At 45.9% G+C, this 144,179-nt stretch overlaps 2 protein-coding genes, 1 long non-coding RNA gene and 1 pseudogene across 3 annotated transcripts in view; 1 reads left to right on the forward strand and 3 right to left on the reverse strand.

Moving 5' to 3' along the window:
• LOC125945717 (integrin beta pat-3-like) overlaps positions 1–3,178 on the reverse strand; it is a 36,403-nt gene extending 33,225 nt beyond the window's left edge. Inside the window, exons 1-2 of the mRNA XM_049667971.1 lie at positions 3,047–3,178; positions 1,274–1,436 (exon numbers count right to left, since the gene is read on the reverse strand). Coding sequence (XP_049523928.1) covers positions 1,274–1,436; positions 3,047–3,116 — 233 coding nt within the window. The 5' untranslated portion in view covers positions 3,117–3,178. The remainder of the gene's footprint in view (positions 1–1,273; positions 1,437–3,046) is intronic.
• Positions 3,179–20,487: 17,309 nt separating this feature from the next.
• Positions 20,488–22,423, forward strand: LOC119454194 (putative uncharacterized protein DDB_G0271606; annotated as a pseudogene).
• Positions 22,424–45,232: 22,809 nt separating this feature from the next.
• LOC125945397 (uncharacterized) lies at positions 45,233–78,151 on the reverse strand. The gene is made up of 6 exons (XM_049667147.1): positions 77,988–78,151; positions 76,999–77,166; positions 68,071–68,235; positions 56,924–57,100; positions 52,243–52,419; positions 45,233–45,441 (listed from the first exon to the last, which is right to left on the reverse strand). The coding sequence occupies exons 2-6, from the start codon at positions 77,079–77,081 to the stop codon at positions 45,261–45,263; spliced, it is 783 nt and encodes a 260-aa protein (XP_049523104.1). The 5' UTR covers positions 77,082–77,166; positions 77,988–78,151; the 3' UTR covers positions 45,233–45,260.
• Positions 78,152–95,407: 17,256 nt separating this feature from the next.
• Positions 95,408–103,658, reverse strand: LOC125945398 (uncharacterized). The gene is made up of 3 exons (XR_007466874.1): positions 103,496–103,658; positions 95,727–95,903; positions 95,408–95,558 (listed from the first exon to the last, which is right to left on the reverse strand). It is a non-coding gene; the product is annotated as an uncharacterized LOC125945398 (long non-coding RNA).
• Positions 103,659–144,179: the final 40,521 nt, after the last annotated feature.

Genomic DNA, 144,179 nt, shown 5'->3' on the forward strand with positions numbered 1-144,179 from the left:
CATTGGTTGTTAACTTTACGACATTTGAAGCGCATTCCGCCGGTACTTTTGTCGTCTGCGAGTACGAAATGGTATTGGTAATATTAGTGACTGCTGTGGCCACAGCTAGGATGAAAAACGTTATTTAAACAATGGAACACGTTTCCGCATGTATATGAATTCAACTCACGGATGGTTTGTTTGTTTTATCACCTACAATTTAACTTTGAAGAAGATTGTGCAACATTCCTCCAAAGATACACCTTTCGCATGAGCGTAGTGTGTATACGTTATATCACAGCTGCGTGTGTTCAAAACATTTGTACAGCGTCGCCAGTTCTTGGACCAAACGGCACGAGTACATGGAAGGGCGCAGACAGCCTGCACCAAAGTCGACGTGGACGCGAGCTTACATTGTCGACGCAATGTAGACAACGTGGTACTTGCGCAGGTGTTTCAGTAGAAATTCCGACTGCTAACCACGGTATTCAGTTAACGCGTGGCCACACTAAGCCGGCACGACACAAACGTCAAAATTAAGTCGATAGGACACCGACTCCAACATTCGGCCGACTACAGTTAGCATGCTTTGTTACCGAGAGGGACCTTGTCACACTTGTACCACAATGACGTTAATGATGAGGATGAGTCGTCATAGTGTGACAGACTTTCATGCGCACCACGCCGACAAGCCCAGTCTGCTAACAGTCGCACAAAAATAAAGTTTCGGAAGGATTGAACCGAGAGCTTGCTTGGACATCGAAACTTACCGAAGAGCGCTAGGCCACCAAAATTCTACTAAGCCGGCGTCATTCACCCTCAGACTCACGGATCAGTCTGGAGTACAGTGAGTCTGACGAATTGACTGCCGTTTGAAGAAAGTAAGCCGAGCTATGCTTGGAGCAGATACTGAAACAGCACAGCTTCGACGTGCGATGATTTCGCAACTGCCCAACGCAGCTGACAAAAGCAGCAGAAACCAAATTTAACATTCAGCGATTTATTTTGTCGTATTTCGGCTATTGTAAATAAGATGTCTATGTTCTCTCGTTCCGAAGTTAAACTCACGCCGATAAAAACGTAGGGCTTATTTCAGGAGTGCTCTCTTGTGCGCAGGAGTGCTCTTACAGTGCTGCAAAGATTTGTATTTTAGTATAGCATAGAACGCACGTTTGTAGTAACAAACGCCCATTTAAAAAACTCAAACAAACGCTCGAAGAGACCACATCACTGCTACTGCAATAGAGGAAAACATTTGCAGGGGCAACTGCAGTATTAAAGAGACGACGCTCACTTTCCAACGGGATGCAGGCCGCAATCTTCAGTGTGGACGACGCAACGGGTGCTGTTCTTCAAGTACATTCGTTCATTTATGCACGTGCACTTGTCGTTTTCCAGTTCACAAGTTGATTTGCCAGTCTTACAGAAACAGCGTATGCAAGATGCATGCTGATCACCTGTAAATAACAAGCGTCATATTAAGATGCACCCAGAAGAGGCGTGCTAAGGTAACTGTTCTATTGCACCCCAAATAATAAATTACGACTTCTCATTGGACAAAATACCCTGCTAGGTCGATGCTTCGGCGCGCATAGTCCTCTACTTGGCCTTGCTGTCACTTGGTTATGCATGATGAGTATGATGGTCGTTATAGCTGTAATTGTCATCAGCCTATTTAGGTACGATGCAGCAGGCAGGCCTACCCCAATAATCTCCAGTTTATATTACATTTTAGCGCTCGCGAACAAGGACAGAGGTGAGACGTAGGAGAATGATGCACTCCCCTCTTTCCGAGTTCGCTAGCGCTGAGATGTAAACAAAATTCCAATACGAAAGCGCCCCATTATACAGCACTGCTACATCTCATCCACCGTTAAACGTATCCTGTGCTATCGAGTTCTTTCGGAATATTATAAACTAAAAATTATTTAGCTCTTCGTGTGCCAGTGATTGTCCTTAGCGCACATTTTATCAGTTTTTTACGGACAGTTCTGAGTGCCAAGGAACCAGAAAACCCATAGTTAGGCCCCTGCGAAATTTGTACGACGTGGTCCAATGTTTTAGACAGCTCTGAAGCGCCGTTGTAGGTTTTAGCAAAAAAGATCCAAGAAGCAACCCGAGGATAAGTTCTGCACTAAGAAAGAGAAACGAAGAGGGAAAGGTAGGGAGGTGCACTAAATAAAATGTATAGCATGCGGGTAAATATTTGGAATATGATACCAGAGAATCAATCTCATACGTATAGAGATCGCAGTGATTTCCGCGCAAATGTATACGCAGAGGAAGAAAGACGCATAGACCAAAAAGCAAGAACCACCGGCGTTCGGAGCATTGCATATTAGAATTGGCGCAAAGTAGAGAATGAGCGTTTTGTGTCACGGAGTAATGAAGGTAGGTTGAATTTTCATCAAACGGCTCTCATTACATTGGTATGCAGTGAGCAAGAGGAAGAATGAATACGATCTTCTTAGATACGGCACGAGGTTACAACTAGGATGCTATCAAGGCAGATGACAAACCCAGCCACACCTAAAAAAGAAAAAAAAAAGATAACAGGTTGCGCAACGTAAAAGAACAGCAGGTATTTCCTACTCATCTTAGATATTCCCATCCCCGCGCGCAGACTGACATCATTCTTCGCGACGTAGCTGGAGACTCAGGTGGTTTTCGTTTTCCTCTACATACTTAGCAAATACTTGCGTTAACGCTGTTATCACTGCGCCTATGTATTGTAGGGTAAATTATAGCAGTCTTCGAAGGTTTTGTTATTATTGTCAAAAGAAAAAATAACATATCGACGGTCTGTTGCGAGATGCCATCTCAGTCTGCAAGCACTGTAGCACTCTTGAGCACAGCACTATTGAGCACAGCCCCATAATTTAAACCGCAATGTGCTGCCTTCAGCTCTAAACACATGCACGACAGAAATACGTGTTCGCTTTGACGGTATCAGTCGGACAGCATTGAAATGACATGCAACAGATACATGTGAAGATGTCCACAACCATTTTTGAGACAACGTAATATCGAATCGTGCACATGAAGCACGTTTATAAATAGCACTCACCATAAACAATATCTGGAAAGACGAGATTAATTGATAGGTACAAGTGCACGAACGCTGGAAAGCATTTCATGGTTAGTCGTATACGTATCCAGTTAAATTTTGACTGTATACCAATTTTGGCTTTTGAGAAGCATGGCAACTGGCTTTTAATATCGTTATGTTCTTTTTATTAATCACGTTGTTAAGGAACTACATAGTAATAAATCCTGGGGATGGGCGTCTACAGTCCGACAGCCTGTCTCACAATACTGCATTTTAAAGCAGTTCCCTTTGTCCCGAGAAAACTTGTACGAGCCATAGCTAAGGCGCTGTTTCAAAGCACATCGGGCTATAACTGCTTAGAAACAAAAGCACACATCCTCACGCTAGCATTCTCGCCTTGAAATTTGGCTTCAGCCGTTACAAGAAGAAACTGCAAGCGTAGTTCAAGGTGAAATGAGTAGGAAAGAAGAAAAAAGTAACATTATTTGTTAACACTGACCTAAAGTAAAACTTGAAACTCACACCAGGTTTCGAATTTTGGCCTTAGTTCAGAAAAATGGACAAGTTGTGTGATGGGAATAGCGAAAATTTAAAGGATTTATGCGCGAAGACGCAATGAATTCCGACAGAAATTGATGAGTTCATGATCGGTCAGTCATAGAAATAGTAAACTCCGCATTGTGTGAAAATCCTTTACGTACTGTAGCAGGAATCGCAAACATTTCCAGATACCTATGTCACTGAAGAGCTTCATGTCACACTCTTCGCGATGAAAAAATGTGTATATTACATATAACATGAGCCTAAACACCGTGAAACCTTCAATAAATTCTCGACCATTGCACGTTCCCGATCATGTTGTAAAGCTATGATCAGTGCGTGTTGATGATGCTTCTTGTCAACTATTCTTTAAAAATGGCATATGCTAGACCTATTTATGTGCATCTTTTGTTGGAATGTCGCTCTCAGAAATTCTGTTCCATGAGCCGTCAGAAGTTGTGATTCTGCCTTATGGCGATAGGCGGTGCTGGATGATATTGTATAGACGTGCATAAACTAATATCTATAACCCAGAAATAATCCAGATATGATGGTGGACATCGGCTATGTTGGCTGGGGCTTGAAAAAGAATTGGTCAAGAGAGGAGTGGGGATCCAGCTCGTGCCACAAATTGTAGGGGGGCATATTTTATGTTGATAATAAATAAAACAAGATAACTGTTAATTAGACATCAAGATCTGCATCTAATGCAAGGTTTGGATCATCGGACATGAGGTCCTAGTGGTTTGGAGTTTTTTCTTAATGCGGAAAGTGTACAGATAAATTGTGCCTTGTACGCAAGAAGAAACGTTAGCATCATTATTAATAAAAAAATTATGGGGTGTCAAGCATTTCACGTGCCGAAACCACTATCTTATTATGAGGCATGCCGTAGAGGGTACTCCTGAATAACTTTGAACACTTCGGGCTCTGTAACGTGAACCTAAATCCAAGTACACGGGTGCTTTCGCATTTCGCCCCTATCGAATTGCGGCCGCCGGGGCCGGGATTTGATCATTCGACCTCGTGCTTAGCAGCCCAACAGATTATTAATTTTGCCTCCACTTTATATTCCTTAGGTTTTTATTCAAGTTTCACAACCAGCTAGGCCCACAGTTTCGCTTAATTTCACGTATCAATATAACCACAAAGTTGTACAATAAAACATATATTTATACAGAAGTTGAAGGGGCTGCCGAAATTGCTTCGTTAAAACCATTACTTTTTACCTGTATTATTGACCTTTACTGCGATATATGTCTAAAGCGGTGCGCAACTTTAAGCATCCATAAGGGAAGAAGATATTGTGGTCCGCGTAATCACAACACGTTCACGTATGCGACGCAATTTTAATCAAAGAGGAAAATTATCTGCCGCGAGTGCAATACACGTCTTAGCACGTTGCGCGACTGCCTTTACGATTGCTGCCGTCTGTTCCAATGTGATAGTCTTTTGTTTTCGTCTGAGCTTGTCTATAGCCCCATAGAAACAGCGAAATGATGACGCGGTTGAAGAAAACAGCTTGTAGGCTGTGATGCTGAGTTGGTGGTCGTGCCCTCCCTAAGCACGGGGCACACAACACAGCGCATTCACAACGCAGCTGATCCAGGCTCATCCGCCGATCTGACGTGACTCCTTTGATGAATGAACAGGCCAACGAGCCTCGCGGCCCCGGCTTGGTTTGGTCGATTCGTGGCCTCAGGGATTGCGCCAGCACAGACGTCATTTAGGAGGTTTCTGCTAGCTGCCCATCCCGCGTGACGCTCCGCAGTGAGAGAGAAGTGGATGTACTGGTCTTTCGCACCACCAAGCGCAAGCAACAACTCATCATCGCCATAACACTTCTCTTTTTCCATGTGGTGCTCGTTGGGCGCAGCTTGACGAGCTATTCGAGATGGCACCATGTCAGTTAGGGTGGCCACGCTTAGCTGCACCAGCCTGCGCGGCGGCGCAATCGGAGAGGCAATTGCCACCTGCTGCTTCAACGCAGCTAAGTGGAGAGGAAGTCCAGTGTTGCTCGACGGCTTATTCAACGCGAGAACACGGGAACCTCTACATCGAATGTTGGCTAAACCCCGCAGAAGGCGATATATACGGCCTGCAAGGCCCGGTAATTAATTGGTTTCGGAGACAAATCTTGTTTGTGACATCCATTGGCAGGAAAATTTTAGTTCGTTTAAACGAGGTTTCAAGTCTCTATGGGGATTTCAAGGGTAATTTCACTGTGTTCTATCCAATATTTCGTTATACCACGTTTTGTTATAGCGAGGTCTTAGTGTGTACTGCGGTTTAACTTATTGTTACAATTCTTCCAGAGCTGTGTTGCGGACCCTGCTATCTGCAGCTTTCTACGTAATCAGAACAGGGGCCAGATTGACAAAGCTTTTCATTCGTAAGTGCTCTTAGCCATTGACCGGCCACCTTAGATAATAATATGTCTTGCGTATGAATTAGCTGAAATACTTTCTTACCAACAATTCCAGCGTAAGAAGTTCTTGTGTGTGGCTCTTATTCTGTTCTTATGTTCTTATTAATTAGAACAGGAGGTCCCCTCACAGCCTTGAGCTCTGGTACCTCCTTCTGTATATCCTCTTACTGTGCTTTTATTTTCGTGAATGAATAAATAAAATTCTTCTTCTTCTTCTTGTGAATTTGAGCTCTGATACCTAATTCAGTCGTGATGTTTACAAGTGCTCCTCTCTAGCTTTAAAGCAAGTTTAGCGCCGGAAATATTGAAACACGTTGAAACATTGGCGCTGCTATATTAATTTAGTTCTTCTTTCTGTGGTCTTACGTCCCAAAACAAGTTCTGATTAAGAGGCACGCCGTAGTGAAGGGCTCCGGATTAAGTTTGACCACCTGGGGTTCTTTAACGTGGACGCAAGCACACGGGCGTCTTTGCATTTCGCCTCCATCGAAATGCGGCCACCGCGGCCGGGACTCGATCCCGCGACATCGTGCTCAGCAGCGCCACGCCTTAGCTGACTGAGCCACCGCGGCGGATTAATAATTTAGTTGTGCGATCGAGCGATACTAGTGGTCCGGCAATGCATGCACGGCCGTGTAAGATTTCTCCTAACGCGTCGTGATCTCCAAAACTTGTTCTGCTTACCTACCTTCATAATTCTGGTCGTGGCTCTGTTGCAATTGTAGGTGGTACACCTTTTCTTGTTTAAACTAGATTTGCTGCATTATTCAGTGTGTTGTTTCTGTGATTGCTACATTTGATATGTCTGAGGTATGGTAATAAAGCTATCTGATTTAATTTTTCTGTGTTCATTGGTATGGTCAGTTTTATGAATAAGAAAGAAAAGCGCCTTACCATACCTACGCGTTCCGGGGTGAACTGCACCAAAAGCTTTGGGTGAAATGGTAAATCACTCGTCGCCCTCAATGAAAGCTTTCGACTGCGCAGGAGTTTGGTACCTCGCAAGACAATGTGAGTTGATAATTGGTAGCCCTAGCTTGTGGGAAACTTGACGGGCGAGAATATTGCATTTTTTAGGAGATACTCTGGCTCACTGATATAGGCACCTGTTGTAATTTGTGCAGGCTTAGATGTTTCTTGGCAGCGCTTACGATGTAATAATAATGCTGATGGCGGACAAAACTTGCATCTTAGTTGACAAAAACTTCTTGGTTAGGATAAAAAGAACACCTTAGCTATTCGCGCAGAGAGCGTTCTACTTTAGCTGTCACACACACCTGTGTGATCTGTGAAGCTGCAGCCTCCAACATTTATTTACTGCTATCGCGCTCTTAGAGGATTTTGTGGTACCTGATTTTGTGTGCATACATAAATGTCTTACATGAAACTCACCTGTCATGGGTCTCGCTTGCGAATCGTAAATACGGAGAATTTTCTACTACAGATGTCTTGAGTATGCTGTTTGCACGATTGTGAGTTTATAGAGAATATTAACCACATCATAGAGGTTACAAAACAAGATCACTTGTGAGATTGTGAGACGATTGTGAGAAATATTGTGATAAGCATTCCACATTACGAAAAAAAAAACAGATTAGAGAATAAGCTTTATTATCAGTAACGAAAATATTAGGTAGAAAAAGCATTGTTGCCTCGTGCGTTATGGTGCATTGCAAAGCTCACACTGTTCGGATAGCTTTGCAAGTTTTGAGAGTTTTTTTTCTTCGAGATATCTGACAAGTGTGCATGATTGCGCGAAGCAGCCTCGAAGGACTAGGAAGCACGCTCAGTTCACAAAAATAAAATAAATAACTGTTCTATTAACGCGTTTGCATTCTTAAGGTGCTTCAGGCACTTTGCCAGGGTTATCTATCTATGTATGTATGCTTGTATCTACATATCTTTCTATGTACCTATGTTACCTATGTTAGATACCTGTGTTGCTAACTAACCGTTTTACCACCTACCTTGGTCACTGGGTAGTGGTAGATTGCTAGCGCATCGGGCGGCTGTGCGGAAGTACAGGCGCGGATCCAGGGGGGATGTCCGGATGTCCTGACCCCCCCCCCCCCCCCCTCAGATTTCTGCATCGCCCCCTCGCTGACAGGGGGATGGACCTGTCGCAAAAAAATATATGGCCACCAGCATTCTTCAAAAGTATTTTTCGCGAGTACCAGTGGTATCAGGCATGTAGAAGTAAAGCTAGCTCGCTCACAAGCTTAGTTGTATTCCGTAGGAGTGTGGTGTCGGGAGGTTGCCGTAGTTATTTTTTCTCATGAACACCTTGGACCTCCTGGCGCCTGCCATGCCTTACTCGTCCCGTCGGTGGCGTCGAATGAACGAGGGGACGTCCCTTTTGCCAAACACGCCGAGGTCCGCTCGAGCGCCTTCGCGCGTGATTAACTTAGTTTCCCCTTGGGGTGTCAACGGTTGCCTCATTGGTTGTCATCGGTTCTGCGACCAACCTTCTTAATGAAAGAGATCTCTTGCTGAAGTGTTCATATATAAATAATAACAACTAACAGCTAAACTAAGAACTACGCATAGGCAACATTTTTTTAACTGTAGCACTCATTGTGATCACAGTTACACGTTGAAAATATCCAGTACGAGCACAGTACCGTTCGTACGCTACAAGTTTTTCATTGTAACTTCGCAGTTTTATTGTCGTACATTAAGCATAGGAGGCTCAAGCCCACCGGATCCGTTTATCTGAGTGGACGTTCTCGCAGAGCGGGGCGAAGCCTCGAGCCGCGGCTGCGAAATGGGGGAGCGTGACGTCAGCGGCCAACGCCAGCGCGCGGGCCTAGGATGGCGTCGCGTGGTTAGAGAAACGGGAACAGATGCGCGCCTTGTGTAAAAGGATGACGTCGCGTGGGAAACAAAACATGAAGACGCTGGCTCGCGCTCTCGCCTACTACGCCACATCGTTATTCTTGTAGGTGGCGTCGTGAGACTTCATATGCGGTGATTCGCATATCGTAAACAACGAGCGTAGTGGTTGCTGCGTTGGAGCGGACCGTTACGCCCGTTTTCAAGAACGTTCCTCTAGTCAACACACCACCACGACTCAAGAGAGAAGATGGCACGGCCATCCCTCCACAGAAGTGGTCACTGAGCTTCATGGTCATTCACGAGAATTCATGAGAACTGTCACGTCTTTATTCTCGATTATTCTGCGCAGTACGGCAATTGAAATTTGGAGTCTGATATCTCGGAGCACGGACACGCTAGAATAATTCTTCCGAATGATACTGTGTAGAAACTCGACTGTCTCTAAGTTTTCAATACACACATACCCACTTACTGAAGTCAAGAAAAAATAATTGTTCAATTTTAGTTAATTGGGCTGCTCACGGCGATAATTATCATCTCACTTTGTGCCCCCTTAGCCACATAACTTATTTTCACAGGTGGTCTTCGCATGCCTCTTAGTGCCTAACTTTAAGAAAACCATAAAGCTTAGTTTTTAACACCCTGTATTATCAGACGCAGCAGCCAAGCACTTGGCTGTATTGGGTAAGGTCCTTTTCCTATAAGCTCGGAGAAACCGATACCTGACTTCGCTGCAGGTCCTCTTCCTCTTTCTGGGGTTTTACGTGCCAAAACCAGTTCTGATTATGAGGCACGCCGTAGTGGAAGGCTCCGGATTAATTTTGACCACCTGGGGTTCTTTAACCTGCACTACAACGCAAGAACACGGGCGTTTTTGCATTTCGCCTACATCGAAATGTGGCCGCCGCGACCGGTATTTGATCAAGCGATCTCGTGCTCAACGTCTGAGCTGACTAAGCCACCACGGAGGGCTACAGGTGTTGCTTTAGCCGTATAAAACGCGGGTTCATCGGGAGGAAAAACGGTAAATTTCGGTAAACAAGAAAGGCTACCATCATCATCATCATCATCATCATCATCATCATCATCATCATCATTGACAGAAGCTGACCCCCCGTCAAAAAAAACGTGGATCCGCCCCTGCGGAAGTATATAACAGGGTTCGAAACCAACCATCGGACCAATTTGGGTGACTGAGTATGTGGAAATGTGTACATACGTGCCGCTATTCAACGAATCTCTTTTCACTCCGACATCCGTCAGTGTAGGCGCAGGTCTGGGTAGGTACCGCCGTTCGAATAAAATCAGTGACGCCGATTTGAACGACTGGGTATGTGCCAGTCGGTTTGTGCTGGTCTCCGATGAGCCTCTTCGGCACCAACTTTGGTCACTGGACATGTGCCGCTCTACACTGACGAAAAAGGTCCCTTAAATTTATCCTATGCTGAGCGCAGTCAAACCCATGTCACAGACGTTCCTCAAGGAGAGGGACCCGACGTATACTGGTCAACTCTTAGCGATCGTAGGTATCGGTGCTCTACCCTTCTCATATCGGTGACCCCACGCGAACTTTTAGACAGTGCCACCAGATGGCGCAGTGTGTCCAGAAAGAAGCGCCAAAGGGCCTAGAGTTTCTGACTATAACACCTAGAGGGTAAACTGGCGCCACCGTCTATGTGAGTTTCTTAGAGGATGTGCCGTCATGTGAATGACGGGATACGTGTCGGCGAGGCTTGTGTTGGCTGGTGTTGAACGAGGCTTTGTTTAAAACGTGGATATGGCTACACAAATAATGCGTTCTTAAAGTAAAATCTATATAAAAGGCTTTCATTCACCCGTATTACATCTCTCAGCGAAGTTTACTCCCCTACAAAGCAGAATCAAGCGAAGAAAAGCAAGAACAGACGACAAGTTGTTCCAAAGCGAGCGATAATCTTGTCGTCTGCCCTCCAACTTTAGCGGCCAGCTGATACTTTTTACGTTTCATATAATTGTGCATCCAATAGTTAAGTCCTCAAAATTAAACAACACATCTTTTTGTGTAATAATAAAGCTAAAGCACTTTTTTACGTGCTGTTTTAGCAGGAAATGAATCATTGTGACAGACGGAACGGTGCCAGCCAGGCGCGTCTTGAAGGCGTTCTGGCTCTCCAAGAACGATGCCAATCCGAAGTCACAATATACCGGCATTCCCATGGATACCACAGCGCAGCAGCGCCACTTTTCCCTCTAGGTAATATAGTGAGAAACTCTATGCCAAAGAGGCACCCGGTTGCCGCATTATGCCTTTCTCAGCGTTCGCACGCACCGGCACGCCATGCATTTCGGAAGCCGCGCACACGCTTCGAGGCGACTCCACTAGACGGCGTTGATTGTTCTTAGGGAAGCGCGAAAGAGGAGTTTCGCTGCTGTACACGCCTAATAAACAGCTCGTTTCAGTGGTGCATATACTTTGTGTCGCTATATGAATTCATTGCGAATGCATTATCGTCGACAGTCTCCGAGAGATGGGTTTTGCCAGAATTGTTTTTTGAAAGGCGTGAAAGTGCAGCAAAAGTATCAGTTGGTGCAGACTGGCTTTTAACTTTCAGATATTGAAGAAGCAGGCAAATAATTTAACGAAAACATCTTTGCTGGAATGAACGCAAGGATGACTGCATTACGAATATCTCCTGAACGGTCTTTCTACCATTTTTATTTCAAAAATGCCCCTTAAAGCCGTCAGAGAAGGTATTACATAGGGGTGGGGAATATAAAATCTAGGATAATTTCAATAAGTAACCATCTTTAAATGAAATCGAGCACTAATGTTAAAAGCGTATCCTATAGACATGCAAAAATATTCGCACGAGAAGCGTACGGGGGGGGGGGGGAGGGGGGAGGGGGCAAGCGTAACACAAAACTAAAAAATTGGTAGAATAAATGTGCACGTAATTCAAGTTACACTACGTTGAAAATTAGTACAGAGAATATAAATTATCAGGGATCACAAAGCGAAATAACCAGAATAATAACCAGAAACAGTAAATTATCGCTACTACAGAGGATCGAAATGACTTTCGGTGAATACAAATCGTGAAACACGAAAAAAAGAGATAAATGTCAGTTCACATGGTCAGTGTTGCTGATAAAGGACTTGCTGAATGCGCAATTACAGATTTAAAAAATCCACTGTAGTACGTGGTATGAATGAACTTGCAAAGCGATGGGAGTGACATGTTGGGTGCTCAACTTTGCGCAGGTGATTGTGGCGTGGAACAGTGGCTGCAGGAGACTGAAATGAATCATCGTAAAGAATTGAACGATGGTAAAGCTTTTGATAGAGTGAAGTATGGGACTATGTGGTGAGAATTATAACGGAGCTCGACTTCTTAGTGACGTGATGCTAGAATGACGGGAGTAATCTGAAACATAAAGCGTATAGCATGGTTCTGCAAGGATTCAATGTTATGAGTTACGTATGCCTGTTCTGGGTCCCTATTGGCGGAAGCACATTCTGTTTCCGGACGAACAAGTGTAAGGTATGTGAGCTTACGTATGAGGGAGGCGGGTGCTTTAGAGTACGTTTTGCCAGGTCGAGTGAGCAGTCAGCTGAGGAAGTAGTAACATAGATGTCATAATTCTAAGTTAAGTCAGATTGAAACTGGATAACAAGGCATTTGTATGTAGTACGAAGTTCGGTATTAGTGTTATTTAGAACATACGCAGTTGGAAGGCGGGAATTAGGATCACTAAATGACATTAACTTCGTTTTAGATTCACTAAGAGTCAATAATCGTGCCATGCACCAATTGCCAATAGTGTTATGACCGAATTGAAGGATTTAACAATCAGCGTTACACGTAATCGGGTGGTAGACTACGCAATTGCCAGTGAAATATCTAATAAGTGAGGACACACAATTAGTCAAGTCGTTTATATAAATTAGAAAAAAAAACAATGCACCTTGAACGCTACCCTGAGGAACGCTTAATGGTACATGTACACATGATAAATTAGAGCTATTAATGGATGTATATTGCATTCTAAAAGAAAAAAAACTTTTTAATCCATGCCACGACGTTAGCGTGTATGTTAAGTTGTGTCTCTGCAATAGTGAGGAACAGCATTGAAAGCTTTTGAGTAATCGAGAAAGATGGCGCCTACTTGAAATTCAGAATTCAGTGCACTGTCTAAGCCGTGTACAAACCCAGCTAGTTAGGCGTCGCATAAAGTACCCTCGCGAATAACCCTTATAAATGATGTGCTCTTTCAGGTAGGTAATGACTTGACCGCAATATGTGTTTCATCACTTTGCCGATCGAACTTTTTAAAGAAATAGGGCGATAATTCATTCGCAAGGAGCAATCACCATATTTCAAGAACGGAACAATTTTAGCCACCCGTCAGTCTTGTGAAATGGTGTGGGATGAGAATGATTGTGTGAAAAGGGGCACATAGAATTGTCGAAATGCTAGCCGATGGATTTTTCAATTCGTTGTTGCAGAACTGGAGTTGAGCAGACGACGAAAATAAGTTAAGAATAATCATTATTGAATTACTGCTTATGCAATATATATTTCAGGTAATGCTATATCACTGCGAATGTTGATGACAGGGCATGATGTCTTACCTTCATGCGTAAAGACAGACGAGAAAGTAACGTTTAATAATTGAGCACATTCTAGATCGGAGGGCACGTTACCGTTCATGTTAGTAATTACGATGTCATGATGGCCCCTTGGGGTTAGTAAACGCCAAACACGCCGTGGGTTTATATACAGAAGAGAAAAAAAACTTGAATTAAAAAAATATTCGCTTCGTGTTTATAAATAAAGATGAGTAGTCATTTTCACATATTTTGTAGCGTACGTTTGCATGACTTAAATAGGCGATTTCTGTCAGCATTCCTATAGAATCGCTTTTTCTTATTGTTGCGGCGTCGAAGCCGCTCCTTGAACCAACGTGTGGAGTTCGAAAAAGGTATTTCGATGACGGGAATGTACACGTCAATTAGAATGAACCGCATAATTTTGAGCCACATCCAATTATCTATAACTGACTTATGTAAATGATCGTCAAGGAATTGGTTAGACAATGCAGATATTACCGAGTTTATTCGGCCAAAGTTTGCTTTCTTGTAACACTTCATATACTTGCCGGTGCTCGGACGTCTGCTAGGTGTAATAGCAAAGTCACAGGTAATAACGTCATGGTCAGACAGACCATCAAAGTGGATCAGTTTAGAGCAAAAGTTGGGAATATTTGTTAAAATTAGATCCAGAATGTTAGCAGATGAAGCTGTCGTCGATGTGGAAAGAGTAATTACCTCGGTTAAAGAAAAGACGAGACAAGTTTTAGGAAAACAGGGCTCCTCTACAAGAGTTGGTGCAACAGATAACATCGGCCAGTTGATGCTCGGAAAGGCATAATCTCTGAGAATAAGCAAGGAACAGTTGCAAAAGTGACAGACAAGGCTGAGTACTCAAAGCAGTACTCTTTGAGTACTCAGCCTTGCTTCTCATCTGCTTCTCATATTAGGGGCCGATAAAATACACCGATGAGTAATAAATAGAAGTCGCTTTTTCACCATGACCTATGCACATTATAAAAATGTATAAATTGAAACAAGCGTGGCAATAAGCTCTTTTGACAGCCACTAAGACACCACCTCCTTTTTGTGCTTTCCGTCACAACGAAACAAAAATTAACTAGGACCAATTGCACAAATTAAGCTTATCAGGCACTGAGCCTTCAAGCCAGGTTTCAGTGCGCATATTTAGTGATGCTGACCATGAAGCGATGATGGATGATAGAGCGAGATATTTAGGGAGCACACTACTACCATTCATGAATGGGAAAGAAATAGTCTTCTTGCGTGAATATTTGAGCTGGATTATCGCAACGAGTGCAGATTGGGACGATGGACTTTTGCATGTGCGTCAGTCTGCAACGCTTCGTAAAACCCGTGTTGCCCGATTGATTTCAGTGTCCCACACGTAAGCGTCATTATTAATAAACAGTTTGTTAAAAGCACCTTAACGCGATCACCTTCTTTTCTTGTTGCTTTAGAAAACTGCAGAAGTTTGCGTCGTTTACCTCCGAACGGCTTCAAAATAGTTACCTGCTTTACTGAATGAAGTCTCTTTCCGCTTGTAGCCGTGACTTAGTACCGTCTCAGCTTCCTTTACATTAAAGAAAATTCGCAATTAACGGTCGATCGTGTCTAAGAAAAACCGACCCAATTGGTGAGCTCTGACAACAAAAGGAACTTTCAAACATAGCCTACTATTGCAGAAATCCACTACGAGTTGCTCGGAGTCATCCTATTTTTTTCATATTTATCAGCATCTTCACTGCGGTAAATATATAAATTGCACCGACGTGAGTGGTTCTCCAAATCATCAAATTATAGCGAGGTTGCTTGGTTCGTGGCAGCGCATGCTGAATGTTTACCCGCAACCTTATTTTCCACTTCGGACATTTGCATCATTATGGTAGTGAGGGTTTCTCTGTAGTTAGGGGAAAGAGACCTAGTGGCTACCACTTTGAATGCTAATTGAGATAGCCACAGGGTTGCAGGTTCTAGTTCGTTCTTCAATGTTATATACAGGCGCAACGTCTTGTTCACTGTTTCAAGAACGCTAACGCCATTAGCCTGAAAGTTTTCTACAGATGTTTTAAACTAGTTCACGTTTTTCTTCTTGAATCTTTGCCATGGCTCCATGGTTTTGCTCGATGTCACCACAAAGGAGTTAAAGACTACAAAGGTGAATCGCAGACGCGCGAAAACGCTTCGATTAATCAAGAAGCCACGACACCGAGATAAGACAAACACCATTGTCACGATAGCTGGAGACATCGCCGACTAACCTGCAGCAGCATGAATGGTAAGCGTGGCATCCCATGCGAAGTGGTGCCTTGGCGAAATGCTGAACCAAGGTCGTTGCAATTTTGGGCAGCTGACAAAGTGCCCTGGTGCCAACCTATCAAAGATACTGCGTCTGCAGCCGGGAGGGGGAGTAGTTGGCTGTGATTGAAGATAGACCGTCCGCCCAATCCGCACATTCCTCGCAGAGGCGTGTAGAGATGCAACGTTTCATCGAAGGTACGTCCAATGTAACCAGGGTGGCAGCCGTCGGCGAACCGAAGGCCACGAAGAGGCACACCTGTAGAACCATGAATTGTAAGCGTGCCATCACATGCGAAGTAATGCCGTGGCCAACTGCTTCACCGAGGTGCCGGGGCTTTTACATCAAGTGCACAGCCGAGATACTGCCCTGGTGCCAGCCTGCCGAAGCGCCTCCATCCATAACCGGAAGGTGGGTAGTGGGCTGTGGTTGAAGATAGACCGTCCGTTTAATTATGGGGCCGCATGTGCCAAAACCACAATCGGATTATGATGCATGCCGTTGCCGTAGACCACGGAATAATTTTCACCGCCTGGGGTTTGAGTACCTGAACCGAGCGTTTTCTAATTAATTCACCCCAAACGAAATGTGGCTGCCATAGTCGGGATCGAACCCGGGACCCCGAGCAATTCCATAGCCGCAAAGCTACCACGGTGGGCACAGAAGTGTTGAAATGACGTGCGACGCCTAGGCACTACGGTGCTTTTAAACGGCTTTGAGTCTGCACGCCGTGCGTCAGTGGTCCGCTTGACAAATCTCCATGGTGTTTATTTCTCAGAAATAAGACAAAAGTATAGTACCATACCATACCGTACCTTGAACTTAAGTTTATTAGGTTTTTCCGCAACCGCTTTCGTGTGTAGTATTAGCGTGTTGTTGCCTTCGCGCGTCGATTTATCGCTCTTCCGCCCTTCCCCGGTATTTGTGATTTGCGAGCGAGGAGTGGCAAGGTTGTTATTTACTTGTTTCGTAGCTGCGTCGGTTCTATCCATTCTCCGTCTGCTCTCCCTATATTGTCGCGTCGCATTTCCTCTCTGCCATGGTCCTGTCATGTATATGCACGCTCGGAACAACCTCCCGACGCGGCGTGCAAGACACCAGCAGCTGCAGTGGAAAGTCGAATGAAGAGGAAAAGAAAGCTTCGTTTTAAAATTGATTCTAGGGAGGAACACTTGTCTTTAATAGCCGGTGTAACAGTAGAGCAACGACCAGTTGTGTTGGGCGTCACGCGCAAAATATGTCAATAAAGCCAGTGGTGGTAGCTTAGTGGCTACAGTCGTGGGTTTGATCCCGGCCGCGGTGGCTGCATCTCGAAGATGGCGGAACTCAAGAACGTTCGCATACCGTGCATTAGGTGCACTTTAAGAAAAACCTCAGGTGGTAAAAATTGTTCCGGAGCTCTGCAATACGGCGCTCTTCATAATTACCTGTCACTGAAGGACATTGAACCAAACATTTTGATTTTATGTGACGTTGCTGTGAAAAGCTGGGTTTTTATCGAAGCGGCAGCGTTTAAAAAAAAAACTGGAGGCTTAGCAGTCTAATAGCATCTTCGACTGGTCGTATTAGAGCGCTCTGGTAGCGCTACAAAGGTCGTGTAAAACGGTTACTAAGCGTTACCGTTTGCAGAAGCGGGTCCCTCTGATGATAACGAAGCAGGATCATCACTTCCATACCCGGTTATTGTCGCAATACAGCTTTAAAGTCGTTTTTCACCATTTTTGTAGCACGGCCAGAGCGCTCTGAAACGATCACTCGAAGATGCCATAAGTAACAATTGTAACTTTCGTCGCGGAAGAGCCAGACAGTCTGATAGACAATTTATACATACGAGAGAAGGACAGCCTGAGGGGCACAGTTGCGTGACTGATAAAATTTTCCTTCTTAGTGATTATACAGATCACACAACTTAGAGATCATGCATATAAAGACTACACTGTAAGCAAAGTGTACATCTGTCTGGTAGCCATGAGTACTGCTTCATCGCAAATATGATAGTAATTTTTCTTTGGAAGTCGCTGGTTCTTTTCTTGGTGACCATTGTCGCGGTGTGGTCCTAAGTGGTAGCTGTTGGCACGTTGACTTTGTGCTGTTGGAAGTCGCTGATATTCACTAAGGCTAAATGAGGGAAATATTTTTAAATAAAAAACAAATATTTCTACTAATTAATGTTGCAGTACCACGAGCATCACACTTAGAATAAATGCAAACGTTTTGCACATCTACTGATGTTCTGAAGCTGATTTCTCATGGGAAAGAAGCGTTTCATTAGTACATTACAAGTTGAATGTTATACGGTAATTTTTCAGTTATATTTACCGCACATAATATATGGTACGGCTATTGCATAAAAGCAGAAAGATTTCCATATGCTTATTATTTATTTTTTGGCACACACTAAACCCCCTTTTGGGCTATATTAGTAGTGGAGCACTTGTACACAAAAAAACAATAATAAACTGCAGCATGACTTGAGTTATATACTTTGAAAAACATACCTGTGTTAAGGCAAATGAATGCTTGCAAATAATTGACGGATAAACGAGGCCACTGAAGGGACCCTGTTTTACGATTGTCAGCAAGAAACTTTCCCTGGGATTGGCGTTGACAAATGCCAGATATTCCACACAGAGAAGAGCCAGCGGTTACCTTATATTTCAATGATTATGGTGTCTAACGTTCTTGACATACGTCTTATCGACAGTCATCGCATTGATAGCACCACATTCTTTCGTGAACAAGTTGCATACGAGTTGCGTAAGACGGTCACGAACTGGGTATCCAGCAAAAGTGGCCTCCGTTAAACTTGCGTGAGAGAAATAGACGTTTATTTCTGAACTAGCGACACAGAGAAATGCCTTTCTTCGCCCTCAGGTGGGCGCCTTCCTCACTCCAGGAATCCGTGGGCTCTGGCTGCCACCCTTGTCCGGATCACCTACTTTCGTTGGTCATCCGGCCCTGAAAATAATAAAAAAACGCCTTATTTGCCGATTTCTTTTGTCAATTTAAGTATTGAAAGGTGTTTGGCATTATTCCACAGCTTTTCAATATGGTGTAGTTTATGGCAGAGGAGCAGATTTTATTAGCAAGCGCATGCCACATTCTGGTGCTCCATCTGCCACATAGTCTTGTTTCGGTGCTATTTTTTATTAATTTTTTCGCGGGTAGGAAAGTGCTATTTCCGTCTACTAAGAAAAGCAATGAAGTCGACAGTTTCATATATATCCTTGAATTATGCTTACAAATATGTATAGCCTCTTTTTCAAAAGCGAAAGAAGCAGGTTAGGTATAGTTTGAGTTCGAACGTCATAACTGTCAGGTCTAATTATGAAACCTCGCATAACACCTTATAGACTCACAACGAGCTTCTACCTTAGCTGCCTTCTTTATTTTTCTGCAGATCATGCATTCATCTGTGGGCCAATAGAAACTTCATTTTTCGATAACTATGCGAAGGAAAACAACCTAATAAAATGAATTACATTTACAGTTTGTCCATAGCCTGTACCTAATAACTAGGCACAAACTCATGAAAGTGTTTCTTCGTAAGAATTGTTTACTATTCGATGGCATCCTTGCGTAATGATGTCGTCACTTTCGCGATTGGCAGATTGTTCTTAAGCATCCCACTTGCACATCTTCTGCCAGGTACGCGTAGTCCATCTCAATAGCCGGAGAACGATTAAAATGAGCAATTCTTTTGATGCCAGTGAAGTGAAACTGATTGTCAGCCGTTATTTAGGCTTTTGAACAGTTTTACTCAAATACAGTGTTCGAAAGCACGATTAAAAAGAAGAGCGGCAGATAGGCTGGAATCGGAAGTGTATGAGGCTTATTGCATTGCCAGGTGCACAAAAAGATGCGTTAGCTTGCCATCAGTGTCTTTGACGAAGAAATAAGTTTTTTTTTTTTTGATGGAAATGTATTAAAAGTGTGCATGTGTATTGTACATTCATGCTTTTCGTTTTGAAGGCGTCCCTACAATCTGTCAATTTTAGTTAAGCGATCTGTTCATCGGCATTTATTCCCATGCTTGCGGTATTGCTTTGCTTAGGTTAATTTTCGAGGCTAGTGCGCACGCACGCTTTCAAATCTACAAGTGCGATTTGACTGGTCTTAGTGCTCTAACAATTGATAGTTCGAAGTTATCAAGCCTTTTTTGTTAGCGGCATGAACGAAGCTCTGTGGAAACTTGTGTGGGACGTGTTGATCTCGTGTATTTACAAGCGTCTTCTGGAATACAGTTGGAAGTTTGCGCCCGTCCTGTGTACTTGTGTCTTCTTTGACCGTGTTGTTGCGCTACTCGTCAAGGTTTTCATGAAATAGGATGGATTCAGCAGAGGATATTCTACAATGAATCACGCCTATGTCATCAATCAGGCAACTTAGAAATGTGATCGTACAATCAACCTCTCTCTATAGCTTTCATAGACAATAAAAATTTATTTCATTATGTAGAGATACCTACAGTCATGTAAGGATTGTCTAATCAAGGAGAACAATAGGCATACCTGAATATCTTGGGAAATAGCTGCAAGGATTGCAATGATACCTTGTTTCTTCACGTGAAAAGTGGAAAATTACATATAAAAAAGGAACGAGAAGAAAGGAAACCGAGGGGCCCTATTTTTATTAATCTTCTCATAAGAACCAACAAACAATGACACCAAGGATAACACAGGGGAAATTTCTTGTACTTACTAATTGAAGTAAAGAAATGATAAATTATAGGAAAATGAAAATAGATGAAAAAACAACTGTCCGCAGCAGCAGCAGCAGCAGCAGCAGCAGCAGCAGCAGCAGCCGCAGCAGCAGCAGCAGCAGCAGCAAGCAGCAGCAGCAGCAGCAGCAGCAGCCAGCCAGCAAGCAGCAAAGCAGCAGCAGCACAGCAGCAGCAGCAGCAGCTAGTCAGCAGCAGCAGGCAGGCAGCAGCAGCAGCAGCAGCAGCAGCAGCAGCAGCAGCAGCAGCAGCAGCAGCCAGCAGCAGCAGCAGCAGCAGAGCAGCAGCAGCAGCAAGCAGCAGCAGCAGCAGCAGCCGCAGCAGGCAGCGCAGCTAGCAGCAGCAGCAGCAGCATAGCAGCAGGCAGCAGCAGCAGCAGCAGCAGCACGCAGCAGCAGCAGCAGCAGCAGCAGCAGCAGCAGCAGCAAGCAGCAGCAGCAGCTAGCAGGCAGCAGCAGCAGCAGCAGCAGCAGCAGCAGCAGCAGCAGCAGCAGCAGCTAGCAGCAGCAGAGCAGCAGCAGCAGCAGCAGCAGCGCAGCAGCAGCAGCAGCAGCAGCAGCAGCAGCAGCAGCAGCAGCAGCAGCAGCAGCAGCAGCAGCAGCAGCAGCAGCAGCAGCAGACAGCAGCAGCAGCAGCTAGCACAGCAGCAGCAGCAGCCGCAGCAGCAGCAGCAGCAGCAGCAGCAGCAGCAGCAGCAGCAGCAGCAGCAGCCAGCAGCAGCAGCAGCACAGCAGGCAGCAGCAGCAGCAGCTAGCAGCAGCAGCAGCCAGCAGCAGCAGCAGCAGCAGCAGCAGCAGCAGCAGCAGCAGCAGCAGCAGCAGCAGCAGCAGCAGCAGCAGCAGCAGCAGCAGCAGCAGCAGCAGCAGCAGCAGCAGCAGCAGCAGCAGCAGCAGCAGCAGCAGCAGCAGCAGCAGCAGCAGCAGCAGCAGCAGCAGCAGCAGCAGCAGCAGCAGCAGCAGCAGCAGCAGCAGCAGCAGCAGCAGCAGCAGCAGCAGCAGCAGCAGCAGCAGCAGCAGCAGCAGCAGCAGCAGCAGCAGCAGCAGCAGCAGCAGCAGCAGCAGCAGCAGCAGCAGCAGCAGCAGCAGCAGCAGCAGCAGCAGCAGCAGCAGCAGCAGCAGCAGCAGCAGCAGCAGCAGCAGCAGCAGCAGCAGCAGCAGCAGCAGCAGCAGCAGCAGCAGCAGCAGCAGCAGCAGCAGCAGCAGCAGCAGCAGCAGCAGCAGCAGCAGCAGCAGCAGCAGCAGCAGCAGCAGCAGCAGCAGCAGCAGCAGCAGCAGCAGCAGCAGCAGCAGCAGCAGCAGCGCAGCAGCAGCAGCAGCAGCAGCAGCAGCAGCAGCAGCAGCAGCAGCAGCAGCAGCAGCTAGCAGCAGCAGCAGCAGCAGCAGCAGCAGCAGCAGCAGCAGCAGCAGCATCAGCAGCAGCAGCAGCAGCAGCAGCAGCAGCAGCAGCAGCAGCAGCAGCAGCAGCAGCAGCAGCAGCAGCAGCAGCAGCAGCAGCAGCAGCAGCAGCAGCAGCAGCAGCAGCAGCAGCAGCAGCAGCAGCAGCAGCAGCAGCAGCAGCAGCAGCAGCAGCAGCAGCAGCAGCAGCAGCAGCAGCAGCAGCAGCAGCAGCAGCAGCAGCAGCAGCAGCAGCAGCAGCAGCAGCAGCAGCAGCAGCAGCAGCAGCAGCAGCAGCAGCAGCAGCAGCAGCAGCAGCAGCAGCAGCAGCAGCAGCAGCAGCAGCAGCAGCAGCAGCAGCAGCAGCAGCAGCAGCAGCAGCAGCAGCAGCAGCAGCAGCAGCAGCAGCAGCAGCAGCAGCAGCAGCAGCAGCAGCAGCAGCAGCAGCAGCAGCAGCAGCGCAGCAGCAGCAGCAGCAGCAGCGAAGCAGCAGCAGCAGCAGCAGCAGCAGCAGCAGCAGCAGCAGCAGCAGCAGCAGCAGCAGCAGCAGCAGCAGCAGCAGCAGCAGCAGCAGCAGCAGCAGCAGCAGCAGGCAGCAGGCAGCTTTAGCTTTACTGTTCACCCCACATGTCTGCAAAATAAGGAAACTTAGACTACTCAACAAAATAAATATTCAGCTAAAGGCCAACTCGGACACACAAACACTAAGAATTAGAGCAACCGCCGGGCACAATTGAACTGAGCTTCACAAAAAATCAGGGGCTCATCGAGGCGTACTGATACAAGGTAAAATGACGCCTCGCCAACTCGCTCGGACTCGATTTGATCAAGATGAACCGCAACACACATTAACCTTGCCAGAGCAAGTGCCAGGGACCAGATTACCTTCCAGAACGACAGTGTATTAATGAGGCCGACGGGCTCATTAAACATCTAGGGCCCAGCGATTCATACTAAGTAGGATGCACTGAGGTTGACAGAATATCCAACTTATTCTGAACCACAGTGTCTTGTGCGAAGATTCAATGCGACTCAAATAAAAACAGCCGAACGTATTCATGTAATCGTTCGTTCCGAATCAATGAGGCTACCAGGCTTAGACTTACTTTACCTCTACATAAATAGGCTGATCATTTAACTGTGCTCACAATAGCTAGCGGCCGGTAAGAATATTTTCCTGACGAAAAGTGAGGCCTTAATCCTTTAACTCGCTGCTCAACAAATTTGTTGACCTAACAAAAGTATCTGCAAAAACTACACAAATCCAAATAATGTCTGTGCCTTTCAATTTACCTTTATTTATGTACCTGCTAAACAGTGGTATTCAATAAAATGTCGAGCGTGAGCAGCTGCAGATGTATTGGTCACAAAAGCTGAAGGCTTGTCGTTATCTTAGGGCACGTGGGGGTCATGTTTCGCCAATGCGAATTTCCCCTCCTTTTTAAGCAAGCTCTTCATTTCTTAACTTCATAAAAGCACATCTCCAGAACACACATTAACCTTGCCAGAGCAATTGCCAGCGAACTGTTTTGGGCCATCGATTACCTGTCACCACCTGGTCAACAATAATTTTGGCCTACTGTATGTCACTTAGCTTTTAGAGAAAACGTTTATTATTTCAATTGTTATGTATTTGAGCAAAGTAAAGAACAACTAAAACTATAAAATCATTCTAGGTCAAGTATTTCTTACCTTGCCAGTTAACGGGTGAATGCAATTGCACCGAACTCCTTGCGAGATCGAACCCACTCGGGCTCTGATGTATTCGTGAGTCTGCGTCCGAATGTCAGCCAGTGAGTTCGAGTGGGTGTAAGAGAGTATGAGAGGCTGCGCAATATTTTAGGATGTTGGAATTCGGACCGCGACTAATTGGAATTGATTCAACCTAGGAGCAAGTCCGAGTGAACGCCTCATGTGATGTCAAAGTGGCTGTGATTCTTAAGAGTGATTATTGTCAAAATACTGAAGAACAATTTGTTTTGAAATTGAATATTTGGCAACCATGCCCTATGTAGAGCAGTCGTTTTAGACAGAAATGTATTCATAAAAATTTGGAAGGATTTTTTTTCTATCGAAGTGCACCGGCAACGACGTTGTGCACAAAACTTTACACTGCATTACCTTCCAGATCGACCAACGTTTTGAGACTGTATAGCCTTCGGTAGCGAAGCACATTTTTAGACTGCAACATTTTCGAGATCGGCCCTCAGAAAACGGTTAGATAGGGGAAAAATATTTCCTCTAACAACGCCAAGAAGGATATTCACGAAAATGATGATTAGGTGTGAAGCAGATTGAGTCTACATTATCTCTAACAGCAATTGATTAGCCAGATTTCGCATGAGTTTGTTTTATTGTGCACATTGTCAGGTGCCTTTTCACATCGTACGTACAACGTGAGCAGACGAAGACGCCGTATAAAACGAGACCGGACTGAGAGCTAACAAATTATGAATTACTCCGCCAGATTCCTGGTTATGTACATAAATCGAAATGAAATGAGCAGAGGAAATAAACCAATGTAATGAACAAGAAAAGCAGCACATGCATCAATAGTCAGTCGATATACGTGGGAAGGTGCAGAGCGACATATTAGTCTTTTTAAAGCGAAGCTTTTTGCATACTTTCCTGGAACAGGCGTGGCATGTGACTTTCTGGGTGCTGTTGGGTTGTCCTCAATGCCGGCGGATATATATATATATATATATATATATATATATATAAAAATATATATATATATATACATGTAAAAATATACGTTCCAAACATAACCTGATATTCGACGTTCCGGCCGCTCCTCGGCTGTTTTTCAACGCTCATTTTTTCAAATAACTTTACAGCTGCAAGGAACACTTATTTTTCATATATGGGGTAATCTTTTTTTAAGATTTCTGGATTTTTTAAAGATCACCTGTTGCAGATAACTTAATTCTGGCCCTTGAGCTGGATTACACCGAGCGCCGGACATAGCTTGTACGAAAAATCGAAGGACATATTCGCTTAACTAAAAAGACGCTAATTATCTGTCTAATTATTTACTTTGCGGCACAAATTGCAACTTGCGAATTGCAGCCAGTGCGTTTGTGAGGTGTATTCACTTGTAATGAATTTTCAGAGTGACACCAGTTTGGTGATATGCGCCATCAAACTCACCATAAAATCAAATCAAATCAAATCAAATCAATTTATTCTCCAGTTTACATTCTGGACGGTCATTTTGGGTTAAAAGCTACATACGTAGCTTGACGTGACCCAAAAGACCAGGCAAGGCAATATCACAGCAAACAGTGTGCGCACATGTACATAATTCACATAATTCCAACTGTCGCAGGAATTCCACATGGACGAAAATGCATTTAAAACAACACTACATTAGCAATACAAGCTATACAAAACAATCAAACAACAGCTATACAACATAGCATGAGACTGAATTCACAAGGTTAACATTTGCTAAAAAACAAACAACAACAAAAAAACGAAACAAGTTGTACATTACATACTCAGAACCATACACACAGGCAGAATAATAATTACATCAGATACATTACAAGCGTACAAAGTAAGAGCGGAGTTCTTTCTTACTGAAATTATCGATATTTTTGTACTTGTTCAATGTAAATGGCAGGTTATGTGTTAACGACTGATGCTTATAGAGTGTTCTGAAGTATGGAATGGACCATATCTGAGGATTTCTTGTGTTCACATTAATGGGGCGTCGCTCTAAAGAGGCTAATTGTTCTATGTAGCTCCAAGCTAATTCTGATGAATATCGTGCACCATGTAATAAACGATAAGTGTATAGGTTATCAATTCGAATAACATTATACTTAGGGAACGCTTCCTTGGTGCTTGAATAATAATCTATATTTCCAACATAGCGAATTATCTTCTTCTGCAACAAAAGAACTTTATGTATGTTAGTTTTGGTGGTTGTACACCATATTAAAGCGCAATAATATAAGTGTGAGTTAAATAATGCATTGTAAATCTGCACTTTGGCTTTTATAGGAAGTATACTACGGCATCGTGACACAACCCCTGTCACGGAAGAAAGCTTTTTACAGAGATAATTGACGTGCATGTCCCAAGAGAGGTTTGAAGAGAAATAAACGCCAAGAATTTTATGATTGTCAACTATTTCTATTTTTTGACCTTCAAAAGTGACAATATTGTTTAACTGCAGTAATTTGTTCTTGGAGCGAAAAATAATTATCTTAGTTTTAGTTGCATTAATTTTAATTTGGTTTAACTGAGACCAGGTAGATAGGTTTTCTAGCAGTGCATTACATTCTACTGTTAAGTTGTGCACGTCATTTCCAGATAGCATGACAGTGCTGTCATCAGCATATATAATGAATTGAGCTTTAGTATAAATATTTACAATGTCATTGATGTAGACGTTAAATAAAAGCGGTCCTAGTACGCTTCCTTGTGGTACGCCAAATCTGTTCATTAGGAAAGACATGTGACCGTTCGCGCACACAGCCTGGAATCGGTCACTTAGATAAGATTTAAATAGAGATAAACAGACTCCACGTATTCCGTAATGCTCTAGTTTTTCTAATAAGATACTATGGCTGAGGCAGTCGAATGCCTTACTAAAGTCTATAAATAAAGCAAGCGTATAGATATTCATTTTTATGTTTTTTATTATGTTTTCCTTTATTGACAGTAGGGCTGTTTCTGTTGACCTGTGTTTCCTAAATCCATGTTGTGCATTAGTTATAACACCAAATTTATCAAAGAAATTGACCATACGAGAGTGAATGATTTTCTCGAGGCCCTTCGAAAATACAGGCAACACCGAAATTGGCCTATAGTTGTTTGGATCATGAGGACTACCGCCTTTCAAGATTGCCGAAACTTTAGCGTACTTCATTGCTTTGGCAAAGACGCCTGATTGAAGCGTTAGATTGAATATGTGAGCAAGAACAGGGGAAATGGAAGTTATGCAATACTTAATGGGGCCTAATTGTAGGTTATTGATGTCTAAGGCCTTACTGTTATTTAAGGATTTAAATGTGGTACACACTTCATTTTCGTCGGTAGGCTGAAAGTAAATGCTATCGGTTATAATACTAGCATTTTTTGTTCTAGAAGTTGCTGCGAGGAGTGAATGGGCAGAAGGAATGGCAGCGTTAATGAAGTGTTGATTAAAGTAATTGGCAAGGGCCTCACCCCTCAATTCAGTACCGTCATGAAGTATACTGGGTGGAACGCTTGTTTTATGCACTGTTGTGGCTCCTACTTTTTTTTAACAGAACCCTTTTTTATGCACTCAAGCCCAAAACTAACTGGAGCACCGATGTATTTCATCCCACAGTTTGGAAAATCTCTCGAAACTGTTGTCATCCAGAAGATTCAGTCCAAGTGAATACTACATCTTGCGAACTCACCAGCAAAAATTCGTAAATTGCAATATGTGCCGTAATAATAATTAGGAAGCTAATTATTGAATTTATTTTCATTAGTTGAATATGCGTTTCAATTTCTGAAGCTAGTAATGTCCGCCTCTTCCAATAATCTATTTCAAAGACGAGAAGCATACTACTGCTACAGGCGATTTCTAAAATTCCGGAACAGCCTAAAAATGATCACCCCGTATATATATACTTTGCCGATATAAATCACGAAGATTACTGTGAATGCATAACCTGAACAAGTATTGTCAGCTAACAGGCATCTCTCAAGCATTAAAGATCACGTAATGAAGACGCTAAATATATTTTGAACATCTTTTTACATCGTTCATTTTCTTTTACTAAGCATCTCAGTATGTGCCACTGGGTGTTTGCTCGATACTGGGCAGTGCTCCAGAAGAGGCATGTCTTGCTATGATTCCTAAGCAAAACCCGCACATATAAAGTCGGCTCACAGGTGTGCATCAAGCATACCGACCTGTTGATGCAATAGTGGCATATGCTTTACGGATTCTTTTATTTTATTTCGTTAAGTCATTCGGTGTGGGACTGGGTGTGTGCCTACGTTTGGCGAATCCTCCGGAATTGATTATGTGCCACAGAAGAGGTACACAATCCTTATACGCTGCTTCATAGGTGTCATTCTTTTCCATTTTAATACACCTGTCACCAACACTCTCTCCTCGACAAGCGTCCTACATTGCCTACCTCCTGGGGAGATCGTGCGTAGACGCCTCACACTGGATCTGGGCGATCTAGAGTTTGTATATATATGCAAAACTTCTGAGCGGTGTGGTGTATAAATGTAAAATTCGCACAATAATTAGGTTGTGCTCATTGTGGTGCACAATAATAAACACTGCATGAAATAACATATCGCAAAGGATCAAAGTATCAACCAGTCCTGCCATCGCAATTATTATCAAAACACTTAAATTAGTGGTTTCCTACAACTTCGCTTCGCGTAGATTCCACCTCTTGTGTTTGTTTGATCTGCATGTTTGTTTTATCGAAACAGGTAGATAAACGGGCCAGATTAATCACAGACGCCTACGGGATTAAGAAGCGTGGTGGTGGCCGTACTAATATATCTTCCGTGTACCTGACTGGTAAAAAAGCATTTTTTTCGCAGGCGATGCACACCCGACGAGAAGGAATCAACGCTAATCTGACAGGTGCACTTCTTTTCATGTTCATTTTGTGGGTTATATTGCTCTGATTGTTTTGATTTTTTTCAGTATTAGCCAGGAATGCGTCGGAATAAAGATCAAATTGTTAGCATTTAGGCCTGCCTCGTTCCGTACTCTTTCTTCATGTGTTCGCACTGTACATGTATTCGCAATGTCCCTCGAACTAACCCCCCCACCCCCACCACCCAAAAAATATGTGCTATCCTTCGTTTCACTCTGGCGTCAGATGGTGGCGTAAGCACTTTATACGTTGTGGTGATAGTGATGCCGTTGATGACTACCACCCACATTTTCACACAGGTCCATTAAATTAGTCACCACCGGACAACCCAGAACCAGGTAAGCGTTCGCCGTCATTTAACCAGGATGCCAGTGCATTCAAGGAGGCGTTAAGGTACGGGTGATGATTAGAATCAATATTTGCGTCACAAGCATAACAAAATACCTAGTGAATTCAAGTCACAAGTTCCAATGCAACTCCTGTTGTATCTTAGGACAATAGAATTTTTGAACCTCTCATGATAGGCATATCATACACTAACGATGGTTTGCCTTCTCTTAAATTTAATCGGTAAAATATTATTTTAAGTGCGTTTTACCATGAGAATTATTCTTATTGCGCTGCGATTCCAATGTCTTTCTAGAACCTCTCGTGCAGTTCGAGTTTGCAACGCTGCAGAACTTCAAGTCTCTGGGATGTCTTGTACGTAGCACGTATAAAGAAAACAAGGGCGCTAATAAAGAAAATATATATTTTGTTAAAGGGAAGTTATTGTGTTCAATACACGTTAATTGTTTATTAAATATCTGTATCCAAAAAAAGAAGGTTATATTGTTGATTGTTGGAAAACTTCATGTATACAACCATTCGTTTTCGTCAAGTTTGCGATCAAGTGATCGCAAGCTTGACCAGGAGTTGAGCAGGATGAATTGTTCCTCAACTGCGAAGTGATCTTTTTCTGAAACTCATTTGGATTTCCTTTGCAGCTTCGTGCTGTATTCAGGTGGATGACAAGTTTTTCCTTTGATGTGATTGATTGAGTTCAATTTGCCATAGCCGTTTGCAGCAGTTCAAGAAGACCACATTTTCCCAATCACACTTGTCTATATACCATATGCTGTCGGTCCATTTGACTAGATTTCTGTAAGCAATCAGTTAATACTTATTTTAATTGTTTTGTTCGATGCACGTGTTCATCAGTGAGTGACGTACGTGAAAACTTCTCAGCTTGCCCAGTCGGCAACATTTTCAATTGAATGTGGTACTTATTTGTGCTTCTACAGTTTTATTGGCAAAATTCTTTCATACATTCTACGACGATAAAAGTGCAATGAAAATAATGCTGACAGAACTATGATCTCACCAAGAACGAATAGGTGGTCTGCAATCTTCACTATTCTGCACACATTTTCCAGTGTCCTTGTAGCGGAACACCTTGTTGACGCAGTCACAGCTGGTACCTTCGACTGGGCACGTCTGAATGTTTTCGGGGCAATTACACATTGCACACCCGTGTTCCTTCTGTATGCTGTTGGAAGAAAACATCAGACGTAATTATTGCTACTAGCACTGAAAAACCATCGACATAAGTTATGCTGGAGTTGCAATGTTAGTAGTATTCGTGAGTTTGCGAGTATCGGTGGTCTCCTTCATGAAGACCACCCACCCTGTGGCAAATTTGGAGCTGCCCCAGGTGTCATACATCCTGCCACATAACCAATGATACATACGCAGTAGTGGCAAATACCCAGTGACCCAAGTTTGCATAGAAATGTTCGTTAAAGTTCAGCACATACCCAGGAGCACATACCCGCGGCTTCAAGAGCACATGTACCATGGTACATGTAAATTGGAACATACCCAGGGCCACAGTGCCACATAGAAAAAAATTGCATCAAGAAAGCCCAGTGGAAGCGGTACACAGCCAGTGGGAGACGACAGTGGCCCGAAAGGGACATACCTAGTTGCACATATTATCTGGCACATAACCAATGACCCCAGTTGGAGGCACACAGCGGCACACACCGAGTCGCACATAAACAGTGGTCCCCAGTGGCAAAACTCTGTCGCCCAAGTTTGGGTCAAATATATTATTACGGGGAGAAAAGAGCCTTGACAATATATGTACAAGGTATATACGACGGGCAGAAGAAAGGCACACAAGATGGAGCTCGTGCGTGCGACTATCGGCGATCGTCGTCTTCGTCAGTCCTGTCATCATCGTTCGCTACTGCAGTGCCTCGTAGCAATATTCATTGAACAGTGGCCCCACTGGTACATACCCAGTGACTCCAAGAGCACATACGCAACGTTACGTGCCTGTGGCGCCAGTGTCCAGTGGAGCATAGCGAAATTGACGTAAAACAGGTTCATTGAAGAGCCGCACGCACCCAGTGATGACACATACCCGTGGGAACGGCCAAAACCTTTAAGACAGTGCTACCTAGGGCAGCGGCTCACGAAAAAAGGCCGACGCTAAATACCGCTTAGATAGCCATTACAGAAAGGTGACTTGAACTCAGCAGGCATGCCTCGCGTTAGAAATGTTGCAGCTTCACCAAATGGCGAAGCACTCACAGAAACAGCAAGGTATTGCGATGCGCTTAGACTCCTCGGTCGCGTCCTGACCTTACACGGGTGCGACATGTTCGCGCGACGCAGAACTCAAGGAAACGCGTGCTGCATTGAAGGAATAGCGCACTTGGCAGCTAACTGCTGGCTCACAACGCGGGCGCGATGAGGAGCGTCCCCAGTTGCTTTGCAGACGCCGCGCCTCACTGGGGCACGAAAAAAATTATGGGGAAAATTTTACGTGCCAAAAGCACGATCTAATTATGAGGCACGCCGTACTGGGGGACTCCGGAAATTTGGACCACCTGGGCTACTTTAAAGTGCACCTAAATCTAAGTACGCGGGTGTTTTCGCATTTCGCCCCCATTGAAATGCGGCCGCCGTGGCCGGGATTCGATCCCGCGACCTCGTGCTCAGGGTTGAATCCCAGCCCCGGCGGCCGCATTTCGACCTGGGCGAAAGGTGAAATTCACGGGAATCCGCCGGTGTTAGTCAGTGACCAGTGAGATGTTGTGACGTTATCTTGACGCATACTGCCGCTTCAGCTCAGGCCAGTGCCGTATGCAGGAGCGCTAGTGCGCTCATATAGTGGCGTGAACGCAACGCTCATGGCAGCAGCGAAAGGCATAACACTGCCCTGCTTGCCTTGACTTTGCGAGTTGGTGCGTTGACTTCGCTTCGTCGTTTTTGCAGCCAAACACGCTCTGCATCTCTGGAGGCTTAACTACGGTGCGGATGATAATATGAGACTATTTGCTTTGTAAGGGGCGGGTAAACTGTTACCCTTGTCTGATTATATAAATAAATGTAATAAAACATAAATAAAAAATCAGTGCACAGACCTAGCGAGCACTGTCACGTTACACAGTTGTTCACAGTATGGCCTACAGGCGTACCAGCGTTTACCAGTCCACGACGTGTCGTTTAGTCACTGCCACTGGCAGGCCCCCAGTGCCCTCCCAATCTGCATGAAAACCTAGCGCGGCCGCGAGCGCTGCCTCTTTCTGAGCGGTTGTTTGCAGACTTGCACATCGGCTGACGGTGTGTTCTACGCCCTCGTCTGCCTTGCCACACGCCCTACACAGTGTTCATTCGAGAACGGTGTCGAAGCGCCTGCGTTAAGTTACATTCCCAAGGGCTTCAGCCCGCGCCTCCGGCAACAGGCTACTACCGACGCTGTTGTCGTGCATTGACTCCGGGCAGATGCCCGTCTTCAAGGCTCTGTATTGCTGCAGCGTGAACTTTTGACTCCAGAGCTAGGCGCCAGGCTTCCGTCTCCTGTTGGCGTACCCGTTCGTTCACTGCTCTGGCCCATTTTTCCGCACTGTCCGCTCCCAAGGGGCCGTCGAAAAGCCATATTTCCGGCGCAGATGTTGAAGACGCCTCATCCTTTGTGTGTACACAGTTCATACTGATATAATCGAACACTTTACGTGCGAGGCGTTCTCTAAGCCTCAGCCGGAGTCTGCCATCATACGAAATCTTGCTACGCGCTTGCCTGGCGTCAAAGCTGGACGATCCAAGGTCTCCCTGTATGACTTCATTCGGTAACCCACCATGGAAGGCCGCTCCTAAACGGCCCATCGCTTGCTGCCATCTCTCCAGCCATTCCCTTATTTGGGCTGTCAGACAGATGACTGCATTCGCGAAGGTAAGCATAGGGGCGTGCATCCTTTTTCAATAACTCGTGAACCATGACAAAACGCTTAAAGCCCCAGAGCCCCTGTCTGCAGAGGACGTTTCAAGCCCGCCTTGAGGCCTTGCACATATGCTCTTCATGCGGGAGCGTGTCTTCTGGCTGAGCACACAGATTTACACCCAAGAATCTGCCGACGGTCGGGGATATGCTCCCTGTTCCGAAGGGCAGAATTGAACTCTTGGAGTCGCAGCATACCAAGCTTCTACCATCTTCTAGGAGTGCAAGGCTGATGGCCGCCGCCTCGGCCCCCTCGGGACTATCAGTGCGGACCGTCACACTCATCCAGCGCTTCTCTTGTGAATGAGTGTGACTTTGCTGCAGATTCATTCTGATTGTGCGTCGACACCGGCGAGAATTGAACTGAAAATTATCGCAGTTGTTTGCTTGAATCAGATCCAAGATGATTGATGACTCCGGCCGTTGTGCCATGCAGAACACAGACAGTGCGTGTGTTGATGCGACCAATAGTACTTTCAATGGCCATTCGGCGTACTTTCCAGTCTGCATCTGCTTTTAAAATCGTATGTGTAGAGATACCAGTGCCATGCTCTCTCGCTGGTTGTGACGTTACATATAGTTGACGTAGGTGAGCAGTCAGCGCCAGCTGAAGAATTGGGGTCCACTCCCCTGTCTCGTCGTCGCGAATCGTAGGCTCCGTCGGTCGGCTGTCGAGGAATCCCACATATGCCCCGAAGTTTGCTCCTACATTTCTCTTATCCTTATTTATGTCCAGGAGCATTCTGTGGTCGGCCCTGCATATTTTACGTTCTGTAATGGCCTGTATATATTATTTTCGACGATTATACTCGTCCCAAGTCGCCTTAACATAGTTGGTGTCAGCTCCCTTAACTGCATGACCGTGATTGCGATTGGCGGCCTGTCGAGCCTGCAACGCTGCCCAAATATCGCCATCCCACCAGCTTCTTCTGGCACGTCCACCCTGCGATTGCACTTGTTCGTGTCTCCGCATGATGTACTTAGCTTCGAAACGTATTGTACATAGGTGACTCAATGCTTCCCGCTTCAAGTTCTTCCACCACTGCTTCGAACTCTGAGACTGGCAGAACTAGAAATTTCCGGCCGCGTACTCCTTTCACTCGCACTGGTCTGCACCAAGATGAGGAAGTGAAATACTGTCTTAGGCGGTCGTGGTCGGAGCCAAATGCTTTAAGTCCCCTCCTCATCAACATTGAAGCTCTGCAGTCTAGCATTCAGACCTCGGACAGCAGCCCATAGTCAACACACGTACGGCTACCTCGGGCACACCAGGTCAACCCACCAGCGCACTCTTCTCGCATGTTGGCAATATGCAGCGAATCGTCATCCACGATTGTTTCAGCCAGTTTTCCGCTGAAGACCGTGTGACCGTCCAGCTCTTGAATGTGGCCGTTGACGCCCTCCAAGTAGAATGTGCTTCGCTGGACCCCAAAGCATAATATCCTCTTTGATGCAATGCACTGCCTACAGGTTCGCATCTCGCTGGTACACACACACTCCCATATGCACCTCACACAAAATACATGGTACCTTGTAGATGGGCCTACTCATTCAGGTGTGTTTCATGCACTCACAGGAAATTTCACTCCCCTGATCGTCGTTGCGCCACAGGTACTCAACCCCACCGCGCTTTTGGGCCACACTTTCTCAATTGTAGCCTGCCCAACTCCACTTTGGGTGAATCGGCGGCCGCTCCAGGTGACGTAAGTGTCCCTCCTTCACCATATAGGGACATGCCTTTTTCATCGAGAATCACGTAAAGCTCTTCCCATTTGGCATGCCTGCTGTGGCCGTTTATATTGAGGAAGCGCACGACCACCGCATTCCCCGCATGCAACTTGCACGTGGTTGTGTACACCACCGGTCCGTGTAGACGGTTGCGCCAATGTCCATATTCGTTTCCTCGCTATGACTTGGGCGTCGCCTTGCAGAGCGCCAGCTTCGCTTGGCTGAGTGTTGCTGCCTTGTCATCTGGAGTATTACTTACCCAAGAGTTGCCATAATCGAGACGGCCGGTTTTTCTTTCATCCACTTCTCTCGGTGGTCTCTGCCCTGTAGGCACCCCCCTAAAAAAAGCGTGAATGCTACGTGCCAAGTTGTATCCCTTTTCCACCGCCTCTTTTGTTCTGTACAGGTGGCCATTTGGGTCACCTTCGCGTATCTTCCATACTGGTCGTACAAATACTTCTAGAGCTCCCAACTCCGAAGACACCTGCTTTAACCTCTCGTTCCAGATCCTGTAGTGCTTTCCGGTGGTTTTCTAATTGGTATTTATTTCAGGGACGCCATAAATTAGGACGCGGTGTTCCGTAGATTTCGTATGCCAGGCCAGCAGGTTACGCTTGATTTTCTGGGCCACTACTTCAGGGTCATGGCCTTTGCGCAAAGCATCGTTGATGCCTGCGCAAAGTCCATCGTTGATGCCTGCATGACCATGATTGCGATTGGCGGCCTGTCGAGCCTGCAACGCTGCCCAAATCTCGCCATCCCACCAGCTTCTTATGACACGTCCACCCTGCGATTGCACTTGTTCGTGTCTCCGCATGATGTACTTTAGCTTCGAAACGTATTGTACATAGGTGACTCAATGCTTCCCGCTTCAAGTTCTTCCACCACTGCTTCGAACTCTGAGACTGGCAGAACTAGAAATTTCCGGCCGCGTGGACTGCCCAGCACATTATTGACTTTACCTGCGCACATTTTCCCCTAAAAAACTAAAGCAGGTGCATGGAGATTGTGTTTTGTAGCAGCGCGTAGACAAGCTTCACTATTGTTACACATCACTGCGGGTGCGTTCCAGATGTCAGTTGTCACGTCTACTTCCGCAACAACCTCATGGAGATTGGCATCGTTTTTTGACCGGTAGAGCAGAGCAGGTTCTTGCTACACTTTGCACTGCGGAGCACCGTCTTTACAGACAAATGTTTGGCAATCATTTCGTGGTCGGGGCGCTGCGTTATTCTGACTCCCCTGTGTGACAGTAGTGCAATCCACAGGTTCTTGCAGTTCTGCCGTTTTTCGCATCGGCCTTTTCTTTTTCTTGCTAACAATGGTATCACACTCCTGACAGGTGGCACGGGAACTATTTACTTCTTGTTTCTGCTGGGTCATCTTTGCCTTTCTTTACCGTATTGTGCGAGCCCTCATCAGTAGCTTCGCTCATGTTGCTGATCATTGTGCATCTAGATTCCCACTGGTGATTCCTTGGCACGCGGGCGTATCTCTGGACGGTTCATCTCATACTAGTACCTTCGCTCAGGTCACGCCGCCGACGCCGTATTTTCGCGTAATTGGACATACTGTGCTTTCGCATTAATCAAACGTTAGTACCAATGACAATGTTCCAGGAGTAATGATATTAGACTGGTTATTGTTATTTTACACGTTTTAGTATATAAGGCAAATTTTGTGCTGCAGAGAGAAAGCTTGAGCATGCCGAGCTCTTAAGTTTTGTACGTCAAGACAGCGTTTATGACTTACTCGCGACATAATGCTTTGCCTCTGTGGACTGCCCAGCACATTAATTGACTTTACCTGCGCACATTTTCCCCTAAAAAACTAAAGCAGGTGCATGGAGATTGTGTTTTGTAGCAGCGCGTAGACAAGCTTCACTATTGTTACACATCTCTGCAATGCATTATATGCATGTTTTTCATTCTAACTGTGCTCTTGAAGAAGTTATTAGCCGTATAAGAATGGTGCTCAGACCTTTATTCAATACGTACTGTCTGTTGCGATGGCGTTGTGTATTTTTTCACAGCCATAGACGGCAGAATTCCCTGAAAGGGTCTGCATTTGTTTAATCTTTGCAGGCTTTTTATAAAGTCCTATGAGCTACAGTAACATGAAACGGATTTAAGCGATAAAGGAGCGCCTAGTACGCAAAGAACAACGTGACGAGAGACGGAAACTGGCGAACAAAGTTCTCAGAGTTTCGAGCATTGGTCGAACAACCTACGTGATCTCTGTGAACGCTGCACCATCGGTTATAAAAATGTTATGGCGAAAGCAACTATATGGACTCTCCCGGCGTATTTTTGCCTTCGTCGTCGGCGTCGACGTCACCGTGATTTTCCTTATAAAGTCCAAGGGCGATAACACCATCGCCGCGTGCCATATGCTATAGGTGCGAAGGAAAGCGCGCTAGAGAGAAGGCGATCGCGGCCTAATGTCGCGCGCGCAAGGAAGGAAGGAAGGAAGGAAGGCGGGGACGAAGCGCGCCAGGCAACGGTTGGAGAGGGGGGTGGGCGAGTGAGGCGTTGTATTCTGGCAGCAACTGTGTAGTGCACGCCCCGCGCGTCCTATCCTCAAAGCGATTTACGTTGGCGGTCGAGTGTAGGTGCGCCGACGGCTTATATCTTTGTGCGTGCTGCGTTGTGGCCGCTGAGTTTGCGTTTAAGGGATAGACAGCTCAAGGTCACTTCGTTCGCAGCTGCTGCAGCGCTTCCTCAAGCTAGCGTTTTGATAGCGAGTAACCGCAGTAATCGAGTGTGATGTGTTCATGCTTGACTGTGTGCCCTGACACCATGCTTGTTATTTTAGCTAGTAAGCGAATGTTTACAAATTTGTACGGTTTATAAAAGTACTTTTTTTTACTTCGTATTGCTGTCTATTAATTTTCTGTCGCAATCGATGCTTCGCCTTACGGGCGAAAGTGCGACTTTCATTTAGAAATTTTAGCGAAATTTCCGAGTTCGGTCTCAGTAGCACTGTTGGTACAACACGTCAGCATTGGTCGAGTATGCAGGCATCTGGGAAAACGCAGTGATTCGTATTTTGGTTTAGTTGCTAGTTTTGGTACTTGAGTTCGCATAACTAGTCAGCTGACGACCATTCTATCTGAAGGGATGATTTTTTAAGACGACTTTCCAGCTTTTCAACAATATCTTCAATATAGGCTTCGACTAAGGCTAGTTGGTATGATATCGTGCTGTTTACAGCGCTATGCTGTTACACAAAGAAGAAAAACGAAATTAAGATAAAGTTTCGAGCTTGTAGGCATTGTAGAGCCTCGACGGATTTAGTAAGAATCGTCATGTTGAGCGTCTGCTTAGCCAGAAATGTGATTTTCTGAATCGTGAATGTGTGGTCGTGGTTGGACTCGGCAGTGCCGCACATTTGCCTCTCCTAAAGGGTGACTGTATCGAGTGAAAAACATCGTAAAACTGAATTCAGAGATCCCCTAAGGCCATTCTAATGACCTCTGTTTATTCGTGAAAAAAAATGAAGCTCTTCTACATTAGGTCCTTGCGAGAAATTGAGCTGCATATTACCCTATCTAACACCGCTGGTATGTGGCGTTGGGTTTACAATTGTAAACAGCCACTACTACTTAGACATTGACCAAAGAAGGAGGTTCTTACCGGGGAGGAACGAACAGTGCGCCGCAGTCGTCTTTGTTGATGACGCATCTTCCCGTCTCCCTCAAGTGAAGGCGCCCATTAACACAGTCGCACTTACTGCCTATCATATCGCACACCGGTTGGTTGTCGTTGCAATGGCACGGCGCGCAGTGAGAGTCTTTGTCTGGCGTCGGAATACTAGGCAATAAAATGAAGAGATTGCAATCAGAAATAAACGGCTAACGATTGGACACAAAAGTAAATGTGTTGCTAATCGTGTACTCTTTTTTCGCGTATGACAGCCCACCGTGGACTACATAACTTGCGAAAGAAGCGTGAAATGCACGTGAGAACAATGATAATTCTCTATTGATATATACAAACCAAGTTTAGGACTCTAGGAGCATCCCCTTATGATGCACTTACAAAATGCAGCTTCGCAGTTATTACTTTCATAACTCATCACGAACAGCGCGCGTAGGGGACGAATGAACATCTAATGCGAGGCGACAAGCAGCACGCCCTGCGTGGCGTAGTAGCTGAAGCGACGTCATTGTCAGGTGACGAGGCGGCGGTAGTTTAGCTTGATTTCAACTGTGCTTACATGGAAGACTCTTGGCATATACTTGGAGCATCACAGCGTGTACTTAGTGTACATAACTCAGTGTAGTCAATATGGCTCGCAAGTGTATGTCACTCTGACTCACAATTTCGATTTTAAATGAAATGGTGATTAAGCGAATAATTATCAGCATTTAGGGATAATGATAACGCTACATTGCTATGTACAAACAAAGTTTAGTGCTGTTTGGGCGTCTCCTTTAGATAGCTCGCTAGTGCAGGGCATTCTGACTCAAAATTTTAATTTTGGTGACTAGAATGGTGATTAAGCTAACAATTATTAGGGTTTATGGAGCGTACCATCGTATACTACAGAGAATGTTGCGGAAGAACTTAATCGTAGAGAATTTAATGATACCATTGCGTCCGTAACGCACATTACAGTACAAAAATGCAATTTTCGAAGTAAGTGAGGAACGAACAGTACAGAGATTAACATGTTAGGCTTTAATGAAGACCAACGTTTTTTAGGTTTGTTTTGAATGTGTTTCTACAGCAGGAAAGCTGTAGAGAAGCAATGGTGTAAGCACATCAAGTTGTAGATGGCGACTAAATGACCAGTAAGTTCGTTTAAAAGTAATTTTATTTGTTTGATGAAAGGATAGTTGCTGAAAATCTGAAGGCTAACAATTAGATAGGGTACTCATATTGCGATGATTTATTTAGTTTTGTATTCGTGTCGTATCACGCTTAGCACCAAATGACCAATCCTCGCCACTGACAGGGATTCGGCTTCACTCGAAGCAACAACAAAAGCGAAAGAAAACAACAGATGGGGCGTCTAAACAATGCAGCTTTAGAACCTTACCAAACATAATTGCGAGCGACATCTTCCACGTCCTTTGAATAAGACATTTTTATGGCGTCTCAAGCCGAATAACCAAAAATTCCTATTCAGCGGTAAAGATAAGCAGCTAGGCTGGTTGGTACTTTTGGTTATAGTTAATGTAGTTATAGAATGAAAGCTGAAAAGAACGTAATACCGAATATACATTAGTGGTGCGAAGACGGGGCAAACAGCGAAGCTGGCGACGCCACCTAGCTTTATCTCGGTTCGCCCAAGTCTTTTCCAGGTTATGCTTGGAGCCTCGGCCATGTATTGCGCAAGATCACCCGGAATCATCGACAGCCTTAGGAGCAACGAACACTCGGTCGTTAAAGTATCTGGACGCTCAAACGCTTTTGCTCGGTTTCGCGGGCTCGTAATTCCGGATCGTCTGCGAATTGCTGACATTTCGCCACCGGTTCGGCGGCGCGATATTTGGGATCGGACCGAAGTCGTCACACAGGCTTTCGAGTAGAGGAGCGGCGGCTTTTGCACCGCGCTTCCTTTTCTTCAGAAGTGACGCTCTTCTTCGGCCGCCCCATCTTCGCGGTGATGTGCTCGGCGCGGAGACGGCGGAGTTTTTGTGTCGCCGCGGCGGCGACGTGGAGCTTATATCCCGTGGGTCGGTGCAGTGACGTGACGGCGCGGTGACGTCATGGATCGGCGCACGCGATGACGTCACGGCTCACGCAGCTGTGGCGAGCCTCGGTGCGGTTGGCGCAGCTGGGGCGAAGCGTTGCTAGGCGACGCATGTTGACGTCATCGCCAGGCGGATGTTTTGTGGCGTACACACGACGGACCATCCTCGAGCTTTAACAGCTTCGCTAGTTCACAGAGGTATGTGCCATTGCTCTTGGACCGTTTCTGCACAACCTACAGGATCGGCCCACATTTCGGGTGTACACCACCGTGCTACCTCCAGCTTAAACAGCTTCGCTGTAAAAACAGAAGCAGGATGCAGTGACTGAATGTGGTCGGGTGATGTTAGTGCCAATAGATTTCGGCTCCATGTTTAGCAGTAATGTGGAGTAAATTGACATACACAATGTACACCACGGAAATATGAAAGTGCCTACGGTTAAGGCAGACAGTTATAAATCGGTTGATTTGAGGGAGGAAATGAATGATGGCTCCAAACATGTTTCTGGAATGTAAACAACCATTGTCCCTCCTACAAAAGTGACTAATATGAGTAATTAAAGCTTTTATGTATGAATATAGTACACTGTCTGATAAAATTTGTATATTTTATGCTAACCGCAATTATTTGTTCATCCAAAAATGTTTATTTCTAACGTCTACAAAACATAAAAACTGAAGTACTTTACGTCGCCTTGAATGCAAATAAGAGTTTGCAACGAATGAGAAGTTTTATTTGCAATTTCATGTTTACCACCGTAACGACCATATTGTACGAATGCCACTGAGTATAGCACAAGAAGCTTCAAGTACACTGGAGTATAAATAACATGCACCTTTGCTGCAGGCATTGTTCCAGCTGAATATGACAACTGTTGCTATTGCATTCACCTTACTTTGTGTAAATGCAACATACCACTTCTTTGTCGACTTTTAGGCAAGAAACCTGAACGGTGTTCTTTTTATATCTCCTAACTTTAATAATGTGTGAGATATAATCAATGATCCACTTTCATCTATGGCGTCACCTTTAAAGACCAGAATGCCGCCTGGTGTTCGAGTAATCATGACTGAAAATTCTGGCTAGCAAACCCTGCCCGAAGCGGTACGATATGAACATTTGAGAATATATTCTTCATCTAGGTGATCATGAAAAATAGTTTTCCTAGTTACGGGGACGAGGATCAAGCAACCGCAACAGGGACCTTCGTTTTCAAGATGAGCGATTCTGGGTATCATCATTTTGGTAGTTGATGTAGATGATAAAAAGTGCAAAATATTACCGTGAGTTGAATTGTTTCCTAGGCCTGAGTTTGATTTGTAATAAGTGAGGACCTTCATTTTAATATGAAACAATGTGTTATAGGCAGGGAAACGCAGTAGACTGGTTGAAAAGAAAACTTGACGATTTTTCAAAGTAGTGTGTTTTCGACACAACGCAGTCTCAAGTTTGGCATTACATAGACGACATTTATACGCTTTAGCTGTACATATGTACTTTCTACCGTCGTAGTCTAAATCATTTACGAATGTGACTCAAGGTTACCGGTTGCCATTACTGCAGGAGCTTAGGTTTCATACTGTCTGTTTTAGTGGTCTTGTTCAGACCAATGACTTAGTTTGTAAACATCTCACGGCAATGCTTCCGTGCCATGGGTGCTAATGATATTCTAAACTGCTCAAGGCATGTTGCTACTGATGTTGTTTACATATATTGCAAATATTACTGCCTCATATATTGTGCCTTCTGCCAAGCTAGATTCTGAAGCTTAGTGGATTTTGTGGAAATAAAGTATTAGTAAAACAATCAGGACATTGTGCTGGATATTTGGGGCAGTATTTACGATATTGAAGTAATCACGAAGAACCTTGCCTGAAGGCCTCGTAAAGTGAATCAATAAAACATTGATTGAGAGTTTGAAGTCAATGGGCTGTACATATCTAGCTCGAATAATTGTTGAGTCTCACAAGAAGTGCCACGTGGAGACCAATATTTGTGAGAAAATGGCTCCATCGTTGAGTAATTCATTACACTTTAAAGGTGATTCCTCAGGCGTACGTGTTATGCTGGTGTGATGCAGGTTCTTTTCTTTAATGATTCAGACGATTCTCTGAGGCGGAGCCTCCGAGAACACAATTGAGGACAAAGCTGTTTGTTGGAGAACACACACAAACTTTTAATAAAACTAAAACGAAAAGTAACTCATAAAATAAATCCTTAAAAACATCACAGCAAAAAACACTCGGAGCACACTCACGATATTAATAGCACGCGAATCTAGACTGAGGTGGCGCGTGAGGGAGCGTACTAGTTCGCAGAGGATGGGAGGCGGCGAAATAACGAAAGACGTGGCATTCGTCTCACCAAAGGTCAGTCTATTGAACCGTTGGATAGGCTACCAGAGCGCGTCAGCTCTGGCTTGGAGAGGGAAGGGAGGTGGCTTGGCGGCACGGGCAGACGGCGGCGGCATTCTGGGCAGGCAGCTGGTCGCGGAACTCGGGCCCGTAGCCCGACTGCTCAAGTCCGCCGGCCTCCGGTAGCAGTACACGATCGGGTAGAGTGGTGACGCACAGGAACGGGTTGGCAGGAGGCCCCGGTCGGGTGAAGTCCTGGTGGCTCGGGTCTGAAACCGGACTGGTCGTCTTCAACTGCCGGTCCGGTGGCCGACTTTCTCCGGGCATCGCTTCCTGGAACTCCCCCCTCTTCTGCCAGCCAGCCTCGCTTTTCTGCCGCTCTGGCCGATTCGTTGTTTGCTCATTGGCCGCTCGAAGCTTCGTGGTCGCTTGCGATTAGATGCGTTTTTCTTTTTTTTCCTTGCGCCACTTCTTGACGTGCCGGACGGTGTTCGACCTTGTCGTCTTTCAACCAGCACGGAATTCACCTCCGCGCGCGCACTCCTTGTAGTCTGCTTCTTGTTTATATCTTCATTCACCGCACCGTATCGCGCACTCCACACACCACAGCTGGTTAGTGATCCTGGTATGTACTTAGAAATCACGTCCAGATCACAGGTCCCAACTACTACTGCACGAAGAATTGCCGAAGCGTCCGGTGCGTGTCTTCTAACAGCGGAGCTGTTTAAGGTCGAGGTTGATCCCTACGGAGTGTTGGTGTTTGTAGTTTTGAGCGAAGGGGAGAGAGCGTGAAATGAGGAGAGTAGGCGCAGAGAGAGAGAGAGAGAGAAAGAAAGATAGACAGACAGACAGCGAGAGAAATAAATAAATTAAATTAATTTTATTGACAAACACATGCTACTGAGGAGCAGGCAGCTTTCGATCAGCAACGCCGCGAGCAGAACCGGGAACGAGCTTACTACGCCGTGCCGATACTGCGGCCAGGGCCCAAGAACTGGCTTTTGCAGCCGAGCACAAGTAGCAACTGCGTACCGAGGATCCGGCAGCCTTCCATGCAGTGCTACAACGCAAAGCGGAATGCAAGAGGCAATGGCGGGCAGATGCCGCCAACCAAGAAGCCGAACACAGTCGCGACGTTGAATGAAAGCGACGATGGCGGGCGCATGCTGGAAACCAAGAGGAAATAATTCAGAAAGACTTTAATGAAGTCTCAGGATTAACAGAGTGATAAACAGTGTGCCTGCATGTTTCAGCTAAGCTGGTTAACCGTCTGTACAGAGTGCTTGGGCGGATTTTTTTTTTTTTGGAGTACGCTCAGGAGCGAAGTTCTTGCTCGTCACAAAGAAGTGCAGGCGAGCAATAAACTAGCTCGATGGCGCTTTTCGTAAGTGCAAGTTCGTGCTGCTCACAATCGACCAGTCCAGAAGGCCTTAGCTGTCAGAAGGAAGAAAAATCTGCCAGCTGCAGTGCACGCAGCAGTCGTTTTCTTGTGAACTGTGGGCGCTGCACTTGAAGCTTAATTTTATTCTGCTACTTGGCAGCTGATATTTGTCGTCGTACTTCCTAAAACGCTTTGAAGCTTCTCCTGCAGAATAATTTTATAGACCGTCTTTCAACAAGCTCACTTGCCTACTTGTGCACATATACTGACTCTTCACATGCGTCATTTCCGTGTTTTTCATACGTCCGTAGCTTTTGATAAAATTATTAGCCCCGTAAAATGGTGGTCCGATGTTTTGTGAATAGGTACTTCGTCTTGCCATGCTACTGATTTTATGGCGTTGTGTATTTTTCAACAGTGCTAGATGGCAAACTACATTTGTAGACTATCCATTTGTTTAGTCGCTGCTGGCATTTGTAAACTCGGAAGAGCTACATGAAAAACAAACGTATTTAACCGATAAAGTGAGTACTATAGTCCCCAAGTAACAAGTTGATCTCAGACGTAAGCCAGTGGACAAAATTCTCAACGTTTTAACCACTTGTGTGATGATCGACTTACATAATCTCTGTGAATGCTACATTATCAATTATAAATGTTTTGTTCAGAAATCCTTAACACATTTTTGAGTTCAGTATCAGTAGCACTGATGTGAAAAAATGTCAGCGGACAGTGTGCATACATATGGCGAAACATTTTGACTTATATTTTGGTTCATTTTCTGTATTTGGTGCCCGAACTAGCAGCACGAGTTGACTGACGACCATTCTAGGTTAATAGAAAGTTTTTAATGAAGGCTCTAGTTTTTTAAAAAGATTGTCAATAAGGATTCGACTGAGATTAGTGTATGAGATCTTTCTGTTTACGTCGCTATAGGGTTACATATAGGACAAAAAAACAAATTGACATATATTTTCAAGCTCATAGGCATTGCAGAGCCTCGAGAGGTTTATCAAGAATATCCGCAATCATCATCTGCCTCAAAAGGCTTACAGTATTCTTAATCGTGAATGTTTGATTGTGGTTGTGCTGAGCAGTGCAGTAGATTTGTCCTTTTTTAAGTGGCTGTATCTCGCGAAAAACATGCTAAAACTAAATTCAGACATCACAAAGGTCATTCTAGTGAGCTGTCCTTATTAAAAGATTATTGCCTTTTACGTGAGATCCTTGCGATAAATTTAGCTCTGTTCTATAGCCGCGCCATACAGTCCTCGGTTCTATTTTGCATTGCATACAGCCACTTGCTGCATATTACCGTATCTAAGGTCGCTGGTATGTGGCGTTGGCTCTACAATGTTGAATAGCAACTATTACTAAGACATTGGCCAAAGAAGAAGGTTCTTACCGGGGAGGTATCAACGGTGCACCGCAGTCGTCTTTGTCGATGGCGCATTTTCCCGTGTCCCTAGATATGAGGCGCAAATTAATGCAGTCACACATGGTGCCTACAATGGGGCACTCTTGTTGGTTGTCGTCGCACACGCATGGCGCGCAGTGATGTTCTTTGTCTGCCGTCGGGATACTAGGCAAAATAATGAAGAGATTGCAATAAGAAATACATAATATAGGTAACGCCCGAATACAAAAAAAATGTGTTGGTTGTTGCATGTTGTCTAGCGCATATGACAGACTACCATGGATTTTATATCTCGCGAAAAAAAGTGTCAAATGCATGTGAGAACAATGATAACGCTACATTGAAGTATACAAACCAAGTTTAGTGCTGTAGGAGCATCCCCTTTAGATGTACTTACAGTGATTGCGTCGCATTTATTACGTTCATCGCTCATCACGAAGAGCGTGCGCAGGCGAAGAATGGACGTCTAAAGCGATGAGCGAGACACTGGGCTTCACACATTCCGCAAGCAGCACACCTCGCCTGGCGTGCTAGCTGGAGTGACATCATCATCATCAGGTGAGGAGTGGGCGGTAGTTGAACTTGCTTTCAATTGTGCTTGCGCAGAGAAGAATGCTGAGATATATTTGAAGCCATGCAGCAAGTACCTTGTGTAACTCGTTCAGTGCCGTCTATATGGCTTGCCGTCTATATGGCGTGTATGTCACTCTGACTGGTAATTTCCATAATAAATGAAATGGTTATTAATCGAACATTTATTAGCGTTTATAAAGCTTACCATCGTATACTAGAGAAAATGTTCTGGAAGAACTTAGGCGAAGAGAATTAAATGATACCATTATATCGGTAACGTATCCCACAGCACAAAAGCGCAATTTTCGAAATAAGTGAAGAACGAACAGTACAGAGGTTAAGATGTTAAGATATCATTAACACCAACAACATTTTTTGTTTGTTTTGAGCCAATTTAAACAGCAGAAATCTAGCGAAAAGAAATGGTTTAAGCACATGGAGTTGTAAATGAGGACTAAATGACCCATGCGTTCATTTGAAAGTAATTTTTTTTGGTGGGATCAAAGAATCGTTGCTTAAAATCTGAAGGTTAACAGTTGGAAAGGGTACTCATATTGTGGTGTTTGTTTTCGGTTTGTATCCTTTTCGTATCACGCTTAGCACCAAATGACTCATCGCCACCTTTAGCAGTGACGCAGCTTCACTAAGACCAGCAAGAAAGGCGGGAAAGAACCGAAAAACAGACGGGGCGTCTACAAAATGCAGCTCCATGAACCTTGCAAACACAATTCTGAGCAACATCTCCCTCGTCCTTTGAATAAGGCAATTTTATGACGTCTCAAGCCCAATACTCAAAAATGCCTATGCAGCCTTAGAGATAAGCTGCTGGGCTGGTTGGTCAATTTGATTGCAGTTAGTGTAGTTATAGGTGGAAAGCTGGAAAGAAGGCGATGCCGAAGAAAAAACGGAAGCAATATGCAGTGACTAAATAGAGTCGGGTGATATTGCTGCCAATAATTGCGGCTCACAATTAATTGTGGAGTAAATTGAGATTGAAAATGTGCACAACGCAAACATGAAAGTGCCTTCGATTAAGTCAGGCATTTACCAATCGCATGAGTTTAGAGAAGAAAGGAATGAGGGTTCGAAGCATGTTTCGGGATTGTAAACCAGCAGTATCCCACCTACAAAGTTTACTACCCTAAGCAATTAACAGCTTGATATATGAAAACACTTTACTGTGGGGTTAAATATTGTAGATTTTAAGGTAGCCGCAATTTTTTGTAACGCCGGAATGTTTTGTTTTTAGAATCTACAATAAAAAACTGAAGTGCCTGATATTTTCTTGAATCCAAATAATAGTTTGCTACAAATGAGAAGTTTTATTTGCGATTTGATATGTTTACCACCGCAACAACGGTATTGTACTAATGCCGCTGAGTATAAGGCAAGTATTTTCAAGTACACTGCAGTATAAATAACATGCACCTTTGCTGCAGGCATTGTTCCTGCTCAACATCGCAACTGTTAGTATTGCATTCGCTTTATACAGGGTGTCCCAGCTATCACGCAGCACGAGTTAAAAAGAAAGGAACGGCGTGTAGCGAAGCAAACCTAGTGCACATTGTTTCCAGTACATTGGAGTAGCCTCCAGTAATTTCTTCATTACTGAGATTTAATTAAGTAATTGTAATTTTTTATCTAACTCGAGAAGTACTGTCCTAATTATCAAAGTGTCAATGAGAAAGCTGTAGAGCAACATGAAAAACTCCCGATACAGCTTTCTGTTGCTCAATACGTGCTACATAAATTTGCTTTTCCGGGCGTGAAAGAAGCCCGCAAATACACGCAAAGTGCCTCGAGCGGCCAGTCACGCGGCAATTTGATCTGCAATTCCATTTGCACTCTTGATGGTCGCATGCGTATATTTGAATGTAATTGTGTAATCCTTTCGGCGCACGCGTAAACTAACAACGCCAAGCTTTCAGGGCAAACTATAGCCTTAAACGAAAGATGGCACTGCATCACAGCGCTCACAATACATGCAGTGTAGCGTAAGGTGCTACTTCCTTTCTGGAGTACGCTCAGGAGCCACTGTCCTTGATCGTCACAAGGATGTGCAGGTAAGCAATGAATTAGTTTGATGGTGCTGTTCGCGAGCGCAAGTTTGCTGCTCACAACCGACCAGTGCAAAAGAGTTCAGCTGTAAGAACGAAGAAAAATCTACCCCCTACATTGCCCGCAGGAGTTGTTTCCTTGCGAACGGCAGACTCTGCACTTGAAGCTGAATTTTATTCTACTTTGTGGCTGTTTATATTTGATGTCGTATTTGCGAAAACGTCTTCAAGCTTCTCAAACAGAACCATTTTTTGAACGCTCTTTCAGCAGGTAAACTTCCTGACTTGCGTACAAAAAAAAAATGCAGGACGATTAAGCTTCGCCTTTCAGAGGGGAACGCGATAGCATTATCCGGCCCCGTTCGCCCCTTTTATTTATGAGTAGACTTCACTGCAACTCACAACGTGGGAAAGCCAGCTCACATAGACCAAGCTTACACCAATCCCCTTAAAGGCGGCTTCAATTTCAAACACAAATACATTGCTGGGAAGAAATTTTTACAGGGCTGGTATAAGCCGTCTTATATCAAAATGTAAAGGCCCTAGGACCTTTTTTGTTATTTTAATAATTGTTTGCGGTTGTCCCGAGGTGCGCGCTTGTCCAAATTTGGAGGACGGTTTAGCATTAAAGATCCCTGAATGCGTGTCAGGCTTAGATGTAGTTGTGGATGTATCCCGGCAACTGCAGCTCTCTGTTTTACATTGAAGCTGTATACCTCTCGCTGGTTGGAAAATTTTGTGACGTAAACAGAAAACGTCAGGTTAACTATTGAAGGCAAACGGCATATCTTTCCTTTGCATACAGCACACACACACACACACACACACACACACACACACACACACACACACACACACACACACACACACACACACACACACACACACACACACACACACACACACACACACACACACACACACACACACACACACACACACACACACACACACACACACACACACACACATACATACATATATATATATATATATATATATATATATATATACACACTTGGTGAGGTCACCACGCTTTCATTATAAAAGGGAGACCCGGTTAGCAACTCATTCAGTTCATTCTAAGACCGCCATGGGTAGACCACGGAAATTAAAGACACCGGATGAACAGCGTGACTACAATAGTCGACCGTGTGTGGTGTTTGATACAGCTTCGCTGGACATTCACGTTCGCAGGGAGGGATGACGGCCTATTTTTTTCCACCTTCGCCTCTGCGCGCCACTACCGTTTTACGCTGCCAAGGACGCGAGTGCCATCTGGATGGGGTTTTCGCCAGTAACCTACCTTAGCGTGCCGCTGTTGTTATGGTATAAATGCTGGAAAAGGAGTTTGTGTTTGACTTTCCTCGTAATAGATTTATGTTTTATACTACATTCAAATTACAACCCGACGCTATCATGTCTGTGGGTTGTAGTTTAGTCGTGGTTTACGATTTTTCTGACTGATTTTACTTTGAGAAATTCAATTCTTGTTCACTAACGCCTTGCGCCACGCGGAATGCCTGTATGGTCGTGGTGGCTCGGGGTGAATTACTGCGCCACGAACGCCGATGCCGACGCCGGCGCCGACACCGACGCCGGATTTTCTGCGACATGGGCCCCTTAACGCTGTCACGTTAATACTGATTCTTCTCTCGTTCAACATGCGTCACTTCCATATTTTTCAATCTTCTGTAGTTTTCGATTAAATAATTAGCCGTATAAAAATGCTGGCACGACTTTCATGATGTATTTTACCTCCCCACAACAAGAAAAAATAGCAGTCTCCCGGGAAAATCTACGGGCGCGGTGGTCGGCTACGCTGCTCAGCTCAGAACTCCAAGACCAACTTTGGGCCGTCCAGCGAGCCATGGATGCCGTGCGGGAGCAACAGCACCCAGTGACCATCTAGGCAGCCCCAGGCCCGGGCCTCCCAATCACCGGATTTCAAATAAAGTTATGTCGCTCGCTCGCTCATGTTTCATGAGTATCTACTTTGCATTGCGACGGTGTTGTGTATTTTCCACAGCGCTTGGTGGCAGAATTTACTGGCAGGGTTTTCATTTGTTTAGTTCTTGCTTGCTTTTTGTAAACTAGGATAAACTACAGCAACCGCAAACTTGTTTGAGCGATAAAAGGAGTGCCCAGTCCGCAAATAATAACTTGATACGAGACGGAAGCCAGTGCACAAAATTCTTAATGTTTTAGTTACTGGTGTGGTAATCTACGGGATCTCTGTGAAGTATAGATCAACAGTCATAAATGTTTATTTATGAAACCTAGCCACATTTGGCAGTTCGGTCTCAGTAGCACTAATGTCCAGAAATGTGAGCACACAGTGTCGATACATCTGGGGAACATTTTGATTCATATTTTGGCTTCGTTCTGGTTTTGTTAACCGAATTTACAGCACGAGTCAACTGGCGATCATTCTAGTTTAATAGAAAGTTTTAATCAGTAGATTCTATCTATTCAACAAGATTTTCATTAAGGCTTCGAGATAGGCTAGACAGTATGATACCGTGCCGTTACTGATGTATACTGTGAAACAAAGGACGAAAAAGAAACTGACATACATTTTGAAGCTTGCAGATATTGTTGAGCCTTGAATGACTTATCAAGAATCGCCATGTTAAGTGTAGTGCCGTGACCTTATCAGTGTTGTGTATGTGCGTGGACTGTTTGACAACTCTCGGGACATGTGAATGAAGAAAGAAGAAGCAGAAAAAGGTGAGACAGGGGCAGCTTGCGCGCTTGGCAGCGGTCAAAAAAGAAACAAGATAAAAAAATGTCACAGTTTCGCTCTAAGGGCGAAGCAATGAATGCGATAGCAACACAGTAATGTCATACGAAGTAAGGTGAGCGGCTTTGGTAGCAATATGAATTGTAGTAAACATGAGCTGATTAAGCAAGCAGGTGTGCTGCGGCGTAAGTAGACCGACATGAAGAGAGACTCGATGACCACGAGAAGGCGCGTGTAAAACGGTGGTGTTGATGAGAAGTGCTTCCCGTGGGCAGCGCGTGCGAAGGGACACACCTGTAGCGCTCACTGCCGATCCGGGCAGCATTGCATGTGTCAGGTGCGTTGGAAAAAGTGGCCCGACTATTACTAACTGAATGAACAAGCGTGGTGTAAGCGCGCACAAACAAACATGAATAGATCAAACTGAATGACTGCAGACGACTGTCAAAACGCTGGCAGCAAGCGCATACGCCACAGCGGGCGAAGGTACGTGTGGTCTATCGCTTCAACGGAAACAGAGGGGGCTCGTGACTTGGAAGACGCAGGACCAGTGCGCTGTTCCGGGAGCTACTGCCACGGTACCTGAGGCGGCCCTGAGGTCAACGCGCCTGCCTGTCGGTGCAGACGCGGAGTGGTGCCTGGTGTGACGCCGTTTGGAGCAGGCCTGGCTGCTGCCTGCTCGTAGCCGCCTGTTGGAGCAGCTTCAGGCTGTGTCCGGGGCGAGGCCTAACCGATGCCTTTGCGTTGAGGCCGCCTCTTGCTCGAGGTGGCACGTGAAGTTGTGGCGGTGGAGGCCACCCGCCCGACACCCGTTCGAGTGCTCTGGCCACGGTAATGCAGCCGTGGGCCGTCGCCTGCCTCATCTGATGACCCGTGCTGTCATCTTGCCTTAGCTCGCCTCCCACGAGGGTCATCGTGCGTTGGTTCATCAACAGAAATCGTCGCAACTGCTCAGACGACCTACCGCCGATCGACGACATTAGGACTAAACCCGTGAGACCTACTTGCTCTTCTCTTGAACGCTACGCGTAGGACCTCGTGTAGACGTGTTTGTTGTACGGACTTTTGCTCTGTATTCTGTGTTTAGTGCTTGTCTTGTCGCAGTCCTATCATGTTAGATAAATGTTCGTTTACATCCGTTCGTGCGTCTCTGACGTTCATTACCACCTGACTGCACACAGACATATGTGTCGAACTATTCCATCACATTAGCGCCTGCTTAAGAAGAATTACGCTTTTCTGAATCGCGAATTTTGTATTCGTGGTTGGACTAGGCAGTGCCACGGATTTGCATTTTTTCAATGGCGACTGTATCGTCCGAAATACACGCTCAAACTCAACTGAAGCATCACCTAAAGAAATTCTAGTGACCGATGTTTATTCACGAAAAAATGAAGCACTTTTACTGTTAGGTCCTGCGAAAAGTTTAGAATTGTGATATAGCCGAGCCATAAGATGCTCACTACTTTCTTGCATCGCATTCAGCGGCTTGCTGCAAATTACCTTAACTAATGCCGATGGTATTAGGCGTCTGCTTTGCAATGTGAAATAGCAACTACTACTTAGACACTGGGTAAAGCTGAAGGCTCTCACCGTGGAGCAACGAGCAGTGCACCGCAGTCGTCTTTGTTGACGGCACATTTTTCCGTCTGCCTGAACTTGAGGCGCCCATTAACACAGTCGCATATGCTGCCGACCATAGCGCACATTGGTTGGTTGTCAGAGCACTGGCACGGAGCGCAGTGATCTTCTTTGTCTGGCGTCGGGATACTAGGCAATAAAATGAAGAGATTGCAATCAGAAATAAATAAAATAGCCAACGCTCGGACACAAAAATAAATGTGTCGGTTGTTGCGTATTTGTCTAGCGCACGTGAAAGCCCGCCGTGGATTTCATATCATGCGAAAGAAGTGTGAAATGCACCTCAGAATAGAGCACTGCACGGGCTCGGGCTTACCCGAAAGCCCGAGCCCGGCCCGGCCCGTGGGCCGGGCCGGGCCGGGTAGAGGAGTTTTTTCACGGGCTCGGGCCGGGCTCGGGCACGGCGTGACCGGGCTCGGGCTTTCTGCGAGTTATTCTCGGGCTTCTCAACTCTGAAAAACATGCATTTTTCGGTCTCGGGCAGGGTTCGGGCCGGTTTTGAGTCGGGCTCGGGCTTAAGGTAAAGGGGTGGCGGACCGGGCCGACTCAGAACATTTATAATGCCAGATTGATATATACAAGCCCAATTTAGAGCACCCAATTTAGACGTGCTTGAAGTGATTGCGTCGCAGGTATTACTATCATCACGCATTCACGAAGAGCGTGCGCAGGTGAACAATGAACGTCTAAAGCGATGAGCGAGATGTTGGGCTTCGTACATGCCTCAAGCAGCACGCCCCGCCTGGCGTGGTAGCCGGATTGACATCTCCAGGTAAGGAGTGGGCGGTAACTCAACTTGATTTCAACTGTGCTTGTAGAGAAGACCCTTGAGATAAACTTGGAGCCATACAGGAAGTATCTAGTGTATCTCGTACACTGTAGCCTATATCGCTCGCTAGTACATGCCACTCTGACTCACAATTTATATTTTAAATAAAATATTGTTAAAGGAAACAATTATTAGCGTTAGGAAGCATACCACCGTATACTAGAGAAAATGTTGCGGAAGAACTAAAACGAAGAGAATTATTTGATACTATTCAAACCCGCCGTGGTTACTCAGTGGCTATGGTGTTGGGCTGCTGAGCACGAGGTCGCGGGATCGAATCCCGGCCACGGCGGCCGCATTTCGATGGGGGCGAAATGCGAAAACACCAGTGTAGTTAGATTTAGGTGCACGTTAAAGAACCCCAGGTGGTCGAAATTTCCGGAGTGCCCCACTACCGCGTGCCTCATAATCGGATCGTGGTTTTGGCACGTAAAACCCCAGAATTTTAATGATACCATTGTATCCCTACACGTACACTACAGCACAAGAACGCAGTTTACGAAATAATAACGAACAGTAAAGATGTTAAGATTTTAGGCTATGGTAAGGCCAAACAAATTTCCTTACGGTTTTTGGCGAATGACTTTAAACTGCAGACAAACTATAGAGAAGCAATGTTTTAGGCAAATCAAATTGAAGATGAGGACAATTTGAGCCATGTTTTGGTTTGAAAGTGATTTTATTTGTGGGATGAAAGGACAGCTGCTGAAAATCTGAAGGTTATTTATTGAATAGCGTACTCATATTGCGAAGATTTATTTCGTTGTGCATTCTTTTCGTAGACGCTTATAGGAGTAAATGACCGCTTGCCGTCTCTAACGGCGTTGCGGCTTTCCTCGAACCAGCAAGAAAGCCGGTAGAGAACCGAAAAATCAATGGGGCTTTTCCAAAATGCAGCTCCATGAACTTTGAAAACGCAATTTTGAGCAACATCTTCCTCGTCCTCTGAATAAGACATTTTTATGGCGCCTCAAGCCGAATACTCAAAAATGCCTATGCAGCTGTAAAGATAAGCAGCTGTGCTGGCTGCTACTTTTGGTTCTAGTTAATGTAGTCATAGGTGGAAAGTTGGAAAGAACGCTATGCCGAAGGAAAAGCAGAAGCAAGATGCAGTGACTAAATGAAGTCGGGTGACGTTGCTGCCAATAAAAGTCGGGCTCCATGTTGAGCAGTATTGTGGATCACGTTGACATAGGCAATGTGCATCACGCAAATATGAAAGTGCCTTCGGTTAATGCAGACATTTAGCAATCGCATGATTAGAAAGAGGAAAAAAATGAGGGCTGCCAGACATGTTTCTCGTATATAAACAACCATTATCGCGCCTACAATGGTCGACTACCTTAAGTCATTAACATTTTGACGTACGAATATAGTATACTGCCGTTAAAAATGGCCAATTTTATACTAGCTACAATTATTTGTAAATCAGAATGCTCTATTTTAAAAAAACTTCAACGCTAAAAAAACTGAAGTGCCTTCTATCGTCTTGTTGGCCAATAAGGGTTCGCGACAAATCGGAAAGTTTATTTGTGCTTTGGTACGTTTACCAACTCAACAACAATACTGAACGAATGTCACTTAGTATAAGCCAAGTAGTTTCAACTACTCTTGAGAAGAAATAAGACGCATACTTGCTGATTGCATTCTTCATGCTGAAAATGACATTCGCTGTTTATATGGAATACATTGTGCAATTGAAATGTTCTACTTCTAGAACGACTATTAGGCAAAAGTCATGGATGGCATTCTTGTTTTTATATCTCATACTTTTATTAATATATGAGGTAAATGAATCATCTGCTGTCAGCCATGGTGTCACCTTTAAAGCCTCATAGCCGGCTTCTGTCTGGTGATGGAAATTATGGCTTGTAATTCCCGCTCGAAGCGGCACAGTATGAACATTTGAGAATATATTCTTCACCTTGGTAATTATGAAAAGTAGTTTCTGTAGTTATTCTGGACCAATACCAAGAAAGCTAAACAGGCACCGGCAATTCTGAATAGCCTCATTTTGGTATTTGTTGTCGATAATAAAAGTGCTAAATATCACCATGAGCTCATTTTTGACGTACGCCTGAGTGGTAATAATTATTAGTGAGGACCTTTCATTTTAATATAAAACAATGTGTTAGAGGCAAGAAAGTTTAATATTCTGATTGAACAACAGCCCTTGACATTTTTTTAGAGTAGTGTGCTTCTGACAGAACCATAATAAGTGTCAAGGTTCTCATTACCAGATATGTTACGAAGGAGAAATTTCTACCCTATGCATAAATATGTGTACTTTCGACCGTTTTAGTCTCAATGCTCTACGATTGTAACTTATGGTTACCGTTGGTCATGACTGCAAGGGTTTAGTTTTTAAAATGCTTGTTTTCAAATGGTCTTGTTTAGATCAATGGCCTATTTTTTCAAAGACCCATTGCAATGCTTCAGTGTCATGGGCGCTAGCGATTTTTCTAAATTGCTGAATGCATGTTGCTACTGATGTCGTTTACCTATATTGAAATAATACTGCTGCATATATTGTGCTTTACGTCATTCCGGAGGTTAGATGATTTTGCTGAAATAATAAATTGGGAAAACAATCAGGTCATTGCGCTTGATATTCAGGGCAGCGAATACTATAATGAAGTGCTCATGAAGCACTTTGTCTGAAGGTTTTGTAAAGTGCACCAATAAAACATTGATCTTGACTTTGACATGAATGGCACCGTGCATATCAGCATCGACCTCGAATAGTAATTGAGCCTCACAAGAACTGTCGCTCAGAGACCTATATTAGTGAGAAATGTTTTCATCAATGAGTAAGTCATTATACTGAAAAGCCGACTCCACAGGTGTGCGAGCTATGCTAGTTAGTGATGCTGGTATGTGGTTAAAAATAATGTCCAGATCACAGGTTTTCCCAACTACAATTGCACGAGCAATAGCACAAGCGTCTAGTACCCATCTGGTTTACGTTGAATGTTTCAAGGGTGTTGTCAGCATATAGCAAAATACAAGCTCAGCTTTCTCAAAGTGCGTTGTAATGATGCCGTCTGCGTAACGTGTATAATAACTGGGAAGTTTATGAATGGCTGATACGATGTTGCTTCAGATGTATAATTATACATTTCTGCATGAGCAAGGTTTGTAAGGATGATGGGCGGAATGCAAACTTTAACGAGCTAGACTTTTTGTCTCTTCCCCAGTTTTGAGGTATTTGTTTTCCTAGAAATTTGTTTCTAATAGAGAGAGTAGGTGCACCTTATATATTATATATATATATATATATATATATATATATATATACCAGGACTACGCGTTTCATACGCGCGTGAGTTCACTGTAGACAGAGTGTTTTCTTATTATTCACAGATTATAAAAATTTACGATGTGAAAGCAGCGCAGTTAGTGTTATGAGAGTAGTAGCTTGCGGCTTGCAAAATAAGATTTTGTACATTTGATGGTCATATACATTTAATGTATAGGGTAACAGGGTAGTCCTTAGGTCGCACACGTCAAACAGCAATGCAAGGCTTTACGGGTAACTGTAGCCTTAAATATAACACGGCACTTCATCACAACGCTCACAATACTTGTTGCCTAGCGTATACGGTGCGTTTTCCTTTGATAATTGAGCTCGATGTGGTAATTGAGCTCTATACATAGCCGCGCCAAATGGTGCTTATTTCTCTGTTGCATTACAACCTCTTGCCGCCTATATTACCGTATCTAATGCCGCTGGTGTATGGCGCTGACTTTACAATGTTAAATAGCAACTACTACTTAACGCCGGCCAAAGCAGGAGGTTCTTACCGGGGAGGATTGATCAGTGCACCGCAGTCGTCTTTGTCGATGACGCATTTTCCCGTTTCCCGAGATATGAGGCGCAAATTAACGCAGTCGCACATGGTGCCGAGAATGGGGCACTCTCGTTGGTTGTCGTCGCACTCGCACGGCGCACAGTGATGTTCTTTCTCTGGCGTCGGGATACTAGACAATAAAATGAAGAGATTGCGAACAGCAATACATAAAATAGCTTACGCTGGGAGAAAAAAAGTAAATGTGTTGGTTGTTGCGTAATGTCTGGCGCATACGACAGCCCACCTTGGACTTCATATCTTGCGAAAGAAGCGTGAAGTGCACGTGAAAACATTCATAACGCCATATCGATATATACAAACAAAGTTTTGTGCTGTAGGGGCATCCCCTTGAGATGCGCTTACAGTGATACCTTCGCAGTTATTACTTTCATTGCTCATCGCGAAGAGCATGTCCATGTGAAGAATGGACGTCTAAAGCGATGAGCGAGATATTGGGCTTCCTAGAGGCCGCAAACAGCATGCCTCGTGTGGCGTGGTAGCCGGAGCGACATCATCGTCAGGTGAAGAGTGGGCGGTAGTTTAAGTTGTTTTCAACTACGTTTGTAGGGTAGACTCCAGGTATATATTTCGAGCCATAGAGCAAGTAGTTAGTGTACTTCGTAAAGTGTAGTGACTATGGCTGTGACTTTAAATGGCTTTAGTGAATCTCACATTGACTCGCAATTTATATTTTAATGAAATGATGAACAAGCGAACAACAATTAGGGTTGTGGATTTCGTACCATTCTATAATAGAGAGAATATTCTGGAAGAAGTAGGCGAAGAGATTTAAGATGGTACCAATGCATCCGTCACGAAGACTACATCAGAAAAACGCAATTTCGGATGTAAGTGAAGAAGGAACAATGCAGAGATTATGACGTTAGGCTATGGTTAAGACTAACAATATTTTTTAGCTTCGTGAAGAATGAGTGTAAACAGCGAACTATGGAGAAGCAGTGTATTGAGCATATCATGTTGACGATGAGGAATATCTGAGTCATTTTTTCTATTGAAAGAAATTTCATTTCTGGGATGAAAGGAGAGCTGCTGAAACTCTAAAGGTTAATAGTTGTATAGGGTACTCATATATTGTGATTATTTATTTCGTTTTGCATTCTTTTCCTATAACGCATAGGAGTAAATGACCCATCGCAGCCAGTAACAGTGATGCGGCTTCACTCAAACCAGTAAGAAAGGCGGAAATGAACCGAAAAACAAATGGGGCTTTTTCGAAATGCAGCTCCATGAACCTTGCAAACGCAATATCGGATTATTGAATATAGGAGTATATGGCATATGGATTTTAATAGGGTTGTGTAAATGAAATATATCACTTCTTTGACTTATTTTAACAGGATTCTCATTTTTACATCTCCTAATTTTTATACATATGAGTTATCATCAATGATCCGCATTTAGCCATGGCCTCACCTTTTAAAGACCTCATGGCCGTCTGGTGTTCGAAAAGTCATGACTTAAAATTCTTGCTAGTAATCCCTGCTCGAAGTGGCACCAGAGTGCCACGAGACAGTGAAGAGGCTGCTACGAAGACGACGGCGACGAAGTGGCCAGAGGCGCGCGACATTTGAGAATATATTTTTCATCTTTGGGGACGGACGGACGGAAAATACTTTATTGATAGAAGCACCTGCGAGGTTGCCGGCCCGGACTCAGGTCACCCGGGCATAATGTGCGGTGAGGCATAGCCTTTCCACCGCTGCCCGGGCCCGCTGGATTGCTCATAGTTGGTCGTGTAGATCTGAACTAGTCAGAGCGCTTAGGCCATTGCTCCTCGAGAAGGTCCGGTTCTATGTTGTCCTCTCTGTATATTGCTCTGATCTCTGTGCATTTTCATAAGACGTGTTCTATGTCTGCGTGTTCGTGCTAGCAGAGCATGCAGCTCGCTTCTGGGTATTGTGTCGAATTTACTCTGTTTAAGTGTACTGGGTTTCTGAAGGTTCTGGTTTGCAACCTTCTCCAATCTGTTTCTTGAGATATGTCTAGTTGTTTGTGCGGTTATTGGTATGCTTCTCTTTGTTTCTTATAGTGTGTCAGTACGTCGTGGTGCGTGACTAGTCTGTATCTGTCGTCCTGTATCGCTACTTCATCGTCGTCGCCTCCTCCGTCTTCCCCATCACCTCCGCCGCAGTCCTCACCCCCTCCGCGGGGGGTGCGGGGTGTCGGGCCGTCACTGTCGAGCCACGGTGGGTTAGTTCTCGCGCGACTCGGCGGGCCTTCTCGTTGAAGTTGGGAGGGGTGCTCGGGTCTTCTGTGGTTACTTCCTCCATGTGTGCCGGGATCCATTTGAGGTATTTGGGCGTGATTTTGCCATTCTTAAAGTCTGCTGTTCTGCTGTTCTGCGCGAGTATATACATTAGTTTAGACTCGTGCAGCAAACATTCACCTAAAATTAAAATAGCAAGCATAGTGTAATGCACAGACCATGCAAACCTGTAAATACCTTACTGGATGACCTCGAGCACTCGCTTTCACAACGCAAGCATTATGAAGAACACCGGCAGCGGAGGCGAATGGTTCGTACAGCCGCGCGATTCACCGCAACTCCGAAAATTAGATTCATCATCATTATCTGCCTATTTTGATGTCCGCTACAGACCGACTCTGTCAGTGATCTGCAATGACCTCTGTCTCTTAAGTCTGCCACACTAGGGGCGCGGAAAGGCAGCCTGGCAAGGAAGACCGCGCGCATGAAGTTAGCAGCCATCCCGGCTACGCCCTTTATCATTGCACCTACCAATGATTACCAACAATAAGATATGGCACGCGGGCCACATAAGCGTCAGCCGCGCACAGTCATTCACAGCTGCGGCAGAGCTATAGAAAAAGAGTGTGACGCAACGAGAAATGCACCAAAGTCTAACAGGCGAAACATGAAGAAACAATAAGAAGTGTGGCATGTATTTGGGTGAAATGAGCGCATCTGAGGTTGCAGTTGAAATAAAAATATTAAGTTGGTTAGGAGAGAAAATTTTATCTTTAGAACATATAACCCGTGACATATCAGAGTATAAAATAGTTACCAAGCCAAGTGCAATACGGGTCGCAAATGTCATAGGATGAAGTGTAACAACGTGACAAAATCTGCAGGCATCAAGTGGTAACTCAAGATCATTTGGTAGAGCCGTTTTTGCAGTAGTTGACATCAGAATGACATGTAATTGTGATAATACTGATTACTTGAATGAAACCTCTGCAGTTGCTTTAGTGACATGCATCTTTGAAATAGGGTGCCTCACTTGTCAATTGCAGGCAAGCCGCATTCTTGTTCAGTAAACGCACAATTGTTGTCTTCTTTTACAAAAAGTATTCCAGCAGCGCATAAGCAGTTATTGAAATCGCATGCTTGGGCTTTTTTGGGCAAGTGCAGAATGCGCACTGGGCTTGCTCATTTGTAGCATTCCTGTAAAAGATGGACAATTGAACTTGTTTTTTTTTGCTCATACCACACGTGCAATATGAAGAACAAAAAAGTTCATATGATCTACACGGCTAATGCAGCTATACCGAAACTTAACCGAAGTACATGAGTGTTTTATCATAGTGCATAGGCACTGCACGTTATACGCTTAAGTAACAAAATATTGAACCAAACAACTGCGATGGGTGTTCGGTTTCTACGCGGAGATGGTAAACAGACCGTGGGACGAAAACAATTGATGAAAGTTATGAATGATCAAATCGACAAATAGCGTCACTTTCCGTCTCGGATATGAGTTTCCTTTGGGCGCAAATACAGCAATCCGCACAACAACCTTCAGTGAAACACGCTGCCATTGTTAGAAGCCAATGTAAACATGGAAACATTTCTACGAGCGAGGATCCGTGGGCACTTACAAATTACTCCCTTGTCGTTTACTTGCTCACAAAGATGTATATATGGTGGCGTTAGACAAGTTTTTTTCTAGATTACTGTGTAGGCAGGAAAGAGAACCTGAGATACCAACATATCAGACATTTTAATGAAATCGCTCGTTCACACGTATCATAAGTAATCTTTTCAAGGGCCACCAATTGGCGTTGGCCGTTGCAAGCTCTACTGCATGCGACAGAGAACTGTTTGTATCATGGAAGCCAATTTCAATGGGCTTGTCACCTCCGTCACCTGTTTTCCATCTATCATATACCTTACTACGAGCTCCCCTGTAATCACACTTGGTGCTGCATTAGTCATAACAAGGTCGTTTCAATATCTGTAACTCTTGTACCCGGGAATTCCACTCCTCAAGAAAGCTTGTAACTCGTAGCTGCAGCTACGAGTAAACTCGTTACGATCACTGTTGTACTTTTTTGCCCTTGTCTCCATCGCACCTGTCAATAATGAAACCTTATGGGCGCATAAGCCGACACACGAAGATGCGATCTCGCATCGTTAGAAGCCTAAGTGTGCCTGAATTCCGTAAAAGAGTGAGCTGTAAGAGTGAGCTATGAGAGTGTCTTCCTAATGTTCTGTTTCCTAAATAAAAAAATTGATAATGGACATCGTAATCACAGACTCTTCGAAATAATGTGAATGCTAGGACGTGAACATTGTTTTTTATGATTGTGATAATGAGCGTTGATTAATCGAGTGCAAGAATTTAAGAACTATTAAATATTCGATTCGATTCTACTCGTATCTGGCGCTGTTCGCTTTGTGTTCGATTACGTCTCAAAAGTAACATTCGCACACCCCAGACATGCCGCTAGATGCCGAGTACGTATGCCAAACCAGCAACTGTCTTGCAAAGGCAGCTTCGGATTTCAAACTAGTGGTACCTTACAGGCACAGAATGGATTGCGACAGAAAGAATCTGCAGTTGAGGCCATCAAATGATTAGTTTAACAGTGTCACATCAAGAAATCAGAATGCATAGAAAGTTGTCCCGTGAAGCAGGACAGGGCAGTAGGCATGAATAGTATCATCACGATGGTGTCGATTGAAATAGAAATATGCTAAGCTAAAGAGGAAGGAACTGTTGCTATAAGAACGAGCCTGCAATGCGTAATTTTACTGTGCCTATTACGATCAGCTCGACGAGAACGCGGGGTACGCGCTAAAGTACTAAGCGAGCTCCGGAACAGCGCGGCCACTACCCAGGCATTATCCTATTCATTTCTCTTTGGAACCCATTCACAGCCCCCTAACCCCTGAATAAATGCAGACGATCTGTGATCTCAGGCATCTCGCCAGCGGTGGGAATGACGGAGCCCACAATCGCGCGCCGGCGCTGCCACTGCTTCAGGACGCTTATCGTCTTGTTATGCCCAACATTTTCGAAAACGGCACTTACATCACCCGGCCGACGATTCATTTCAACCTAAGGCTTGCTGAGCAGGTGCGACGGCAAATGATGTAGCACGAATTGAACTTTAATTTAATTCAATTCCGGGCTCTTACTTGTCAAAACAACGATTTGATTATGAGGGACGCCGTAGTGGGGACTCCGGAATAATGTTGACCCCAAGTGGATCTTTAACGCGCGTCCAATGCACGGGACACGGGCATTCTTGCATTTCGCCCCCGTCGAAATGTGGCTGCCGCGGCCGGGATTTCATCCCGTGACCTCGTGTTTAGCAGCGCCACACCATAGCCGCTAAGCCACCTGGGTAGTTGTGGTGCACAAAGACCTCGTTTCGCGGTTCTTCTGATGGCACGGATGTGTCCCGTAGGGTGCCTACAAGCGTCGCATCCATTTCAGCGATAGCAACAGCGCTGCCTTTTCCTCCGCTTCAGTGGTCGGTCGTGACACTAGATGCCCTTGAGCGGAGCACACCGGCGGTGTCCACGCATCCAGGTGCTCTTGTCCTGAGTCGCCAAAACAGCAGCATCGCAACCACCAGCCCGGGCGTTTGACATCCCTTCGACTCTGCCTTACCGGGTCCCACTCAAAGAAGTATGCACATCCGTTTGATGTCTTGCTTTCCTAACTGTAGGTACTCTATTATATCTACAGAAGTGCTGGAGGCCAACATCTGTCAGTCTCATGCCCTTGTGTGGCATTTCGTCGGAACTGTACATGTTGCCCATCCGGACTTACATTATTCTTCGTCACACATTTAAAAATAAGCCTTGGGTAGATCTTAAACTGTCGAATGTAAAAACAAATATGGTTGATCCCTCTTTCATAGGAATCGGTAGAACACGAAAGCGAAACGTGTCGCCACAGAAGCTGTTGCATGTTTGTTTCGTAACTCACGGTCCGCTGCATCGAAAAGTGCACGATATGCGGGTCGGCGATCATGTTGAAGGTTTGCTTGGCGCGCGGACTCCTGTAGGTGAGCGGCGTCCAGCTACCGAGTCGCTTCGGCGAAGTTACAAGCAAGGTGCGCCTAGAGCGTGCATTGACGCCCGTGGAGAGCTTTGCGCTGTGCGAATGCAGCCAATGCAGCCAACTCGTCAGCGACGATGCCATCACGTGCGCTCTCTACTTCGACTACATCGTGAGGGTGATAATGTCCATTCTTTCTGACTAAAGGTGTGCCTAGTGCGTGCATTAACGCCCGTGGAGAGATTGACGCTATACAAATGCAGCCAATTGACTCATCAGCGACGATACCATCACGTGCGCTTTCTACTTCGAAGACACCTTGAGTATGATAATATTTATTCTTTCTGACTAAAGGTGCGCCTAGAGCGTGCATTGACGCCCGTGGAGAGATTCACGCTATACGAACGCAGCCAACTCGTCAGCGACGATGCCTCACGTGCGCTCTCTACTTCCACTACATCGTGAGGGTGATAATGTCCATTCTTTCTGACTAAAGGTGTGCCTAGTGCGTGCATTATCGCCCGTCAAGAGATTGACGCTATACAAATGCAGCCAACTACTCAGCGACGATGCCATCATGTGCTGCCTCTGTACTTCGACTACATCGTGAGGCTGATAATGTCCATTCTTTCTGACTAAAGGTGTGCTTAGTGTGTGCATTAAGGCCCGTTGAGAGATTCACGCTATACGAACGCAGCCAACTCGTCAGCGACGATACCATCACGTGCGCTTTCTACTTCGACTACATCGTGAGGGTGATAATGTCCATTCTTTCTTACTAAAGGTGTGCCTAGTGCGTGCATTAACGCCCGTGGAGAGATTCACGCTATACGAATGCAGTCAACTCCTCAGCGACGATGCCATCACGTGCGCTCTGTACTTCGACTACATCGTGAGGGTGATAATGTCCATTCTTTCTTACTAAAGGTGTGCCTAGTGCGTGCATTAACGCCCGTGGAGAGATTCACGCTATACTGATGCAGCCAACTTCTCAGCGACGATGCCATCACTTGCGCCGTCTACTTCGACGACATCGTGAGGGTGATAAAAACTCCCAGGCGCCCTTAGCTATTGCCTAAGAGGCGCGAAGGCGAAAGCCTTTTAAAGCGTACTGTATTTTCACCTTAATCCGCCTCAATCCCCCTTAAATCGCCCTAAGCTACCTTAATCCTCCTTAATACATCTTAATCTACCTTACTCGTCCGTAATCCACTTTATTCGACCCTAATCCGCCTTAATCTTTCTTAATAATCTTAATTCACATTAATCGACCTCAATTCATCTTAATGCACTCTAACCCACCCTAATACTTTTTTCATCCACCCTAATCGTCCTTAAGACATCTTAATCCTTATTATTGACTGTAATCCACCTTAATCCTCCTCAATGCATCTTGATCGACCTTAATGAACCTTAAACCACTCATTATTTAACCTTGCTAATCCTTATTCATTTCTTATGCATGGCTGGAAATGCTTTGGTTCGCTTCTGGCGTTCCTTGGATCACGTGACTTTCTTAACCTCACAACGCGACCTTGAAACATAGAGATCTAAAGCTTTCGCCTTAATATCCATTATGTCTGATGCGCCTAGTGGATGCGCCTAGAGCGCGCATCTAATTGACGCCCGTGGAGCCAGCTGGGTAACGCAGCCAACTCGTCAGCGACGATCCGAACACGTGCGCTTTCTACTACGACCACATCGTTAGGTGGGTAATGGCCATTGTGTCCAACGAGAACATTTAACAGTTTGCGCCGGACTACGTTGTGGAACATTTCAAGCACATAAAGTTTCATACATTCAAAAGCATCAATCGAAAACATTTAACCAAAGCAACTATAATGCTTTCGCATTCCCACACGTAAGCAGCCTTAAGCCGTGTGTCGGAAGGGAACGAAAACAAAACAAAAAAAAACTAAAAAGAACAATATTTTTGACTGCAACGAAAACGTAACCGAAACATTATTTATTATTTTGTTCAGGAGGGAAACCGAAATATTTTTGATCAATTTTCGGTTCAAGGGGAAAGTCAGCAATCCGAAGCACCCGACGTCAGGCAACATGAGAATTAGCGCTTATCTCAGTGGTCCGAATAAATGCGTATCTCATGGCAGCGATAGTGCGAGCTATAGCCGGTCAAGCGCTCCACTAATCTAAGCCTGCCGCTCGGTACACCAGCAGATCGGGATCATAGCAAAACCCAGGGCTTGCGCGCTGAATAGCTCATCGTTTCGTTTTCTACGGGTACAACGCTTTGTTACTGAAGCTTTATCGTTCGTTTATGTTCGTTTAGATTCGTTCAAGTTCGTTTTATCGCAAAACAGCGGTCTCGCATTTCGGTGGGTATACTCGATGACCTGCTGCTTCTGAGATCCTGCTCAGTGCCTTGACTCAAGACACTGAGCATGATCTCAGAATTTATAATTCATAATAGCCTGAATACCGCGAAGCAAGGACGGCCTCACCGAGAACGAGACGACCAGTGCAAGCCCTCGTCGTCAGCCGTATCACATTCACGCTACCGTATCAAACCACGCCAGAACCGTTACTGCGCGCATAGACAAATAAATTGAGAGAAAAAATATTTGAGAAATATATTGAGAAAGCTATTCTGAAATTATTGAGAAAAATAAATACTATGTTTTTATCCTTACTTTGCTTCAAAATTTTTGCATGCGAACTGAAACCGTTACGAACCGTTACGGAACATATTTTTTTTCGTTCAGGCGCAGAACCCGAACGGAACTTTCTTCAGTGGAACGAAACCAAAACGAAAAACATTTCCTTCCGACACCCTATGCTTAAGTGCCTCTGCTGAACTTTTTAGGCTATTGATAAAACTGAAAACAAAATAATGTCTTCGTTTATTGATTCCACGTTCGACATGGGAGTTGAGTCATGTGCTTTTGATTGATGAAGTTCACGAACAAATTACGATAATCACAAGTAGATGATAACTGCCTCATTGCAATAAAATGACGACGATGATACATCCACGCGACGTGACGGTTACGACATAACGACAATGGAATGGCGATTCTGTAGCAATGAACATGTTATCAAGATTTAATTCGCTCACGACTTGTCAACTAATCTTCTTATTATTATTATCTTGGGACTTTTACAGTGTTTTCAATGTTTGTTGCTGTTTTACTTTTCATTGCAGTTGCCTTATGTTTCTCCTAATATGTACTAATGCTTTCTCCGAAATAATTGTGACTTATTTTGTATATTACCTACGTTTCACTCTATTATAACTTTTGTTATATTGTCTTGTTTTAATATGATGTATAATCTATGACCAGTGCCTGTGCGCCTGTAACCCCCCCCCCCCCCCCCCTGTAATACCCTCATAATGAGGGCCTTTGGGGGTATTTTGAATAAATAAATAAATAAATAAACACCAGAGCGCGACGATGACGGCTTGAGAGAACTTGCGTAACGACCACTGTGTGATTACGATGGCCTTACAACGGCGGCATGACGACAACCGTGTGACGTAGCTGGAATGACGACGTTGAAACGTCCGCGACAGCATCGCGACCGCGAGAACATACCATGTGGCCAAAGCTAGCAGTCAACTTGGGTCACTCAATAGACGAAAGAGGCTAGATAGAGATACTCGAAGTACCAAAAGTAGGCGAAGATCGCTGATGGCAATAAAAGCTTAAAAATATCGGTTAAGACGGGATGACCGGCAAAAAAGCAGCATCTTTTCAACGCTATTTATTGAGTGCTTAGAACGAGTATTCGAGATCATAGCCAATATGTGGAAGCTTTGCGGGTGTACATTTATCTTGGTCCATATAATGTGACGCGACGCTTATCATGAGGATGAAAATCTTTAGAAGAATAAAATAGATCACGCAGAGACTACTCATAGTTGGAATAGGGGTAAAGGAAGTATTTATGAGTCGGGAAAACGAAGCGACATGTCACGATAAAGAACGCACAGCAGATTTGCGCACTTTTAAACCACCCGTCACGCTAATCATCTACGGTTGCTACACTGAAGACAGCTCACTTAGAACTTCTTTAGATTCCACTTTCTCGACCAATAAGATTCTAAGACAATATAACCTTCTGGAGATTTTACGTGATTTGGCAGGGAGCCTCACGAACTACGAGATAGCCAATAGATCTCCTCCTGGAACTATGCGGAGATAGCGTGCTAGGCAAAGCTCCAGAAACGATGTCAACCATATAGACCGTCGCCTTCGGGGCCGAAGTTATTCTATACCCCAACGCGACAGCTTCTATTGGGCTATGCACTGTACGCCGATGACGAGCACTATTATCACGCCGACAATCCGAAATCGTGGGGAAGTATGGAAAGAAAGCTTCACTTTGAATTGGTTGTAATGCAGATGATGGGCACTGCAATGTCATCATTGTTGACATTGCAATGTCAACTTCAATACGACGCAACGAGGAATGTAACGAAATCTGAGAGGCATAACATGAAGAAACAATAAGAGGTGTGGCACATTCGCGTACTTGAGAGAAATGAGTGCACATGATTCGAAAATATGATAATTAGGTTCGTTTGGATAGATATTTTATATTGAGAACATATAAGCCGTCTCATATTAGAGTAGTAAAATAGTTACGAAGCCAAGGGAAATATGGTCGTGGATGTCAGAGGATGAAGTGTAATAAAGTGAGAGAATCCGCAGGCATCAAAGGGGAACTCAAGATCGCTTAGTAGAGCGTTTTTTGTGCAGTAGTGGACATAAAGACATCCAATCATTAGGATAGTCATAATTACCTAAATGAAACTTCTGTAGTTGCTTTAGTGGCATGCATTATATGAAATAAGAGGTCTCACCCGTCCTTTGCAGGCAAGACACATTCTTGTTCAGTAAAGGCACAGCGATGCTCTTTCTTTAGAAAAAGTCTTCCAGCAGAGCATAAGCATTCATTGATATCACATGCTGCTGCATTTCTGGGGCAAGTGCAGGTTGCGCATTTGGCTTGTTCATTTGTAGCATTCCTGTAAAAAAAAAGCCATATTTTGCCCGAAAGGCATAGCATCGATTGCCATAGCCAATTAGTAGACAGCTACACGAAATGAGGATTTTACTTTTATCAGTTGTATAAACTTGAAAATGTTCGCTTACCAACTAAATTAACAAGCATTGTGTCAGCGCGCACAGGCAAACATGAACACATTACACTCGATAACCGTGGACACGCTGTCAAAACGCTGGCGTGAGGAAGCGCGGTGGCAGCAGCGAACAAAGTGACCTTCGTACTGTTTATCGCTTCAACGCAAACTGAGCGACGAGAACGGCGCACGCACGAAGGTATAAGCCGCCTGCAAGACTGCTTTCAAGATAAGGCGCGCGCGACCATGCACGGACGCGCGAAGTACGTATTTGGTGGCTTCATAGAACGCCGCCTCACCTCCCTCCCGCGCTGCCTCCCTCCCTACGCGCTCGAGATTGAGTCGCGATCATCGCCTCCCCTCACACGCTTTCACTCGCACACGCAGTATACAGCATGCGGTGACGGTGTTATCGCCCTTGGACTTTATACGGAATACTACGGCGAAGGCGATGGCAACGACGACGGCAGAAATGCGCTTGGAATACCCATATAATTGCTAATGCATTAAAATGAACAATTTAACTTCTTTTTTTATTACACACATGCAATATCAAGAACAAAAAGTTGACATGGTCTACACGGCTAATACAGCTATGCCGAAGCTTAACCGAAGTAAATGCGTGTTTTATAAGAGTGCATGGGAATTGCGCATCACAAGCGGAGATGCCAGCATAAAGGTGCAACGTTTTTAGAGTTGGAGCACTGGCCCTAGCTGTTGTAAGGAAGGAACACGAACCACATGCTGGTGTACCTTCAGAGCGAGAGATGGCGTTATCGTAAGGGTCACATCTTCTGTCGGTATAACTCCTATCATTACAAAAGAGGCATACATCTACATTTCACACGCGCCAGTTTGGAAACGCCGGTAAACAGCCCCGTCCATGCAACGTTTATTGCTTTTGTTCTGATTACTGCTACGGTTATTGGTTGTTCCGATTACAGGTACAGTTGGAAATGCAAAAAAAAAATACCAGAAGCTTTGGCCGCATGCTCTGTGCTTCCACAAGGAAAGATGCTGGTAAAATTATGTTTGCGTTGTTCCAGAAGCCGGAAGCGTTCTTTGCGTGTTATCCTGTTCGGGCACCCTCAAGTTTAATTCACGAAATTGAACAACCAAATAGCTGCGATGGTTGTTTGGTTACTATATGGAGATGGAATACCGGCCGTGGAGCATTTTCAATTATGAAATCAGCTGATGAAGGTTAAGAAAGATCAAATCGACAGATATCGTCAGTTTCTGTCCGGATATGGGCATCCTTGGCGCGTAAATACAGGAATCCCGAGACAACATCCTTCAGTGAACCACGCTACAGTTGGTAGGAGCTTATGTAGAAAGCACATAAGCATTGCTTCGAGCAAGGATCCGGGATCGCTTACTAATTCTTCCTTTGTCATTTACCTGCTCACAAAGACACACACACACATATATATATATATATATATATATATATATATATAGAGAGAGAGAGAGAGAGAGATGGCGGCATTAAACAATCTTTTTTCTAGATTACTGTGTAGGCAGGAAAGGCAGCCAGAGTCAAGAACACATCAGCAATTTTAAATTGCTCTGGCACACGGAATATGCATGCGTGCTCCTAAGTAATCTTTTCAAGGGCCACCAAGTGACGTTGGCCGCTCAAACGCTACTCCTTTCGATGACAGCTGTTTGTACCCTGGAAGCCAATTTTAATGGGCTTGTCACCTTCGTCACCAGTTTTACCACCTTATTACCAGCTCTCTTTTAATCACACATGGTGCTGCATTAGTCATGACAAGGTCGCTTCAATACCTGTAACTCCTGCAGCCGGCACAGGTAATGAAGCGACCTTGTCATGACTAACTCTTGCAGCCGGCACGGCCGACGAAGACGAAGTTTCTGCGAGCCAGAACGCTACTTCTCTAGCTCTGCTGTTTTTGACTGATTGCTCTGTAAATCTCCCGGTAGCCGTCATGGATTGCTTCACGGATGCAAGTTGACGTCCCCGCGCCTCTGCTGGGGATGGCGACTAAATCGGCAGCTGCGTCTAGGAAGCAGACCGGCCTCCAGAGCGACACCGACAACGACGATACCAGTGTCTACTAGGTCAGCAGTGAGGACTTCTCCGATGACGACTTTCAGCGTGTGAGGAGCCGCATGGCGAAACGAAGAAACACCAGGGCTTACCTGTGTTCAAGCACGTCGACTGCAGGACCAACTCGGAATAGCGCTGTCAGTACAATTCTATTTATACCAGAACACGCTACCGACAACTTGAGGCGACTTAACAGACAGTCTGTCTCGGTGTTTATCGAATCGTTGGCGCCAAATCAAGTCACGTATGTAAGAGTCAACACACGAAAAAATGTCTTGGCTATTGACGTCGTACATGAGACGGCACGGATCACTTTGAGCAAACTTACGGAACTTAGTGGCATGAGGGTCCGCTCGGACAGTGATACCATTACTGGTGCCATCAACGACGTAGACGTCTCCATCTCCAGCGCCGACTTGCCGATTTTAATTAGCCAGCCGTTGATCGCTGCGCCATTACTCATTTGTCTCGACTCGGCACATCCAGATGTGTGAAGGTGGTTTTCAAGGGCAAATCTCTGCCCTCACAGTCAAGGTGGTCCACTTTAGACAACCCGTGCGTCCATTTATTCAAAGAACACTCCAACGCCGCAACCGCCTGAGGCTGGGACACGTGAGCGCTGTGTGCGAGAGCACGAGGGTTTGCTCGCGCTGTGCACAGCCCCACGCTGCAGATACCTGTGTAGCCACGGTTCTCAAATGCCCCAATTGCATTGGGTCCCATGATGCTACCTCAAAGGACTGCCCTAAAATGAGGAAAGAAAGGGCGGTCTTGAAGCAGATGGCAAGAGACCGTTCGGCTCGTCGGGAAGCTGTTGCGGCCATTAGAAAGCGACGCTCCCGACGCCGTCGAACTTCAAAGAACGAAGATGCCTCTATGAAGAGCGCGGCACATCCGACAACTCCTCTGCCCCCTAGACCTGGCGGAGTCGAGGTCGTGCCGGACAAGGTCGTGCCGGAGAATACCAATACTGAAGCGTGGCCCGCACTAACAAAGCTACAGCCGCCGCCACAGCAGAAGCCACAACCGAAGCCACAGCAAAGTCCCAGCTGAAGCCACAGCCGAAGCCACAGCCATGGCCACAGCCGACGCCACAGCCGACGCCACAGCCATCGCCACAGTTGAAGCCACAGGCGAGGCCACAGCTGGAGCGGCAACCGATGCCACAGCCGGCACCTCAGTTACATCAAAGGATACAGTGCACCGCGGTAGAGTCCACAATGCCGACTCCCGATAAATTGCCCGAAGAAGACCAGCAAGTGGTTGTGATGGTTCGGTCCCTTATAAATACCCTCCGTGTACTCTTAAGCAAGCTGTATACTCCGTCAGCGCGAAGTGCAGTACAAGAACTGGATGCTCTTAATCCAGTGCTTGCAAGTCTCGAGTAAACCTCATGGCTCACCCGCAACCACTGACCCTTGGTTCATGTCAGATGTCTTCAACGCACATCATTGGCTATGGGACTTGACTTAGGTGTAATGGTGCTTCGCTGCACACACAATGCTCACCCTCTTCCACTTTTCCTCTTTTTATTCCCCCTTTCCCTTACCCCTTGTGGAGGGTAACAAACCGGACGTTCATCTGGTTGACCTCCCTGCCTGTCCTCTCTTCGCTTTCTCTCTCTCTCTCTCTTGCAGCCGGCAAGTCCACCCCCCCGAAAAAATATAATTGCGGTGCATCCACTAGTTAAAAATAAATGTGGACTTTAATGCCATTATCTGTCTTTATTATGTTAGGTATGTACTCGATGACATGTTTTATATGATATAATGAGGTAGTCATGATGACTATTACCTCACTTCCTCAATCTAACTACCTAAGTCGTGCTTACAACGACGAGCAAGGTAATTATGATCACTATTGTGCATTATTGCCATCTCCCCATCGCACTCGTCAATAATGAAACCTTATGGGCGTATAAGCAGACAAACGAAGCGGTGATCTCGCATCCTTGGAAGCCTGAGTGAGCCTGAATTCGCTATAAGACTGACTGAGTGAATGAAATGAATAGCTTTTTTCCTAATGTTCTGTCTCTTAAGTAAAAATGATAATGGACATCTTTATCACAGATTCTGCTAAATAATGTGAATTCTAGGACGTTAACATTGTTTTTAAGCATGAAATGCTTTTTTAGCTGCCGTTGCGCTGACCTACAAGAGACCTTCAGTCAAAATCTAGAGCCGTTATCCGGGCACTCAAGATGAGAACGGAACGAGAACCTTCTGGCATCGTTGCAAGAGAAAAACGAGATCATCCGGCCAACCAGGGAAAACTTAAGGAAGTGCGATCTATGGCCCCATCCCTTTGCACAGAACCGCCGCACATACGTAATATGTACTACTTCCTAATGTTCAAAATATCATTCAAGCTTCTAGTAGCTTCTAGTAAGCTGAAGTTTAGTTTATCCTTTCATATAGGGACGTTCAAAAGGCAGATACAGTGCAGCATAACCTTGATGGTCATCTTTTGGCGCTGAGACAGGGCTGCCTGTGCTCTTTTCAACGCCAGTGGTCCGTGAGTTCCGCTGCGCGGATTTTGCGCCACCTCCTTCAAGAGATGGCGCCATGCTGCGTGACAAGGCAGGCAGCATCCGGCGCCCCATGGATGGTTCTTTGGCCGAGACGAGACTTGCAATGAGGTTCAGTTCAGTTCACAACAGGTTCATTTCGGCTCAACAAGCTTTCAGGTCTCCGTCACGGTACAAATCTGATTTGCCGGTAACCATGTCATGCGTACATCTACTTTCAATTGCGGAAGAGCCCGCCTTTTTATGATTGTAATAATGGCTGTTCATTAATCGAGGGTAAAAATTGAGGAAGTATTGACTATTCGATTCGATTCTACTTGTGTATGGCGCTGTTCGATTTATGTACGATTAAGTCTCAAAAGTAACATTCGTACAGCCCAGATATGCTGTTAGATTCCGACAACCTATGCCAAACCGCATCTTACTTGAATAGGAAGCTTCGCTTTCAAGCTAGTGGTACCTTACTGGCACGGATTGGATGGCGACAGAAAGACTGCGCAGTTGGGACCGTCAAATGAGTAAGTACAACTGTCATTTCAAGAAACCAGAATGCGTAGAAAGTCGTCACGTGAAGCAGGACTGGGCAGTAGGCAGGAATAGTATCATCATGATGGTGTCGATTGAAGTAGAAGTATGCTAACCTAAATAGGAAGGAACTGTGCCTATTACGATCAGCTCGACGAGAACGCGGGGGACGCGCTAAAGTACTAAGCGAGCACCGGAACTGAACGGCCACTACCCAGGCATTATCTTATTCATTTTCATTTGGAGCCCATGTACTGCCCCCGAACCCCTGAATAAATTCAAACGATCTAACGCACCTCGCATCTCCATAATGGTTACCCGGACGTCAATGGAACACGACATTTTCTCGTGCTGGATGTCACTACTGACCCTGCGATCTCAGGCATCTCACCAGCGGTGGGAATGGCGGAGCCCACAATCGCGCGCCGGCGCTGCCACTGCTTCACGACGCCTATCGTCTTGCTGTGTCCCACATTTTCGAGAACGGCACATAGATCACCAGGCCGACAATTAATTTCGACCTAAGGCTTGCCCAACAGGTGCGACAGATGATGCAGGAAGAGTTGAATTTAAATTTCATTAAATTTCGATGTTCACGTAAAAAATAACACGATTTGATTATGAGGAACGCCGCAGTGGCGGACTCCGGAATAATACTGACGCCGAGAAGGATCTTTAACATGCGTGCAATACACGGGAAACGGGCGTTCTTGTATTTCGTCCCGAACCAAATATGGCCGCCGCAGCCGGTATTTGATCACACGACCTCGTGTTTAGCAGCGCCACACCATAGCCACTGAAGCCACCGCGGCAGGTGTGGTGCACGAAGACCCCGTTTCCCTTGTCCCCTGCTGCCATGAATATCTCCCGTGGGGTGTCTACTAGCGTCGCAACCATTTCAGCTATAGCAACAGCGCTGACTCTTCCTCCGCTTCAGTGGCCGGTTGTGACACTAGATGCCCTTGAGCGGATGCACGCCAGCGGTATCCACGTATTCAGGTGGTCTCGTCCTGAGTGGACAAACAGCGACATTGCAACCACCAGCCCGGGCATTTGACAACCCTTAGACTCTGCCTGCAACGCGTCCACATCATCCTTGCTAATGCCTCCGCCCCGTTGCCGGACTAAACGCCGCACGCAACAGCCGCGTTACATCCACCAGGGAGAAGCTTTGCACCGATTCTAAATCTCTACTCTCTTGCATGCGTAATCATGCGAATGACAATTAAAATTTGGAGTCGGATATCTCGGAGCACAGACACGGTAGAAGAATTCTTCCAACTGATGCTGTGCAGAAACACGACTGCCTGTAACTTTTCGATACAAACATACCCACGTATTGTAGTCAACAAAAGGTAATTATTCAATTTTAGTGAATTGGGCTGCTGACAGTGATAACTATAATCTCACTTTGTGCCCCCCTGGCCACATAACTTATTTGCACAGGTGTCATTCGCATGCCTCCCAGCGCCTAATTTTAAGAAAGCCATAAAGCCTAATTTTGAACATACTCTATATAAGATCTACAGAAGTGCTGGCCGGAAAGATCCGTCAGTTTCGTGCCCTTGTGCGGCATATAGTCGCAACTGTACACGTTGTCCATCCAGAACTACTTTATTCTTCGTCCTTTTATAAATAACCATGGTAAGTGCTTCGACTGTCGAATGTGAAAAAAAAAAGTCTGCCGAACCAATCTTGTTTGACAAATTTGTAAGCGATAGCTAGCGCAGTAGGATAACAGATGCGCTGAATATTTCTGTGACGAACTCATCCCTCAGCCACCACGTTCGGCCTTGCAGGAGAAGCGATAGTATTATTCAACATTAAAATGTGTTCAATCACCAAGCACGTAGTGTGTTACCTTGTAGAAATACCTCACCGCGGCTTAAATGTGGAATTAGTCGTTAGGGCGCCAAGCATCGCAAGAATGGCTTGCACGAGTGTTTGCAGCTATTCAGGTCCCCGTCCGTGGAGTAATGGTTAGAGCATTGAGCTACAGTTTTGGGGAGCAGGGGTTCGAAAACAGCCATCTGGCATGTTTAATTCGATTGGCATTCTAATGGCGGGTTCCACTGGGCCAACAGGAGCAGTCAAAAGCAGCCCGAAAGTACTCTCTCAAGACCAGCTGCAGTCGAATGGGCGAGCAGGACCATTGCGATTCAATGAAACGACAAGAGCAGTTTGGCGACGCTGAGGCCAGTTGGAGTTGCTCCCGCACGACAAGCGGAGTGCGAAGGAAGTCAGGTGGTGAAAACTCGTCATATCACATTTAATGCGCTAGCATTAGGAGCGTCAAACTGGAAAGTGTGCATGCGAAGTGTGGGATGCCTGGTAAAGTGGTAGGGGTATGTCTTCATATAAAAGTAAAGAGAAATTCGTCAGGCTACTCTTCAACCGCAATGAACTTGAGCGATGTTACAAGGCAAACAGAACAAGTATATTTTTCGAATGGTTTCGACCATTGTAGTGGTGGAAGCCATTGAAATATAAATATTTGTTCTGTTTACCTTGCAGCATCGCTAAAGTTCCTTGTATTGTATATTACGCAAGATGGCGGGTGGTCTTATCCGAACCACCGTCAATTGCACTTCGCTCCTCGGTGAGGAAGGACGTGTGCTCAGTGAGCACCAGTACAACACTTCGCTCTGTGGCGAACGCAGCTTGATTCATGGATCCGGGAGCTCATAAAGGCGCGACGCAATGCTGACGCATTCCTCTCGCATTTACCTCTCAATCGCAACTGGCTTTGACTTGATTACGTTATCGTCGTTTTGGTTCAGTGTTGGGCAGCAATCGCGGCTGAGAAGCGAAGATTGCGTGTCAATCGCCTCGGGAAATTGAACAATCTGGTCACGTGATACACATTCACCCTCGCACTTGGAGCAGCAGTCGCTCACTTGCTACGCTACTGTTCTGCTCCTCTCTGCTCTTGCATCCCTTGCTGTTTAGCCAATGAAAGGTGCCATTGGGGTTTTCACGCACTTTCTGGTGACTATCTCTTTATGTCTCCAGCCATTTTCCCGCCAACTTGGGTAAATGAGGGTAGGTTGTTTATGGTCTAATCGGTAGCGGATCGGCACTGCTGTGCTGATGAAACAGGGTTCTAAACCCACCGTCGGGCCACCTTGGTTCACTTGATATTTAGCACTTCATGTGTCACTGCATTTCTTCATTGCTAATAGCATTAATGTCGTCATTCATGGTGAGAATGGTTCACTGGGTATTTGGCACTGGGTTCGTGACCACATTACTTCATTGCTTATCGCATTAATGTCGAGATTCATCGTGAGAATGGTTAAGCAAATCATGCACGACTTTCTCCACTGATAGGCCTTTGTAACAATTATGACTATCGCATCTGGATGTTTCTGCGACATGCAGGACGCAGCATTATATGGCGTAACCTCGATAATACTGTGCGCAAAGTCATATCGTGTTCTTTTTACCGATGTCTGGCTTAGTTCTTGATAAATAATTAGGGTCTTTTTACTGATAGTGGAATGTCATAATTAAACCGTCTCACCTTTTATGGGGCATCTTGATGCATTCTTCTGGCTGATGTGCGCATTCATTGTGATTTTCATGTCTGTAGACAGTACCTCGCATACAGTTACAATCAGTGTTCTCATATTTACAGAAACTATGGCCTTCAGCGCATTTGCAAGTTAGGCACTTTTCAGAGATATATGACCTGCAATGGGTAAATTTGTTAGCGTAGTGTTAGTTGCATTTTATTTAACTATGTCTAAACATTTATACACGTCTTAAAGAAGGACGTACAACAGACAGCTATATCATGCGTTTACATTTCTTCTTTCTCAAAGATACTAGACGATAGGATCAGTACTAGACAACTAGCCACATGATGTTCTGTATGATTGAGAATCAAACAGTTTGTTCTCGAGAGGATGAAGAAAGACCATTCGTTCGACTGCTCCTCGTCACATTGGCTGTAGAAGTTCATTGGTAATAAAAGTTCACCCTCGTCATGCATAGAAGGTGTCTCCTTCATATAGGTAACCTTGAGACATGCATTTACTAGCATGCCTCGATGGTGCAACGTACACAAGAGACGAAGATGAGAATGTTTTTCAATGTTTTGTCTATGTCACGGTTGACATGCTAGTGGAAGTGCTGGAGAGATGAACTTTTGCTCAGACGTTTGCGCCTCGAACCAGTTATATGAAGAAGGTAGTAACTGACCAGCGGGCTAGTTTCTTTGATCTTAGCAAAGGAGCACAAGAACAAGAGACTCAATAAGGGGATCTCACAGACCCCCTTATTGCAATTGTGTGCATTTATTACTATGTGTTTTTGTTATAGCGAGGCAAAACAACATTCGCCTTAAAGTGTAGTTTAGCTCTAAGATCAAGAAAGCTGACTGCCAGAAACATCTTTTTCATTCTGCTAGAAATCCTTCACCCAGAATTTAATTCCATGCCTACTTCCCCTGGTTGTCAATGATTAGATATTATAGTAGCGTTATAAATTAGGATAACGTAGTTTGCTTACCCGTCAAGAAAAATTCCGCACTGTGTCAGGTTCTGAGCACAGTTTTTCTTGTTGTTGTTAGGATAGAAAATGCCATTGTTGCAGTCGCATAGTGGACCGAATTTGCAGGAGGTGTCACGATATCCACATTGGCATTTTATGCATTGACGGTCGGCAGAGTGTTCTGGCCTGAAAATACGCGTATATTGCCCTTGAATTTTGCACCGCATAGATCAGCAGACAAACTGTTTTTAAAAGCAGCGTGCCGCGACATATATAGGCAGACTTAGAATGTTGTAAACCGCCTACTGTAGTGCCCACGGACGAACTATAAGTAATCAACAAACAAAAAAAAAGATAAAGGAATCGTGCTAAACAAACAATTCACAAAAAAGTCACAGGCCTGCGCGGCACACGCAGCACAGTCACAGCGTAAACTGGTGGAGTACGTGGCTCAAGAGTAGCTCCAATTGGGGCACCACGCACAACATGGCCTTCGTGGCAGTCTGTACGCCTCGTTTTGACCAGAAACATCTGAACTGTCCGCCCGGCGTCGATGGCGAGCTGCGGCTTGTAATGCTCTCTGCACAGCAGTCTGCTCAGCCCGATCAAGCCTTGCAACTGTAACTTACATGTCGGGCACGCTGCGTTTGCAGGCACCTTAACTAGATGGCGCCACCATATTGGCGGACGCTCGGGATCGCGTTGATTGGGCACCTCGTTTGAAGCGCATAGATCTCGTCGTCAGCGCCTGCGCACTGCTGCATTTGGAGGCGCCTTACCTATATGGCACCACCATACTGGCGGAGGCTCGGGTCGGCTGTCCCTGCGCGCTTGGGAGCGTTTTAGAACATTTTCCGCCGTCCGATAGCAAGCGCTTGCGTGGCTCAGTGGCAGAGTATCTGGCTCCCACGCAGCGAGCTCATAACAGCTTACGCTGTAAAAGTGGCAGGTTCACCCGAAAGGCGACGCATCGACTGGGATAGGAAATTAGTAAAGAACTATACGAAGCAAGGATTGTAGTTTAATAGGCCGTATAAAGTTGTAAACATGCGCTTACTAATTAAATAGACAAACAGGGTGTCACGCGCGCACAAGTAAACATGAACACATCTCGCTCGATGACAGCGGAAACTCGCTGTGAGAATGCTGGAATGAGAAAGCGCGCCAGCAGCTGCGGGCAAATTGACCTTCGCGCTGTCTCTCGTCTCGCTTAAACGCGTACTAAACGTCGAAAGCACAGCGCATACGAAGCTACCGGAACTCGGCACATGCACTTTGTTCCCATCGCAGATCGCCTTGAAGATCAGGCCCGCGCGGGCGCGCACTTCGCCCACATCGCAGTTCGCTTTCAAGATAAGGCGCCCACGCAGCCGCGCTGTGAGCAGCAGCCGACGGAACAAAACTCCCCCCCCCCCCCCTTCCTCTCCCTCTACGTCGCCTCGCCCCCGTGCCTCGCGCGCATAGACTGCGCGCTTCCGGCCTGCCTTCCTCCCTCGCGTGCGCTAGATTGAGCCGCCATTGTAGGCTCACCCTCGTACGCTTTCACTCGCATACACAGCGTACGGCGCCCGGCGGCGATGTTACCGCCTTTGGACTTTATATACAGAACCTCACGGCGACGGCAACGGCAGAAATGCGCTTTGAGTGTCCATATAATTGCTATCGCAATAAAACGAACACAAATAATCAAGAGCGACTGAAGACGCGAAATATCTGTCAGGTGCATAATTTCTGAACATTGGCCTTGTTTTATCGAAGTGCTGCCCTGACGACGACAGTCGCCTTATAGAAACGTGCACTCTCGACAGACCGTTTTTTGTACACGCTGTTCATCACTTTGCAATGTCGACGTTTTGCTTGAGGAGCACTAGGTACCCACTGAAAGGAGGATCATAGCAGGTTCTAGACGGAAAGTTTCATCATAGTCGTCCACATCACACTTAGAGAAAAAAATGAAATTGTACACTTGCCTTCTGTTGCTACGTTTTATTTCACATGTGGTTGAAGAGTTCAGGATGCATTCATTGGTCACCTTGTCATACAAAGTGCCATTCCTACACACAGAACTTTCCCCACTATCACAGTGCGTGGCACTTTTATTGGGGCATGTGCAACTCGCACAGGTCATTTCTTCTGAAATAGTATGAAAAATTAATTGCTTTAATTCAAGTCGGCAAGTGCTAATTCTAAGGTTGACTGCCATGCTACAGTGCGACAGATAGTTATGCCTCAGAAATCACTGGGAAGGTACATCTCTGCATTTCGCGTGGGGTACTCTATTTCAACGACGGTGACACTATTGCTCAATCCGCATTCTTGGGTATATTGTGTGCAAGATTAGCTGTTGGGAGTATCAGCAAGACAATGCCCACAAGGGCAAAGGCGGTGGTCACAGAACACCCTTCTGATTGAAGGTTTTATGCCCTGTCACTTAGTATTAGTGTGAGTATATATTGAACCTTTCGGTTCCACATATTTTTATCACACACTACAAGGTTAACTACGCTGTCTTGTATTCGACACTACTCTAAGATTTCCTGCACTCGGAAATATACTCGAATTGAAAAACTAGTATTTTTTGCTAATAATTTTATTTAGAGCGATAAAACCAATCCACGGCAGAAATAATCTTACGATGAATGTCGGCGCTCATGCGATTAGCATTGAGACATCGTACCGAAACACCGTATTTAAATCGCGAGACACACCAGGTAATATCGGTGCACGCAGCCGGGTTCCTATCCCGCACTTCCATCTGCAAACGCTGTGCCGCTGCCTCGAAGTCCGCGTGTGGTGCATATGTGAATAGACCGGGTGTTTCAGCGAACACTTTCAAATAGTCTTACAGTTTGCCCGTGACAGATAGCGCAATTCTAGTTCATGAGCTGATCTACTCGAAGAGACAGACATTACTTGCACAAAATATTGCAACGCATAATCAACTAATTAGCAAGAATTCACGTATTAAATTTTAACTAATTACCTTACGACCCATGATGCAATTTACAAATTCTAGCCGTGGAGTTGGGAAGGCGGGTCAACTTGAAGCTAATTCTCAGGATGCCACCAGTTTCGAGAAAATAATTCCCGAACTTAACGGTGAAATCTCGCCGGTATGCGGAGAAACAGAGGGTACGCTGACGCAGGAGTTTCCCTGCGATTGAATGCAGAACGCTCCCCAAATCTCGTGTGCTCTTTGTTCTCTATATCTACCTAGTATTGTGCAATCTTCAAAGAGAGGTTTGCAGCCGCATTCTTTGCAGTGCTGGGCTAAATCGCGGGGTACAGACCCTTTCATTGCGTACGCATGCTCTCTCAGCCGGTCATTCAAACATCGACCTGTTTGGCCAATGTAGCAGCGTTTGCACTTGAGCGGAATCTTATAAACAACTGCGTTTGCGCAGTCAACGTGGGGATTTCTGTGTTGTTTCTCACAGATTTTTTTCTCACAGTTTTGCATTCAATCGCACTGAAACTCCTGCGTCAGCGTACCCTCTGTTTCTCTGCATAGCTGCGAGATTAACTACTTGTTTAAAACATGATAACCTGTCTGACGACGCGGGTAATGTGTTGATTTTATTCCCTTCCCGGCGCAGAAACAGTCTTTTTTTCTGGCCTTATGCGCTGAACCTGTGTATTGTATATATTGCATTGCCAGCCATAAACCAGTGGTTGTTATTTCAGCGCCTTGTCTGTCTGCTTACTTCGTCCCGTCCATAGCACTGTTTGTTCCCGTCCTAATGATGTACCAACCAGCACAGACCAGCACACTCATTTAATACCTGCAGACCGGAGCTTTGGGCAATCATTCCTATTTATTATAGTGCCTATTAAACATTTGAGCACGATCTAGGGGTCTGGAAACATTTTAGTAAACACATATGAAGACGAAGATTTAGCAAACCGAAGGTCCGTATGTGTAAAAATCTCTTTTGAGGTAATAATGCTATTAGCATTCTTCGGGAACTTACCCAGTTTGCCATTAGGTTCCATGTATCTATGTGTCGATGTATATTTGTCCATGCCTAACTTTTTTCCGCGCAACGGATGGTCAAACAGTCAAATGGGTTGAGCATCGGACTGCCACGCTGAGGGAACCGGGTTCGAAGCCAACTATTGAACCTTCTGACGTGACACTGGGTATCTTACATCAGGTATGTTGCGCTCTTGAATGAACGCCTTTGATGCATATTTGGGTTCTTTCGTATGCACCACTAGATATGTGCCGCTCTTTAATGACACTATGTCACAGAGAGAGCTATGTCAAACAGGTGAGAGCTTTGTTGGTGCGACAATTTTTTTTATTTTGCTTTTTCTTACTTTTACAACCCGACGGTGGCCGTTGTCCTAGCCTTCTATGTGGATGTTCTGCACTGGCAATCATAACCCTATCAGTGTATCTCGAAATCGCCAATTATGTACTATTCCTGTTTCATTAAGATATACAAATATATTTCAGAAATAAATATTTCTGCTATATGACTGTTGCTCAAACTGCGGGTCATGACCCCCAAATGAGTCATGAGCTTTTTCTGAGGGTCATGCAGAGTCTAACTATAGTCTGCTCGGTAGAACAGCGATGAAGTTTCAATTCTGGTGCTCATATCCTTTCAACGGCGTTTTTTTTATAAAGTAGCACACACACACACACACACACAAACACACACACACACACACACACACACACACATATATATATATATATATATATATATATATATATATTGTGAGCAAAATATTAATCCTTCATCTTCTTCACCTGTACATAATCATCATCACTGTGCGCGTCGTCTTCGTTCAGCGCGTGGCTCAGCCAAATAAAGGCGACGAGACAACAGCTGTGCTGCTGCCTTACAAAGTGGTGGAGGTGCTGGGTATATATATATATATATATATATATATATATATATATATATATCTTCAATAGCGGCCAGGGCCTGTTCTGCAAACGTTCCTTCAGTCAATACAAAAACTACTTTGTCTGCCAGCATCCCGGTGAGGTCGCGCTTGTCCAGCGCGTTGACCATGCCATTTAAGAAATACTTCTTCATGCAACCAGGGCCTGCATTGCCATCATTCTGCATCGCTGGTAGCTCTGTCCCGTTCATGATGTTCAGTGCAGGTGGCACACGTCGAGCCATTGCAAGGAGCTGGTGCCCTTAAGCTTACTACCGCCCTTTATATAGATTTCTCTCCAATAAAAAGTCAGTTGACAGAAGGGAAGAATACAGTGTGGCATAAGAGCTCAATTGCGCAATGTTCGAATCAGTTCAAATGATTTTTACAAGTTCATAATTGACAGTAAGGGAACGCAAATAGAAAGTTGAAATAAAATACGGGCTTATTGCGGGAAAGTAGTCAGCACTATCGAAAGAATTGTATGGAAAAGAAGTATTTACACTTAAAGTGTATCCAAACACGTTTTAAAGACGAAGTTTCAGTGTTTCCATATGTAAGAATCGCCTTGGACAGACTAGATAGTTAGTGGCAGAAAGTTGTTGCATGCAATACTCACCTACGGATTCATTATTAAATGCATGGATAACCTTGAGGGCATTAATTATTATCAAAACTGAAATAGATAGCTCAAGAAGGCTCATGGCTGTTCGCTTGTTTCCGAGGCAGAATTTCCAGCCATAAGTTTCTTCGCGCATTGTGAAATCGAGCGGGTTAATTATTCTGTAATGTGTTTTTTCTCTTTCTTTCCATTCAAGGAGAACGAGTTATGATGGCTTGGGAAACAGAGCAATTTCGTGCATATCCTTCTATGGCATCTTGTGCTCCCCCTCCCCCCGCCCATCTGGTTCCCGAGGAAATCAAAGAAACTGGAGCGTAAAGTAATAAACGATGCCTCTTTTAACTCAGTAAGCTGTGACATAATGTGCGCAGGTGTCTGTACGTGTTGAATGCAAAACAATATTGAAGCGACTTTCTAAGAGAAATGTTGCCATGTTTAACTAATGATGTTTTCCGTTGAACATGTTTCACGCACTAACAAATTTTAAAAATGATCACGCAGTGCAACACGCGCCTTTCTGCATATGTTCTCACTGAGCCTTGTGCAATCATGTCTTGCGCGCGACGCGAATTGTGATGCACATTGTGGAATTTAAGCGAGCACCAGTAATTACGCTAGAAGCTTCAATGAGCGATGTATAACGAGCAGGCGCGTCTGATCCGCAAATGAGATTTTCGGCCATCGAAGCACGTGTTCGTCACTATCATTCTGCCCTCTGGCAAATTGTTTTTGTGGGCACAGGCTTTCTAATATTTGTGGACATAGGTTTACCATGTTGTCTAATGGCCACGGTGTAAGAAGATAGGTGCTCCGACGGCGCGCCCGCGCTGGGGCGAGAGAGCGGCCACTTCGTGTGACCGGAAGTGAGCGTCGCCGCTAGGGGCAGCACGTGTTCAGGAGGCCATGGAGCAGCAGCACAAGAGTGGATAATTTACAACCTCCGTCAGCATTTAAACACCCATACCTAAAGATGTGCAATTTTTCGTTATTCAGACGCCAAATGCTGAGCAGGTAGAAGGTTTCATGCCACTTACTGTCAAAATACCGTCATTTACAACACGAGACGCGTCGTCTGCTCGAGCAGACGGCGCGCTGCGCTTGCCACTGCTTGCCGCATTGGAGTCGATCGGAATGTCGGCATAAATATAATGGGGCGTTCCTCCAACCAAATAGAGTCGTTTGAGCAGGCGAACGACATATATGCAACGAAATAAGGCACCTCTGCCGCGCGTGCCCATAAAAGCGCCAGCAAAGCTAGCGAAAAAGTGGCCCCCAGAACAGGTGCTGCCCCTTGCGGCGGCAGCGTGCGTAGAGTCACACCAAGTGGCCACGCCTCGCGCCGCCGTCGGATCACCTACCTTCTTACACCATGCTAATGGCTTTGCCCACCAGATGTGTGCTCGTGATCGTGATGACGTCGTGGTCGGTGCGTCGCCGTCATTCCAGCTATGTCATCGACTTTTCTCATGCCGTCATCTTCACGCCATCGTTGTCATACAGTCGTCATGCATTCATGGTGACACCGCTGTCGTGATGTTGTCGGGGTCGTTCCATCATCCTCACTCCCGATTCTGTATCCGACTCTGGTCATACCGTCGTCACCACGCCACTGTAGTTATCACGCCATTGTCATCATGTACTCATTCTTATGCCACTGTACTCCTACCAAAATGCATGCCAACCTAGTCATTGTGTCGTCATCATGCAGTCGTCGTCGCACATGTTTTATCCTCGTAAAGCTATCGTGGTCATTCTATTGTCGTCCTTCTAATTTCGTGCTCTGGATTTCGTCATGCCGTGGCCGTCACGCCATCGGCGTCATACTGTTGTAATCACCTTGTCAAATTACCATCGTTGTCACTTCAGTGACGTCGTTCCATTGTGCCCTCATGCCGTCGTCGTCATCCCACCTTCGTCGTTCTATCGACGTCAGTCATTCGTCATTCTATTGTGATTACGCCGCCGATGTTATGCCGTCGTCATCATCGCGTGGTCGACGCGCCAATGTCGCAACTCCTGTGTGTTCATGCGACTATCGGCATGCCGTTGTCGTCACGGCATCATCGTCATACGGGCTTTATCGTGCAGTTATCGTCGTGCTATGCCGTCATAGACTCGTCGTCATGCCAATATTATCATGAAGCTGTCATTCTATCATCGTGATTGCGTGGTCGTCACACACTCGTCGTCATCCATTCGTTGTCATACCGTCGTCGCGATACCGTTGCGGCTGTTCCATTGTGGTCATTCTAACTTCGACGTCTGACTGTCGTCCATGTCACCATTGCCGTCTTTCCTCCGTCATCACGCAGTCGCTTTACGAACTTTGTTACTACAAGAATGTCATATTATTGTTGTCATGTCAACGCCGTCACACCGGCTTCATCGATCTAAAAACCTCATTCCTTGTTCATCAATCTATCGTAATCATGCCAGCGCCATTATATCCTCATATTTGCCTGTGCCATGCAATCGTCGATATTGCGTCGTTCTGAGACAGTACGTTAACGCGTCCGTTGTCATATCATCGTATACACGCCATTGTGATCGTGCCACCATGGTTATTCCAGCTTCGTCAGCAGCCTACTGTGTTCATGTCGTCGTTCTCAAGCTCTAATTGCTCTAATGGCGGCTACGCGAGCTTCAAAAAGCACCAGCGGGTTGAATTCCGTCCACATCATCTTTCTGATACGAAACTGGGTCGCAACGCTGAGAGAAGCCTTAACGAAACATACAGCGCTAACGAAACATACAAACAAAGCGAAATGTACTCCCTTCTATCGCTGATTCGAAATGTGAACAGAATCGTCTGCACGGCTTACAAGTACTAATAGAAACAGAAACACAGAAATCTCAATGTAAATCCTGTTAACACGTGCACGAAGTACGTTTACTTATAGGCAGCGCGTCGTACTATCAGTAGTGAGATTGCATCCGCCATTTTCGTTTTCGCCTTTCTTACGCAGGTCCAAAGTTAGTTGTTATGTACGTAATAAACATTTACTAAACACGTAATTAGAGACGTTGTGCCTCATACACACTTCACAATACTCTAAATACTCGTATTGCCGGAAATCTGCGATGTCTTGTTTGTTGAACATTGGCGGGCACTGGATTTCTACGCTCCACATCAGCATGAAACACGCAAGGACACAACCACCTGCATTTTTAAAAATAGAACTTTAGTAATTTTTAAAGGCCTCATTAGAGAGGAAAAAAGTCTATAGCGCTTGGTGACACATGTGAGAAGTGCAATATAAAGCTCCTTCACGCAGATAACCCGTGATGCATGTTTTTTTATTTCACTGCAAAATATAAAATCACAAGATGTTCCACTAAGAAAAAAAGTGCGCCTGAGGATATATAACGCCTTTAAAAGGTGTGACAATATTTTATTAATCGGATTTCATCAAAAAAACAGCTGTGCCAATAACTGAAATATTATTCAACGTAAACCATTTCACCGTGAGGATATATAACGCCTTTAAAAGGTGTGACAATATTTTATTAATGGGATTTCATCAAAAAAAAACAGCTGTGCCAATAACTTAAATATTATTCAACGTAAACCATTTCACCGAACTAGGAAGCATTAGTTTGAAGAGGTAGTAATTTAATTGTCAATAAGTTCGCATAGCTTGGTGCGCCGCGGTGAGTGTAAATCAACGACGCCAAATGTGGTGTACCTTCCCATCGTAAATGTTCCTGTAGGTCGACCTCCCAATAAAGACGCGCCTGTTGAGTCGTGCCTCAGGGGTCTTTGCTTTCTCCTAGATCCAGCTAAGGTTCACCTATAAAGTTCTTCAATTCACCTCAGGAGATGAAAGTAGCCTCGCTAATGTACGAAAGCAGGCTGGTCCGAAATCGCAGTCCTTGCACATTCTCAACCAAGCCAAGTTTTCCTTGAATGGTTCAAATGGATGAAATAGGTAAATTTTAACGCGAACGTAGCAGAACTAAATTTATTACAACATGACAAGTTCAGCGAAAGCAATTTAACTGGGTACTCATTTACGTAGGGCATGTTTAGACTATACCTAATCAACAAGGTTTGCCCAATCTGGTTTCTTGCGCGGCCATGTGTGTCAAAATAATAAATCTAGCTATGTAGAAAAGTGACTACATCATCAGCAATAAAAGCCTGCAAGCCATCTTGTACAAGAATCTCCCGAATAGTTCATAGAGAAAAAGAGAGAAAGCAAGGAGAAGCAAGGCAGGGAGGTCAACTTACCATCAACTTAATACGCGTAACTCTCATCAGTTGATAAAACTGAGTTACGGTCACTGAGGGAGTCAAGATGAGTTTCGACGTTTAGGAACCCGCACGCGTTTCTTTTTCACAATGCAGCGGACAAAGGTTGTAGTCGGTTTATATATGCGTGGCACGTGATGAAGAGAGCGAAGATAAACGTGGGGCATGGGGCCATCTGTCCGGTCGACCGTGTTAGATGTCACCTGTAGCATTACAGACTCGAGCAGAAACCTCGCTGTCAGGTCCTTCTGTTTTGCAATAATTGATGCGTTTTCCCAGTTCATTGCGTGAATTTATTTTTGCATGTGTCCTGCGAGCGCGTTCGATGCATATCGATTGCTCATGAAATCGCCCAAGTAGCCCTTACTAGCCATATCCAAAGAACGAAGTGGGTGTCCGGTACTTGGGTAGTTCATGGCGTCTTCTAGCGTTGGAGCTTTGATGGAAATTATGTAATGTGCAAGGGCCGCTCCAAGTTCTCGTAGATGCGAGCAGATAGGAGGGTAAGAATTAGATGGCGTTTGCTTACTTATTCCTACCTGTAACACACTGAGATATAGAAAGAAGCTTTGTAGATAGAAGCTATGTACAGGCAGGATATTACACGTCAACGATAACAGTAACAAACGTGGTATTAGGTGCTGAAAAAAATAGCGCCGTTGCTTCATTTACAAGTGAAAGTTTTTATTTTACTCAGAGTGCACCGCAATGAAGGCATCGGCTGTTCATGAGCTCTTTCCAATAAAACAAAGTAAATAAAATAACTTCGAACAGCAGTCGGTCTAAATGCATATAAATAAACGATTGGACTTCTGGGGGTATTGCAGTACGTTTTCTTGTTAAAGCAGTTTCTGAAAGAATTAAATCTACAGTGGGGGCAAGCAATCAAATTTATACCCATGCCTTCTTCACAGCTGCTGGTCGCACATCATATGCAGGCTTCAAGCAACTTCATGTAACCTGCGCATATAAAAAGAAATGTCAATTTGAGTCTATGTACAACTACATTTTAATGAGACCGCATTTGAAGTACCACCCCAATGTTAAATTACAAATAATTATATACGCAAAACATTCACTTTGCAAGTAGATTAGCATATGCAGTGCTAAAAGTACATTGCAAGTATTTCCATCCTTTAAAAGATCAAAGACTGTGATGAAGATGTGCCTCAGCCAACAATCCGGAAACCTACAATAAGTCTTTCCCATCTTATCCCCAACAGCGGCCGAGAGCCATCCCCTTCCTTGAAATAAAGGTTTTCTCATTCAAACACAATTTCTTCGTGTCGTTATAGGGCAGTTGTAAGTTGCGCTAAGAGGAAGCTCTAACTCGGCGCCAAATTTGACGCCGCCTATCGAAATACCCGCAACACAAAGTGATGTTTCGATAAGACAACCCCGGGCATATCTGAATAAAAGTTGTTGCGTTCCTGAGAGAAAGATACATTCTAGAGACTGTAGAAAGCAGGATTTTAGTTTGGAACATGAAATTGGTTAAGAAATTGTCAGAACCTGGCAATTTCTAAGTAAATAGAAGCACGAAGTTTAGAAATCTGTAACTCTGCAGCAAAAACCGCTATCGCAGTTCTGTAAGCTGCCTATGTTAAAGCATCTAAGGCGGAAAAAAATCTTATTTATGAATTTTGAGCTTACGTGCATTCATTTTAATGTTTGCCAAGGTTTTCCAAAAGTTATTTCCAATACTCACGAGTAAGTGGTATTGCAGACAGCGCTATATCATTTAAATGTATTATTAGGTGTAGTTGGCAAAATTGCGGTATAAAAACTGTGGTTAATAACACATTTCCAAGTTTAATAGCCTTTGTAATTTCTTAGATTCATAAATTTTTGGCAAGAGTGAGCCGCGTAAATAAAGAATATGCCTCTAACATGCACTGGATTTTACATTTTCCTTTATATAGCAAACCTCATCAAATTACATTTAGTGCATGTCAAAAACCGATTTCACTCTTTCTATGTATTTAGATGGGAGCCCGTGAACTAAAGCTTCCTGTTAAGATGAACGCCTACTGCAGGTTTACTCACCAATGAGCAAGAAGAAGGCCGGAAAATTCGCCTGTTTGAAGTGATAGAAACCAATAGCATTCATGTTTTACAATCTAAACCGTTGGTGCGTAAAAATGCAGTGACATGTTCTATAAGTTTTCACGTATATACCGGAGGTTGCAGTCTGTTCCTGTTATCGTGTGTGCTAGAACAGACGTGGGCTTTTGAAGGATGGTCAGAGGAAGCATGCTGTGAAACCTGCTGATTTTAAAGGAAAGCTTATGGTTTACTTTGAAAGAAGCGTAACGCTTTATTTTGCATGTTGTTATGTGAGTGTTGAATATATCTCTCTAAACCTTCAAACGACACATGTTATACGAGCGCCGTCATCTTCAAGGCATAAATACATCCTCTCAGATAAAAGGTGTATATGTTCTACTAAAATAACGTTTTTTCCTGCTCAAGGTACTGCTTTATTCGCAGACATTAGTACCTCAAGCAATGATGCAATTTGAATATTATATAAAAAGCTCTCGCAAACCTATTTTAGCTAGGACCAATAATACCGCCAGGCTTTACAATCTTCTTAGCCTTTCGTGTCTGAAGCGTACAGCAGCCGTCAGTGGCGGCCAAATTATCTTTCCAGTGGAAGTAATAGAGAACTATATCCGGATAAAGTACCGAGCTTAGCTTCGTTCCCTTTCATGATAGCCTAAATTGTGCCTACGATATTGTTAAGAGTGTTCTCCGTGAATGTTTTTGAAACAATCCCATGACCTTGAATTACCTGTCAGAGGCATTCGTGAAAGCCGAATTAGTTCTCCAAATGTCGCAGTCTGCAATGAACTAACTGTCTTTCCGGCAGGAGAGTTTTTCTGCGTGATATATGGTGTACTCTGAATAACCCCGCCAATGTAACGCTCACGAAACTTTTAGCAATCATTAGTAAGAAATTTTCTAATAAAATTACAACTAACGTTGACCACGGTGATGTGATTCTATAATGTACACACACGTACGATTTCAAAGTAAGTTTTAAAACTAAACAGCAAAGCCCAATTGTTCATGTTTGCCTGGTCGATAAGTATTTACGAAACACTTAATTTATCAGTTACTCTGTATTGAATTTTTAGGCTTATAGCAAATCACGAGTAACGCTTGTTTAAAGGCATATTTGTCATAATATACCTGATTATGCAGTTTATGTAGACCCAGTGTCTATTGCACTCTTCCTGATACATTTGCAACGCAGAGGAAAGGTGCCGGCTAAATTCTGAATAGGTATGAATTAAGCATTTTTACACGTATCACCTGCATGGTTGTGTTTTAACTTATTTATCAACGTCGGCAATGTCTCAAACCCAATATTAAGGCTTATCCGAGCAGGCGTTTCGGGCTGATATCACCTCGTTCCTCAGTGGTTAAACGAAGAATAGCAAGCAGTTTAGCATTGTCATAGATAAAGGCCTGAACTTTTTTTCCACCATCGCTGGACCACTGCGGAAAGAGCAGAGTTTGATTAGAATAACCCGATACAATAAATTGAGGTTACTGGTTAGGCACCTTATATATAGATAAGTGGAAAAGCCTTTGCTTTTCCCGATACTTCGTTTTTTATTCTGGACAGCACTGATAGGCATCCTTGTTATAAAGATGCCCGCTGACGAATTTAGAACTTTCGAAGTAGCCTGTACCCGTCCTCTTTTTGTTCACACACTGTAAACTGTCTAATCTGTAAAGCTTTCGGCGTTTGTTAAGACGACAATTTAAGATGTCATTTAAACGTTAGCGCAAAATTTTCTGTTAAAAAGAAACTGAGCAAGAAGACAATATTCGAACACTGTAGACGCCTTCCTGTCAAAGAATCACTCATAGCCTCTATTAGACAATTATTTGTAAATCTACCAATCAAGCTGATAGCGTCAACAAGTAATTAGGTCATTACACTGAGCCTGCTTCTATCCTAAGGATGATGATGATATAAACTTTAATTTTCGAGACGGTGTTCCCGAGCGTTTGAGCTGTGGATCACTCTAGGTGGGAGGGTCCCTCATTCCAGGAATCCTCTGGCCGCGATAGCATCCCGGGCTCTGGCGACAAGACGTCGTTGTTCGTCCAGGGCCGAGGTGGAGATCTTGGCCTCCCACGTCTCGGCGAGCAGGTTCACGTCTTCAGACGTTGTATGTTTAGTAACGGCGTCTTCGGGGCGCCACGGGCACTCTAGTAGCAAATGCGCCAGAGTGTCTGGCACGGCGCAGATCGGGCAGTTGTATGTGTGTAGTGTCGGGTGGATGCGATGCATGAGGATCCCATGGGTGTACGTATTGATCTGCAGTCTTCGGAATGGGGTGCTTTCCTCTTTCGTCAGTTTTGGATGAGGTGGCGGGTACACCCTGCGTCCCAATCGGTAGTGTTGGAGGATGGCTTTATACGTGGGGGGTATTGTCTCCGTTTCCGTTGCGTCACCAGGCGGTCGGGGGTCTCGCGAGGCGTCGAAAGAGGCCCGGTTGACGTGGTCGCGGGCCGTGGCGTGTGCCGCTTCGTTTCCCTCGAGCCCCTCGTGCCCTGGTACCCACGTGACGCAGGTGTAAGGGAGCGGAGTGCTTCGTTTCTGCAGAATTTTGACTGCTTCCACCGATATTCGGCCTCTCGTGTAATTGCGCACTGCGGATTGGGAGTCCGTGAAGACTGCGACCGCGTTCGTGCTCGTGGTGGTGGCGAGGGCGATCGCCGCTTCTTCCGCTGTCTCCGAGTTCCGCACCCTGACTGTGGCGGATGCCAGTTCTTTGCCTCTCAAGTCAACCACACTCAGGGCGTAAGCGGTTTTTCCCGGGTATTTGGACGCATCTACGTAGCGAGCATCTGGATAGTCGTGCTTGTGGCGTCTTCGGATGGCGTCGACTCGAGCGAGCCGGCGTCCCCGATGATGCTCGGGATGCATGTTGCGCGGTAGTTTGCCGATGCTCAGGGATTCTCTTAAGCATGGCGGTATCTTGACCTTGCGGTCCGCGTCGGGGATGTAGCGTTCTGCGTAGCCGAGGCGCGCAAGGACCGATCTGCCCGTCGGCGTGAGCTTCAGCCTCTCGAGTTGGTTGGTTTTCTGGGCTTCCACCAGCTCTTGCCAGGTGTTATGAGCACCCATTTTGAGAAGTCGGGTGGTAGATGCCAAAGGTGGTAGACCCATAGCGAGCTTCGTAGCTTTGCGGATGATGACATTGAGCTTGCCGACTTCGCAATTCTTGAGAGCCAGGTACGGGGTTGCGTACGTTATTCTGCTGGTCAGTTGAGCTTGAACGAGCGACTCTCAGGGTGTCCTGCTCTTTGAGACCACTGCGTCGATTAGCTACTCTCCTTACGAGGTGTGTAAGTTGGTAGATTGTGCGTTGGAGCCGTGGGAGCGTGGCGACTCCTGATCCATCTCGGTGGAGGTGCAAGCCGAGTACTCGAAGCGAGGCGACCTTCGGTTGGATCCCGTTGAGCGTGACGCATGGGTCTGGAGCTTCGTAGGTGGGAGGTCTACCCCTCGTGCGTGCCTTGAGTACGAGTAGCTCCGATTTCTCAGGTGCGCAGTGGAGGCCGCAGCTATCAAGGTAGTGCTCGATAACATCAACCGCTTCTTCAAGGCAACATTCTTGCTCTCCGGTGCTCGTTCCTCGCGTCCAGTGCGTGATGTCGTCCGCGTAGAAGGCGTGACGCAGGCCTGGGGTGTTTTCGAGAAGCCGGGGGAACTTGAGGAGTGCCACGTTGAATAGGAGGGGCGACACGACGGAGCCTTGCGGCGTTCCCCTGTTCGGCAGCTTGAATTCCTTACTGCGTAAGTTGGATATCCCCACCGTGGCCGTCCGGCCGGTGAGGAAGTTACGGACATAGTCGTAGGTCTTTGAACCGCAGGCGGTCTCATCGAGGTTTTGTAGTATCGCTTTGGGGCTGACATTGTCAAATGCGCCCTTCACGTCGATGGCAAGGACGCACGACTTGTTATTCTTGCTGAGGTGGTCAATGAGGTCATCCTTTAGGAGAAGAAAGACGTCTTGCGTAGAAAGAAGCTGGCGGAAGCCGAACATAGTGTCTGGATAGTGCCCATTGTCTTCGAGGTGCGATGTGAGCCGGTCGTGGACCATATGCTCAAACAGCTTACCAACGCACGAAGTGAGAGAGATTGGTCTCAGGTTCTCGAGAGCTGTGGGCTTGTTGGGCTTTGGTATCATGAGCACTTCCGAGTGCTTCCACGCGGCCGGCAGCTCTCCTTTGTCCCAGCACTCGTTGTAATACCGGAGGAGAGCCGTCAAGGCCTGTTGGGGCAGCTGTCGTAGGTGCTTGTTCACTATTCTGTCCTTGCCTGGGCTCGTGTTTCTCGTGAGCTTGGAGATGGATGCTTGGAGCTCTGCTGGTGTGAAGGGCCGGTCCAAGTCAGCGTTGGGTCTGCCTTCATATTCTTTGAGTGGCGGGGTTGTCGCTGGTTGGGAGGGACCGCGGAGCTTGTTGCATAGTTCGCGGAGTAGGTCTTCCTCCGAGCCGTCGTAGTTGTGTGCTAATCGACGGATGTGTTGCCGTTGCTGCGTCTTGGTGGGACCTTCGTCGAGGAGAGCAAGCAGCAGGTGCCACGTTTTCTTGGTACTGAGCGTGCCCTGAAGCTTATCGCAGAAGGCGCGCCAGTTGTGTCTCGCTAGCTGTTCAGCATACTCCTGCGACTGTTCTGTCAATAGGGCGATTCTTTTCTTGAGTTGCGTGTTGAGTTTCTGCCTTTTCCATCTCTTGAGTAGGGCCCTTCTGGCCTCCCAGAGGTGGAGTAGGTGAGTGTCCTAAGGAGTCGCAAGAGAAAAAAGGGGAACGCGATGGAAGCAGGAAAAGGTCATTTTTCCTGAGCGCCTATTATTCCGGCTTGGTTTACGTTTCTAATATTTACTCTTGAGGAGCAGAGATTGTAGCAGATGTGTGAAATCCAGTCTCGCTTAAAATTCCGCATGGGAGATATCACTGTGAATTGCTGTTTAGCAAAAAAATTGTTTTTCTCAATATATGTGGGGTTTTCAAAATGCATTAACCTACTCGTTCAATATCCATTTTTGGGACAGAAAGCTGTTCTCGCCACGGATTTTTTGTGGCCTCCATCACGGAAGTGAATATTTTATTGCCAATTTAACGTCGTAAATAAATATAGCGTATCGCAAACCTGTGTGAGCTTGCTGCTAACACTTTATATCATCGAGACGTTCGAGACAAAGTGGCATAAATTAGCCAGAGTGGCAGGATGGGCTTGTTGGTTCATCATGAAGGCAGTATTTCAACGCTTAGTAAGGACGAGGACAAAGAAGGAGACGTACGAACACACAAGCGCCTGTGTGTTCGTACGTCTCCTTCTTTGTCCTCGTCCTTACTAAGCGCTGATATACTGCCTTCATAAATTAGCCACCAATGTCACCCTAAATACACGAAGAATTTACCATGGCCCTGTCGCAAAAAAGCTTTCTGCGAAAACATTCAATCGGAAAAATTTGTAGGTCCTGCTTGCTTGCGACTAAGCCCGATGAAAATATTAAAACCAAGTTATACTATCTGACTATCCAAAGAAGATAAAAGACTACGTATATTATGCTACATAGTGTAACGTATAGTAAGACGTGGCGGGGAAGTATGAAAGCTTACCGAAACCGCCTATAGGTAACATTCTTCCCGATAACGAACACATTCAGTGTCATCCTCCTTCAGATACACAACGCCATCTTTGCAGTGGCACAAACCTCCAACATTGCAGCTTGGCTTATTGCAGTCACATCGGAGGCAGCCGCTTCTGCTCGCAAAGCGCTTGTGCCTGGTAAGAGAGAGAGAGAGAGAGAGCAAGCGAGTAAGGAAAGGCAGGGAGGTTAACAAGAAGTGAGTTTCCGGTTTGCTACCCTACACTGGGGTGGGTAAGAGTTGATAAAAAAGGCATAATACTGATTGTTTTAGTATGACGTGGCGTGGAAGCATGAAACCTTACCGAAACTGGTTTTTCCTTCGATGCTTTAGGTAACAATCTTGCCGAATACGAACACATCCCATGCCACTGTCCTTATACACAACGCCATCTTTGCAGTGGCACAAAGCTCCAACATTGCAGCTGGACTTATCGCAGTCACATAGCAGGCAGCCGCTCTGGTGGGCAAAGTGCTTGTGCCTAATAAAAGAGTCGTATAAAAACATAACAATAATTGTTTAATTGGTTAATTACCTGAGCAAAAACGTTAATTCCCGTAGAAGTCATTATTTCGCTTACGAGCAATCTACATATATCAGGTCAATTTAAAGCGTCAGCATTCTTGGTGCAGTTCAAGCATTATAAAGGTGCCCCCTGGCTATGTTCGCATCTATGTGTGTTTGTATCTAATCATTTTCCCGCCTAGCTTGGTCACAGGCTAGTCCGTGCTCGAATGGCTAGCGCATTCTGTCGCTGTGCCGAGGTAACAGGCTTCGAAACAAGCGGTAAGACACACTTGGTTCACTCAGTACCTGCCAATGTGTACATACGTGCCGCTTTTCAACGAACCTCTTCCACACCGACATGGGGCACTATGGACGCGGGATCGGTAGATGCCACTTTTTGAAGAAACTCTTTTACGCCGACTTAGAGCACTAAATATGTGCCACCCGGTTGGGGCTGGTCTTCTTTAACCTCTCTGCATGATGCCAATCTTCGGTAACTAGATGTGTGCCACTGAGAATGTGCCACTCTACAATGACGAAAAAGTTGCATAAGATTGCTCCGACACTGGGCGAAATTGAAGCCACGTCTCGGGTGTTCCTCAACGACAGCAACCCGATGCATTAGCAGGCTGCGCAACAAATGCACTGTGTATGCAGCGTTTTTCAATTAAAGCCTTTCACGTCCATCACTTTAGCTAGCTGAGCCATGAATGCAGTGGGTATGTGCCGCTCTTCAATGAACACCTCGCGAACCTGGGTCACTGAGTATGTGCCATGGAGTGCGCGAGAAGCGAGGGAACAATTCTCAGCGTTCGCAGGCGCCGGCGCCCCACGCTTCTCGTCGCGGAGGCCACGCGCCCAGTTCACGACAGCGCCAATAGATGGCTCAGTGTGTCCAAAAGTTGCGGCAGAACCTGCCTCACGACGACAGTCGACGGTAATGCGTTAGCAATGTATCAATATACACCGTCCTGACGGTGGCACTACATATTGCCACCGTCAGAACGAGTTATGTATGAGGCGCGTACTGCAGCGGGACTGCTCTTCCGCGCATGCGTAAGAATACTACGCACCATCTGGCGCCGCCAGCGTAAATCATAGGTGCTGCGTCAGAAATGCATGGCGCGTCGGTGCGTGCGAACGCCGAGGAACACGTCATGCGGCAACTGCGCTCCTCTCTGGCGCTTCCATCTGGGCACGCTGCGCCATCTAGTAGCATTGACGAGAAGTCTGTGCGTGGACTCCGCGAACAGAAGGGGGGCACGTTGCCCGTTGGCGCTTTCGAACGCTTTAGAATTCTACCTCGCTGGGCCACAGGCTCAGTGGCCGATCATTAATGACACAAATTTGCGAGAGGTTAATTGAAGAGCGGCACATATGCCCAGTGCACTCAAGGGGCAGCTCGCTAAAGCGTTGGCGTGAAAGGCGTTCCTCGAACAGCGGAACATACCCAGGGTATTTGTGGGGCAGCCTGCTAATGCGCGAGGTTACTGTCTTTGGGGGACCCTTGTGGACATGGGCTCTTTTCCAGTCAGCATCGGAGGAACTTAAGGGATCTTTATTGTGATTGCGCAGTTTCACATTCCCAGTAGCACATACCTAGTTGCCCAAATTGGCATCACGGACGTTGATTAAAAAGTGGTACACACTTCTCGCACATACCCAATGATCCACGCTTGCATCAAAGAGGTTCATTAGAGAACATCATAGATTGAGTGGTACATACGCAGTACTCCAAGTCGGCGTCAAAGTGTTTCTTCGAACAGCGATACCCAGTCAGTGCCGCGTCTACAGCCACCTATGTCGGCCTGAAAAGGGTTCGTTGAAGAGCTGCGCGTATGAACACATCGACAGATTCTCGGTGACCCACTTTTTCCGCAAAATTAACGTTGTGTGTTTTGTGAAATCTGTAAAGCTCGAGTTTATTGGTTACTTTTCGGTGCTGTTAGCAGCTACTGCACATTTCCATTCATTAACTGCTTGTATTGTGTTTTGACTATGATGTGCACCGAGACAACCACGGTAGTCTTCATGTGGCTACGAACAGGCATCCGTGCTTACAAAACTTACGCACGTCACTATACGCGGTGACAGCTTAAGCGTGAGAACCAAAAAAGAGGGGGGGAGGAGAAGGGGAGGATCTTCTGTTAGGTACTACATGCGAAATAATATTTCTGAAAATGAAGCTGTGCCCAGTACGAGTAAATATGGGCATAAACGAGCCATAAGTACGGTGATTGATGCTTATAGCATGCTGCGTTCTTTTTTGGCTCTGAGTCTTATTATCTTCCGTGTCTATCATATGAGAAAACATTTCTAAAATGAAGGCCTCTTTCTTACAGAAAGATGGTTGAACGCGAAGCTTTCTCCCAAGCCAAAGTCCAAAGCCAACGACCACACAAAGAACCCAAGAAATGCTGGGTGACCCGATGCGATACATATGCGATTTGATTACTCGTTTTGGATTGTATTTTTTGAACGTTGAAGTTGAATGAAGACATATTCCGTTAAGTTTCATAGCCTTTATTTTCGATCATGCAGTCATTAATTACACGCACACACTCAGACATTCACGGACGACTCTACACTTGCACAATATGGCCTTGTGATTGCTGTGGTAGACGGTCAGGGGCTCTGCCGTTGCCAATACACGGGATCTACCTTACGAGCATGATCGCGCTCGCGCTTACGTTCGCGTATGGCAGCCTCTTCTGCCGTGCGCTGCACCCGTGGCCTACCCATGGTGATGGCCGCGAATGTATTGCGTGACGCGCGTAATGCAATGCAGATTTATACAGTTGTCTGGGTAGCGTAGCGTTGCAGTTCCCAGTGTTCTTATCTGTGACAATGCGCAGATGCGCAGATAGTTCAATGGTGTAAGTTGGCTTTCCTGCAGTGCGTTTTTGTCTCTCACGGACGCATCAGTGAGACATAGAAAGCTTCGGTTTATTACGACATAGCCCATTTTTTCTACGCACAAGATACTTGTTGGTATTGTTGCGTAGACTGTGAAACGCAAAGCTGTTTGTCGGCTTGTAGGGAGCTGTCGTGCCATACATTGATCAAAAACCCATAGGGAAACTTTATGAGGCCCTCTATTCTAGCTAGAAAGAATTGCTGAATCAATATGCCTATTTTTTGTAACGTTTGATAAACTGACCGAACCAAGCGTAGTGGTTTCGGATGGACGTTTGCGTCAGTACATTTCTACAGGCACTAGAGTAATTGTCGACGTGAAATTGAAATCCGGGTAATGTAGTTCATGTTGTATCCCACATGTGCCTATACATTACTATTCTGTGGATTGCTTCAAAAAATTGTTGGTACAAATAAGATTAGAATACAAGAGAACGCTACGTATGTTATTCAGCATCTTAATTTAGCACCGATATAAGTTTCCTTATTTTTAAAGAGCACAGTTATTATCAATCATGAATACTTGACGTCTCTACAACTCACCAATCAGATCGATCGCAGTCTCCTTCGTACTAAGCGCACCAGCTGCTACCCTTATAGTAAAGATTTCCTTCAATGCAATCACATTTAACTTTTGCATTCCTGCTCGCCGTTGGTACATTCACAGTTAGTACACCCATGTATCATGGCTTTATTATTCCTGGATAAATTGTATGGGCAAGAATACAATTCTAGATATTAAAAGCGTGCTGTACAGTGCAAGCTTCTAGCACTTCTAAAAAGACAGTGAAATATTTCGCTACATTTAGAGCCGGTGTCATTTGCCTGGTAAACGAATAGTGTCGTTCGCCATGATCCCCTTCACCGTCACCCCGCCAGAAAGGTTTCTTGACTCGGCGATTCTATTCGAATGAACGGACCAAAAGCAGTGTGTCACCTAGACAAGCAGCCACTCTATATCAGAACGTCGGCTCTGAGTTTTCAAAGAAAGACTGCTATGTCAAAAGCGTTCCTGGATAAAACTACTTTTCGTTACATGTCAAAGTGTGTGAGTTTATTGGTACAAGCAGGGAAGTGACAAACTGTTTTGGGGAAACGTACATAATAAATCTATCATCATTCGACGTGCAACGCCGGGCTACTACTCAGGCACGTTTTCCCCGCTATATTTCTTTGTTGCATTAAGCAAAACAGAAGAAATCTTTCTGCCGAAGCGTAATTGTGAGTGTGGCCGTAGCATTCCTACGACGTCAATTTTTTCACCTTTCAGGACCTTTAATCTTAGCTGGCGAGCATGCTGTGAGCCCAGCTGAAAGGAGGCCTTGCACGATTTCCCGCCCACTTTTTAACAAACACCGTGTGGTGAAGAGGGGCAAGCGTAACAGAACAATGCTTGCAGGTGCGCACGCTCAAGGGAAAGCGCCATTGTTTACGATGTCGGATACACGTGCGTTTTGCGTTGAGACACTTGTACAGTCGATCGCTTGCAGGAGACGCTCTAGAATTAGCTGTAAAACGTGTATCGTGTTTAGACACTTGTACACGCCGGTCTGCTATAGAGGCACGTTACGAAGGCCACATGTGTGTCGGTACGCTGAACGACTGTTGAACAAACTAAGTGAGCCATGCGCAGAGCAGTTGCTGCTCATGCAAACCACCGAGCGGGTGTTAGCGCAAAGTATTTATCGCGTTGGTCTCCTCAGAAAAATGAAGAGACCAATGAGGTGATGATCGGACTAGAACCGTCCTGCAACTGACTTGCGCAACTGACATCGGAAACTGACGCCCTGCTACCTACTTGGAGGGTTTTCAAGCGCAGCTTGTATTGCGTTACAAGTGTCGGTGCCGTTTAAGGTGTGACCACAAAAAAAACGTCTCGCGCAAGTGAACGAAAACGGCGGGAAAGGCTAATAATTTTAAGCGAAGCTTGTATTACCTCTCAAGTGTCGGCGGTGGTAGGGGTGGTAGTATCACGCTGAAAAGTGGGCCGATCCTGGCGAAAGTGCAGAAAACAATACCAAACAACCTACCAATACAACCAACATTAGTAAAACATGTGCGGAAATGTGCTATTTCACGTACTCACGGCTCTGTATGGTACAAGCGAGAGAAAAGAAACCTGGGCTTTCCATAGACAATTATTACCCTAAACTTTATGTTTGGAAACTTCGTACTTGAAGGAAAACGAAAGAAGCTGAGAGTACCTTGCATTTTACTTGCAATTAGCTTCCATTGTCAGGGCCTGTCCAACTCTAACTGCGTGAATTAATAGTTACGCTATGAACCACACGAGGGATCTGACTCCGGAATTGACTTAAAATATGAATAAATGCAATGCCAATATGATAAATACATCTAGCAATGCCAAAAGCGCTGACTACGTTCTAAAATTGTATGAGCTAGTTATTTATTAAACGCAAAACTAAATCGCACGTAAGAAATGCTAGCATGTGCTCAAATTTAGAACTTTCACTTTAAAGAACCAAGTTAAAGCTTTCATGTTCAGACACAATAATGAATCTCTTCTAGCAAGATTAGGAACGTAGAGGCAGAAAAGCGTTAATTCATATTGAAAACCGTGTGCCAGACGTAGCCGTCCGAAACATTTCATTCGCGACTCAACGCAATTCATAGGATCGTTTATGGGGGTGCACGACGCCATCTCTGCAGAGACACTTTGTACCAATAGCGAAGCTGCTTCTACCGCAGTCGCAAAGCAGGCATTTGCTGCTGTTTGCAAAGTGCTTGTGCGTGCGAATAGAGAAACAAAATGTCGTGGTATCTCATTGGCATAGCGCCGCATCACGTTACACTAATTTGTGGGAATTGCGATGGTTACAATACCTTTTACCTGTGGATAATAACGCGCTGCTGGCAATTCTGCACAGAAGTAGAATGATCGCGCAAGACGAGGATTGGTAATTTAGGGACAGTTACGTCTACAGACTTCATCACAGGTGTGCCTAACTGGTAACGAAAGACACAATAAATGTCAGGGTGTTGAACCGAAGAGAAAAATCCGCCTCCATTTTACCCCGTGAAAGCGGATGTACAGCGAAGCTTTTGCGAACGTTATACATGATCAACCAACGTTAGACGATGTTACACGTGCACCACTACTAAAGCCCCTCCATCAGCTTAAGTTTTTTTACAGCGAAGCTGTTCAGGGCTAGGTTCCCGAGGATCGTGTCAACGTGTAGAAAAAGACTATCATCCGCATTGGCTCGAGCATCGTCGTCTTTAAAGCGCACGGCCCGTCCTCCCTCCCCACCGGCTGAGTGTCCGCTCTCTTCTCTTGCGCCAGTCAACCTTCTTTTATGCCGCGTTCCCCCCTGAGCAGAGTTAGGCCCGGCTGCGAGGCTAGCGCGGCAAGCCTGCTGGAAGCTGCGCCCGACTAGAGTTGAGCCCTGCTGGGAGGCTTCCGAGGCTAGGCCGGCGACATGTGCTCTTTCCCTCGCCCCTCCGGCTGCTCCGTGTGCGTCTATTGACATGACCGCTGATAAATAGGCGAGGAGGGCGCGGCGCGGCGGCCTGAGCGGTTCCCGCTCTCCGGCTGCGGCGCATGGGCGCAGCCCTGCCGGTCTCGGCCGCCTGTGCCGCCGGCTCTCTCCGGGCTCCAGCCTGTCTCCGAAAAAAAGTAGTTCAACGGAGGAGTGGGGTGAGAGAGGAGTTCGCGTTACCGTTGGTTGTATATAATGCTCATTCACGCTAGGCCGACACGATACCGAACTGTTGACAACAGCGGTTTACCGGACGTTAAACGCTGTGGCCAACAGTTCAAAGGAAGAAAAACGATGTCGTCAACAGTCGGCTGACCGAAATCGGTGTCGTGTTGGCCTAGTGTGAATGAGCCTATACGGAGCTTTGGTGAAGGACTCTTGTCTAGGAACGTTTTACAAAAGGGTGAGGAATGTGCTATGAACACCGTCGCCCGTGGACGCCGAGCCAGTTCTTTCAGAGCCAGGCATTGTATAGCCATCGTCTAAATGTTAAAATTGTGCTATTTGGAGCCGCCACTGAAGCCTCTTTCCCGAGTACGTAGCGAAGTGGTCGGTTTACCCTTTTGTAGAAAAATTCAACATAGCTAATCCCCAATATAGCCCCACCATAGCAAATCCCACCAGAGCGCCAGCTTCGCAGGGTGTGAGGGCTATGAAGTAGCGCCAACCTTTGAGGAGCCGCCGCCCCCTATTTCTGGTTCGCCAGTTCCGGTAGGAAGTTTCTGAGCTGCTTTCTTCCGTCCTGGGCTTGCATGTTGTTTCCGCGCTCGCCGAGAACACGTACGATCAAGTGGCGGCGGCGGAAAGGCCGGCAGAAACATCATGATGTCGGCTGTTATACATGAGTCATCGAAGGTTCCAGCCCGCGTGTCTTCCAGAAAGGACTCCGCAATTCCCGTCGTGCATACACGCACTGAGATTACGCAAGGTTCGGTGACAACAGACAGTGGATAGAACCATCGATAACATTCGAGAAACTTGCCTTACATGTAGGCGCGTCCTGCGCGGAGCGATATCATTTGTTGGTAAAACGCGGGCACTCTAGAAATACAAACAAGTACACGTATCAATATAGCATTGAGTTACGTTTTCCTTTTTGACAAAGGACAGTTAAGATCGATCATGAAAATTTGACATCTCTACGACTCACCAATCAGGTCGATCGCAGTCTTCTTCGTACTGGGCGCACCAGCTGCTGCCCTTATAGTAAAGAGTTCCGTCAACGCATTCACATTTCGCTTTGTAATATGTACACTCCGGCTTTCCGCTCGGACATTCACAGCTAGCACATTCACGACTGGCGACCTTCTTTTTCCTGGAATAATTGTATGAAGAAGATTGGAATCCTAGCCATTAAAAGCCTGCTGTCGAGAACAACCTTCTAGCACTTCTAGAAAGACAGGTAATTATTACGCTACACGTACAGCTGTCATACGCATGAGATAAATGCATTCCGGATACATTGAAATGGTGTTGTTCGTGATTTACTCCGTTACCACGACCCCATCAGAAAGGCGCCTCGGCTCAGTTGTCCTCTTCGACTGAATCGAATCAAAGGCAACGTCTCTTCCAGAAAAGCAGCCACTGTATTTTGAAAAGTCGGCGCTGAGCATTCTATAGAAAAATAATGTTTCGAAAATGTCATTTGACACAACTACCTGTCGTTACGCGTGAAAGTGTTACTTCACTAGTTTAAATAGAGATGTAATAGAAGTGTATTGATGCAACGTACATAATACATCAGTCATCAATAAAGGTGCAACGCCTGTCTACTACTCATACATACGCAAACCGCGCTTTATTTCTTGTGTTGCAATAAAGCAGAACAGAAATAGCAGTAATGCTACAGAAAACGTATGTGCAAGAATCCCTTTCCGGCGAAGCACATACAAACGGCGTGCTCATGCACATAATTGGCATCTCCAGGCTTCGGAATGTGAAGAGCTAGGCTTTAGAAGTTCTCTTGTCCGCGTGAGCCTTTCCGCGTCCGCTTTTCCGTATTTAATTGAGAAGAGGGTATCACAATTTCGTGGGCAGATGTGCTTCCTCGTTCGCCGATATAAAAGCCTGGCGCTCAAATATTTCCTTACTTTTTTGCTATTTCCACCCTTCTATCCGGCTGAAGTTCTCATTTGTTAGGAGAGAACTAAAAACGCGTACAATATTCAGTTAATGTTCCCGATAAATGTGTTTGTATATTAACTAATTACTAAACTTTATATCGTTATACTTACAGCCGTTATGGCAACACTACGTTGACGAACACATTCGAAAACATCAGTTTGAAATATTTCCCGCACGCTATTTCCTGCTTGATTTCTTTGTACGACTTCAAGAAAAAGGCCTGCAATATAAAAGTTATGCATATCCCATGCACTGCAGGAACCAAGGTTATGCGAGGCATTTTACAACTAGCTGACTATTCAGGATCCTTTGGGGTACTTCTAATAGTGATCAATAACGTGCTTGTGCAAAGCAAACACTTGCGCGTATTTCGTGCTAGCCTGTCAGCTACGACAGGAGCAAGACGACGGCGACAACTATGGCGTATACGACGATGGCATGACGGCGGTTTTGGTTTTACTCCGGCGAAGAAAGTTACAACCTTTTCCGTTACTACACTTGGGCCGATACTGAGTGTGGCACAATGCAACCTAGAGTCTTCGTAGCACTATCTGCTACGATGAAAGGACTGGGGAACGCAGAACTATCCCGAATGCAGTTCAGTCTAACAGTATCCCAAAAGCACTACCGCGTAACGAGGAAAGAATGGGAGAAACTTGCATGTTCTTCTAACGGGAGCAGAGGTCATCAACGCGATTATGTTTTATTCTGTTGTGTGGGTCGGCCGTACCACTATGGTGTCTTTTCCAAGGGCTTTGAGAGTAAGCTAATGCTCCAAGAACTTGAGGGCTCTATATCAGTAGAGACATGAGCTGACAGCGACTCTTCGATGAAAAGCCTCCAAGCAAACGTTAGTGGTGCTTCAAGAAATTCAACTGAAAGGACTGAGATGCTTGATCATAGATCCCAGCAAATGTAAAATCCAGTTAAAGGGGTACTGATTGCCGAGTGATAAAACACATCGAGAGGATATTTGATTTGCGCGAAAAAAAATGAGTGTGACTTAGCGGTAAGTGGGAGAGAAAAGCGTCAGTATGGCATCCCACCTCTTTGAGGTAACGGATTCTTGACTTAAACTGCAGTCACCACATTGCAAAATGCTCTTCAGCAATGCACTCGACACACGCCCTGCCTCTTTGAGGATCGAAGTGCAACTGACGATGGTACGGAGCAGAGCACCATCAGACGCACCATATATATATATATATATATATATATATATATATATATAAAGCGATAAAAGAACAGGACATGAGAGCAGCAGGCAGTGTTAGCAGCGTTGGCAGTGTTTCAACCAGAGCAGCCCAGGCATTCTTGAGCTCGCGCCTTTCCAGAGCAGCCGATGCCGGTGCAGCGCCGAGCATTCCTTTCCTGAGACATAGTATCAGTGGGTAGTAATACGGCTTCAGGCGCTGTGCGTGGACAGTTTCACGACCACGACAGCGTTGGTCTGTAGTTGGCGTGACAGGCTCGACGATATAGTTCACAGGGGATGTCTGCGCTACAACATGGTAGGGTCCGTGATATTTGGAGAGAAGCTTGGATGAGGGGCTTGTAATCCATCGACACATTCGTATTTTTTCATCAACATCTGCGCATGTACGTTCTCCATTAGCACACTGACATGTAGCACAGTCTGGGCGACTCAATGTGCGGCTTCCCCTAGAAAGTTTGATGCCAATTATAACAGTTTATGACAAATGGATTACTTTTGTGCATCCCGGTTAGTTGTGCTGCCGAGCACATATAATTCTTTAATCAGTTTCTGCACTCTTCAATATTATGCAAGGAAAATTTGGAGGGCGCTTAAACTTTGCCTTTAAGAGTGGAACGCGATATCACCCGAAGATCCCTGACTGCTTCTCACGCTTCCCGGCAACTGCAGCTTATGTAACCATAATGTTTACCGGGAAACGCTCGCAGCGAACGCTATGCAAGAAGGCGAGCTTTCTGGCAGAAAGGCGGCTTCTTGCGTTAGACGATCCCGGAGCTAGTGCATAGCTGCACCAAAACAATTACATTATTTTCAGGTTTGTGTTGTTGTTTCGCAGTTTGAATATTTCAGGCTGGGATGATTTACCATAATAGGCATGCGCATTCTGTATTTTGTTTCATGGCATTTGTTTGTGGCCTGTCATCCCCACAATTCTGAGGAATAACTTTGTTAAAAATGTAAGACAGGGTAAGAACAACGTTAGTGATAAAGTGGTGTGGTAATAAAACCCGCATATACTGCATGTCATATCGCAAGGCGTGGTGTATACATATACCTAAATATATCCGGGAATTTTCGCTCACGCACAACTCAGCCGACGCCCACACTGACAACGGACTTTCTCGTGTTAAAAGATGCATTTTGTTGCCATTATGTATGCACTTCACAAATGGTGTGCAGCATTTGTGAGCATTTTGTGCTTCGAAATACGTTCGGTAAAGCGATATTGCTGCATGTCAAGCGCTGCATGGAAAAGAGATTGCGGATAGCGTTTAGATTTTATGCTAATGGTCATGCCCGAGCAAATGTAGAAATAGTTAAACAATAAATTACGTAGAGCGTCTTTTCGAAATAAGGTAATTAGATAACGTACTTGTATGGCTCTTGGTTGTAGTAGCTTCTGTCAAAATTATTTGCATTAACATTTGGTGAGCTTACCACGACGAAAGAGAAAGCCAAAGGAAGCAGAAACATTTTCATGCTCGTCTTAGGCAGGAGTCGGTGCAGTTCTGTATTAGAGAGCGCGAACAGGTTGTAAATTTAATTTCATTCCATTGTTTCGGCATGGTGAAAGAAAATGGGCTCTAACTTGTTTGTCGGACTTGAGTGCTCGGATAATTTTTGATATATTTTATTGTGCCTTTGTAAAATGACCCACCACGGATGAAATAATTTTGCACGTTTGCAAAGCCTCGAGCCACAGCTGCAGTCTCCGCTCCTATTTTGCCGTAGTATCTCGAGGGCTCCATATAGAGAATGCCTTCCTATTCTTTGGTAAATTCATGATTTTGACCTGCAGCCGATGACTAGGGGGCGGCCATGATCATTTCGTTCCCAAGCCGATAGAAAAATGTCTCACCAATAGCCTTTTTTTCGATTTTCCGGTAACCTGTGTTTATTTCTCAACCCTATACAAACGTATTACTCTCTGCGCCAGGAATATTTTGCGTGTGATGTACTTCTAAAATGGTCCTTCCACGAAACGGTCCAGAGTTTTTCATGTTATTTTCTGGTACAAACTATTGTAATATAAAGCAATGCCTTTTGCGTATAGAAGCTGATTTTGTGCTGCATTTTTGGAGGCAGTCAGCGACGTGTCCTTTTACAGCTGAAATCAGTTCAATTTATTTTAGTTCGGCACCGCTGACGTTGTGGGCCATGAAAAAAAGCAGGAAAGGCTTGACGTGATCCGCGGCACCATTTCACAGGCGGGGATAAATAGCCGACCAACATTGGCTAAGGTATAGAAGTTGGCATAAGGACATTGCGAAAAACATAACAAACAATTAAAAAAGTCGCAGTTTCGCCCAAACAGCGAAGCATCGATTGCGATAGCAAATTAGTGGATAGCTATACGAAGTACGGATAGTAGTTTTATCAGCCGTATAAACTTCTAAACAAAGACATATTAACTAAATAAGAAGCATGGTGTCACTCGCGCACAAGCAAACATGAACGCATCTCACTCTATGACCGCAGAAACTCGATGTCATAGCGCTTGAGTGAGCGTGACGGCCGCCGCGTGCGAATTGGCCTTCGTGCTGCCGCTCGCATCAACGCGAGCTAAGCCGCAAAAACATAGCGCAGGGCGGACTCTGTCCCCGCCGCAGATGAATTTCAAGATAGAGCGGCCCGGGCGGGCACATTCGAGATGTGTACCGACATACCGTATTCCTGAAGTCACGCTTATTTAACTTGAGTAGTGGTAATTCTGACACTTTTTTTGCTTCGGTTAGAAGGCACATGTTCCGATGTCGGCTCACTTTGCTATGGCAGCGCTTGCCAGGGTCGCCCATGAGCATGGTGGCATGAGGACGACACTATGACGCTGACGCAGTGACGATGGAACGACGACGCAGGAGTGATATCGATGAGACGACAAAGGCGGTACAACGACTACGGCATGGCGAAGATGAGATGTCGATTCTTAAATTATTGTGTGGTGTAACAACTGCGTCATGACGACAACTTGGACATTGAGATGACGACGGCTGTATGGCGAGTATGGCGGGACGACAATGGTGCAACGCCAACCGAATCAAGATGAAATAGGTATAGGCACGCTCGGAGCGGCTGAAGCAGACAAAGAAAGAGGCATTAAAAAGTGCATAGAGCGAATCATGTTGAGTGAGGCGAATAAATGTGCCATGTGCAGGAGATCCCATGTTTGAATCCCGCCATCACTCATGTATATTGAAAAGCCCCAAAACGAAGCGAGAGCAACCTGGTGCCTGCTTGCCTGCCAATCCTTGCAGCTAGCAAGGACGTGTAGGCTAACATGTCGGGGGACACAATGAAGTCCTTCACGAGAAGACCCTCTGTGAAGTGTTGTATTAGGTTCGTCATTGGGCAAAAGGAACGGAACCCCGGCCGCCATCACAGAACTGACGTGATGAGAAGCTCTGCCAAAGGCGTTGCAAGTGCCGCACCTCCTTGAAGCACGAGACGACACCGACGGGAAACCGCCTGCGTCCGTCACTACTCACTGAACAATTAGATAACGCAGCTAAACGAACTCTGCATCCCTGGAGGCCTGCTAAGCACACGCATGAGGGCTGTGCATGCGCAGCCAAGCCGGAATGGTGGCGGCGGCAATGCCAACGTCGTGTTGAAGCCTCGAGCGTGTATAGGATTACTATTCCAATAACAAAGGAAGAAAGAGAACAAACACAAGCGAAAGACGAGATGTGCCTGTCACTCAGGCCTGCAGGCTAAGTTTTGTGACGGTGCGAGCATAACCTTGTCGAGAGGGCTACCTTGTCTTACGCTTGGGAACATTTGAATGGTCGCTTTCTCGGATTTAAGAGTCGCGTTCCTAGCCAGCCGTAGCCTCTTCCGGGGTTGTGTCTTGTGGCAGAGGAGGATTAGGTCTTCCTTGTGTCCAGACGACAGCACGTACGCCTGTAAGAAATGTGCGATTGCTTTAAAATGATAAGTTGTATTTTGGGCACTTGCTGTTACTTTACTAGCAGGGGAGGGCCCGTAGTGGCTTTGGGCTCGGTCACCATTTATGACCCCAAGGAGAAACGACGCCCCGGTTTCACAAAGTGATGTCAGGAATGAAGCGGAGGCTAGATGCCGATTTGAGAAGGTAAGCTTAATTGACCCCCCTGCGTAGCGAATTATCCATTGATTGCTGCAAGTCAACTGCCAGAGGAGCAGCAGCGGAAAAGAGATCTACGACAATGTCATTCTATGGTGCGAGAAAAGTCACCTCGGCAGTTCCGCAGCATTGACTGTCAGCGGGGTTGGGTGTCTAGCTTAGTTGAGAACGGCTTGCGAACTTGGGCGTTGTGCCTAATGATGGTGTCCCGAGCTCCTGAGCAATTGAAAGAGCGCGCCACGCGTTGTTAGAGTGCGTGGCAGAGCGGTAAATGTAGCTAGTTGTTTAACGCATGCTGCAGATCGACGCAGGCCCTGGTTTGCACGTCTTGTGGTGGCATCCCCAATGTCTGTTCTTTATGGTGGCCGCTGCACTGTGGAAGCACATCAACACCCCTGACGGCAGTATATGGGCACGTATGGTCTTCTGGAATTATATGTCCCAGTAGCTAGAAATATAGGTCGAAAACCAGTTTATTCGACGGTGGTCGACATGCTTCACCTTAGTGAGAAATGCATTTAGTACCATAATAGCCTAGTGTCTCGAACATCGTTAGCGCTTTCTCTTTCTTTTCGTTTAACGTTTGCAAGATTAGTAGGTAATACGATGCCACCTTACTCATATAATATCATGTTTTATCAGTACGAAGTCGTTTATATTGTCACCCTTTGTCATGCAGTATTGCATTAAATAAAAAAATTGCTACCTGTTAGTAATACTCTACTAAAGATAATGTGTATAGCACTAATGTATTAGTACAAAATGTCCAATTTAACTATATGAATCGACCATTGCAAATTGCGGTAGCAATCATATGGGCACTCCAGGCGCATTTCTGCCGTCGCCGTGAGCTTTCGTATAAAGTCCAAGGGTGATAAAATTGTCGCGCGTCTTATGTGCGAGTGGAAAGCGTGCGAGAAGGAGCCGGCGATTGCGGCTTAATCTCGCGCACGTGAGAGGAATGCAGTAAGGAAGCGCGCCGTCTTCCAGTCACAGGCAACGCTCCGGGGGGGGGGTGGGGGTTAACGAGCGGGAGAGGGGCACGTTCTACCCCTGGCGGCCGGAGTGCGCCCGCCTGGCCGCAAGGCCCTGGGGGGAGGGTAGGGCTGCGCGCGCCCGCCCGGCCGCTGTATCTTGAAAGCCATATGCGGCGGAGACAGAGTCCGCTTTTCGCTGTGTTTTCGTGGCTTAGTTCGCGTTGATGCGAGCGGCGGCACGAATGTCAATTCGCTCGCTAGTATGGTCGCGCATACTCACTCCAGCGTACTGACAGCCAGTTTTCGCAGTCATCGAGTGAGATGCGTTCATGTTTGTTTCTTCGCGCCTGACACCATGCTTGCTCATTTAGTTGGTATGCCTATGTTTACACGTTTATTCGGCCGGTAAAACTAGTATTCTTACTTAGTGTAGCTGTCCACTAATTTTCTATCGCAATCAATGCTTCGCCTTGCGGGCGAAACTGCGCCTTGTTTTCTTTAGCCTGTGGCGATGGCTAAGGTAGGGATGGCGAGATGGCCTGACGAAGACAAAGACCGCTGTTGTGTGTCGTCGATTCGAGATCGATCGTCGTCAGCGTAACGACGTGGGCTGGCGGACGTACAAGGCGAACCCAATTTCTAGCACGTAACGGATGTCGCAATGTTTGCAAATAATTCAAAAAATTCAGTTTCTCGAGCTGTTTTTTTCTGCCGCGGAAGATAGTGTGCTTTTACAAATCTGCTCCTGCGCGTAACCAATACGTCTTCTTGTATTCACAATATAGATGCATGACAGCGAACAGCTGTACGCGCTATTCGCACAAAGCAATATCTTTACGCCCACTGGACACAGAAGTGTAGCTGGGGATATCTGCAAATTGTACTGAACATGTTTTCTGCTGCTCGACAGACCAAAAGAAGCTAGTGATATCAATTGAGGATATAAACCATCTGCATGCTCATAAATTGGCGTTCATTGTGGAGAGTATCGTATGAGCGTTATACAGCAAAAGACGAGAACACATTTATTCTGTATGATTTGTGCCGCCGGCCTAATATATTTATAGATGAGTGTATTTAATTTCCTGGTATTTGTACTCCTGATTACAGCTACATTAGCGGTAGGACGGAGAGGAAACAGTGAAGAAAGAAGACCTGTGAAAGGTAATGCACTATGAAATAATCGGTAATGTGTGTTGTTTTTCTGAATTACACTTGGAAACAAAATTACGCTTTCTTAGTAAATATGAGTATTTCATGAGCATTAATTTATCCTAAAATTATACATGATTATCTTTTTTGTAAGCAAGAATGCTAAAATCTATCTGATTTGGAATGAAAAATATTTGCTGGCTCTAGAGCCCATGCGACGAAAGTAACGGCACCAAAAATAAGCGGAGATCAATAATGAGCCGAATGACTTGGCCCATTTCTAATCTATGGACATTGCAGTTTTGAAGTTTTCTGTTTGACTTAGTTGTAACACATTAGTTCCTCCTTAAAAAATCTTTAGTAATGCTGCAAAACTTCACAGTCACCGCGACCGCCGTCATAGTGTCCTTGTATAGAAGATTGATGGAAGGCCCGAGCGACAAGACCTCCGTCTCTGGAGGCCTTCTTTGGTTGCAAAAACGACAGTCCATTCCTCTTACGCCGCTCAATTGGCTCTGTGGGATTCAGGAGGGCGTTCTGGCTTCCGCTGTTGCCATGATCATTGCGTGCACACACATTACCGTTTCTTTTGAGCAGATGTGCGCATACCACAACGTCGTGCACACACTGGTCTGAGCGTTACGCACAGCAAGCGTCGATCTAAAACCATCTTGTCGTTTCTTTGAGCACTGGAAGACACCGACCACTTTTCGACGGTCCTAATTCATGCCTAAAATATTGACTTCGGCGAGTTGGTAACGCTTCATCTTAATGCAAAACTCATCTGATGCACCATCGAAATGTGACTTTCGTTGCGCCGGTGCTGGCGTCAGCGTTGGGACACTCCTTGTATTTGTAAGGGCGCGTGCTGCGCTTGTTGCGCTGCAGCCATTGTTTGGTGTGTTGCATCGCACGATGCTGCCTCCGCGTATTGTTAGAAAACGCTGCGAGAGTAAGCTCGAGCGCAACACTAAAGCATGATCTTGTGTTCAATGCTTCGCATTCGTGCGTACTACATATTTGTGTTACTTAATATAGGGGCCTCAACTTCTGGCTCATTGCTAGACGTTCCCGTTACGTGTTCTGCTTATTGCCCCAGTTTTAATCCTAACCCATCTTGCTGCCGTTTCTTTTTCTCTGCCCATTCCCCAACCGCCGATGATATAGCTGGAGGAATGTATGACAGGCCTCCCTCTCTGCGTTTCTTATCATCAAATTCTCTCTTCCTAGTTATGGCGAAACTCCCGCATGAAGGTTTTCGCCAAACTGATTATGCTAGTATGTCACACTACCAGACATATACATCTATATTTATTTTTCTTTTGACGCTAAATATAATGCGACTGCGACGTATAGTAACTGTATTCTTGAAGACCACACTCAGAAGTGTATTCTTGGAGTTGCTCGCTTACCGTAACACCTTAGGCATTAGGTGGCTACTGTCCAGCTCAGTTTCTTGTGAGTCGCTCTCTTCAAGCGCCAATCTCTGTTCCCCCAACGATGCTCGTTCATCCCGAACTGGCCATGGCAACACAACTTTGAAGACCCAGTCAGAAGACATTGACATTCACAGGCCAGGAACTACACCACCCACCACGCCTAAAAAGATATTCGCGCCCTTAAGGAGAGAGAGTGGAAGTGTGGGTGACCGACGCCAAGGAGTGGGCTACAGTTTTTAGCCCTGTTCAAAAGCCATGCTCTTATGTGGTTCAGACAACCAACAGTGCTTATGTGAGGAATTGAGAACATCTAGAACAAAGCGGCACTCTCCCGTCAACTCCACTTACTCCAAACCGCGCCTCTTCGAATGATCCGCACACAACACCTTCACCTATGCAAACGTCAATAGGCTGGGCTGCCTGGTAGAAGGATCCATCTGAACCTCCTCGCGTTGTGTCTTATATCCCCGCAAGTGGTGGCAACAGCCCTGATGTGAAAACTAGCCAGTTTACGACGGAAAGTAGCCGAAATGAAAGTAGGTGAGTTTCTAGGTCTCCAAAAGGACGGTACGTTGGGCATGTTGGTATTCCATACTGAAACCATTCACATCGCCCCCGAAACGATCGACAATATCTACACAGAAAAGATATATGGACAAGCGCTCACTGCCAACAGACAACTTTATTGAAAGCACACATATAATAAAGCGATGATGCACGTGACAAGACCCAAAAAAATTGACAACGTGAAGGCACAATTGGCACGAAATGGCCATAACAATCCAGCATATCATATCAACCCCTAAAGAAACATATGGAGCAAAACGGATGGACGTGCAACACACGTGTCACCCGCCTTATCAATGAAGTAGGCATCCACCATCTCCCGGACAGATTTCTGCCCATGCCTCGATATTACTTTGGTTTTTGAAACCACTGGAGCAGAGCCGCAATTCTTGCTGTGCAAGATAAGATTCGAAGACGGCTGTCCCCTCAAGGAAGCATCATGCTCCCTAATCCCCCTGACACACGGGCACTCTAACGTCCTTCAGGTAAATGGACATCTACCGGAAAGGCGTTCAAGCGCAGTGACACACGACAAAAGAGTATCTCCCTCCCGGCAAAGTTCCTTTGCGGGAAAGAAGATCGGACATCTACTTTTCGAGCGGGAAAGTGTACTCTCGCATACAGCGTGCACAACTCATCAATAGACGAAGACGTGTTACATAACTTCGGTGAACCGTTAGTATCTTTTTACCTTGGAAAATGTAATAATCTTTAGCGGTAATGTGATCTGTCAAACAATAAAGATTTACTGTAGCTATGCTCTCGAACGCTCGCACCACGTCGCTAGCGCCGCAATGTTGAATTTCGAATAAGCGCATTATGAGCCATCAAAAATGGGAATAACGTTTTTACATTGTACAATCACTAAATGTAATCAGCATGCGCAGCTTGTAAATGTTTTTCCTCTTGCTGCTTTAACAAGCAGCGCGTTTTTCTTTCTTTTTTGCGGCGTTCGTTTGAGGAGCCACCTAAAGAAGTTGGTGCGATGCCGTGTGTCATCGGCACAACTTCTTTCTGCAAAGGGTCCTTCGGAGTAGCAAAAGTGGTTCCCTTATAAAGACATTACTTTGGCCTGTGTGTCAGGGGTATAAGGCACACATTGACGTATCTTTCCGTCTGGCCAATGTACCGCGCTCCACACGAGATCAGAATCTCGTACACAACTCTTTCTTCGCATTGAACAGGTTTTTCATGATGCATTATGCTGCACACGCATTGTCCCTGATCCGCCTTCTTTGCCCTATTGTGTACGTCGGCACAAATCCTGCCCAACTTATTCTTCGCTGAAGAAACGACATTAATACCCGTACCGTGCTCCAATATTCTTCAAACGGTGCGAAAGGCCATGCATATAAAGAATGCTTACTACACGACCGCCATTAACACCACTCGCCCGCGTTCTCCCACTACGGTGTTCACGGCTACCAGCTGCGTTTACGGCACGTGCGATCGCCTATATAAAGGATTCCTACATGCGCAGATGCGTTAATATAAAAGAAAAATTTGCATGTCAGATATACACCTCAAGAAAGCTCATTTCTTTCGCCTGCACAGAAACTGGAGCATCACTTAACCAGTTTTGTACTTCTCTAAAATCTTCGCAGTACGAAGGTGGTTTCCTCATTGCAGCTTTTCCCAAGAATCTTTGCTTCTCGAAACAACGCCTCCTCGAAACACGTGAACCGCAAAAGTTCCCATGTTCCGCCAGATGTGTGTCTTCATTCTTTGGTAATGCTCAAGGCGTGCTCCCGGAATCGATTGTTTCGCACCTTTGGCCGATATAACCCTTCCTAGAGCACAAATGTATGTTGAATACCACTCTGCCAGTGCATTTCACAATGGAAGTGACATGCTTTTTTGGCTACCTCGCTTACAGGAAAGGATGCAATGCAGCTTTTTATAGGAATCAGGTAACATCCACCCCTCTTGCCACTACGGTCGTGCCTGTAAATGTTATATTTGTTACTGCTGGGCAGAAGTTCTTCATTAGTGGTGCTGGCGTGCAACAAATTCTCGGTGGTCTTCCTTAAACTGTGTTATGGACTTCGTTAGACATCTATTTGGACTTCCCTGGGAATCCAAAGCTGATGCTTGGTACAGGTTAATTAATATTTAGAAAATCTCAATCACGTAAAACAGCGCAGTCGTAATGATGATTCAGAATCATGTGAAAACTCCGACAACACAAGGTGAATGTTTAATACGTGAGGAAAGCTTATGTATATCGAAGTGGTAGCTAGACTTCGGCCGAACTTTGCTAAGCTGTTTTCGAATCTTGGAAATAAAGTTCGATGCAAGTTTCGAAAGGTAGGTCATGACTTTTAAAAATATAGATATGTTCGTATTTTAGACGGTTTATTTTAAGAAAGATTACACCGAAGCCTGTGTCACTGTTGATGCTGAAAATGAACGAGTCCTACAGTGCAATGCATGTAAGGCCGGCTCCAAACACACCTGCTGATGTGCAAAGTTCCAGGCATCACCGAAATGTGAACCGACACGAATTTATTGTTGCAATAGGTTGTACTTATTCTGCTTTTGTCTGTGTATTCACGTTTAGTAATGTCCAAATAGACTGTTCGTATAGCATTTGTTTTAATAAGCTTTTGCTAAACATATTCAACTTGTTTATAATGTGACAATTCGATTATGTCTGCGTGTTTCTATTGATCTAAGTGGTAATATGTTGGCGAGATCGTGTGGACTTATAAATTTGCGTAAAAACCTGCCCTCTATATAGTGCTCATATTTTTATATAGGGTGGTTTTTATTAGCGACAGAAAATTATTAAAAGATTGCCTGCAAAGACGACCACATATATGTGCTCCTACTTCCCGCTTGCACCCGCGGCGCCGTACCAAAATTCCCACGTTTTGACGAAACAGAATATCCTCGAAACGAAGCGCTTCTGCTTGATTTGTGTTGTCTCGTACGCCACACAGCATTTATCTCAACATAGTGTGAATAACACAAACCGATCTCCCGACAAAACACTTCTTACCTGCAGTGCCTATATCGGGGGCCATAGCTGCAAGACGGGCAGCATCTGCGCAAGAAATAAATACTTTACTCAGCGTTGCACATTGAATTAGGTCCCCACAATCATATTTTAATAAGCTCATAAACTCGGGTTCGTACATGGAATTACATTTCCGATTTAAATCACTGTCATAAAATGTCACATACATCGTCGTCTCGAGGCCCGTTGCTGCCGACTGCGCACCGGCCGGTATGCGAATATACTTGGCACATATTCCGAATCCAATGGAACCCCCGATGGCTCCCCAGCGGTAAAAGCCAGAATTATACCCACGCGCACTCTGCTCTACTGTGGAGTGCCTTCCTTGGAACAGTTCCATGAAATCCTGGTGACCGAACGTTAGCGACTTGTCAGAGCCAAAACAACCACCAGCGTCTTGCAGAACTGCAGGACGAACCGACTGCCCCTTGAAGATTCAGCAGCGGCCTCAGAGTGGTTCGGCGGCGTCTATGCAATCGAAATTTAAATACCACGCATGTGGTCTAGCCTTGGCAAAAAAAAGACAATAGCCACATACCGTTGCTGTCACAACCAAAAGCATTACAGTTCTGATGCCTAAACAAAGCCAATGAGGCAAGCAGAGGCACTGCACAATGGATAGACCTTTTGTAGGAGTGGTCGTGGCAGATTCCTCGCTTCTTCGTCGGCTTCGACGATGTGCCATCCTGGTTGAGTCTGCGTACAGCAGCGATTCATCTTTTTCGCCGTTGTTTGATTCTTCCTCGTAGAGAACCGAAAACATCGAACGCCTTTTCCAACTCTACGCCGGCGCAGTTTGGCTGTAACTGATAACGAGAGTACGCGGACGCAAATAGCTGAATTAGAAAAAGGTTTATTAGCCTGAAGTGTACGGTCATCGAAACCGTTGAAGAGAAGCTAGAAATTCACTTGTTATTAGTCTTGAAATGACATCTGTAGTATTCACGGATTGCTTTTGCTATCGTTTCAGTTTTAATATAAAATATGCCGCATGGTAGCAATACGACAGAAAACTCTTAAACTGCGCTTGTGTCTGTGTATTTCAATATTCTTCAAATTAAGTGGTGAATAAATGCAGCATTTTGCCCCTCGCAAACTCCCTTTGCTAATCTGCCCAACAAAGAGATTGGTTGGCGCCTACTATTTTAAATTGATCGAACGTATAAACCTACAATTATGTGAACCCTGGGTCTAAATTCACAAGAAACGTTTTGCACTAAAACTGTGTGAAAATAACCCCGTCACTGAGCATAGTCAAAACAAAATGAAGTGTTCAGATCCGTAGAAATCGCTTGTTCGCAATGCAAAGCCGGTGAAGCAGAATACTCCTAGGCGTCTGGAGCGCACGACGCAAACTTCTTTGTGGCATTTGTCGTTTGCATGAATCAAGATTGAGCCTTTTTGTCAGGTTTTTCTTTGTGGCTACGACACGGGCGTTGTCCCAACTTTAGCTCATTACCGGTGTTCTGGGCGTGCTCTGCGAGGCCATTGTTTCAGTTTATCAGCTTTGGTGAGGTGATTTAGGTGCTGATTGAGACGCGTGCGGAAATTTACGTTATCGCTAGTTCAGATTCACCATGAGCGCACAGGATCTTGCAGATCAGGCCAGGAAATATTTCCCGATAAAGTGGATTCTTATCATTCATCAGATAACATATACGCTTGCTTGCACGCACATGCGCGAGTGGTGCAATACGCTTCCTAAATACATAGGCTAGGGCATAGGTTAGCGCCTTGTCCACAAGGTAAAGTGGTGCGCTTGTGTTTATGTTTAAGCGCCCTTCACTTGTTTGAACGGCTTTTCATTGTTCATCAGGAACTCAAATGTGCTGCAAATGAAACGCTAGGGGTACCAATTTTCTTAAAGTTTGCTTAAATGGTCCTAAGCTCTTACCGTAGGATATCGGAATATAACCGCTCGCATCATGATACACGCCATCGCTACATTGCCGTAACAAGAAATCAGCACATGTGCTTGTAGATGTTTATGCCACTTGGCAAGCTTTCGAGTAAACTATGATGTTTTAATTTCCTCTGGAAAAGCTGGCTTCTAGAATATAATTCGCCATTAATAGAAAAGGCTATCTTGAAGAACCATAAATCGCCTAAGAACATGATATACCATTTTGATGCACAATCGCTGCCCCATGACCTGCACGTATTGCAGGTAAACAAAAAGAACGGCCGCACAAGAGATTAAACAAAATTGCGAAATGAGCAAGCTTGGGTGCATTAATGGTAAAAATAGTGCGAAGGGAGACACACTACACAAGAGAATAAACAAAAATTATGCGTGGCTCTGCTATCGCAAACACCAGAGACCAGCGCAGCTGGGGAAAGCCTAGTAAAGTAGTGACAAACCACACACTTAGTCTAACTTTTGCTGGGCTTTCCCAATCTCCGCTGATCTAAGGTGTTTGCGGTAGCAGTGCTACGCATACTTTTTTTTGACATGCCAGTGTAGATTGAGAATGCTAAGATTAACAATCTCTCGCTTCAGTCTTTCGCAAGCGACGAGTCTACAGTTCTCTGGTCGAAACCTGCCGAGCCACCACCAGAGTGATCAGCTGCAGTCGCGGACACCGGGCGCGTTTTATTGCGATAGCAATTATATGGACACTCAAAAGCAGATTTCTGCCGTCGGCGTCGCCGTCGCCGTCGCCGTGAGGTTCCGTATGACGTCATTTGGAGAAGAAATCGTCGCCACGCGCCGAACGCTGTATGTACGAGTGAAAGGGCGCGAGGGGCGCGTCTTTCACGGGGAGTGAACGCACGGCGGAGAACAAACGCGCGTTCTGCGCCGTGCTCGCTTAAGGGCTGCAGAAGTAGGCGTCTCTTTTCTTCTTTACAATCACCATATATGTAGAGTAAACGCGCCTTCTTCCGACGAGCAAGAGGCCGTGGGGGAGGGGGAGGGAAGGGAGGCGACGTTTAGCTGCGGCACGCAGTGCCTATTTATATCAGAGGCTCCGGCAACAGTCACCAACGCCGCACGCATTTTGAGCGAACGCGGGCAAAACGCCGATGGCGTCGACAACAGTTCTGCGTGTTGCCAATGCTGCTGCATGTCCAAGTTTATACAGCTGATAAAGCTAATATCATTACTCCGTATAGCTCTCTACAAGTTTGCTATCGCAATTGATGCTTCGCCTTTCAGGCGAAACTGCGACAACTTTTTAACACGAAAGTGTTTTATGCCGGGGTCCACCAACACTTCACTGACGTATTTCCGTCACGGAAATACGTCATAGAACATAATACAAAGAAAGAAACCAGAAGAAAAAGTTCCACAAACATGCAAAATTTGGAAATCGAACCCACGACCTCTCGGTCCGCGACGATAGATCGCCGAGCGTTTAACCCATTGCGCCACAAACGCATTTGCAGCGAGCTACACAGACGCGCCTTATATATCTAACACTCCTCCGTGTACCCGCGCTCTTGCTCGGGGCGGTGCCGCCGCCTACGAGCATAAAAGAGAAGTACTGCATTATGACACTAAAGCCCGGCCCACATTCAGCGTTTTCACCGGCGTTTCCTGCCGTTGCGTCTCTCGGCGTCGTTGCATTAACGGCGCCGGAGAGGTCACCCAGCCACATGAGACGCACGCAAACAGCGCCAGTCCAGCGTCGCACAATGTGACCAGACAGATTTAACCAGCAGCAGTGTGCAATGTCATTCAAGTGAACTATGAGTAAGGTTCCCGATTAAGGTTTTTAAGCCCTGTTTATAGTTCTGCGGCACAGACACACAAAAACATTTACGGCAGCGCGCTCGAAGGTACGAGCGGCTGCTTTCTCAGACGGCGCCACCTCGCCGACGAGACACTGGCGCCACATGGTGGCACGCAAGCGAAATGGTTGCTGCGGAAGTCGCTTGCAAAAGTTGCCAGCAGCGCGGCCGCGGCCACGCGCTGATTGGTCGGCGCCACGTCGGCGTTCATCGAGCCGCTTCCGGCGGCGGCGCCGGCGCCGAGATTTCTGGTGTGCCTTGAGTACAACGTTTCGGCTTGGCGCCTCCCTCAGCGTCGACGCTGAGCGGCGCCGGGTGACGAAACGCCAGGAAACGCCGGGAAAACGCCGAATGTGGTCGGGCCTTTACGCGCACCGACAGTGAACGCTTCGGTGGTCTCAGCACTACGACGCCTCGATGCCAGCATTCGAAGGGACGCTGGCATCAAGAAGCACTACCAACGCCACCTAGGTGGCGTTCACCGTACTCAGCACAGCGGAGCGTGGCCTCCGCAATTAGCTCTGAAAATGTTTCTGAAGTTGATCGCGGAGGCTGCAATTACGACGCGCTGTACGCGCTGATTTGACTCGGTGACGATTCAGTTACGTGCTTTGTCTTGCGCGTTGTATTAGTGTGTCAGTTACGTGCTTCGTCTTTCGCGTTGTGCTAGCGTGTGCAGCGTAGTGCAGCTTCCATATGCACGACGGTTGCTCATGGTCATCGACGTTGGTAGTCGTGATGGAGGAGACGTGCCACCAGGCGTCAGCGTGGGTGCATCAACGCCTAAGGGCGCTTTAGCCACAAAACACCAATAGACATTATATATCAATGTGCAATAAACATTACACTACTTCTGTGAGGACACGTTTCACTTTCGTGTTCTATACCGATTCCTATATAAGAGGGATCAACCACATGTTTTTTGGCTACCTCGCTTACACGAAAGGATGCAATGCAGCTTTTTATAGGAATCAGGTCACATCCACCCCTCTTGCCACTACGGTCGTGCCTGTAAATGTTATATTTGTTACTGTTGGGCAGAAGTTCTTCATTAGTGGTGCTGGCGTGCAACAAATTCTCGGTGGTTTTCCTTAAACTGCGTTACGGACTTCGTTAGACATCTATTTGGACTTCCCTAGGAATCCAAAGCTGATGCTTGGTACAGGTTAATTAATATTTAGAAAATCTCAATCACGTAAAACAGCGCAGTCGTAATGATGATGCAGAATCATGTGAAAACTCCGACAACAGAAGGTGAATGTTTAATACGTGAGGAAAGCTTATGTATATCGAAGTGGTAGCTAGACTTCGGCCGAACTTTGCTAAGCTGTTTTCGAATCTTGGAAATAAAGTTCGATGCAAGTTTCGAAAGGTAGGTCATGGCTTTTAAAAATATAGATATGTTCGTATTTTAGACGGTTTATTTTAAGAAAGATTACACAGAAGCCTTCTGTCACTGTTTATGCTGAAAACGAACGAGTCCTACAGTGGAATGCATGTAAGGCCGGCTCCAAACACACCTGCTGATGTGCAAAGTTCCGGCATCACCGAAATGTGAACCGACACTAATTTATTGTTGCAATAGGTTTTACTTATTCTGCTTTTGTCTGTGTATTCACGTTTAGTAATGTCCAAATAGACTGTTCGTATAGCATGTGTTTTAATAAGCTTTTGCTTAACATATTCAACTTGTTTATAATGTGACAATTCGATTATGTCTGCGTGTTTCTATTGATCTAAGTGGTAATATGTTGGTGAAATCGTGTGGACTTATAAATTTGCGTAAAAACCTTCCCTCTATATAGTGCTCATATTTTTATATAGGGTGGTTTTTATTAGCGAGAGAAAATTATTAAAATATTGCCTGCAAAGACGACCACATATATGTGCTCCTACTTCCCGCTTGCACCCGCGGCGCCGTACCAAAATTCACACGTTTTGACGAAACAGAATATCCTCGAAACCAAGCGCTTCTGCTTGATTTGTGTTGTCTCCTACGCCACACAGCATTTATCTCAACATAGTGTGAATAACACAAACCGATCTCCCGACAAAACACTTCTTACCTGCAGTGCCTATATCGGGGGTCATAGCTGCAAGACGGGCAGCATCTGCGCAAGAAATAAATACTTTACTCAGCGTTGCACATTGAATTAGGTCCCCACAATCATATTTTAATAAGCTCATAAACTCGGGTTCGTACATGGAATTACATTTCCGATTTAAATCACTGTCATAAAATGTCCCATACATCGTCGTCTCGAGGCCCGTTGCTGCCGACTGCGCACCGGCCGGTATGCGAATATACTTGGCACATATTCCGAATCCAATGGAACCCCCGATGGCTCCCCAGCGGTAAAAGCCAGAATTATACCCACGCGCACTCTGCTCTACTGTGGAGTGCCTTCCTTGGAACAGTTCCATGAAATCCTGGTGACCGAACGTTAGCGACTTGTCAGAGCGAAAACAACCACCAGCGTCTTGCAGAACTGCAGGACGAACCGACTGCCACTTGAAGATTCAGCAGCGGCCTCAGAGTGGTTCGGCGGCGTCTATTAGATCGAAATTTAAATCCCACGCATGTGGTCTCGCCTTTGCAAAAAAAAAAGACAATAGCCACATACCGTTGCTGTCACAACCAACAGCATTACAGTTCTGATGCCTAAACAAAGCCACTGAAGCAAGCAGAGGCACTGCACAATGGATAGACCTTTTGTAGGAGTGGTCGTGGCAGATTCCTGGCTTCTTCGTCGGCTTCGACGATGTGCCATCCTGGTTGAGTCTGCGTACAGCAGCGATTCATCTTATTCGCCGTTGTTTGATTCTTCTTCGTAGAGAACCGAAAACATCGAACGCCTTTTCCAACTATACGCCGGCGCAGTTTGGCTGTAACTGATAACGAGAGTACGCCGACGCAAATAGCTGAATTAGAAAAATGTTTATTAGCCTGAAGTGTACGGTCATCGAAACCGTTGAAGAGAAGCTAGAAATTCACTTGTTATTAGTCTTGAAATGACATCTGTAGTATTCACGGATTGCTTTTGCTATCGTTTCAGTTTTAATATAAAATATGCTGCATGGTCGCAATACGACAGAAAACTCTTAAACTGCGCTTGTGTCTGTGTATTTCAATATTCTTCAAATTAAGTGGTGAATAAATGCAGCATTTTGCCCCTCGCAAACTCCCTTTGCTAATCTGCCCAACAAAGAGATTGGTTGGCGCCTACTATTTTAAATTGATCGAACGTATAAACCTACAATTATGTCAACCCTGGGTCTAAATTCACAAGAAACGTTTTGCACTAAAACTGTGTGAAAATAACCCCGTCACTGAGCATAGTCAAAACAAAATGAAGTGTTCAGATCCGTAGAAATCGCTTGTTCGCAATGGAAAGCCGGTTAAGCAGAATACTCCTAAGAGTCTGGAGCGCACGACGCAAACTTCTTTGTGGCATTTGTCGTTTGCATGAATCAAGATTGAGCCTTTTTGTCAGGTTTTTCTTTGTGGCTACGACACGGGCGTTGTCCCAACTTTAGCTCATTACCGGTCTTCTGGGCGTGCTCTGCGAGGCCATTGTTTCAGTTTATCAGCTTTGGTGAGGTGATTTAGGTGCTGATTGAGACGCGTGCGGAAATTTACGTTATCGCTAGTTCAGATTCACCATGAGCGCACAGGATCTTGCAGATCAGGCCAGGAAATATTTCCCGATAAAGTGGATTCTTATCATTCATCAGATAACATATACGCTTGCTTGCACGCACATGCGCGAGTGGTGCAATACGCTTCCTAAATACATAGGCTAGGGCATAGGTTCGCGCCTTGTCCACAAGGTAAAGTGGTGCGCTTGTGTTTATGTTTAAGCGCCCTTCACTTGTTTGAACGGCTTTTCATTGTTCATCAGGAACTCAAATGTGCTGCAAATGAAACGCTAGGGGTACCAATTTCTTAAAAGTTTGCTTAAATGGTCCTAAGCTCTTACCGTAGGATATCGGAATATAACCGCTCGCATGATGATACATGCCATCGCTACATTGCCGTAACAAGAAATCAGCGCATGTGCTTGTAGATGTTTATGCCACTTGGCAAGCTTTCGAGTAAACTATGATGTTTTAATTTCCTCTGGAAAAGCTGGCTTCTAGAATATAATTCGCCATTGATAGAAAAGGCGATCTTCAAGAACCATAAATCGCCTAAGAACATGATATACCATTTTGATGCACAATCGCTGCCCCATGACCTGCACGTATTGCAGGTAAACAAAAAGAACGGCTGCACAGGAGATTAAACAAAATTGCGAAATGAGCAAGCTTGGGTGCATTAATGGTCAAAATAGTGCGAAGGGAGACACACTACACAACAGAATAAACAAAAATTATGCGTGGCTCTGCTATCGCAAATACCAGAGACCAGCGCAGCTGGGGAAAGCCTAGTAAAGTAGTGACAAACCACACACGTAGTGTAACTTTTGCTGGGCTTTCCCAATCTCCGCTGATCTAAGGTGTTTGCGGTAGCAGTGCTACGCATACTTTTTTTGGCATGCCAGTGCAGATTGAGAATGCTAAGATTAACTATCTCTCGCTTCAGTCTTTCGAAAGCGACGAGTCTACAGTTCTCTGGTCGAAACCTGCCGAGCCACCACCAGAGTCATCAGCTGCAGTCGTGGACACCGGGCGCGTTCGGTGCGAACGCGGGGAAACGCAGTCGGCGTCGGCAGCAGCTCTATACGCGTCCCACTACCACCTGCCTCCCTCCTCCTCTCCACCTCGCATCCGCTGTGCGGCGCGATGCTATTTTCATACTCTGCTTTCACTCTCTCTCAATTCTCTCTCCCCCAGCTCGGGGAAGCTGTGGACGGCGGAATGATCATTATAGCGAGGTTCTAACAGTTCCGTTGTTAAAAAAAGCTCCGGCCAGTTCCACTCTGTGAAAACTGTTGGAACAGTGGAGCTGTTCTTTGCGTTTACGCGGATTGTAACACTGACCGTAGCTTTTTCTTAAGTTTGCGTTATACCTCATTAGTTATCGGGACGTTCCGTTTGCGTTGCTTGGTATTCTCTCGCCATTGCAGCTTGTGTTGCCGGGTGATGCGTGGGCTCCTAACGCCGTTGTCGCTGCTTACACCTCATGACCACGACTTTGTGATCGGTGTAGTATACAGGGAGCGGCGCACTTATCGGCTGCAGGTCAGTCACGTTCGCAAAGACCATGTCAGTGCAGGTGCCCCTAATCGTAGTTGGCTGCATGCCCCACGCATTGCTCAAACATGTTAATCCGAACTTCGCACGCATTTACTGCACAATTCAGTTCTCCCGTAAAATGTCGATGTTGAAATCCCCGACAACTACAACGGCATCTGTTCCTTAGCATGAATACGGTAGCCGTGACGGCCGTGACGGCGGACTTGGGGGTTGGCTATGCGACGGCGGGCCCGTTCCCGCGCAAGCTCTCGCTGGCGCTCTCGTCGGGCGGTTTATACCCCACCGGGCCCCTCACTGACTTACTTTTCTCATACGCTCATTGGCTGCCTGCCTCACTCGCCCCCTTCTCGGCGCGGCGCAGCTGTCTGCCTCTCGCCCCTCTCGCTCCCAGGTCACGTGACCAGCGTGACGCCAAGCAGCTCGACGGCACAGGGAGCTCCGGTTTTAAAAAGAAGCCAATAAAATCAAAAACCGCCTATTTCGGTTGAAGTAATTTCCAAGTTTGACTTATTGAACACCTTAGAAGAATCACACCAGACGTTTATTGCTGGCAATCGTATGAGTTAATAGAAGTGAAGGGCCCTTACAAAGCTAATTAGTTACCTTTATTTATGCGGTATTTGAAATAATCTTTCGAGGGCATAGGTTTGATTTTAAAAGTTGTAGAGCATGCATAAAAAGCAGAATGAATGTGTACCATGACATTATGGTTCGCTTAGGAAGCCTACTCTCAACGCCGTTTTAGGGTGGTGACAGCCTTTGTAAGGGTACTTGCCGCCGCCAGCTAAATTGGCGGGTTAAATCTGGGGCACAAAATGGCGTAAGACCAGCCGACAGACCACATTTCCCGCAACCCTTGGTGACGTGAAATTAATTAACATCTTTGAATAAACTTTGGCCTCAGCAGCCAGAGACAAATGGCACGTCTGAGCGCCGTACACGACACGTTTACGTTTTAGTTGAACAGACTAGTAAGGACAGTCTGTATTACAGCACACTTCGAAAAGCACCCTTTATATATTATGTACAAATGGAAGGCAACGACAATGCTTAATGCAGTTCACATTCTTGGCGTGAGATAATCCTACCACGAGCACGCCATCGTGCCTTAACTTTTAGGGGCGAAGCTCCTTAGGGTGTGGGTCTGTCCCTCCTCTGTAGTATGTAGTAGTCGTAGTAGTAGTCGTCGTCGTCGTCGTCGTAGTCGTCGTCGTCGTAGTAGGTAGCCACGTCTACTTTTATGAATAAAAATTCCGAAAGTTGTGTCCGCAGCGCGGAATCGAACCTGGGACCCCTCGCTTCCGAACGCGCGGCGCTAACCACTACGCCACGAAGCTTTTATTGCGATAGCAATTATATGGACACTCAAAAGCAGATTTCTGCCGTCGGCGTCGCCGTCGCCGTCGCCGTCGCCGTGAGGCTCCGTATGACGTCAATGGAGATGAAATCGTGGCCGCGCTCCGCCGAACGCTGTATGTGAGAGTGAAAGGGCGCGAGGGACGCGCTCTTTCACGGGGAGTGAACGCACGGCGGAGAACAAACGCGCGTTCTGCGCCGTGCTTCCTTAAGGGCTGCAGAAGTAGGCGTCTCTTTCCTCCTTTACAATCACCATATATGTAGAGCAAACGCACCTTCATGCAAATGCGCGAGAGGCCGTGGGGGAGGGGGGGAAGGGGGAGGGAAGGGAGGTGACGTTTAGCTGCGGCACCAAGTGCCTATTTATATCAGAGGCTCCGGCAACAGTCACCAACGCCGCACGCATTTTGAGCGAACGCGGGCAAAACGCCGATGGCGTCGACAACAGTTCTGCGCGTTGCCGGTGCTGCTGCATGTCCAAGTTTATACAGCTGATAAAGCTAATATCACTACTCCGTATAGCTCTCTACAAATTTGCTATCGCAATTGATGCTTCACCTTTCAGGTGAAACTGCGACAACATTTATATCAGAGGCTCCGGCAACAGTCACCAACGCCGCACGCATTTTGAGCGAACGCGGGCAAAACGCCGAAGGCGTCGACAATAGTTCTGCGTGTTGCCGGTGCTGCTGCATGTCCAAGTTTATACAGCTGATAAAGCTAATATCATTACTCCGTATAGCTCTCTACAAATTTGCTATCGCAATTGATGCTTCGCCTTTCAGGTGAAACTGCGACAACTTTTTTTTTTCTTTATTTCCCGTCTTTGGCACACACAGAAATATATAAATTCACAGAGAATCACAAAACAGAATCACAATCACAATATTCGTTAAATACGACCGCTCAACTTGTGCGGACGCGTACACGCTAAAATTGTCTCATCCTCAGTAATAATTCCACGCGAGGCAACCATTCTGGGATACATTCTAGCAACTTTTGTTTTTCCACAAAGTCCCTTATGCTTTCTATAAAATACGCACATGGACACACGCACCACGATGACAATAAATACCCAACATTAACGAGAGACTGCGCGTTTCTAACGCGTTTGTGCTAGCGCGTTACGGCCCGTGTAAGAAGCTGGTGTAAGACGCTGTGGCCTCTCCGCCTTACCGCCGTATTCATAAACGCTCCTCGACTTGAACTTGACTTGCCACCGCCTTGGGCAGCGCGTTCGAAACGCGTTGAAGGCGGTGGCAAGTCAAGTTTAAGTCGAGGAGCGTTTATGAATACGGGGGTTATACTCTCTCAGCAGTCATGTGATGGCGTCGGCAAACGCGGTGCACGTTCCGGCATGCGTAAGACGCTGTGGGCTCTCCCCCTTACTAGAGAGTACTGCACGTTTCTAACGCGTTTGTGCTAGCGTCCCCTTAAGCGGGAGATGGTGCAATTATAATGAAGGGCGCTGTTATAAAATAGGAATGACGTCACATATGGCGCGTGTCATTGGTGGAAGTCAATCGTTCGATTTAGTGTGGCGAGACTGGGCGAATTACACGGAAGATTCACGGTTTACTGATGATTCCCTCCGGAGCTTCGCCCACTCATCATCATTCACCCTGTGGATATGCAGTTTTTTTTTTTTTTTGCTTTATATGTGTCCCACGACGTGCAATAGAAAAGTGGGTTTGATATGTTAAAATAAAAGGAAAAGAGAACTAGTATATTAAAGGTGTATGCAGGTTTCTTGTGCGCATTGGCGCAAAACTTACTTAAAGAAATTTAATAGATCACGTGCCAACATGAGTACATCACAGCGTGACAAAAAAATGGCAACCCACGAAATTTGGTGGAAAATAGGGGTCAAAATGTTGGTGTTGTCAGCACCCTAAGACGGCGTTGCATTTAGGCTCCCTAGTTTTGCTGTGGTGTTGTATTGGGCCTCTAAAGGTTAGGCTCCTACAAAATTTGCACTTTTCTGAACTTTTACCAGTTGGTACAATCTGCAGAATTTCAGGAAAACAGATTCGATCAAGCATTCTAAATAACGCAGTCTTATGCAAAACAAGGGTCCGCGCCCGGCTTTTCTACCATTTACGCCAAGCAGTTCTTTCAGGTGGGAAGACTCGTCCTACACATTCGCCTAGGAAAACTTCAGATAATCGCCCCACGTTAGAACTGTTGCTTCTCTACGGCTGCAATAAAATTGGGAGGACTCTTAAGTTTTGCTTTTAAGAGTGGAACGCGATAGCATTCAAAGATCCCTGACTGCTACTCATGGTTCGCGACGACTGCAGCTTATGCAACCGTAATGGTTACTCGCAAACGCTGGCGGCGAACGCTATGCACGTAGGCGAGCTTTCTGGTGGAAACGCGACCCTTTGCGTGGGGTGATCCCCGAGATAGTGCACAACCGCGCCAAAGAAATTACATAATTTTCAGGCTTACGTATTTGTTTCGCACTCATTAATATTTCAGTCTCAGAAGATTTAACATAAAAGGCATGCGCTGTGGGTGTTTTGTTTGACGACATTTGTTCGTGGATTGACATTCTCAAAATTCCGAGGAATAGCTTTGCCAAGAATGCAAGACAAGATATGAGCGACATTGATGATAGAATGGTGTAACATACCTAAACGGGGTTGGGGATGATTTTCTCGGCCGCGGGCACCAATGCCGACGCCGACGCCGGATTTTCTGCGACATGGGGCCCTAAACGCTATCACGTTAATAACGCACAATGAAGGCTTACCCCTTAAAAATTTTAGGGCGCGGGTTCAAAATAATATATATCGCTATATATTTATTACAAAGACTGATTCATCATGTGTTCTGAAATCGCTGACTTTACATAAAACGTGGTCAGTTTCAGTAACCGGTCTGCGTAAATACAACAGTAATACATTATTAGGGAGATGGTCGACAAATCACAAACATTTCTATGACAAACATTTCTAAAAGAAAACTCCATTCTGACCAGGAATCGGCACAAGGTTAGAAGCTTTCTAGTTAACACTTAAAGCGTAACTTATGCATGAGCATGCGTTATCCTACAATTACCTTGTTTCTTCCTTCGGCTTCGCAGGTTGCTACAAACATCACGAAGTGCGCAAAGAATGTGCGAGCAGCAATTGCGCGGAAGCAAAATGCAGGAAGCCGACTATTGGCCCCCGCTGTAAGAGGAACTGCGTGAGCGGGTGCTTTTGCAGCAAAGGGTACTACAGGGAGGACGTCAGCGGATATAAAAGATGTGTAGAATGGATCGAGTGTCCTCTCAATTCAACACCTCCTTTTAGCTGGTACCGTTGGGAAAACTGGCGTAGATATTATTAGCAAGCATTTAATAAAGCCGCTGTGCCCGCGAGATGCTTAGTCTGGCAAGAAAATGCCCGTCGTTTTCGTTCAACTAGAAGGCCTTTCGCAAGCAATTGTGTACCGAACCTCTTGGACCATACACTTACGTTTTACTGACAGCTCAAAAAATTTGTTTGGCCTACTGCATCTTGTTTAGTTTTCAGAGGAACATTTTCATCTTTTACTTGGTATGCATTTGTGAATATAAAGAAGAAATAATAAAAAAACTCTTGGTAAAGCCTTTCTTATTCTGGCCGTTAAAGGGTTAATAATTACTTTGGTTCACTGCCGTTAACCTGTTTCGGTGTTTGAGAAAATTGCCAAGTGATGTCCTGCTTCCCCTTCAATAAGTTTTGGCCAGATAAATAGAATATCACCATTATTCTTTAATGCATTCTTTCGCTTCTCCGTAAGATTCGAGTCATAAAGGAGTTAAACCTAAAATTTGCATTATACTAGAGCCACATGGCATCTATAGCTGATAATATTCCAGAGAATTGCCATTTTAACAAGTACAATCTTTCATACTTATGACAGCAATTGGCTTTGTAAGGTGCAAGCCTTAAGTGACTAATAGCAGTGGCTCATACATGCCTAAGCAAGCAAAAATCAAGGCTCATCGCTTTCATAATGCAGAGACTACAAATTCTCCACGAAGTGAAACAGTGCATACATTCACAAGAATCACGCATACGACGTTACACCTCATCATGAGAAATGACTAATACCCCCATGAGCAGGAGAACATGCAATGGCTGAATATGAATGAAGAAACGACAGAAAGAGAGAACGCAAGAAAGAAAGAACGAATGAAAGCAAGACGGAAAGAAAGAGAAAGAAAGATGATGATTGTTGGAGTTTTTTGGCGCAAGGGCCAGATGTGGCCAAAGAGCGCCAAGGCGATGATAATGGCTTGTCAGTGGTATGAATAGTGAATTATAAGGTGTGGAAAAAACAGATGTGGCATGGCTGTAGAGAGGCCTAAAAAGTAGTCGCTGTAAAGTGCGTAAAATGTAAAGGAATAAAAATGGTGAGAATAACTAATATCGTATGCTATGACGATAAATGTTCTGTTACCCGAGGGTGATGTACTAAAACGTGAGTGACAGTAGCACTCGTACCTCACCAGTGCGCCCTTGAAAGCAAGGGTTGGGAGGCACGTGCTTTAAAAATTTGCTATCGCAGCAGCATCCTCTAGTGAGAGGATGTGCTACGATACCTTGGACTGATAACTTGCAATGTGCTTACATCTCGTAAAAATGCTAAAACTAACTTATTGTCAAAAAGTGGTTCCATGCCGATAAACATTGCAGGGTGGAGGGGAATGTGTCGTCTGTATGCCAGGGCAAAGTACTTCTTTCTTTGAACTTCTATTCCCCTACACTCTAACAAGACGTGGAGGACCGTAAGCGTCTCACCACATTGACTACAAACAGGAGGATCGTCACCGGCCAATAGGTAGGAGTGAGTGCCATAGGTGTGGCCTATCCTGAGACGGCAGAATATAACTTCAACTTGCCGTATTTTCGTTATTGGTGGCCAGTTGCCAACGTTTGGCTTAATGACGTGAAGTTTATTTAGTGTTTCTGTGTCCCATGTACGTTGCCAATGGCCCCTCAGTTTCCTGCGCAAGAAAGGCTTTAGGTCCATGACAGGGACAGCTATGGAAGAGTTACTTTGTTTTGTATGTGCTGTTGTTGCCATGCGATCAGCGAGCGTATTACCCTCGATGCCTCTGTGGCCAGGTACCCAGCATATTATGACATGTTGATGAGATGCGTACGAAGCGCAGAGGATTGAGTAGAGTTCAGTGAAAACTGGGTTTCTGTTTCTTTGAAGAGAAATTAGGGCTTTGACGACGCTTAATGAATCTGTAAATATTATACCCTTCTTTAGTTTTATTTCCTTGATGTGACGTGCAGCCAACAAAAGTGCGTAGGCCTCTGCCGTAAAAATACTAGTTTCCGGGTGCAGGCAGCCCGATTCCGAAAAGGAGGGACCGATTGCAGCATAAGAAACGCCGGCATGCGACTTTGAAGCGTCAGTGTAAAATTCTGGACATGAGTGTTTTGACTGAAGTTCTAGGAAGTGTGACTTTATGTGTATTTCCGGGGCGTTCTTTGTTACTTCTACAAAAGACGTGTCACAATCTATCAGCTCCCACAGCCACGGTGGTACTAGCTTGGCTGGAGCCATTAAAAGGTTTTCGAGAAGTGGGACAGCCATTTCTTCGCTGAGGTTCCTAACGCGCAGTGAGAAAGGTTCTCTCATTGTTGGACGATTACGGAAAAGTGTGGCACAAGTTATGTTGTTTACGATTTCATTACACGGGTGTTCGAGGTCAGAGTGTGCTTTCAGGAAATACATGAAACTGGTCAACGACCTTTGCAGCTCGAGTGACCACTCATTGGATTCAACATAGAGACTAGGTACCGGGCTAGTTCTGAAAGCTCCCGTGGCCAGGCGTATGCCCAAATGATGTACAGGATCCAGAATTTTTAGGGCGCTCGGTGCAGCAGATTGATACACCACAGACCCGTAGTCTAAACGCGATCGTACAAGACTTTTGTAGAGATTCAATAAGCATCTTCTGTCACTGCCCCAATTGGTGTGTGAGAGAATTTTCAGTATGTTCATTGTTTTCAGGCACTTGGCCTTGAGGTGTCGGATGTGGGGGATAAAGCTTAATTTTGAATCAAGTATGACGCCTAGGAATTTATGTTCTTTATTCACGGGGATCTTCTGTCCTTGCAGTTCGATAGTGGGATCAGGGTGCAGTCCTCTCTTTCTTGAAAAAACGACACAGGAGCTTTTATGTGGATTGACCTTGAATCCATTTTCGTCTGCCCATTTCGACACCTTCTTTAGCCCAAGCTGGACTTGCCTCTCGCAGACTGCAAGGCTACCGGATTTGAAACCTATCTGTACGTCATCTACGTACACAGAATAGAAAATGGCTGGGGGTAGTGAATAACGGAGTGTGTTCATCTTCACGATAAAGAGCGTACAGCTGAGGACGCCTCCCTGGGGGACCCCAGTTTCCTGCGTAAATGAGCGCGACAGAGTGTTGCCTATTTTTACGCGGAAAGTACGTTTCGAGAGGTAACTCTCAATAACGTTCAGCATGTTCCCTCTGATACCCATTTGTGACAAGTCTCGGAGGATTCCAAAGCGCCACGTGGTATCGTAGGCCTTTTCCATATCAAGAAAAATGGATAAAAAGAACTGTTTATGGACAAAAGCATCGCGAATATTGGCCTCAACACGCACGAGGTGGTCGGTTGTTGACCGGCCTTCTCTAAATCCGCATTGGTACGGATCAAGCATTTTGTTTGATTCGAGGTAATGTAGAAGGCGACGATTTATCATTTTTTCAAACAACTTGCAGAGGCAACTTGTTAGCGCTATCGGGCGATAGCTTGTTACTGAGGTGGGATCTTTACCTTGTTTCAACACAGGTATGACAATGGCTTCTTTCCATGAAGATGGAAGATGCCCAGCTGTCCAGATGGTATTAAAGAGTGCGAGTAGTGTAATTTGTGTGTCTCTGTGAAGGTGTTTAATCATGTCGTACATAACTCTGTCGGGACCCGGAGCAGAGTTCTGACATGCATTTAGGGAAGCTTTCAGCTCAGCAATGCAGAAAGGCAGGTTGAAAGGTTCTCTTGAGCTACATTTACGATTGAGTGGCTTCCGTTCCTCCGTTTGTTTGTATTTTAGAAAAGGCAGCGAATAGTGCACGGAGCTAGAAACGCGCTCAAAGTGCTCACCAAGAGCGTCGGCCTGGTCCTTCACACTATTTCCTTGTTCATTTACCAAGGGCAATGGATGGATTTGCTGACCCTTCAGCCTTCTCAGTCCGTCCCAAACTTTAGCCTCTTGTGTGTGTGAATTAATGCCAGAGAGAAACCTCTCCCAGCTTGCCCTCCTAGCTTGCCTTCGCGTCCTCCTTCCCTGCGATTTAATTTGTTTGAATGAAATAAGGTTTTCTGCATTAGGATACCGACGGAGAATGCCCCATGCTTTATTTTGTTTCTTGCGTGCCTGTCTACAGTCATCATTCCACCAAGGGACTCGTCTTTTGCATGAGTTACCATTTGTCTGTGGGATGGATTTTTCTGCTGCGTTGAGTATAAAAGCGGTAAAATATCCTACTGCGTCGTCTATGCTAAAATCGGTAATAAAATCTTGTGATAGATGACTTGCTTCTTTAAAATGCTCCCAGTCAGCAGATGCTAATTTCCATCGCGGAATATGAGGAGGGATGTCATGCTGTGCTATTAAATTTAAGGTTACCGGGAAGTGGTCGCTTCCAAGAGGATTTTTAATGACATTCCATTCCAAGTCAGGCAGAAGAGACGCAGAGCCAATTGCTAGATCTATGGATGAGTAGGAGTTGTGTTGGAAGTTGTAATAGGTGGGCTCCTTCTTATTAAACAGGCATGCATCAGAGGTCAAAAGAAAATTTTCAATCAGTCGTCCCCTCGTGTCACAACGGGAGCTTCCCCACATCGTGTTGTGAGCGTTAAAATCGCCCACGAGAATGTAAGGCTCGGGAAGCTGGTCAATGAGGTTATAAAAGTCTGTTTTTTCGAGATGATGATTGGGGGGTATATAAATGGAACACACAGTTACCAGTCTGTTAAATAGAATGGCCCGAACTGACACCGCCTCAAGGGCCGTCTGAAGGGCCACCTGTCGACAAGCCACTGACTTCTCAGCAACTATTGCTACACCACCGGACGACGCGACAGCGTCGTCTCGGTCTTTACGATAGACGGTATACTGACGGAGAAAGTTTGTGTTTATGGGTTTCAGATGTGTCTCCTGAACACACAGCAACTTTGGGTTATGTTTGTGTAGGAGTTCTGTAATGTCGTCGAGGTTATGAAGAAGTCCTCTAACATTCCATTGTAATATTTGTGTCTCCATGATGACAAAAGTGTTTGAGCTGTGTGTTTAGGAGACTAAGATTAGCTCACGGGGCCCTTTCCAGGCGCCGTGACGCGAGTTTTGTCTTTTTTGGAGCGGTCGAGAGAATCCCGCCGCTCCTTAGGCGCTGGCTGCGCCGTCTGAGTAGGTGTTATGTCCATCGCCTCCTGTGAGGCGCTGGACACGCGCCCTTGAGAGCGCTGTGTTGGACGTGAAGGCCTCGACACGTCGGACGAGACCTTTGGGGCCACCAACCCGGAGGTTGACGGGCCCTCGTTCGCGGACGGCGAAGCAGAGCCAGCTGCTTTCGCCACGGGGGCTGGTGGCACAGCCGCAGCCACACTGTTTGTGGAACGGGCCGATGCCGGAATCTGCTGCGACGCTGCCCCCTTGCGCACCGCACCAGCATACCTTGCGGTATGAAAAACAGAAACACGTTTTCGCGCTTCCTGAAACGATATGTTTTCTTTGATTTTCAATGTAATTACTTCTTTTTCTTTTTTCCATGTTTCACAGGATCGGGAGTATGCAGGGTGCTCACCTTCGCAGTTCACACAGTGGGGTGTTCCGGAACAGTTTTCGGAAGTGTGGTCTTTGTCACCACATTTTGCACACGTGAGATGACCTCGGCAGCTTTGCGAGCCGTGGCCGTACTTCTGACACTTAAAACATCGACGAGGGTTAGGAATGTAAGGTCTTACACGGATTTTTGTATAGCCTGTCTCGAGGGTTTCTGGTAGCACACTAGAGCCAAATGTAATGATCAGATGTTTTGTGGGGAATTCTTTGTTGTCTCGCCTGATTTGTATTCTTTTTACCTCAATGACATTTTGGTCTTGCCAACCTTCTAACAGTTCTGCTTCAGTAAGTTCTAACAGGTCAGAATCTGAGATCACGCCTCGGACTGTGTTGAGGGAACGATGTGGGGTCACTGTGATTGGGATGTCTGCAAAGGTTGAGAGATTTGCGAGTTTTTCATGTTGCAGCTTGTCACGAACCTCAAGGAGGAGGTCGCCGCTTGCCATCTTGCTAGCTTTAAAGCCTGGTCCAATGGTGTCCGTCAGGGATTTAGATACAAGGAAAGGTGATATAACTCTTACTGGCTTATCAGGTTTGTCACTGTGGATAACGTGATATCGTGGAAAGGATTCTTTGCGCGGAGTGAAAAAGTTCAAGGTGACTTCGGTGCGTACGCGCTTTGCAGCGGTACGATCGGGTAACAGAGGGAATGATGCTCTATGCATACTAGATGTAGTTCCTTCGGCAGCAATGGCAGCCACCCACCACGGAGCCCAACAAGGGGACGCTACAAGTTTAACAAAGCAATGACTTGCACACGCCAGCCGTGCATCGCTGCTATAACCCAATGCGTTATACTCAAGGTTGGATATACCGCACCAGGTTAACCCAAGCCGCCTGGGAGAAACAGAAAAAATTAGGAAGAAAGGAGATGACAGGACAGAAAGGTAAGTTGATAGGAAAGTAAAAGATTTAGGAGAGGGACAGGAAAAGGCGACCACCGATTTCCCCCGGGTGGGTCAGTCCGGGGGTGCCGTCTACGTGAAGCAGAGGCCAAAGGAGTGTGTTGCCTCTGCCGAGGGGCCATAAAGGTCCAAGCACTCAGCATTGGCTCAACCCCCAGGATCCCCTTTTCCCCGGACACGGCTAAGCCACGCACGGTTAAGCGTGGGAGGGTCCGACCCCCATGTGCTCGGGTCCGTGGTGTCGCAACCCACCAAACGCCTGCTTACGCAGGCGCCCCTGCGGGGAAAGAGAAGGAAAGAACCTTTAGGTAGTGCATTAGGTGCTCGCATGTGTCGTTGAAGATGTTGACCTACAGTGTCATGCATTTACTTGACACTGCGGCTCGCTATGTCTTGGAAGGATTCTGACCCCTCCGATCGTATAGCTTAATGAATTACCACGTGTGCCGCACGCATTCGCCTTCACGTGTTACAGGAGTGTAACATGCTGCCGAACTTTTTACACTGTAGTACCTACAATTTCAAGACGACTATTTGGCTTTCAACGAAACTGCCCCATTTCAGACGCCGACAGGACCAGTTATTATTATATACTTTCTTTTCAGAAATGTGCCACATTTATTTTTTTCAATAGCACTGTTAAGAGTCGCTTCCATGACGTAGAGGAAGGCGACGATCGGTCGAGCGTCGCTCACACCTCGCGTCCCCCATTTTGGCTTCTGTTGTATGTAAGAACAGTCTTTGTACACGAACCTTTCTCTAGACTTTCCCAATTTTACCCAGTAATGGATTGTCGGAGGTTCTGAGTTCCCTTGCCAGACGATGGAACCGCCAAATTTTTGTCGCTTTGGTGTGACGAGCATTGCCACCATCAAGGACCAGCCTGCGCCTCACACAGCGGCGAAAGCAATAGTGGCGGATTGCCCTACCCGCCTAATGACACCGACATTAATGACACCGACATGGAGGAATGGCTAGCGCTGTAAGAACGGGAGAGCAGTACCATTATTGGGACTCGGCACTTATGCTGCCGAACGTCATTTTCTATCTTAATGAAACTGCGAAGGTTTGGTTCAACAACTAGGAGCCTGAACTTCGCCGCTGGGACACATGTATGAAAAAAAGTTCTGGGATCCTGGGCCAGATTCACAAAGCTTTTCTTTCGTAAGTTCGCTTTGTCATTGGCTAGCCGCCTTCGCTAATGATATGTCTCGCGTACGGATTGGTAAAATTATTTCTTGCGAGAAATTCTAGCGTAAGAACGTTTTGTGAATTCGGGTCCTGTTTCTTAAGCCATTCGATTGAAAACTGGCATAAAAAAATGTCACAGTTTCGCCCTAAGGGCGAAGCAATGAATGCGATAGCAAGACAGCAATGTGACACGAAGGTGAGCGGCTTTGGTAGCAATATGAATTGTAGTAAACATGAGCTGATTAGGTAAGCAGGTGGGCTGCGGCGTAAGTAGACCGACATGAAGAGAGACTCGATGACCACGAGAAGGTGCGCGTGAAACGGTGGTGTTGATGAGAAGCGCTTCCCGTGGGCAGCGCGTGCGAAGGGACACACCTGCAGCGCTGCACTGCCGATCCGGGTAGCATTGCATGTGTAGCGTGCGTTGGAAAATGTGGCCCGACTATTACTAACTGAATGAACAAGCGTGGTGTGAGCGCGCACAAGCAAACATAAATAGATCACACTGAATGACCGCAGGCAACGACTTTCAAAACGCTGGCAGCAAGCGCGTATACGTCGCAGCGGGTGAAGGTACGTGCGGTCTATCGCTTCAACGGAAACTGAGCGGCGAATGCTCAGCGCATAGAAAAGGTCAGAGCCGTGTGGAGATAAGAGACAGTGCGGCCGGCTGGCGACGAGCGCGGTTGTTGGCAGAGTAAAAGTGTGCCCCCCCCCCCCCCCCCCTCCGGCGCTGCCGTCCCGCTTCCTTGCTTGCGCGTGGGAGATTGAGTGGGAAGTTCCCCTTGCGCCCGGTTGCAAGATAGGCCTTTGGTGCCGGAGCGCAGCGTCGCCCCGCCTCCCTCCCTCCCTCCCTCCCTCCCTCCCTCCCTCCCTCCCATATCCCGTCGCGTTTGCTTTCCGCCGTGCGTTTGCTCTCCGTGATAGCGCGCGTCCCCCGCACGCTACCACTCGGGCATACGGCGCGCGGCGATGATGTTATCTATACGGAACCTCACGGCGACGGCGACGACGACGGTGACGACGACGGTGACGCCGATGGCAGAAATCCAGTTTAAGTGTCCATATAATTGCTATCGCAATAAAAGTTGGAGACCTCTGCGATAACGTCCTTAAAGTCAAAGATATCGAACATTCAGGATGTGCTGACACTGTGTCGTAAATCTGATGGTGACATGACGGAGTAGGATACCTTGAGGCACGTCCTCAATAGTATAGCGGACGACACATTTAATTACTTCCACATGTAGAAGTTCTTCAATGTTCGATGTCATCATCGAAGAGTCCCAGCGCTTCGAGTGGGCCAAAAGTCGCTGAATTGAACAACCATTGGCCCTGCTCCCACACACCGCCGTGACGTCATAATTCGAAGAAGGACCTATATCCCAGTTTTGACTGCCTTTCCCCGAATCGACTAGAATTGTTCGCCAAGATATTGCAGCTATGGCACGTCGTATCTTTACCAGCTCCGTCAATTCAAGCACTCCTCCTTTTTCCACATGTGCAGATCATCGTGTGGCAGGAATTCACCAGCTTAAGCGTTCATGCTTCTTGCCCCGTCGCCAGTATATGATCACATACTTTTCCAACGGCATCGTTTTCTCCTTATCAGAAGTGAACCGCACGCTTAAGAGTCCCGAATGAATGGCGAACTGTCAACAATTGGCCGATGTGCTTGGACTGCCGCCGTATTGACCACGTGGCCCATCGCTCCTTATTATCGTGGCGCACTACCACCAGTTGCCATTACTCAGCGGAATGACAACAGCCATTTCCAGCATTCGCGCGCGTCATGGTCTGCGACGAGAGCTTTCTTACGCTTGCGCGGCCACTGTGCGCATAAGTGAGTTCCATGAGATAAATATGGGGACTTCTGCTTGTTTATAGGAGGACGAGCTTTGCTGGGTTTGTCCCTAACCGAGCTGCACAAGGCAGCAGCTAATAAATACTCTGTAACAGGCTCGCTCGTCGTTCGCGTTTCATGATGACGTGCAAAATCATTGAGCACATGACTGTGAGGTCTTTGCTCAGATGACGTGTTTGGAATATATCTTAAGGCGAAAGTCTTAGGTTTCTGTCGGTGCCTTGGCGGTGACCTTGCGGTGACCTTGGCGAAACTGCGGCGTGACGAAAAATGGCTGAAACCGCAATGGGTAATACAAACACGTCAGAAAATGATTGTATTTACGTCACATTCCGTAGGGAGACTCGTGTAAACACAGTAAATTAGTGGCTGTGAAAAAAGATATATTTCGTACATTTCGGTCTGGGTGGCAATCGAAGCCGGGCCTCCGCGGAGCTAGACGAGCACGCTCCCCTGAAGCCACGGCTGCTCCACGGTTCTGGCTTGATTAAAGTGTGCCTAGTGCATGCCGGATTGCACAAGTCACGTGGTCTCAGCGACGCGCTCGTGCCACTGCGTGCGCGTTCGTCGTCGTCGTCTTCCACAGCTGGTTCTGATGCCAGCGTTCCCATACTGTGCCCCTCCCTCTGGGAAGGCGCTGAAGGCACTTGTCCGCTACCAGTAGGTGCGGTGATTTTGGTGAGTTCTGTCGTGCGCTCCGGTGCAATCAGGCTTTCGCCTTCCCATTTTAGAAACGCGTAACACTTGCCTAATTTTTCTTGATTTCTTTAAAATATCGCTTCATGCTGAAATTTTTGCTCTCATTGCACCTTTTAGGTCGAAGGCAGAGACAGGCGCTGATATAGTCCGACGTAGCGTAAGCGCACGTGCGCGCCCGCACACACTATGTCACATTGGCGAGAACAACAGCGACTATAGTTCGACGCACTGGCGCAGCCACGTAACCGGACGCAGTCAACGTGCTTTAACGTGCCCAATTTCGAGATGGCTCTTGCTCCATCCGCGCATTCGTCGCGCCGACTGCGCCGACCCGCAATGCATTGTGCGCGAAGAAAGGCGCCCACGCCGCTTCGCCTACGGTCGCAGAGAGCCGTTCAAAGCAGCACGTGGGTGGGGGGGGTCGTTCTGCGCATACTCCGAAGATAGCAGCCGACGGCGCTCGCGTTGAAGTGTAGAGGGCAATGGCATTTCGGCTGGCGCAGTACAACCAGCGTAGCGTGACTGGCCGCATACGACGCTCGCCTGCGCGCTGATAACGAAGGATTATATCGGACCTTAATTGGCTGCTTTCAAGCCCGACAAGCATATGGCTGACGAGCCTGGCACTGTCAGTAGCGACGGTGGCAGAATTGTGAGGAGCGCCGAAGGCGAACAACGAAGCACAGACATATAGGTTACGCGCACCAGATCTAGTCACACGAGCCAGATACAAATGGCAAAAAACTTGCCATTATGGATTGTGTATCGGCTGTGATCTCTTTCAGACGGAAGTTTAGCGGCGGTTCAGCGAAGACGTGAGCAGCCTTGTCTAGAACGCGGAAACGGCGGCTTCCGGGGCTCTCCGGAGCCAGCCAGCGACGTCTAACAATAGTTGCTGGGCTCAAACGGGCCCAGCACCTACCGTTAGATGTCGGACCCAGCAGCTAGCGTTAGACGTCGCCGGCTGGCTCCAGTGAGCCCCGGAAGCTGCCGTGCCCGCGTTCTAGACAAGGCTGCTGACGTCTGTACTCAGTCTTCCGAAGTACCGGGCGCGTAGGCAACGGCAGACTTTGAGAAGGTGAAGTCCGCAGATTTCCCTGTCGCCACTTACGCGTGCGCGCAAGGGCACGGAAACGCGAGAAGGAAGCTCTCGTCAGTTTGCCAATGCTGAAGCCATCGAGGAAGGAAAAATATAAGAGCTAGCCTACCGCAACGCTATTGACGCCGACTGTGGTGGCCCAGCACGGATGATACGTCAGAGGGCGCGGCAGGTTTTAGGACTCGTGGTTGATTTTTTTTCAATACCCATTCGAAACCGTTTAAAACTGTTAAATAAACAAAAACAAAACCAAGGAAAAAGAAACAAAACAAAGAAACACATATTTTTCCTTCCTGCATGTCAGCAGCTGCCGGCCGAGCGAGTACCGAATAAAAACTACCAGTAATCAAACGTCTCGGCAAATCTCGATTCTGCGTGATGTCGGCGCAAGAGGCCACGTTTAGGGCCACCACTGCTGGCTACATAAAGCGTTTGCTTGCCCGAGGCTGGCTGCGTGACGTAATGCTTTCTCCTATATTTTTCCTTTCTCCATGGCTGAAGCTGCCACTACATGGCCCAGCCAGTCCCAGCCACCATGAGGTTCCCAGTGTTGTTCGCTGCCCTCTAACCGCTTGTCGTCTCGATCCCCACCGGCTCGCCGCTCGCCGTCACCAATCAACCATGACCTCTTTTTAACGGTAAACTAACTGATACTGCGCATTAGCGCTGCATTAACTGCACTCACAAATTTCTCTTGGAACTCAGCCGACCGAACTGTGTTTACTGGAGGTTAAATTTGATGGCCTGACAGTTTCTGCACTCAATGACACCGGCGCTCACATTTCTGTGATGTGTGCTGCAGTTGGTGATTTACTCGAAAAGGTGGCCATGCCTTCTCAGACTCCTTTTACCTGAGTGGCCGATGGAGGAACATTCCTTGAAATGTGCAACGCCCGCGTCTCTATTGATGGTCACTATTGCTTGTCTTCTTTATCGTGCTAGAGCGATGGGCCTACAATCTCATTATTCCCCGGGCTTTTTATCCACCTATGCTGGCCCTAATTGATTGCGCCCCTGGCCTCCTTCAGCATGAATTGGCTTATACGACCGAAGTTGCAGCGCTCTACCACGATAAAGAAGACAAGCAATAGTGACCATCAATAGAGACGCGGGCGTTGCACATTTCAAGGGCCGTTCCTCCATTGGCCACCCAGATAAAAGGGGTATGAGAAGGCATGGCCACCCTCAACAACCATGACGAACAGCACAGTGACTACAAAAAAGTTCAATTGTCCACCGCCTGCACTCGCTTTAAACTTACCCGTCACTCCTCTTGCTAAAACGCCGCGACGTCATTATTTATCGTAGCAATACTACTTACGATGGCCCGTGCCTTCGGCGCGTCATCGTGAACCACTTTCGTTGCACCGTTCTCAAGGCCATCCAAGACGCTCCAACCGCTGAGTACCTTGGAGTGTCCCAAACGTACGACCGCATGCGGCGTCGGTCTTTCTGGCTCGGTCTCTAACAATCAGTCCGGCAATACGTTGCAGCGTGTGACTTGTGCAAGCGCCGTAAACGGCCTTCCCTACTGCGTACTGAGTTGCGGTCTCGGTCTTCTCCGCCCACAACCTATGTCCAAGTCGGGGAACAAATGTATCGCTAATACGACCGACTTTGCCCCGTGGTGTGACAGCAGACGCGCCCTGCTTACCAGGGCCGCTAAGGTCGAAGATTTTTGCTTCATGACGTTATCTTTCATCATGGTGCATCTCAGCAAATGCTCAGAGAACGCGACCGGTATCTTGTCTCGAAAAAATGTGACAGACTTTCTCAGTTTGTGTGCTGCAGAGTACAAGCTCACTAATGCTTAACACCCGCAGACTACCGGACACGGACTTTCACAGTGACTGAGGACTCACCTTGTGAAACGACATCTTCAGCTACAATTATTTCCGTCACGATACCGCCTGTTACTCACTATTTTATCTATGTTAGGGCCGCCTGCCTACTTTACCTTTTGACACCCTCCTACCTACCGTCACGCACACAAAGTATGCCCGTGACGCTGCATCTTGCGCCTATGCGGTACGTCAGATCACACATGCGCAATTTTCCCAGTCGCAGTTATTCTACAAGCATTGCTAAGAGCGCTAATACTAACACATTGGTTTCACCTCTGGGTCTCTTGCCGTTCTCTGGACTTCGTGTCATCATTTTGGCTTCCTCAAAAAAATGTCAAGCTCAAGGCTTCTGCGTTTGTGGTATTCACTCGCCTTCTGTTTACTCACGTACTATTAGGTTCAATTTACTGATTTGCGATATCATGCTTATGACAAAGCTTACACTTATGTTACAGAGCTATGAAATTGGTAGTCTGGTTTT

The sequence above is a fragment of the Dermacentor silvarum genome, chromosome 5, assembly GCF_013339745.2.
Source record: "Dermacentor silvarum isolate Dsil-2018 chromosome 5, BIME_Dsil_1.4, whole genome shotgun sequence".
Lineage (NCBI taxonomy): Eukaryota > Metazoa > Arthropoda > Arachnida > Ixodida > Ixodidae > Dermacentor > Dermacentor silvarum.

Coding starts and splice junctions, on each gene's coding strand:
- LOC125945397 (XM_049667147.1), bottom strand. CDS start 77,081: ATGCGAGGTACTGTCTACAGACATGAAAATCACAATGAATGCGCACAT. Junction 68,236..76,998: donor ATCAAGATGCCCCATAAAAG/GTGAGACGGTTT, acceptor TTTTTTTTACAG/GAATGCTACAAATGAACAAG. Junction 57,101..68,070: donor GTCTTGCCTGCAAAGGACGG/GTGAGACCTCTT, acceptor TTTATTGTCTAG/TATCCCGACGCCAGAGAAAG.